Source organism: Eschscholzia californica, unplaced genomic scaffold (assembly GCF_041429995.1).
Source record: "Eschscholzia californica isolate CP2 unplaced genomic scaffold, dmEscCali1.0.p SCAF_1, whole genome shotgun sequence".
NCBI classification, from domain to species: Eukaryota; Viridiplantae; Streptophyta; class Magnoliopsida; order Ranunculales; family Papaveraceae; genus Eschscholzia; species Eschscholzia californica.
The window spans coordinates 23,130,568-23,274,746 of NW_028238198.1; the positions used below are offsets into that span (position 1 = coordinate 23,130,568).

At 37.1% G+C, this 144,179-nt stretch overlaps 8 protein-coding genes, 3 long non-coding RNA genes and 1 pseudogene across 22 annotated transcripts in view; 4 read left to right on the forward strand and 8 right to left on the reverse strand.

Moving 5' to 3' along the window:
* Positions 1-3,097, forward strand: part of LOC147565245 (S-adenosyl-L-methionine-dependent methyltransferases superfamily protein) — a 5,223-nt gene extending 2,126 nt beyond the window's left edge. For both annotated transcript variants that reach the window (XM_086651726.1, XM_086651727.1), the window contains exons 4-9: positions 500-770; positions 869-961; positions 1,185-1,359; positions 2,014-2,256; positions 2,337-2,531; positions 2,694-3,097. In XM_086651726.1, the coding sequence (XP_086507852.1) occupies positions 500-770; positions 869-961; positions 1,185-1,359; positions 2,014-2,256; positions 2,337-2,531; positions 2,694-2,892 (1,176 nt within the window). In that variant the 3' untranslated portion in view covers positions 2,893-3,097. The remainder of the gene's footprint in view (positions 1-499; positions 771-868; positions 962-1,184; positions 1,360-2,013; positions 2,257-2,336; positions 2,532-2,693) is intronic.
* Positions 3,098-3,850: 753 nt separating this feature from the next.
* On the forward strand, positions 3,851-10,427 carry LOC147565246 (flavodoxin family protein / radical SAM domain-containing protein). Its single transcript, XM_086651737.1, has 8 exons — positions 3,851-5,067; positions 5,596-5,711; positions 6,366-6,541; positions 8,313-8,503; positions 8,810-8,896; positions 9,206-9,363; positions 9,446-9,656; positions 10,057-10,427. The coding sequence occupies exons 1-8, from the start codon at positions 4,165-4,167 to the stop codon at positions 10,207-10,209; spliced, it is 1,995 nt and encodes a 664-aa protein (XP_086507863.1). The 5' UTR covers positions 3,851-4,164; the 3' UTR covers positions 10,210-10,427.
* A 10,290-nt stretch (positions 10,428-20,717) lies between these two features.
* Positions 20,718-25,219, reverse strand: LOC147565247 (cytochrome b-c1 complex subunit 6-1, mitochondrial). Of its 3 annotated transcripts, none has more exons than XM_086651728.1 (5): positions 24,998-25,219; positions 23,236-23,289; positions 21,801-21,885; positions 21,079-21,168; positions 20,718-20,982 (listed from the first exon to the last, which is right to left on the reverse strand). In XM_086651728.1, coding segments are annotated over exons 2-5 (210 nt in total). In that variant the 5' UTR covers positions 23,238-23,289; positions 24,998-25,219; the 3' UTR covers positions 20,718-20,949. The 3 variants fall into 3 exon arrangements, with proteins under 3 accessions (XP_086507854.1, XP_086507856.1, XP_086507855.1); XM_086651730.1 differs by having other exon boundaries at positions 24,770-25,000; XM_086651729.1 differs by having other exon boundaries at positions 23,489-25,000.
* Positions 25,220-26,056: 837 nt separating this feature from the next.
* On the reverse strand, positions 26,057-31,274 carry LOC147565248 (carbamoyl phosphate synthase small chain, chloroplastic-like). 2 transcript variants are annotated; one of them, XM_086651732.1, is made up of 11 exons: positions 31,005-31,274; positions 30,397-30,597; positions 30,167-30,299; positions 29,310-29,398; positions 29,170-29,230; positions 29,007-29,074; positions 28,750-28,878; positions 28,551-28,660; positions 28,109-28,456; positions 26,772-26,937; positions 26,057-26,309 (listed from the first exon to the last, which is right to left on the reverse strand). In XM_086651732.1, exons 2-11 carry the CDS (start codon positions 30,557-30,559, stop codon positions 26,260-26,262), a joined length of 1,317 nt encoding a protein of 438 aa, XP_086507858.1. In that variant the 5' UTR covers positions 30,560-30,597; positions 31,005-31,274; the 3' UTR covers positions 26,057-26,259. The 2 variants fall into 2 exon arrangements, with proteins under 2 accessions (XP_086507858.1, XP_086507857.1); XM_086651731.1 differs by lacking the exon at positions 31,005-31,274 and having other exon boundaries at positions 30,397-30,771.
* Positions 31,275-33,346: 2,072 nt separating this feature from the next.
* Positions 33,347-36,182, reverse strand: LOC147565249 (uncharacterized). The gene is made up of 3 exons (XR_015237087.1): positions 35,712-36,182; positions 34,165-34,236; positions 33,347-33,550 (listed from the first exon to the last, which is right to left on the reverse strand). It is a non-coding gene; the product is annotated as an uncharacterized LOC147565249 (long non-coding RNA).
* A 5,712-nt stretch (positions 36,183-41,894) lies between these two features.
* Positions 41,895-44,021, reverse strand: LOC147565250 (protein JINGUBANG pseudogene; annotated as a pseudogene). The gene has a single exon (XR_015230133.1). The product of XR_015230133.1 is annotated as a protein JINGUBANG pseudogene (transcript).
* Positions 44,022-54,918: 10,897 nt separating this feature from the next.
* LOC147565251 (uncharacterized) lies at positions 54,919-62,242 on the reverse strand. Of its 3 annotated transcripts, none has more exons than XM_086651738.1 (9): positions 61,156-62,242; positions 60,206-60,827; positions 59,929-60,054; positions 59,636-59,833; positions 58,835-59,062; positions 57,615-58,733; positions 57,211-57,513; positions 56,617-57,061; positions 54,919-56,099 (listed from the first exon to the last, which is right to left on the reverse strand). In XM_086651738.1, exons 2-9 carry the CDS (start codon positions 60,794-60,796, stop codon positions 55,240-55,242), a joined length of 3,870 nt encoding a protein of 1,289 aa, XP_086507864.1. In that variant the 5' UTR covers positions 60,797-60,827; positions 61,156-62,242; the 3' UTR covers positions 54,919-55,239. The 3 variants fall into 3 exon arrangements, with proteins under 3 accessions (XP_086507864.1, XP_086507865.1, XP_086507866.1); XM_086651739.1 differs by having other exon boundaries at positions 61,039-61,339; XM_086651740.1 differs by having other exon boundaries at positions 60,966-61,337.
* Positions 62,243-71,539: 9,297 nt separating this feature from the next.
* Positions 71,540-75,494, reverse strand: LOC147565252 (uncharacterized). Of its 3 annotated transcripts, XM_086651734.1 has the most exons (4): positions 74,072-74,282; positions 73,052-73,685; positions 72,328-72,971; positions 71,540-72,252 (listed from the first exon to the last, which is right to left on the reverse strand). In XM_086651734.1, exons 2-4 carry the CDS (start codon positions 73,668-73,670, stop codon positions 71,788-71,790), a joined length of 1,728 nt encoding a protein of 575 aa, XP_086507860.1. In that variant the 5' UTR covers positions 73,671-73,685; positions 74,072-74,282; the 3' UTR covers positions 71,540-71,787. The 3 variants fall into 3 exon arrangements, with proteins under 3 accessions (XP_086507860.1, XP_086507859.1, XP_086507861.1); XM_086651733.1 differs by having other exon boundaries at positions 73,052-75,494; XM_086651735.1 differs by having other exon boundaries at positions 73,048-74,082.
* Positions 75,495-81,399: 5,905 nt separating this feature from the next.
* Positions 81,400-87,711, reverse strand: LOC147565253 (uncharacterized). Its single transcript, XM_086650280.1, has 2 exons — positions 87,400-87,711; positions 81,400-82,791 (listed from the first exon to the last, which is right to left on the reverse strand). The coding sequence occupies exons 1-2, from the start codon at positions 87,709-87,711 to the stop codon at positions 81,400-81,402; spliced, it is 1,704 nt and encodes a 567-aa protein (XP_086506406.1).
* Positions 87,712-91,378: 3,667 nt separating this feature from the next.
* LOC147565254 (double-stranded RNA-binding protein 4-like) lies at positions 91,379-96,952 on the forward strand. Its single transcript, XM_086651736.1, has 7 exons — positions 91,379-91,510; positions 92,523-92,655; positions 93,119-93,378; positions 94,852-95,071; positions 95,801-96,135; positions 96,215-96,312; positions 96,715-96,952. Exons 2-7 carry the CDS (start codon positions 92,628-92,630, stop codon positions 96,761-96,763), a joined length of 990 nt encoding a protein of 329 aa, XP_086507862.1. The 5' UTR covers positions 91,379-91,510; positions 92,523-92,627; the 3' UTR covers positions 96,764-96,952.
* Positions 96,953-99,404: 2,452 nt separating this feature from the next.
* Positions 99,405-102,486, reverse strand: LOC147565255 (uncharacterized). Of its 3 annotated transcripts, none has more exons than XR_015237089.1 (4): positions 102,267-102,486; positions 101,043-101,707; positions 100,230-100,436; positions 99,405-99,673 (listed from the first exon to the last, which is right to left on the reverse strand). It is a non-coding gene; the product is annotated as an uncharacterized LOC147565255 (long non-coding RNA). The 3 variants fall into 3 exon arrangements; XR_015237092.1 differs by having other exon boundaries at positions 102,252-102,486; XR_015237093.1 differs by lacking the exon at positions 102,267-102,486 and adding an exon at positions 101,803-102,228.
* Positions 102,487-114,522: 12,036 nt separating this feature from the next.
* On the forward strand, positions 114,523-115,880 carry LOC147565256 (uncharacterized). Its single transcript, XR_015237095.1, has 2 exons — positions 114,523-114,556; positions 115,660-115,880. It is a non-coding gene; the product is annotated as an uncharacterized LOC147565256 (long non-coding RNA).
* Positions 115,881-144,179: the final 28,299 nt, after the last annotated feature.

A 144,179-nucleotide genomic window follows, 5' to 3' on the forward strand; every position in this document is an offset into this window, starting at 1 on the left:
TTACGATTTAATATGTAAGGCTTGAAATTTTCACATTTAAGCCTACTAACTCATTCTTCACTACGAAATATGGACTGAGTATCGGTGTCCGATTTCGGTACGAGGTGACGGATACAATATCCTAGAATCCAAAAATGGGGATATTGTCTTGACTTAGCTCTTAGGTTCTTCATTTTTCCACTTACATTTCTTACGTTGGGATCAATCATTGATACATTATAGCAGTATACATAATTGACACGTACCGAGGGCAAGGGAGTACTTTATGGTCATGACACGATATCAAGTGCACTAAAGATGCACCTGTAGAATCTCTCATTATACTCTTTAAATTGACTAAGAGAATTTGAGTATCTGCATTTGACACGTTAATGAACTAAAAAGAGTACTCACATCACATGTGTTTTTAATCAAGATATCCTGTGGTTGAACGTTCAATGGTGTATATGAAACGTAACTCTTCTGGAAGCTTACGTCTTGTCTTGGATTGTTTGAATAGATGGTACCAGATATTGAATGGGGCAAGAATATTCGTATAGTACTAGACATTGGGTGCACGGATTCCAGCTTTGGAGCTGCTCTCCTTGACAAAGAGGTATTAACTTTGACATTGGGATTGAAGGATGACTTGAGAGATCTTGCTCAGGTTGCCCTTGAGCGAGGTTTTCCTGCAGTTGTGAGCCCTTTTGGAACACGAAGACTCCCTTTTCCTAGTGGAGTTTTTGATGCAATTCATTGTGGCGATTGCAGCACATCTTGGCATTCTAATGGTATGTAAAATCTCTCTCTCATTTTCACTGTATGCTCGTTCTTTTGCTTTTCTTTTTTCATCTCCATTTTTTATTTCATTCACTTTGTTATTTTGAAGGCGGCAAGCTACTATTGGAGATGAATAGGATATTACGTCCCGGAGGGTACTTTATTTTGGCGAAGAGACATGAGAGCTTCGAAGAGGCAGAAGGTAGGGCTTCGTTGTTTGCCCTAAAGAATTTATTGGTAAAATGCTAAATGTAAAGTTCCCCTGTTCTTCTTCATTGTCAGAAAGAGTTGTTCTTTAGTTTTTTTCTGGTTTAACTTGAACTCTATGTCACTATTCAATCTAATGATGGACTTAATTCTCATAGTCTATTCCAAGTTTCCTACTAAAAAGTTTGTATCTTCCACTGTGTTCATCTTTTTGCCAGAGATGTCAGCTTTTACAGCTTCTATCTGTTGGAACATCCTAGCTCACAAAAGTGATGAAATTAGCGATGTGGGTGTTAAAATATATCAGAAGCCAAACACTAATGACATTTACGAGTTAAGAAGGAAAAAAAACCCTCCACTCTGCAAAGAAAATGAGAAACCCGATGCAGCCTGGTGAGTCTTCCAGTTCGTCCGTCTTAACATTTCTAAAGGTTTATTCGTTCTTTTAGCTTGCACTAAAATCTTCTATTTTGATAATTTCCCTTTCTGATAATCATACTTAAGTTTAGAGAATCTTCCGGATCTCTTATTGCATATGTTAATTGTGTTATACTGGTGCTTCTACTTGTTATAACATACGATCGGATGAATCCCCACTCTGGATGGCTTCATTCTTTCTTGTCGAGCAGTGCAAAACTGCAAACGATACAATCCCGTCTCAACACTAGCCATATTGTCCTTGATTTAGGCACCACCAGGCCCGTTATCGTAGTTCGACGTGTTTATGAGGTTTTTGGCATGGGCGGCCCTAAACCACCACAGGCTTCTACACTTGAACCAACCAGGCGCTAAACCTACCCAAAGGGCTAGCCAATATGTATTACAGAGTGTTACGTCAACCGTGGTTTAAAGGTCTTCCTCAGCAGTGTGAGATAAAAGCCTGGCTCATGAAACTTTTGTTGCACATCAACAAAGAATACCATTAGTTAAATGTGTAGGATTTAGTGGCTATGTACAAGATTAACAGAATTCACGACACTAATGACCGTTGTATATCAAATAATTAATAATTTAGTAATGGTGAAATGGAACTTGTCGTTGTTATAGGTACGTTCAAATGAAGTCTTGCTTACATATTATCCCAACTTCTATCGAACAACGAGGAACTGAATGGCCTGAGGAGTGGCCCAAGAGGCTTGAAACTTTTCCCGAATGGTTGAGCAATACGGCGAATTTGGTTGCAGACACTCACCACTGGAAAGCTATTGTTGATAAGTCGTATCTCATTGGATTAGGCATTAACTGGTCAAATATCCGGAACATTATGGACATGAAAGCTATAAATGGAGGGTATATTATGATATCCCTTTTTAGGTAATTCCTTTTGTTTCTATTACAGAAGTGCTAAATCTCAACAATTTCGTACACAGATTTGCAGCAGCCCTCTCACAACAAAAGGTGTGGGTAATGAACGTGGTCCCTGTCAATGCTCCCGACACACTTCCTGTCATATATGAACGCGGGCTTCTTGGTGTCTATCATGATTGGTGCGAATCTTTTGGCAGTTACCCGAGAAGCTACGACCTTTTACATGCTGATCATCTGTTTTCGCGTCTTAAGAACAGGTACTAATTCAAGTAGCTCAACACTTCTAGTTGGTTTTCTTTATCGAATGTAGGGGACCTGCGTCGGTCTAGCTGGCCCGTGTTTAGGATCCACATTAGCGTGGAACGACCCATTGTGCAGCCCCGTTCTAATGGTTCCAATCTTTTGACAAATCGGTCCAGGTGTAAACAACCTGTAGGGATCGTGGTTGAGATGGATCGACTACTAAGGCCCGGAGGCTGGGTAATTATCCGAGACAAGTCAGAAATACTAGATCCCCTCGAGGCTATCTTGAGAAGTCTTCACTGGGAGATCAGAATGACATATGCTCAAGATAAGGAAGGTATTCTCTGTGCACAAAAAACCACATGGAGGCCATGAAAGTTGCAGAGTTAAAAGAATCCATCTTTGTGTACCAAAAACTAACATCCATTTTAGAGATTGTAACTGTTACTGTGCTTTTATTTGTGATACAAAATTGAGTTACATATACACGCAATTCTACTTTCAATTCCTCAACCGATATACAGAACTTTTTGTACATTTATTTACTCGAGAAATGCAATTTCTTATCTTGTTTTTCTTCTCCCTTTTCTGTGATATATATCGACCATACTTTTTTCCTTTCTTTGATTATGTGGATGAAATTATTTACTTTGAGGAATGTCATGTACTTGACCAATAGGATGACAAAATTCGATGTCTTTCTTTGAATGAAGTTCAAATATTTTAGAAAAATACAATCCTAATGAAATACACTATTGAAATACTAATGAAGGTTCGCTGATAATGGTAGTCTGTCAGAGATTCTTTGGTGGTCTGCGTGAAGAGAATAAAAGAAAATTGGTCCGCCCAAGATTTTTCCACTTAAATCTTGAATGCTCCTAAGATTAGAGCATCTCCAATGCAACACTCAATCTTAGAAACTCTGAGTGCCACTTAGGATTTGTAGAGTTTTTTCTTAAAAACCATCTCCAATGCAACACTCTATTTGGATCTCTAAGATGACGTGTCGAGGGTGGAATAGAGATATCTCAAGAGGACACTCTATTTCTAGAGTGTCCTCTTGAGATATCTCTAATTGTCCACCTCATCAATATTTGATTTTCAACCAATAGAAATCGAGTCTTCTATATTTTTTAAAATAACTAATTATTTATTTACAAAAATAACTATGACACATAAGTAAATAAGATAAGTTTCGAGTTTTGCATTGGAGACACAAAAAATTTGAGGATCTCTATTGACGCCACCTAGGAGTGAGAATCTCAATTGAAACTTGACACATAGGATGAATAGAGATTTTTTTGAGTTTTGCATTGGAGATGCTCTTATTTTTGGAATGGCAAATGGTTCGAAGATTATTTTGGAAAGACTCTGAAACTCGGAACACTTTTTTTAGATTATAGTCTTAATGGTCCAAGTGTAAGAGGAGTGTAAGAAAAATGGAACCCCACACCTAGTTGAAAGTGGGGTGTAAACATCCGTGATTCCTATAACTCGATCGTCGTTCCCAAAAAGAAAACCTTTCAAGCCCTTAACGCAGTCACAGATCAATCAACTAGCAGAAGAAGCAATCGCGGGAAAATTTTGGAACAATTTCTTCCCGCCGAATAAATGCTGTGAAAAAGGGTAATCTCTCAATCTTCAAAAATGACAATCAAGTCCTCCTCTTTCTACCCATCTTCTTCTTCTCTCTCTACTCGTCTCACTCTTCTTGCTCTTCTCTCAGCTTCCACTTTTTACTGTATCTGGAAATCCAAATACCTAAAAAAACTCAAACTTTCTTTACAAAACCCTAACCCTAAAACTACCCAAACCTCTAATCTTACTTTTTCGAGTCCTAGGGGTAAGCTTTTCTTTGTTTCTCAAACAGGGACGTCAAAAACCTTAGCTAAGCGTCTCTTTGATACCCTCAAATTAAATGATCTCGATTTTGATCTTGTTAATCCCAAGGATTATGAACCAGAAGATCTTCCTAAAGAAACCCTTGTTTTGATTATTGCTTCTACTTGGGAAGATGGAAAACCCCCTGAAGGTTCTGGGTTTTTCGCAAACTGGATAGCTGAGAGTGCTGAAGATTTTAGAGTTGGGTCGCTGCTTCTTTCTGGATTGAAATTTGCTGTTTTTGGGGTTGGAAGTGGATCATTTGCTGAGAATTTTAATGCTGTTGGTAAGGGGTTTTCAAAGAGGTTTAGGGCACTAGGAGCTTCAGAGATTTTGCCTTTATGTGAAGGTGATGTTGATAATGGGGATTTGGATGAGGTATTTGATGTCTGGAATAAGAAGTTGATTGGAATTTTAAAAGGCGGGGCGAAAGAAAATGGTGGGGTTATTGATACTGCTGACTTGGTTAGTGAGAATGAATCTGAGGATGATGATGAATATGATGATGATGAAGAGGAGGAAGATCCGGAATCTGGTGTTGTTGACTTAGAAGACATTGCTGGTAAAGGCCCTTCTAGGAAATCTTCCGCATCGGCTGTGGTGAAAGAGGAGGTCAATGGGGAAAAAGAAATGGTGACTCCTGTTATTCGAGCGAGCTTGCAGAAACAGGTACTATATTGTTAGATCCATAATTTGTTGTTATGGAATGGACCAGGACAATTTAGCATTCCAATGAAAGTTTGAAAGTGACTTTTTTCTACATTTAGAAGGTCTTAGATTTTCGTAACTTATTAACGACGACTCTTGATAATCGCTGAGAACTTATAAGTAATAGCATACTAGCACTTCATATACTCAATGTTTCTTTTTCGCAATCATAGAAAGTAATGAATAAAAAACATAAGCACTAAGCATGATCTTGCAGAGTAATTGCAAAAAAAGGTTCGAGCTGGATCTTTCTTCTTTTGTACTGGTGCATATATTTTGTAAGCACTTATAAGTGCATTAAGTGATAAGACAAGCACCCCAAGATTAGGCTTCTCCCAACACCCGCTTTGTAACTTTGTTTGACTTGACGCTTCATGTGCACCATGCCATTGCAGATTGTTTCCTATGTTGCTCCCGGTTTCAGTATAAGCTTCATAACTAGTCAACTAATAGATAACTTGAATATGCATGGTGATATCATGTGTGCAGGGTTACAAAATTATTGGTTCTCATAGTGGAGTCAAAATTTGTAGATGGACCAAGTCACAACTGCGAGGTCGTGGAGGTTGCTACAAACACTCATTCTATGGCATAGAGAGTCATAGGTATCTTATTTACTTGATCTTAACCATTCGACCATTTGTAATGTTGGCTCTTGAGGAGTAAATTAGCTCTGAGATTAACATTTTTTTTTTTTTGAAAAGAGATTAACATTGTCTGCTCTTTAGTTTACTAAGGAATAAATATAACTTAATAAAGAACTCACGGTTTCTATTATCAATGATGAAGTGGAAATAAGTATGGGAATTTTGAACTGATTATGTACTTTGGACAAGGTAGTGTTGCCTTCATGATTTCTAGCACGACAGAGGTGTGATGTCAGTAGGTAAGCCATTGACTCTGATTTGTCGGGTGCATATTTAATTTGCAGAATGCAAAGCTGAGATAATATTTGGTTCTATCCTTGCACTTGAGAAGCACATGTAGTTATGTAGATCTTCAATGTTGTGGGTAGTCTTTATGGACTGAGACCTTGAGTGTGATTCCTTAAAGAAGTTTTGTTATATAAATATTTTCGAATTACCGGAAGGTTAATCATGAAAGTACTTTTGAGGTTATGGTCAATATATTCTCTATATCCATCTTCTCTTTCTATCTTTTTGTGTTTTCTAATGTCATTAGCAATTTGTTGTTTTATATTATCAATGATGAAATGCAGCTACTGATAATATTGGTTTTTCAACTTCTTGTGTGTACAGGTGCATGGAAGCAACCCCAAGTTTAGCTTGTGCTAATAAATGTGTTTTTTGTTGGAGGCATCACACAAATCCTGTAGGAAAAAGCTGGCGGTGGAAGATGGACGATCCTTTGGAGATTGTGAATGGTGCCATAGAGCAACACACAAAGATGATAAAGCAAATGAAAGGAGTCCCTGGTAGGTTGTTGCATGTCTTTAATTTTAAGTGTTTAACCTTGATGCTAAAACACTTAGGTGGAACTTTAAAAGTTATAATTGGTGAATGATACATTTCTACATGCTTGAACTATAGATTGTCTATTTAAGTGTGTTTAGTCGATAACTCAATATTAATTGGAGAAACATATCCGACTACCTGTAGAAGAAACTAGAGCAGTTATTATAGTTACCAAGGTATTGTCCACAAGGGGATCAAAGAAAAAAAATAGTGCTGGGTATGCCTCATCTTTTATTTTGAACAAGAGAAATGATAACTTTGTAAAGAAAATATAGAAGAAAAAGATCTCAGTTAATACCCTTAAGCAAATCCACAGATCAAGTATACATTTACAATGTTGTAAAATTGCATCTTCTGGAAGTCATAGACTAAATTCTTTCGCTTAGATGCGATTGAAGGTGCTATTTCTTAAGCTTCCGTTCGGAAGAGGTTAAGTACTTCAGTTTTCCAAATGAAGTCCCTGCAACTATGATTACACCGGCTGCTGCCTCTCACATGTAAGTGAAACTTCAGATCGTCAATAGGGTCTTGGCATATGCCGTTGAAGCATACACATATTTGTTTTAAGCTAGCTACTAATTTCCAATGATGTAGTACCTATGTTGAAAAAGTCCTGACTAGTCCCCTGCTAGTCCCCGACTACTCCTCAGTCCCCACTTTGCCGACTCGCCTAGGATTGAAAACACTAGTCGGGCCTAATTTTGCCTAAAGCCCCGACTCGGGCCGACTAGGGTCGAGCTGCTAGTCCGACTAGTCGGGACTTATAAGAGAGTTTTTTTTTTTCTATTTTCCAATGAGAAGGCTGCCCTAGGGTTTGAAGGTTTGGCTTCTTCACTCATATTCTCATCTCCAAACATCAATCAAACAAGATTCAAGTAGATTTTGAAGATATCCTCCTCATCAAACCAGATTTCAAGCACATCTCTCTCTATATCTTCTTCATTATTCTTTTAACTACTCTTTCTCTCTCTCTAGAGACCATGTTTTTTCTATAAAAACACAAATTAGTAAGTCTATTTTGATCGTTAATGTTTTATATAATTAGCTGATTTTGTTGTTTTTTTGGTTGATTCGAAAAAATACAGTCCTTTTCTTGACTGTTTTCTTAGTCTTTTAATGTTGAAAGCATGTTTGTAATTAGAATGTAGTTATTAGGGTTTGAATATATCTGTGATTGTTGAATGATTTCATAGTGTTTCATTTAGCATGCTTTTAGAATACTTTGGTTGGTCTGAATTTATTCATGTGTCTCAAATGTTTATATTTATACCTATACATAATTACTTATACAAACAAAATTATATATTTATATTATACGACTAGTCCCGTGTAAATACGACTATTAGCGACTAAGCCCAGTCCCGGGTCCGTCGACTAGTCCCCGTTGCCGACTTTTTCAACATAGTGTAGTACACCTGTTTATACAACCATGAGTTCTTGGTCCTTTCTACCCTCAGTGACCCCAAATCTATTACAGTAATCCACCTTGTATTACTATTTTCTTGTATCGTTCAGCATCCTTTTTTAAGGGAGGATGAAACCCGGTACATGTAGGGCGTAAACTAAGTTCCTGACTGCTCCAGCCAAGGGTTGTTGGAGCTTGTATATTATACTAGTATTATTTGTTAGTAAGAGAATATCTTGGCTATTCTGGATTTGCACATTAAGTGTAGTTTCAGCTCTTCTCTCCAAGATTCTGAGGTGATAACGACAATTTTGTGTTCCATATAGGAGTGAAGGCAGAGTGTCTAGCAGAAGGTCTCCTCCCCAGGCATTGCGCCTTATCCCTTGTCGGTGAGCCAATCATGTATCCAGAGATAAACACACTTGTAAATGAGCTGCATCGGAGACGGATTTCTACATTCCTTGTCACAAATGCCCAGTTTCCTGAAAGAATCAAAATGCTGAACCCCATAACACAGGTTTGCTATATCTCTCTGTTCTTATAGGGCATTCAAAATTAAAAAAAAGGGAAGTTTTATAATCACTTAAGGTTTTACCTGACTCAGTGCATTGATGACACATTTGTACCTTTGATTTTATATAATTGAGATTTAAAAAATAAGTCGATGAAATTATGTATTCGGGAACATACCACGTCATCTTCCCAGTTGGACTCTGAGTAAGAATCTAGGGACAAAAGCATTCACCTAAAGCAATGACGGTTGGAAGTTATCGTCTTTTCTGTTGTAAGAAAAGATCTGACCTTTTTTACATGTTAATTGCAGCTCTATGTGAGTGTAGATGCCGCAACGAAGGAAAGTTTAAAAGCAATTGATAGGCCACTCTTTACAGACTTTTGGGAGCGTTTTGTGGTGAGTGCTCTCTACTCGGGTCTAACCAGCTAAATTGTACTTCTATAGTTCTATCGCATCTCAAACCTCTAATTTTGCACATACTGATCGCATCTCAAACCTCTACATTTGGAGTTCTAATTTGTATTTTCATTTAAATTTCCTTTTTTTAGAAGAATATTGGGAATAACTAGGAGCCTCTATGCTGATAATTACTTTTTTGTATGGAAAATTTGAGACGGAATTATACATAAATACGTTGGCTCGATTAACTGCGATAAACCCGTATTTATTGCAATTTAACTGTTCTAAGCACAAAAATGTTTGCAGGATTCACTAAAAGCTCTGAAGGAGAAAGAACAGAGAACTGTTTACCGTCTCACTTTGGTGAAAGGATGGAATACAGAAGAAATGGATAATTACTTGAACTTGTTCTCTATTGGAAAGCCTGATTTCATTGAAATCAAGGGGGTTACTTACTGTGGCACGTAAGCGATATCTTTTCATAATGTGTTATTTTCTATGTGTGTTGAATATGTGGTTGCTTAACCTTGTTCGATTATTCACCAGATCTGCTACATCAAAGATTACTATGGAAAATGTTCCATGGCATGCAGATGTAAAATCTTTCTCAGAAACCTTGGCTCAGAGAAGCAATGGGCAATATGAAGTTGCATGTGAACATGTACATTCTTGCTGTGTACTGTTGGCGAGAACTGAGAAGTTTAAGATTAACGGGAAATGGTTCACGTGGATAGACTATGAAAAGTTCCACAACCTGGTTAGTTTACCCGCCCTTTAAATTCATACAACATACTTGTGCTGTTTATTGTCAAATTTAGATTTGGAGTCTCAGCGGAGACCTTAACTGACTCGAAGTCAGATTTTAGAATTTTTTTTTTGCAACTCGTGCGTCTGACTCGTCTGAATTGCTGACTTGGACCCCCGGCTGATGTTGGGTCGAGTTGAGTCAAACATAAAATAAGTCCCAACTAAGTCGCCCTTGGTCTTAACATGAAATAACTATTGCGCACCTGACCTTAAATGTCTAAATAATTAGGCTCAGATTCCTCTTATTGGGATAAGTCAGACTCAGGCGAGTCAGATTCAGAACACAAGTATAAACACATGCCATTGTCAAATATCTGACTATCTTATCTGGCCATTTCACTTAAATGCAGGTTGCAGAAGGGAAACCATTTACCAGCGAAGATTACATGGCAGAAACGCCATCCTGGGCTGTGTATGGTGCAGATGAAGGTGGATTTGACCCAGAACAGTTGAGGTTCAAGAAAGAAAGACATCACAAAGAGAAACCGGTGTCAAATCCATGAGGAGAGGTTAGAATATAATAATAGTATATTTTTGAGTAACTGCATTCTAGAGTTGAATTTCGGTGCGAACCCAGATTTTTGTAGAATGAAGATGCTGTATGAATAGCAGATCTTTCTATGGTGTTTTCCTGCAGCAGAAGAAAGATCAAATTGCACCCTAACTTGGGAATTTTGTTGGAACAAGTTGAGTTAATTTAACCTAATATTTTTGGTGGATTGATTGGATTGTTTGTTTTATTGAACAATTGTTACTGTTAGCTAAACCTATTTTCTGATTAGTGTTAGATTCATATGGATTCAATTATCGGGTTCTATGTTCTGTCCTGGTGTCACGGCCTTTTTGTCCCGTTAGGTCGACCCGGCATATTATGCTCAAAGACACGGGTCGATAGTGCGGAATATCAAATCCTAACGTGCCGTGCGGCGTCATGTACTCCCTCCTAGTACATAACCAGCCTTCCCGAACATATTCGGAGCATCTCGACTATCAAGTCACCTTGGTTCCCAACCAACAATGCGGCATGACAACAACGTGTCCCAACCTACGAGCATAGCTCGAGCCGTCTCGTATAACGCTTCCTTGAGTCATAGACTCTCGCCCACTATAAAGGATACCAACATTTGTGCGGAGCACACCAAGCCGCATATGCAGATCTTGCCATCTAATCTCAAGCATCCGGTACCTTACATCTCGGCTACCATCCGGACATTGGGCATAGGAGCATCCATCTCTAATAAGCTACCTCATGCCCAGCATAGCACATCAAGGCTTGGCCCCTTAAATAGCTCAATCCTCTTTATGGAATATGCTAGCACGACGCACGCCTCGCCATGACACGAGAACATGTAACACCTTTTCCAAAGGAACCCGCAGTAACCTATCTCCAGGCACTGTCCCGAGCCATTTCCTATGACAAGGGAACCCGTGCAATATGCTTCTCTCGCATACGCTAGGCCGGCCTCATGGGTTGCGCCACGAGGATGCTCACTTTCGTGCATACCATGCTAAGATGGGCGAGCTCCCATCCACGAGGTCTTGGCATATGCTGGATGCATATGAGGAAGGGAGACCACCCCCTCCTAAGGTGCAAACTTCTTGTTTTGCCTATTTCCACAAGGAAACATCAATCCTTTTAACCAGGCATACTCTCGTCCAAATGACCCTTCGTATCCTTGACAAAGTCTTGAATGCCACGGATGTCCCCGTGCATGGCCTAAGGAAGCTTGCTGGCACTCTTGCCCTACTTCGACCTCGTATTCGGCCCTCCGGCCTATATGCTCGTACGTGCTCTCCTAGCACTCGTCACGTCATGTGCATGCTCAAGAATATGCACGTGACATACTCCCCCACTTGTAATGTCGACGCCCTCGTCGACTAAGTTTGGAGTACTTCAATCTTCTGCCCCAACTCCGATGCTACCACTGCACCTTCATGTCTTCGGCAGACCGCACCTCCGTGCTAACTCAACTACGCAGTCTCGTCGCGCAGGTTCCCCCTCCGGGTTAACTCAATCCTCTGCAATGCATCCTCCGATGCGTTAGGATAATGGTCTTCTCTACCATTCATCCATGCTCAATGTCGCCCCCTGGCCTCAAATGTCGGCTCCCCCTCTGGTTCGCCTTTCCGTTGCAGCCTCCGCCGCTCCTCAAACTCAGGTACCTCACCTCCTCGGCTTCACCTCGAGTTGGCATCTCGATTGTCACCTTTCGCCTCTGCTTTCGTGACCAATCTTGTCATGCGTATCGCAGTAAACTGCGACACAACTCGTCACCCTGGTACCTCAGCAACCGTTGCCTTCACCCGAGTTAGCATCTCGACGCCACTGCGTCTTGCCATGTGCCTGCAATGTTGCCATCGCAAAGCAACTCGTCTTCAATGTCACTCACCTCTTGATCAGACCCAACGTACCCATGTACTCCACGTTCTGACTCCTTGGTTTGCTTGTTTATTGAGACCCTCGTTTCGACCACTGTCCCCAACTCCAAGTGCACTCTAGTACCTACGTATCCACTACTTGTACCCTTGAGTGTATACCACTTGACTCTTCGCAATGTCGTCCCTTCTTTTGATGACCCTTGCATCACTTGCGCCCTTGCGCCTGCACCTCTGTGCACATCTGAAACCCGCGCCTCCGCGCTTGCGCCACATGCACCCGGCATCATCCGTGCCATCCCTTCCTCGGGAAATTGTTGTGTTGCCTTCGATGTCCACTGAAACGAGCACGGTAGCTTCTCTCCGCGAGAACTACATGGTACCAAACCATCCACCACTGGCATACTCTTGGGAACGTCCTCTTGACTTACATCCAGACACACACTTGCCATTTAATCATTGGCGATGCTCCTTAACCCGAGCATCTTGGTAGGCTCGTGTCCCTCTTGAACACATCCGAACGTACCACCGCATAAGTTCCAACACTTCTTATGCAGCACCATACGGCTTACAACTCAATTGCACTCTCGACGTTGTCAAATATCTCTGACGATCTGAAGTTGGTTCCAACTATCCCCAGAATTGGACGATGCTTAATGTCACCACGACACACCATCCTGAAATCCCAAACGTGAGCTGATCTCTTCTCAGTCACCACGTGCTCATTGCACACTGTAGGTTTGAACTCGGTTCCAACTTACCTCCAATGCATAACTCAAACATGGGCCGATCCACTTCAGATACAACGACCCTCATATTACTTGACGGCTTGAACTCGGTTCCAACTACCATCAGTACTGCACTTGGTCTCGTGAATCTGTCATCTAGACTTCACACCAATATGTCCATAAGCTTCAATGTTGGTTTCAGCTTATAGCACTCATGTGATATACCAAACACAACCATGCTAGCATACCCACGTCTCATCTCAAGTGAGTTCATTCTCTTTGGAACTCAAATGCGCTTACGATGCTCCGTGCCGAACTCTATCGTGCACCATACCACATAAGCACAACTTGATCTAGCACCAACTTGCCCAACAATGTACTCTGTCCATCTATCTTACTCTTGACCCCTGTCTTCTGTAAGTAGCTTGAACTCACAACATCACAAGTCATTCGATGCTACCTTCGGCTTAAGCATAAGAGAGTATCCTTCAACACCTTGTTGCCATACCCTGCTCTAACGCTCAAGTATCACTTGGATCAACACAGCTCCACTCTTGGATGCCAATCTAACAAGCTTACTCAGACTAGCTTACCACAAGCTCTCAGCCTGACCCTCTACTTGCCATCTCGGTACACTTCATACCAAGCATGTTGTCCACTCCAAGGACTCTATATCATGATGTACCCAATGTGCACCAAATCGTACTGAGCATTACTGCACTAAGCTCGCACACGACTCACCGTGCCATTCTCGGTTCATCTCATCTCTGCACTTGTCCTTACCTCTAAAGGACTCAAGTATATATGGTACCTTCTTACACACCAAATCACACTGAACTCTTGCCACTGAGCTTGCACATGACTTCTTGTGTCAATACGGTTCCATCTCATATCTAGCATATGTCCTTCATCTCAAAGGAACATAGACCCAAGTATAGCTACCACCGTAGCATCCGTGCACACGGCCTATTCCTTCCATCGTAACTCTCGTCGTCTTATGCACCATGCATCCCTTAACAAGGTCCCTTCTTAGCACCCTAGCTTCAGAGACCATATCATCTTGAATGCATCTCACTCTGAAAGCCTTCTCTTGGAATCATGCTCTCAACGTAGCTCTTCATACACACTCCAGTATACCTCATACCATAGTGGGAGAATCACTAAGCTCTTCGTCAACTCTTCGAGCATAGATACCATCTTTTGAACCTGCCCTCCAGGCTCTAGAAGTATGCTCCCAAACATACCACATGTTCTTAGGCATATCTTCGTGCTTGTCTCCTCAAGCTCCCAACACACATCCATTTGCCACTATCACTAGGCTCTTGGAACATATCTTGTAAGCTATCGAGCTCTAAGTCCATCCATCACAAGGACCAGAGCAACATACTCGTTTGCCTATCCCATAGGCTATTATACCAATTGTTAAATGGTTATCAGGATGCAATACATCTTCACCTTGTGCATCTCCACCCTGTAGCTCAGGCTCTGACATCCATTTCTCATATAGGATCAGAGCGCAACACTCTTGCCTGTCACCCAGGCTCTGATCACAACTCTCATATGGGATCAGAACACAATCCATTAGCTTGCTCTTCAAGCTCTGATACCAATTGTCAAATAGGTATCAGAGGGTAATATATCTTTAGCCTTTCATCTAGGCTCTGATACCAATTGTCACGGCCTTTTTGTCCCATTAGGTCGACCCGGCATATTATGCTCAAAGACACGGGTCGATAGTGCGGAATATCAAATCCTAACGTGTCGTGCGGCGTCATGTACTCCCTCCTAGTACATAACCAGCCTTCCCGAACATATTCTGAGCATCTCGACTATCAAGTCACCTTGGTTCCCAACCAACAATGCGGCATGACAACAACGTGTCCCAACCTACGAGCATAGCTCGAGCCGTCCCGTATAACGCTTCCTTGAGTCATAGACTCTCGCCCACTATAAAGGATACCAACATTTGTGCGGAGCACACCAAGCCGCATATGCAGATCTTGCCATCTAGTCTCAAGCATCCGGCACCTTACATCTCGGCTACCATCCGGACATTGGGCATAGGAGCATCCATCTCTAATAAGCTACCTCATGCCCAACATAGCACATTAAGGCTTGGCCCCTTGAATAGCTCAATCCTCTTTATGGAATATGCTAGCACGACGCACGCCTCGCCATGGCATGAGAACATGTAACACCTTTTCCAAAGGAACCCGCAGTAACCTATCTCCAAGTACTGTCCCGAGCCATTTCCTATGACAAGGGAACCCGTGCAATATGCTTCTCTCGCATACGCTAGGCCGGCCTCATGGGTTGCGCCACGAGGATGCTCACTTTCGTGCATACCATGCTAAGATGGGCGAGCTCCCATCCACGAGGTCTTGGCATATGCTGGATGCATATGAGGAAGGGAGACCACCCCCTCCTAAGGTGCAAACTTCTTGTTTTGCCTATTTCCACAAGGAAACATCAATCCTTTTAACCAGTCATACTCTCGTCCAAATGACCCTTCGTATCCTTGACAAAGTCTTGAATGCCACGGATGTCCCCGTGCATGGCCTAAGGAAGCTTGCTGGCACTCTTGCCCTACTTCGACCTCGTATTCGGCCCTCCGGCCTATATGCTCGTACGTGCTCTCCTAGCACTCATCACGTCATGTGCATGCTCAAGAATATGCACGTGACACTGGGACCCGACAATGACACCCCCTTCCTCGTCACTGAAAATTCAAGGGAAGTACGGAACCCCTCTTTTTTTTGGCTGAAAGGGGAACCTCTTCTCTAATACATTAGAGATGTCCCCTTTAAATAAAATAAAATGTTATGTTGTGATTAATTTCCAATAAACATAGCCATAAATTGACGAAAATATCATGTTTTCCTCTATGATTTTCGGGTCTTCACCTTTGAAAAATGATAGAAAATACTACAAAAGTAAACATGCTATATCTAAGTAGGAAGTAAACGACAGTCTGAGATTGAGAAAAGACAAAGAGTTAACTCAAAAATAGAAATCATCAATTTTATGTAGATGTCGAGTAGGTTTTGACTTGTAACTTCTTATAGTATTAGCCCTTGTTTTTATCGCCTGTTCTTTTCACCCTCTCTCTTCGCTTCACGTTTAAGGTCACCATCATTACCGTCTCTCTCTTCTTTTCACTGTTATCATTTCCATTAGGGTCTTCAACCGAAGGTTCAAACGAAACCCTCCATTGTGGGTTTAGGAGGGTTTTAGCAGATCTTTGATCCAGGGTTCTCTTCCAAGAAGGAAAGGAAACTGGAGTGAGGGGAATGAAAGAGATATAAATAAGAGAGAAAAAGTGAAGAGGATGACAACAGTGATGTCAAAAAAATGAAAATGAAAGTTATAAAATGATTGTGTGACTCCTCATTATGTGGTTTGATACTTTGCCCTCCTATCACCAAGTCATTTTGGAACAAACTATATTCGTGAATGTTTTAACTTTTTATCTGAGTCATTCGATCCCGTTCCTAATCTCCTCCTATCACCACATCATTTTGGAACGAACTATATTCGTGAATGTTTTAATTTTTATCTGAGTCATTCGATCTGTTATAGTTCGTGAAAAATTGGATTTAGATATAGAATCAATCAGATATGAATGTCTTATAGGATAATGAATTGAGTACATATACAAATAGTGTCTTATCCATCATGTTAATATCATTTCTACCATTGCAATAACTGGAATGCCCCCTCCTTTCTACTCATGGTCCTCATGGATATATTTGGTCGTGGGGTCACTGAAAGATTTCTGTATTTAAAGCACGTGGGTCTTCTCTGCCCACTTAATATTCCCCATTTCAATAAATTTATATAAATAAATAAATCATATTAAATAAATACAAAATAAAAAAACAAAGAAATCTTCATCTCCTTTTCTTGACCCTTGTTTCTTCCTTCCTTTCTCTGTCTGGTTTTTTTTCCTTTTTAGAGAGAGAGAGAACCAATAACTCCTTCAAAACTTATAAGACTAATAGAGAGAGAATGAAATAAGATGATGGTTATTTATATTGAATCAAAATTATCAAATCTATTGACAATTAATTAAACATTAAACAAAATTAACAACTAAACTAATACTAATAATATAAACATATATAAAGAGATTGAATAACAAAACATGAAACTAATCATCAAATTTAATTCATTTCATTTTTGTTCTTGATTTTGTTTTTGTTATAATATAATCAATCAAAATTCAAAACTTTGCTAAGTTGAACTCTTACGTGGTAAACCTTTTCTTCTTCCTCTGGTTTTCACTATCATTTCTTGACTCTGTTTATCTTCTACCACTTCAAAACTAGAAGAAGAAGATCCAACTATCCCCTTAATCTTTTCTTCTTCTTTTACTTCACTGGGTTTTGATTCATCTTTCTCAGATTCTTCTTCTTCTTCTGGTTCTTGGGTTTTAATAATCTCTTGAACAATTTTTCGAGGTCGACCTCGTTTTCTTCTTGGTTCTTTTTGAGATTCATCCCCACCAAGAACTGAGGAACAACTAGTTCCTTGTGATTTTATAACTACTTCATTAATCTTTCTCTTGGTTATTTTCTTCTTACCCATCGATCTTCAAATCAAATCTTGCTTATTATTAAATACCCAAACTTAATATCCAAAATTATTCCAGTTTTTCGATCCCCTACATAGAATAATAAATCTCAGAATACCCTTTTTTGGAATTGATTTTGATAAAGGAAGTAAAAAAAATTTCTCCCTCAACTCTCTAGTCTAGCTTCTTCTACTCTTTTGTTGTTGTTGTTGTTGTTGTTGTTGTTGTTGTTGTTGTGGGGGAAGAAAGAAAACAAAGGAAGTCTAGAGAGAGAAGTAAAATTGGACTTGTCTATTGAAAGGAGAGAAGAGTGTAACTAGGGTTAAAGAAAGAAAGAAAGAAAGAAAGGGTAAACCAAACCAAACCCACCAAGTTTGGTTTTCTGAGGAAAGTTAAAAAACAAAGCAAGTAGTAGTAGTACGAGTGGAGAGCTCTCTGTTTCTCTCTCTAGTCTAATCTCTCCTCTGACAACTTCTCTGTCCCTTCCCCCATTCCTCACTCGTCAAACTAAAGAAATATTTGGGACGGAGAGAGAGAGAGAGAGAGGGAGTAATAATGGCCATTTCCTCATAAGCATTTTTTTTTTCTTTTTTTTGGTGGATGTGGAGAAACAAGAAAATGTTTCCAGAAATAAAATATTAAAAGGTGGAAATTTAAAACTGTTCTTCCAAACACACTTTCCTTTCTAGGTCGTAACTACATCGCCAGGCAACGAAACTTGTTGGAGTTTCTCTTCTCTCTCTCTCTTCTATCTCTCTCTCTTATCCTCAATCTCCGACGAAGGAAGGAGAGTAGTCCCCTTTCGTTGGATTTCTGGTTTTCAGACGAAATCTGTTTGGCGAAATTTGGGGAAGTTTCTCTTTTCTCTCTCTCTTTCTCCTATCTCTCTCTCTATCCTTAATCTCCCACGAAGGAGAGTAGCCCCCTTTCGTCGGATTTCTAATTTTCAGACGAAACCAATCTGGTTTCTTCTGAAAACCAAAACTCCGACGAAGGGGCTCTTCTCCTTCGCCGAAGATAGGGAGAGAGAGAGAGACAGAGACAGAAAGAGAGAGAAGAGAAATTGTTAGAGACAGTGAAAGTGTCGTCGAAAATTGTGGAGGTCGTCGAAATTGATGGTGGTAGTGGAAGAGGAAGAAAATGAAAGAAGAAGCTGAAAATATAAGGGTTTAAGTGTTTGGAGGAAACAAAAAACTTCAATTTTTTTTTTTTTTTCCACCTAAAACTTTCTACACCGAAAAATTTCTTTATTTCCCCACATCAACCATCTTTTTTATTGTTGGAATCCTTTTCTTTTGGGAAATAGTTACGTAGTCATCATAGATACAATAATATGACGCGGTCCACCATCGTTCTTTTTTTGTAAAAATATTCCTTACGTAAAAATTGTTCTTTTGATATCTTGAATAAGTGATTTGGCTGAATAAGTGTCTCCCAATCAGATTTTAATTAGTAAATTATCAAATTTAGATGTCTTTAAAATGTATCAACCTCGTATCTTTTTTTCTTTCCATGTCATTAGCCCTTCCGGATCACCTCTTCTTCTTCTTCATGGTAACGAGCAGAAGATCTCTAGCCAACAACTGAAAAAAACTTTTCGTTTTTCTTTTTTTTTACTTCTCTCTTTTCTCTTCTCTTTCCTCTCTGTCCAGCAAAGGGAAGGAGCTCCTCCGCTAAACTCGTCTTGTAAATCTAGACTAAGGAGGTCTGTAGAATTCTGAGAGATCGATATCAAAATTTACAATTTACAAGATTCGACAAGGAAGAAAGAGGACGACAGTGAGATGAGACTTAGAGCATCTCCAATGCGACACTCTGACAAAAATTTTAAAGTCTAGTTGTCAAGTGTCAAATTAATATTCTCTTTCCTAAGTGTCAATATAGAGACACTCTAAATTTTTTTGGTCTCCAATCTAAAATCTTTCTACTTAATACACATGTTACTCTTAAATTGAATATGAAAAAAGCAGTTGAAAAAAAAAAGATTTTTATTTGTTTAAATTTTAAATTGACACTTAGAGAGTCTCAAAAAGACACTCTAGTTTTAGAGTTTCTCTCTCTAGACACTCTATAATAAATGTGTCCACCTCATAATAGAGTGCCTAACAAAGTGTCCCATTAGAGATAAATGGTTTTTTAACAAAAACTCCACAAAGTCATATATGACACTCTAAGTGTTAGAGATTGAGTGTCCCATATTCCCATTGGAGATGCTCTTAGATTGTAGACTTAAGGAAGAACTGGGACTAGGCGCAAGAGAAATCTTGCTCTCAATCTAGGACATGTGTGGGAAGTTGCTAGTAATAAAAACACCTTGTGGGTTAAGTAGGTCAATAAAAATATGATAGATAACAAATGTTTAGATAGGAGAGAAGTGCTTTTGGGTGTTGGCCGAGAAATCTTGGTAGCTCTCAGATTTTGCTCAAAACATGATACTCCACTTGATTGGGGTTTGGGGATGGAAGAAACACAATTTTTGTAGCCATAAGTAGTAGCACCATTTGGGGTCCCTGCAGGCTGCAACCCTATTTTATAGTGAACAACCAGTTCCTTTATGGTCCGACTGTGGATGCCATGGTTTCCGGTTTCTTTTTTATTAATATACAATGGGTGCTTTATGACCTTATTCCCTACTCGATTCTCGAAGAAACAGTACCGTACGAGAAGTTCAGATAGGAGGACTGGAGGAGGATCAAATAATGTGGCGAATATCTAAATCAAGATCCTTCAATGTCAAAGATATGTAGACACGTCTCCGAGACGTTACAAACAGGTACGGTGGGACATATTGATATGGTGCAATGAACCTATACCGAGAAATGATCTTATTTCATGGTCCTACTAAAGCAGGAACTGTACTTTGTGGTCGACTACTCTTGAAGATGATTCCCATATGTTTCCTCAACGTCAGTATTTTATCAGTTTCTAGACAGAAATGTTAAGGTTACTAGGCTGCTAACGGAACTTCACAAGAGTATGTGAGAAAGTAGTAGTCTGGTCAGGTGTATTGATATATTTAAAAGTAGCAGCAGTATAGGGGCCAGGATTGGTTGCCTTGCTTTTAATGGTTATATCTACCATATGACCGTATGAGTAGAGGAAAAGAAACTCACGAGTCTTTAAGGGTATGAGCCGACCATCGACAAGGTACCAAAAGCTATCATTAGTTAGGTTCCAATGAAAACAATGTTTAGGCAGAAAATGATTTAGAACTCGGTCAGAGAAAGAGTACTGGATAGTTCGAACTTCGAACTTAAATTGTCATCAATCGGAACCATATATTCTTCATTTTACCAAATAAATTTGGAACATACTCAAACTAAAACACCGAAAATAGAGGTCCAATCCCTTGTATTATTTAATTAAGCTGAATATCTTCATTTGTGTCCCAAAAATATTTATAAGCAAAAAAATAATACCAAACAAACATAGGTCGACTCCGAATATAAAACCATAGAAGTAGAAAACCAATATAGGGTCTAAACCAACCATATGTTTTGTTTTTGAACAGAGACAAACCAACCAAAATGTTTGCAAGGAAAGAATATCCTTCGCCATCCGTAGAACTACTTCAGTTTCGCGAAGAGCTTCGTCGCAACCTGTTATTTTCACACAAATAATCGGTTTAAAAAATCGGCCAAAGAGAAGAGAGGTAAGATGACTGTTGCCAGAAAAAGAAGGTTCGGGTTGCTTACACATTTGTCGACACAAGACCAGTAATCGAAGTACTGTCCTGTACAGTGCTTGTGCCCACTCTCATCGCCTTGGATTCTCTTCACGCAGGCCTAACACGGAAGAAATTGACTTTCATTTTCTATAAGAAAAACTGAAACTGAACACATTAAGTCTCCGTTGTGTGAAACCAATAATTTACACTGTGATGGCCAAGTTCTCTAACAAGTTACCACGGAGAAACTTAGCCAACTTGGTACTAAACCCTACACCAGCTGAAAGTAAGCCTTTAGCCCAATCCACGTGATCTTGGACTATTACAGTTCGCACATATAAGGTTTCATGATATGGCGACTATACATTTGTTCAAAATACATCTTCTTGTCGTAATTATCAGGTTCTTTAGTTTTACATTGATACTGTATGTGATCACTTTTCTTTTGGATGAACCATTTTTACACTCTTTTACCTGTTGAAGTCACCTGAGTAACTGACAGGCGACAAGAGTATCCACTTATCTGAGTATTGGATATCCAATAGAAAAATACTAAAAATGAGTATCCATATGACAGGTCTGAAGTTGTTCTTGCAGGTCCTAATACTAGTTAATGTTATCACATAGCAATAGGTGCTTAGATATATACTTCAAAAAGGATATGGAAAACCAAGAATGGTGTTTGAATTCCTAATGTGGTTTCAAGATTATCGCAAAGCTTGAAAATTGATCAATGCTCAGTGAAATTACCTGATATGCAAGTAAAGATTTCACGCACTTTGGCTTGCATGATTCCTCTAGATACTTCTTGGGATCAACTGGCTCCTCATCCGCCCTAAAGGATGAACAAAGATAAGGTACAAATTCAAAAATAAATCCTATTAATAAAAGAAAAAATTACAGAGGAAGATGCCTTCATACAACCTAGAGAGGGGAAAGAGGTTGATATGCATGACAGTGCACACCAAAAGAGATACAGAATGAAGGTATTAAAGGTGAAATTCAGCAAGTCAAAGTATATAAAGCAAGTTTTGACTAAGTGTCATGAATTTGGTTACATACTGAAGTGCCTACGACCTAAGCAGTACGACTCGGACTCGGACTCGGCTTGGCCAAGGGCCGAGTCCGAGTCAAGGGCCGAGTCAGCCGAGTCACTCTGAATATTATGAAGTTGTTAGTAGTGTATGTATATAAAATAATAACATGATAATACTTAATAAAATCAAGTTCAAAGTTCAAAATTAAATTACTAGTAGAGTTAGGAACAAGTAGAACTAAATAATCACTCTAGTAGACTCATACTCTAATAGTAATAACTAATAACTAGAATAAAAAAACTAGTAGACTTACTATAACAATAAATAGAAATACAATCTCTACCGAGTCAGGCCCGAGTCAGCCGAGTCAGGTCCGAGTCAGCTGAGTCACTCGGGCTAACCCTAGACTCGGCTGACTCGGTGGGACTCGGCTCGGTGTACTGCCGAGTCCCGAGTCACTCGGCTGACTCGGCCGAGTCGTACTGCATAGCCTACGACTTGTAGCATGTTCCAACCCCGAATAACCACTCTGACCAACCAAAAGCTTAACTCTACTAAGAGCATCTCCAATCGAAGCCTCAAATCTCTAAAACTCGCACGTAGGATTTTTATAAGTTTTCTAACAATCCATCTCCAATAGGAGACTCTATTTGAACCTATATGATGACATGAAGGTAGATATTTTAGATATTCTCAAGGGCCACTCCCAAACTAGAGTGTTCTACTGTTCTCTCGAAGATCTCTAATTGTCCTCGTCAATTGTCAAGTTGTCAACGAATCTAGAAACATTCATTTCCATGTCCTATCATAAACACTTCTCTCGCCCACCAAGTCAAATTCAATATACATATATGTCCAACAAGCATATTAGATCAATATTTGTAGTATTTTAACTGCATTTGCACGTCAAATGAAAACAAAAAAGGGTCAGGCGCTGATGCTAGGTTGCCAAGTGTAAAAAATATGTTCAGTAATTACAACATCTTGCAATATAAAACTGTAAATAATGAAAATAGAAAAAGTCGATCAGATCTCAGAAAGGCAGGAACACAGACCGAATCCAAATTTATAAATCGCAAACAAATACAAAAATACAAAATTGCAACAATAATCGAGATGATAAACGACAAAAAAAGGATAATACCCACATGGAATATGACAGCAAAAATCACAGACTTGATACGAATGCTTAACTGATATACCTGCACAAAGAGAAAAGCATGCTTTATAAATATCTAAATAACTTAACTCTTACAACTTGTTATTTCACATGGAAAATTCAGAGTTTCTAAAACATTAAAGGTTTCAGAATCCGACACCAGTACAAAGTTACTTCACATGGAAATTTCAGAGTTTCTAAACCTAAAAACTGATCACCCACTGACTCGACGAGTAACTCACCCGCCCCAGGATCGGGGGATCAGCTAGAATAGGCTCGAGCTATCCTGGAGCTCGAGTCAATCCCCTAGTAACTCAACCGAGTTCAACTGCCTAGCTTCGTCTGAAAACCTATCACATGTTGTATATAACCACCAAGTGCATACCTTTCAACAAAAATACTGATGAAAATCCGAGTTAAGCTATAGAATTTCCACCCTCTTAATAGGGACAGGTACCCAAACCCGTTCAATCAACCAGAATGATGTACAAACTCTTATGTTGATAGAATATGGAACAAAATTAGGATTCGTTTCTAGCACCATAACCAGTTGGGATCGACCAATCCACTTAAATAACTCGGGGTAGATAAAAAAACAAGGGTACTCCAAGTATGTCCTAAGTCAAAACCACACGTTGGCTACAATACTTGTGACTTGGAATTGTTGGAATTTAATTTGAATCACTAGAGTAGAGTTTAAGGCCTACGTACAAGAAAAAAATTATTGTGTGATTGTGTTAATAAAACACAAGGGGCTTTCCAGAGAATATCAATATGGTAAATCGAGACGTCCAATTATGATATCGAAATTTAGATCCAATCATCCAACAATTGAATTTAAATTCCATTATTTAACCTCCTCACCACTCTTCCCCACTTTCCATTATCTACGATTATCTCTACCTACTCCCGTAATTAATTAATGCCTTAAACCATCTAACTAAAATACTGGTTTTCAAACTTGAAATTGTCTAAACATTCTAAATCTTCAGTAAAACCTACAACTACTCCATGATAAGAGAAATTTGATCAGAACTCTTTTATCCAAACTTTATTTGGTAAAAATGGATCAATCACTTTTTTTCATAAGCTCCTTGTGTGGTTTGCAATGGGTTGCATTAGGGTCGTAATGTGCGGATTCTACCTAGAATATAATTATATATAAGAATTACTCGAAGCTTGGATAAAATTCAGCCAAGTTATCGGCTCTACTGGGTATGGGATCAACCCTTGACAAATCCAACCGCCTAACTATTTTTCCCACTTAGGAAGCAACCCCGTAGCACCCGAATCATCGAGTGGAACCTAGTCACGCAGTCAATCTAAACTTTGTGATGTGAGAATGAAGCAAATACTTCCTTGACAAGAAGTTAAATATTGTGCACAATCAACATAATGAAACAAGATCCTAGATTCCTAGGTCTAAATCAAATAATCACCTTCTGCGAGAGAAACACAAAAACTCATAACACTAATCGAAAAAGATATAAATCTTAATGCATGAGAAGAACTTCTTTCTCTACCTCGATCAGAAAATGTTTCCGAATTCTAATCGGGTTTCAAGATAGATAAATGATTCATTAGTTAATTACTATTCTATGATGTAGAGATTAAGGGATAGTAAACGAAACCCTAAAATCAGATAAACAAAGTGATGTTGGCGGGTTTAGGGAGTTTGATCAGATCAAAGTAGAAATTTAAGTATAAGATTGAGAATCTGAAGAAACAGGTGTTTGAGAGAAAAAGCTTACCTCGGGGAAGAGAACGCAAATTGGTGGAGCTAAATCCTTTCGGCGAGGGTTAATTGAGATAAATAATACATACTCCAAGGGGGACTTTTATAACAAAGTTACGGGCTCGCCAGAAGACCTTTCATTTTTTTTTTTTTTTTTTGTGACGAGCTCGTAAGTAAAGTAGGGAACGAGCCTTGTCTACAAGAGCGAAGATCTTTCTCAGTCTTGCTTGCTTCTGGCAAGGCATCTAGTCCGTAGGGATTCAGGTATCAGACCGAACGTCACGGAATTATACGTAGGGATTCAGGTGTCAGACCGAACGTCACGGAATTATACGTGGAGCGGGAGATTCAATTAACCGAGATTCGAAATCTGAAGTTTCATAGTGGTAGTCTACCCTATCCCAATCCAGTTGAATCTCGGTTGAGGTATCTCACCTGACAAAATTTAATGTAAACACCTTTTTTATGCACACACATCTCTCTTGAAGTGGACAAAAAATCCTAGGGAGCTTTCAAAGTGCCCCGTCTTTGTTAAAAGCGCAAAAAATCCTAGGGAGCTTTCCAAGTGCCCCCGTCTTTGTTAAAAGCGCATTTTCATTTTCATTTGCACTCTCCGTAAAATTTGTTTTGAAGTAGACGTCTTTAACACTTCTCAAAAGAGAGGACCTTTCTGGTCAACTAATGATGGATATGTTGATGGTTTTGCAGACCCAAATACGCAAATACTGGAGGATTTGGAGGCAATCCCAAAAATTTCAGGTCCTAGACGTAATACAATTTTTTACTTCACTTAAGTGTCGTTTGGCGAATGGAACAAACGTGTTTTTACTTATATTGTTATTAAGGACTTTCGAAGTTAGTAAAACACTACTTATATATCAAAAGGTCAAGAAATTAGTTTAGTAATATATTATACTTGCAATTGTGATTTTCCATTTAAGTATATACCTAGTATTTAGTGGTCGTCGAGGTATTGTGGTAGAGCTCAACCAGTTGATCTAGTTGCCATCCCTAGTTCTTGCTCCATAACAAGCATCTTGGGCTTTTTGGATCTGTAACTTGCTTGATAGTCATCTGCTACAAAATTAAAAATTTCAAGAATATATTATTTTAGCTACATCCGTAAACGCAGTTCATAGTACCCATCGATAAGATCTCCAAATAGATTTTCTTTCTTTCGTACAAAACTGATAAGCACCACAAGAAGCTAACAAGAAGCAAGTGTCGAGATGGTCTGAAGGGCGTAAACAAGTCTGCACCATTCCGAAACGTGTTCTATCAGGCGGTTTGTTTTGCTTGATCCATCAGCTTTATGAACTCTTCGAAAACTGTAGGAAGAATATCATTAACATTAGGGTAATTATCACGATAATCTATTATGTGAAGATGAAAAACAGGTTTCCAGAGACAATGTTGACTATTGAAAGGGCGATCACAATAATCAATACAAAAAGGGTACCACTATCCAATAATTACATAGTGGGCCTTGTTGACCCCTATTAGACATGTGCCGCCTAAACCCCTTAGTACAGTAACTCGTTTGAGCATTTTATATATGTAGTAAAGTTTTACGATGGATAGGGTTGTCTCGGCAACCTGTTTACAAGGTAGAAAATGTTTATGTGTCTGACCGGCATGCCCGCGATAAGGCAAACATGTCACAGGCTTTGCAGAACACTAAGTTGTAAGGACAGCGAGTTTCTAATCTTATAAAAGTTCGAAAATGCCGATAAGAAATAGAGTTAACCACTTAATATGCTGTTTGAGGGAAGGAAAGACAAATGTGTTACCATAATCTGAATCATGAGGTCCGGGAGATGCTTCAGGATGGTACTGAAGAGACATAATGTTTAATGCGGGGAAGGCAAGACCAGCACAGCTTCCATCATTCAGGTTTACATGAGTTACTTGTACTCCCTCTGGAAGTGATGTTGGGTCTACTGCATAATTGTGATTCTGCCACATGAATTCAAATAACAAAATAGCATTAGGTATGCACAAGATAATAAATTATCTGTTCTTTACTAGACAAAAGAATGAAAGATGAAGATAAAAAACGATCACGAAAAACCATATAAGTTCATCTATCAGTTTCACAACTATGTTTTCTTCGAAGTTCCACTTTACAAGTCTTGCAAAACGAATTCATAAAGTAAAAAACTAAAATAAAGAGTCGAAACAACTTTTATAATTGATAATATAGAAGTTATAAAGAAACAGCACTGACAGTAAGCTAAGGATTTCGACATATTGCCTACGTGCGTAGTTCTATCTTATTCAACAAAAAGCCAGATGTTATTAAACGGTATAAACATGACCTTGGAAGCATCTAGCAAAAGTTAATTGGTGGGATGGAGAAGATAGATTGCCAAAAAGGTCAGATAGAGGTTCCTTCTGTGAGAAGAAATTATCTTTGCACCGAAAGTATTTACCTAATATGATTTGAGAATTGTAATCTTAGTTAGACGTCAAATTACAAGCTTGTCCTTTCCGCAGAAAGAAAACAATTCAGTGAATAAATGCGCCTCGCGCTTTTGATAATTAAAGTAAACAATTCGTACATAACTATTGTACCAACTATCACCAATTAAAAGGTCTCTAAGGGTCAATAATGAATGAAACAAAATGTCACATGTGTACATCTCAGGGTTACTTCCACCATTAAAATAAGCCTAGAATCAAGTGAACTCGTGATGAGCTCTCAAATCCACATACAGATAGGGTTTAGGAATTAGGATCGATCCTGGTTAAAAATTATCCATAAGTTCTTTTCTCTTTGAAACTATTGTTGGTAACTTCTAATATTAAAACTATTTCTTTCTCTGCAGCTAAGTGGTTGGACTCTTTGAGAAAGCCCGTGTAACTCGCCAGCATGTCGATCATGAGATGAGTTCATCAAACTTGGCTCAAGCTAAGCCTCTCTTTTTATATTGATTACCCCCTTCCTCCTTGTATTGGTAAGGTTTATAGAGAGAGAGAGAGAGAGTGAGAACAAGAAGAATAAGAAGCTTACATGTATAAAACTTATAAGGATAGGGTAGTTAAAATAGAAGATTTAAAAGAATATAAACTTATTAAACCCTTTATGGATAGAAATTTGTTGATTTGAATAGTAGAGTTAACAAACCTGAGCGCTGATCTCAACTCGGTCTTTACGGAGGTCACGAACAGGATGGTTCCCTCCATGATGGCCGAACTTCATTTTATACGTTTTCCCACCTAATGCCTGCCCAAGAAGCTGATGACCCATGCAAATACCAAAAACAGGAACCTTCCCAACTATTTCTTTTACTGTTTTGACAGCATATGGAACTGCAGATGGGTCTCCAGGTCCATTACTAAAAAGAACTCCATCAGGATTCATTTTCAGAGTCTCTGAAGCTGGCCATGTTGAGGGTACAACAGTAATCTTACACCCACTCGATGCTAAGCGCCTGAGTATGTTATGCTTGATTCCAAAATCATAAGCGACAACCTTTCAATCCACACACAAACGAAGGGTAAGAAATCTTAAAAGTTAAAACTAGAATTCTAAGTAAAAACATTATCCCTCAAGTTAAAACACTGACATGAAACCTCTTTCCAGCATTTCCATTGATGTTGAACTCCCACTCCGAACCAGTTTTTTCAACCCAGTCATAAGGGGCTTTGCAGGAGAGACCACTTATCAAATCAACGCCTGCATAATGTGTCGAAGAAATCCAACTTAACTTTCATTTTTTCTGGGAAAAAGAAAAGTTCAAGCATGAATACCAACAAATAACCTACCAACAATATCCCAAGCATGAGACATTTCAAGAAGTTCATTGTCACTTTTTGATTGATCCGTGCTAAGTACACCTTTAAGGCTTCCATCTTGTCTTAATCTGCGAGTAATGCCTCGTGTGTCCACATCATCTATACATAAGGAAGAAATTACAAACGAGCATATTCCAAGTGAGAGCTCAAAGACCACGCACGGACAATTTACTAGCATAAATGGAACATAAGAGAGGAATATATTGTTGACCCTCAACATCACTTACATATGCCCATGATGTTCCTTTTTGCCAAGTAATCACTTAGAGGTTCAGAGCATCTCCAGTTTGAAGTACTGAATAAAATTTATCAAATAGATATTGTAATAAGTAGCAAAAGGCAGAAAATACTATCCTTAATGCAGAGTTATACAACAAAGAAATAGCATACCTGATACTTAAGCTTCTTATAACTAAACCGGCAAGGAAGCATTTGATTGATTCTTCATCATCTGCTCAAACATATAATGTTCACATTTCAAAACTACAAAAAGGGAAGTTCCATACTTCAATAAAGAAAATTCTGCCTACCAATGTTAACTCCTGTATTGCCAATATGAGGATTAGTCATCAAAACAAACTGGCCAGCATAACTTGGGTCTGTTAAGATTTCCTGGTACCTATAAAACCACATTTCCCACATTAGATTGTTCGTGATACTGTGAATCACTTGATAATTTATGTTTGCTTAAATAGATTCTACCATCCCAACCCCTGAATAACCATTATCCATAATAGATAAAATACAAGTTTCAAAAGTTTTTGTGATTTTGCTTTTATAGGTTCAAAGATTTCTCAAGTTATTTTAGCAAAAAAATATGTTCTAACATGAAAACAAATACATAAGACATATTGCAACGAACGGGTGGACTCGCCATACTCCAACACGCTTAGGCAGGAGTTAGCGAGTTGCTTGGCATTTATGTTTGCATGAACAGACTTGGAGGTACTACTTATGTTATACAAATTTCGAGCTCAGGGTCTTCAATTTAATTTATACAACATGAAACTTTTCAATTCTTTGTTTTGTTATTTGATTCCATATTTTCATAAAATAATTTCTCTTCAAAGTATCTAGTCAATGCCCAGGTAGTAAATTTAAACGGCAGTCGAAGACATCAAACTCATGATTATCTTGCAAATAGTTTTACTAGAAACAAACATATTATTCAAGAAAAACATATAACAAACCCATGATCCAATGACATTCTTGAACTGCAATAAGTCATAATCGTCGCAGCAACGACAACATTCGAGAAAAACAATAATGAATGCAATAAAGATGCAAATAACCATGATTCTATAAGTATCAAGACTAAATGCAAGTAACAAGTAGAGCCACAATAATCCATAATTAAATCGAAAAGTTTTTTATACATAATTTTTACCCAGTCAGAGATGTATTAAAAACAACTTCACCAACTTGGGTTCCTGAAGCACCAAAAGATTTGGCCTTCCAAACAGACCCATCTTCAAGAACAAGTCTAGCATCTGATACCTTCCATGGTTTTTCTATAAACCCTACAAAATCACAAACAGAGAACAAAATAAAAACAAACCCAAGCATGAAAACCATAAAAAGATGTTAAATTGAGTAATTAGAGGTAAAGTAGTTTACCTAGGGTTGTGTCAGTATGACCATTTGATGAGGATATAGAAGCAGAGCATCTAATTATTTTCAAAACCCTAACTTTCCCACTTTCATTTCTAGATTTTCTAGGTGAAGAACAAACAAAAGCTGGAGTTTTGAATGCGAAATCCATAGCTGCTTTAGTAGCCATTTCTCTCTGTATCTTCTTTCTCTCTCTAGCTTTTATTCCTGAAAATACAGAAGTGGTGATTAAGTACAGAACTAGGGTTTTTCTCTCTCTATCTCTCACTCTGTTATTGTAATGGAGCTTGCTCACTCTCTGGAACTCCAAAACAAGATAGTGGCTAGAGCCTAGAAAGTAGAAACTGAGACTATCTCTCACTCTGATATTGTAATGGCGCCCCAAACTACTATTATAGGCGCCCTACAAAAGGCGAAAATTGTGACGGATTGTGAATAGAGCGCCTTTAGATCTTCCTTTCATTTCAGGCATAACTTAAAAATGGTAAGAAGGTATTGAAAATAGATCTTCAAGAAAATGATCTTGCTGAAGAATAATATAATTAGATCAACATTTTAATCAGAAAAGGTGAACGAGAAAATTGTAACGAAGAAGAAAGATAAGAGGAACTTACCTCAAATTACAGAGATTTCAGTAAAATTTTTGTTTTTTTGCAAACTGGCGTTGGGGTCGGGAGGAAATGAAAAAGAAATATGCCTGCCTCAATTTATGTGATATTTTCGGATAAACACAAACCAATATGAAGTAATTGGTGATAAATTTTCATCCCAATTTACTAATCTCTCAAATCAAAACAAAACCTAATAAAAATTATTAAGATTTTGATGATCCCCCAACTCAAAATGTTGGGGACATCTTAACAGGGCTAGGATTTTGTAATGATGTGTTGGGCTCATCAGGGTTGCTTATAGCTGGTTAAATTCTTGGGTTATTTTACTTTACTATTTCAACTATGGAGAATTACTTCCAACAAAAAAAAATATGAGTAATTAAGTTTATCTCCTCCATTTAAATAGTAAGCCCCCTTACCCCTTCGAATTTACTGTTTTGTCAAAAAATATTAAGACCCTGTTTGGGTTATGGAGTAGAAATCACATATTAAATAATGTTGGCACAAAATCAATCTATACCAACTATAGTTTTTTACCATACAATAAAATAAAGTATAACCATTATTATGAATCACATTAGAGATAGTTGTTCTTGGTAACCACAATTTTTTCTCACTCCAAAATAATCTTTAGTATTTTGATAAAAAAAAAAAAAAAATACTTAAAGAGATTAGCTCAATAACCAATTATGAATCACATTAGTGCCAAAGGACAAAATCAGAAAACCCTAAATTAAAAAGAAAACTAAATTCTTAAAAGGCTAAAATCTTGCAAAGAAACCTAAAGACTGACGGGAGGGTAATTTAAAAACCCAAAACTTGGTGTATAATAGGAAACCAGACCCAAATCTAACTAAATTTTGAGAAAAAACTCATTGTGTGACAACAATTTTACCCCCGAAAATCTTCTAAACAAATTCGTTTTTACTCAAAAATTATTTTGCAGAAATGTTTCGCAATTGACAAACACAGACTGACACTAACATTTTGGCTAAAACATTTTTCGATTTGTCTTACAAAGAGAAAAATGATTTTCGCATTTTTTTGGTTTACTTTTGACATAAACATTAGACTAATCCATTTTTTTATTTGCCTTTGCGAAAATTAAAATGTAATGCATATTATCTTATGTATTTGACAAACCCATTAACAGACAAATAATATTTTGGCTTACGCATTGTATATGTTGTTAGCAGCATAATTATGTATGTCGTCAAGATTTTATAACAAGTTAAGACATTATTGCATATGTTGTCAACAGTTATAACAACACAATTATATATGTTGTCAACAATTTATAACGACATATTTACATATGTTGTGAACATAGGAAGCGTAAGAAAGGGGATTATGGAAAACATCAGTTGTCTTGTTAACAGCAACTTAAAAAGTGTCAAAAAATGAGTTTTTTTTACATTATTATTTTTTGATGGATTTTTTTCCTATTAAGGTCCAGATTTTGAGGTTTTCAGTTTTCACTCATTATTTCAAAGACTAAAAGGGATCCACCTTTAGGGCGTGCAAACACGTACGCAACATGGCCCAAGGTGAACGGTCCCTGCTCTCGGTTTGTAAGACTATGTGTAGTCACATTTCTTCTTTTTTATCCGTTATAAAGGAGAATGTGACTTCCACTGTTCACAATCATCCTTTACAACAACAAAAAAAGAATTATTGACGGTCATCTTCTACCCAGGAAATCTCTCTTTATATATATACTAGGCATAATCCCCGCCCTACGGGCGGGGAAATGCCCTTTAGTAACATGAGAAAATAAACACGATATCTGATTGTTTTACTATTCTCCTTTCCTACATATTCGATTATTTATAAGTGTAATCTTTAAGTTATTTAAGGTTTTTAAGACGACAAAATTATTTTTGACTTCTACGTTTATAAATTTCTACGTTTATAAATCTCTTTAGAACACTTGTTCTAAAAAACTTCTAATTTTTTTTATGGATAACTCGGTATCATCGTACTTTTTGACACTTGTGTTATTAAAAATCTTTAGGGATTGTGGTATAGTCATTAGATATAATTTTAGGAGTTTCAAGTCTAATTCAGCCTCCATCATATCTAAGAAAAAAAACATTTGGACTCTAATTTGGGAGTAATGGGCGTAAATGTAGGTTGTTTTGGATTTAAAGAGGCCACACACTTTATTACTTACATAGACATATTCAAGATTTTGGGAAGGAATGTCGAAAATATACAAGCAAACAAGTTTATTCCCAACTAAAGGCATGTCTGTCCTACACCAAACCCAAGAGTCGTAAGGCATTTATATATCGAGACGGTTATATTTATTATTGTTATAAGACGTTAAAATTAGGAAGTATATAAATCAAACAGATTGAATCAGATTGGATTTTCACATGAGTTATTGTACAAGCATGCAACCTGAATATTCATACACATTGTTTTCTTTAAATAAGTAAATATTAAAACGAAAAAACTTTTCTCTTCCCCAAGCCTGCACAAAAAACGTGGTTGAAGCTATGAAAAAAGAAAGTTATTTGAGAAAGAATTATTTTCCTTCTTCGAACCTGAAAAAAAAGACCCAATTGAAACAAAATGGAAGCTATGAATATAAAAGAAGTTAACCAAAATCTTGAAATAACTAATAAAACTTCAGTTAATAATATATAAAGGACAACAAAAAATAAATATCCATTTTCGTGTGTTGTAAAGAATCATCAAACTAAACATTCACATCTGAAAAGTACAAATCTCTATTTTCACGTCAAATTCCGAAATGTAAAAGAATTCGAGAATATTCATACATGATTGACATATTCGTATTGGTGCTTCATAAATTAATTAATTTTCTTCAAGAGAAAAATGAAGGTATTTAGTAGTTGGAATTTCGCTTTTGCAATTGGCAGAAAATCAACACCAATATAGAAGATTATTACAAATTAAACCACAAAATCATAACTCTCCTTATTTCTTATTGAAATTACGCTGTAGATGCTATCTGTACTAAGGTTATCAATTTTCTTAATGAATGAGCTTAAGAGATGAGAAAAGTTAGGGCAATCGATCAACAATCTATTAAAAGAAATTATAGAAGTTCGAGATATCATTCATGAACTGAAACAATAAATCAAAGAAAGTATAAATTAAATATTACACAATATTGGCAATTTAAAATTCTCACCAGAATCTTTTACGAGTCATCTTTAATGAGTCATTATCTTGCAGCTTGAGCTTTCTTCTTCTCTAAGCCCCTCTACAAAAAAAAACAAAGGTGGTTGTAGCTGCCTGTGTTTGTGTAGAAAATAAATACATATGTGAAGTTCTAGGGCGATAGAGATTGACAATTGAAAGTTTTAGTAATTGTTGACGTGATATTGAGTTCATTCGATTGAAGTATTAAACTTATATACCAGATAGTCAACTGTTGAAATTTAAAATGATGTAAGAAATAATAAACTGTGCTAACAATTGACAATGAACATGGGGCATATGCATCATCAGAGCAATCACAACTGTTAAGTCCCTCTGTTAACTCGAACTTGAGAAATACTAACAAATGGTAATGCGTAAATGAAATTTAGTAATGAAGAGAATAAGTAGGGTGTAAATCGATATCATCCAATCGAAATCCATCCAAGCAATCACAACAGGTATGTCACTCACTTAACACGAATCTGCAAAATTTCATAGATAGATTAAGGGGTAATGAGTGTTGAGCATATAGTCCTAGCTGCAACACAACATGGTATGCCACTTATGTCTAACTTCTCATAAAGTCGATTGTAACGTAGGTAGCAGCACAAACTGATATACCACTTATGTTTTACTTCCCATAATGCGACTGTAAATGTAGGATTGTACGTACGTGCATATATGTTGTACGTATTTTTTTTCTTCTCATTTATATGGTTATTACCAATATTAATTCTTGATGTAAATTACACAAAATATATTTTTAGAATCCTTAAAGTGGGTCTGCAGACCATGCCATTAGTGCTTGAACACACACACACACAAAAACACTCTCCACACACACACACACACACACAAACACACTCTCAACACACACACACACACACACAAACATTTTTATGTTTCTGTCTATCTCCAAAGGACTGTAGTGCAGATAAAATATGAGTAGGTAAACATTTAGTTACAGTCTAATGTTAGCGTTGGAGGGAGGGGAGACCAATGACAGACATCCCTGATTGGACAAAACTGTACATACATTTCAGTTAGCCAGTGACCCACTAAGATTGAAGACTAAAACTCTATAAATCGTTAGGAAATTCAAATCAAACACCGACAACTTATATTATCAAGCCTACATATAAACCACTTCAGGGACTTTATCTTTTCAGAAGAAAATAATTTCTTGGGGCAAAAAAGTCTTAAATCACCATTTCCAATTAGAAAACCAACACCTCATCCATTGGATCTTGTAGTGGATAAAAAAGTACAAGTTTATATATCTAAATTGGATATATTCCAATAAAAGATCAGATGAGAATTATAAAAATTGGATGATTATGTTTCAAAAATAAAATTGAGTTCATAAAATACATAAGATGCATAAGTTTTCATTAAGAGAATTAGATGTTCATTACCTCAATTAGATGAGAATTATAAACATTAGATGTTCGTTGAGAACATTATTCAAACACGTAATATGCATATACACAACACCAAACGATTTAACAACCAAGAGTACAAAGGGGAAATTAGTACCTTGGGTTGAAGGATGGATCCGCTCCAAACATCCAAATAGTATTAATAATTAAGCTAGGGAAGGAGGGAAAGATGTAGTGAGAATTGAGAAAAATTCATCCAGAGTATTATTTGCGTTAATGATTAAATAACCTAATTAAATAATTAGTGAAGAAGAGTAAGAAACTGAGAGGGGAAGATAGAAAAGAACTTCTCCAATGAAGAGTTCATCCATTGGAGCAAGAAATTAATAAGATGGAAGAAGATGAAAATCTTCGGAAACATTAATGAGAGAGGGGGAGGTAAAGTAATTACCGAGACCACGAAAGGATTTGAGATAAATGTGAGAGTTAGAATAATTAAAATTCATTCCTTGGATTTCATGGGAAGTTGAAGGAATCCATCCTAGTCAGCTGGAGGTACACATGTCATCCTACTCATAAGCCTAAAGATGTATTAATTATGTCCTAGTCACAAGGATCTGTTTTGTATAATAGATATATATATATATATACATACGCGATGTTATATTTAGGCTCATGTCGGTACGGCTCGTGGTGGTCAGGGATGGTCCCTGCTCGCGGTTTGTAAGACTACGTGTGGTCACTTTTCTTCTTTTCTATCCATAAAAAAGGAGAATGTGACTTTCACTATTCACAATCATCCTTTACAACAAAAAAACAGTCAACTTCTACTCAAAAAATCGATCTTTATATATAATTATTGTTAGCCCACCAACTACATCTCATTACATAGAAGTCTAAAGCGGTTTATCCCATTTTTTATATACACACACATTATCTTTTAATTGATGAATTGACAAAGAAAAACCAATCGTTAGTTGCACACACCAGTTTTTTCTCTGTTTTCGCCGACGACATAAACACCGACGACCGTCATTATAAGCTATCTCTAACATTTTATCTTTCTCTATACAACACTACCCATTCTCTTTGTCATTCTATTTCTTCTCTCTTGAACTTCCTCTTCCTCACTCTATCAATTGATAGTGGTGGCGGCCAATGATTAGGTCTCATCCAGTTTAATCTCTCGTTCTCTCTCAATGATAGGGTTTCAGTCAATGGTTGGTTGCGGTCGTGACTTTTGGACTAGGTCGCTACCATTGATAAGAGTTTGTGGGTAACCATCATCAGCGTCTTACTCGCTATGCAACTGGTCTGTTGGTGAAGAACACACTGAAACCTCAATTAAAGCTAGTGGATTTGTTTACACGTCAGTAATACACTACTAATGTAAATAGCGTCTTACCGGATAGGCAAAGAGCAAACCGGTTAAAAACTCATTCAAGTTTTAGTTGGGACATCAGTGACCACCTATAGGAAGATGTGTTTATCTGTCAATAAAACGCTACCGTTATAACCATCGGTAGCGTCTTACCAACAGGACGTTACCTAATGACCTAGTCGTGCGTGACAAAATTTGCGACTACTACCATCGTAACCATTATTATCTTTAACCGTCACAAGAGAGAGAAAATCGATGATATTACTAAAATCAATCTATAACATTATATCTTGTTATTTAATTTTTTACACACACACCAAATTATAGCCAATCCTGATGGTTTTGTTGTTAGTTCAACACCCAACAAATCCCGCCTCTCTCAATTCCCCACTTTTTGTTTTTATTTTCTTATTAATTCTGCATAAACCCCTTATATAATACATTTTGACTTTTATTCCCAAGTTATGCCCCCATTTTAAAACCGAATTCTTTTTTGACCGTATTATTGCGATGTAATTTTTTATCTCTTTGGTTAGGTTCCATCCAAGAAACACTCTAGTTATTTATTTGTCCCCAAATTACCGATGATCACATACATTATAAATTGTTATAGTTAATTTTTCTTTAAGTTTTTTTATGGTATCGCCTCAAAAGTTTACTTCATGCTGAGTGAGTTGACACTATGGGTGTGTGACACCACCATTTGTCTACTGCAATAAATTAGTTGAGAAATTAACCAGTTTAATTTAGAGTTAATTCCTGTATGACCCCCTACTTTGTGACCAGCTTCCTTTATGACCCCTTTTTTTTCGTAAATTCAAATATGACCCCCTTTTTTGAGGTAAATGTCCTGATTACCCTTCTTATTAATATTGTTTCAACATAAAAAAAAACAACTTGAATTCCACCTCACTTCCTACTCCCCCACACATATCTCTCCACATCATCTTTCTCTCTCCATCTCACCTCTCTCTCAAACTCACCTCTTTCTCTCTCTCCAACTCATCTCTCTCTCCAACTCATCTCTCTCTCTCTCTAACTCACCTCTCTCTCTCTCCAAGTCACTCCTTCTTCTCCGATGAAGGTCGCCGGCCGGAAAATTTCTGGCCGGCGACCTTAAAAAAAAAAAAAAAAAATTCTTACCTCTTCTCTCTCTCTCTCTAGAAACTCCGGCGAAGGGGTTTCCCCTTCGCCGGAGTTTCTAGAGAGAGAGAGAGAGATGAAGGTGTCGGAGAAGATGGAGTGACTTGGAGAGAGAGAGAGAGGTGAGTTAGAGAGAGAGGTGAGTTAGAGAGAGATGAGTTGGAGAGAGAGATGAGTTGGAGAGAGAGAGGTGAGTTGGAGAGAGAGATGAGTTGGAGAGAGAGAGGTGAGTTGGAGAGAGAGGTGACGTGGAGAGAGATGAGTGGTGGAGAAGGAAGAGAGGTGGAATTTAGGTTTTGTTTTTTATTTTATTTTGAAAATACATTAATCAGAGGGGTAGTGATGACATTTGTCTGAAAATAAGGGGCCATGTTTGAATTTACGAAAAAAAAAGGGGGCCATAAAGGAAGCTGGTCACAAAGTAGGGGGCCATATAGGAATCAACTCTTTAATTTATCCCATTTTGAGTTACAACTTCCAAAAATGGAAATGAAATTAATACAACCAGTAAATATAAATACTTTTTTTAGTTATTGTGTTTGAGTTAAACTCCCTAGGTCGAAATCTTGAATCCGTCCATAGTGGTGGTGTAACTGTATGCACTAGTCTTTGTTATTGTTCATGTCAAACTATATTCATGTTATTTCTTATATGCACGGTGCACCTGTTATAAATAGTTGTAAAACTTCAAGGAAAAAAAACTGAGGATTCAACTACAAAAATTAATATTTTTTTTATAGGAAACTTTGTTTTTTTTTTTTGTTGAAATATAGGAAACCTTGTTGATCACCATTATATTTTGCATTCCACCATTTAGTGTCTCTCTAAAATTGATCAATTAGATTGATTCCAAGGAAAAAGTCTAACATAAACTTTATCTGAAATAGATACGATTAGGTCCATTAGGATGTTATAATAATATTTATTTTTAAACAATCACTAGGAAACTCAATAAAGCTTATTGTTAGTCAACCTCTTGAGAATCTGCTAAGATCAATAGAGAGAATGACATTTTGAATATAAGAAAATAGATAAAGAAAGGGCGGTTGATAGAATGATACCTCCTTTGATTAAACCAAGTTAACTTCCATTTCAAGCAATGATACAACTTTTCATTATCTCTCTTGCCTCCCAACCACCTGAAAATGACATGCATTCTTCTGTCCATCTCCTAATCTCAGTATATATATATCTATTATATATAGCACAATGGTGTTTTTTGAGGTGAGCCGTAGATTTATGTTTTGGATATTCGTGTCTGTCGGATTTTCATCTAACTTCCTTTATTTTCTCTTAAGGAATACGTTTAAACTCAAATCTTTAACTTCCAAAACTACCTATGGATTTTCATACCCTTATTTGTTTGAGAAATTACGGGCTAAGTCAACTTCAATGTAATTAACTGAAAGACTATTATGGAAATTTACACAAATCATGGGAGTGAGCAAAATTAGTGGAGAGGAAATTTGTGTAACCACCCATAATATATTTTCTTTCCTTATTTATTCCACCAAATAAATTTCTCTCACTCTATATATGTCGGTCATAATTTTATATCTTCTTCTTTCAACAAAAAAGTCTATATCTTCTTGGTCGATTTATATCTTTTTTTTTTTACTTCTCCATTGAATTATTTTGAATTGTTTAGATGGATTAATGGGCAAACATGACTTCTTCTCCTTTTCTTTGATTGAGGTATCTCTTCTTCTTCGAATTTTTCAGTTTGATATTTTTTATTGTACAGATTTTTTTGTATTCTTTAATTTAAGGAGTGGGCATCATGGATAAAATTAGATTGTGAGTTGAACAATGAGTTAGAAGATGGAGATGATGGTTTCATGAATGTTGTAGTCATTGCAGGATGTTGCTAACCATTTGGTGAAGTGGAAGATGGAGCAAACAATAATTTAGTATTCCAACATTCTTAAATTGTATTTGTGTAGGTTCTTTAGTCATGTTATCTCTGATTTCATAATAGATGTATTTTTATTTTTTAAATCTCTAATGTTGAATCTCATTGTATTGTGTTTTTTCCTTGGTTATTGTTTAGACATTCTGATTTCTTGCTCATAGTCTTCAATGTATAATCACTCAGTAGTAAAAAAGTTTTTGATTGCTCTTATAAGTTACATATACTTTTCATTTGTCTTTCTGTCATTTTCATTTCATTCAAAATTCAATCCATCTCTCTCAGACTGTTTGTGTATTTCTTATGTTCAATCTATTAATTTCTTTTTTTTTTTGTAGAGAAAGAAAGATGATAAAGAAATCAACCAGATTATTATACATTTAGATATCTCTATCACGGCCTTTAGACTTCAATTGTTCTCCCAAGATCTTAGGTTTGATTGAAATTTGTGTATGTTTTCTTCACACATACATCTTAAGATTTCCGGTTATTTGATTTGAGTTGCACATTTTTCAGAGATAATGATATTTTTTCATGAATCGTTTCCTTAATTGCATTGTAATTATCCACTCTTTAATTTATATATTAGTAATTTAACCAATTGTTATTATCTTTTGTTAAGATGTTGCAAAAAGAAAAAAAATTATCTTATCACATTAACAATTTTATATTTATCTATAAACTCTTCATATCTTTTGATGGTTGATAAGGGGATATATTGGTTGAGAAGGGGATATATGTAAATTATGGGTGATCAAATTTGTCCTAATCTTTCTTTATCTCGAACTCTCTTTAACTGTGTTTCTAATTTTGTAGTCCCATATTCGAGTTGTTTCGATGGATTATCATTATTATTAATTATTTTCACAACCCTTCTCTGTGTGCTACCTCCTATTTGGGTTGTTCCCATATGCCATAATAATTCATCAAAATAAAGTTACTTTTTGTTAGAATGACGAGTCTTTTGTGAGGCTTTTACGAATAATTTTTTGTGTCAATAATCTTATATACATTAATTGTCTTACAAATTGTTGAAGGGGGTTTGAGAAAGTAAACAAATAGACAAGAGTCTATGTTCTTTCTTCAACTAGGTGTCCACCGCGTCCTACGGACGCGGTAGATCTCTTTTGGCTAACGCCTTCGAGGTAGAATTTTGCTGTCAACTACGTCTTTGGGGTGCACGTATATCGGGACGGCATATCCCGAGACGTTTATGCGTCGCGAAGACCATTTAGGATTAGACAGGGACTGTGATTCGCATAACAAATGCGAATTACAGGTCCCTGTATAATGTTGGATTGGTCTATAAATGAATTTCGCGACGCATAAACGTCTCCGGATATGCCGTCCCGATATACGTGCACCCCAAAGACGTAGTTGACAGCAAAATTCTACCTCGAAGGCGTTAGCCAAAAGGGATCTACCGCGTCCGTAGGACGCGGTGGACACCTAGTATATATATATATAAACATTGGTCATGACTATTCATCAATCTCTCCCTCCCTAGTCAATAATTTTTGACTAAAATGGTTATGAAGTTAGTTATCAGCTCTTGAAAGTTTTGCTAAAATCAATCTTATACATGAGTCATTAACTATGATATATCATAAAATATTGGAGTGGTAGACTGGTAGCTGATTAAAAGTGAGCTAGCTCTACTCCCACATCTACTAAAGAAGAAAAAAAATTGATGTGTGAGCTTATAACCTCCACGAGTCCATTCAATAGGTCTCGGCATTTACTAAGTTAGTGCACACCTATAACTTAGGTTCAGGACGCTCTCGCGTGCAATGTGGGACAATAACTATCTTCCACCTTCGGCGAAAAAGTATCCTGACTCTGATATCACACGCCTCAATATTATCCCATTAACAAAAAAGAAGATATTATTAGAAGTCAACTCCACCTTAACCAAACAAAATGCTCATTGGATCCCTTCAAATGTTACATTTGCTATATTATATAGGAGTAAGTAGTAAACTACCAAATCACATAATTACATCAACATTATCCAATAATTAAACAAGTTTAAGTTAAACACAACCACTTGTCTCCATCCTCATGACGTGTGGCAACTATAATAGTTGTTTTCTTTTCGGAAACACAACTATAATATAATTCTGACATAATCTACAATCTTATTAGATACATTAAGAGCACATCAATTCAAAAAATAATAAAAATAATCTATATACACACTAAAAATATTGATACAACTCCTTAGCACGATCGAGCTTGACAAATATTTAATCTGATATTTCAGTTTTTGTCTTGCAGTAATTCATAAATTTTCAGTTCTACCATCCAATTGTAACAAGACCATACGGTTAAATTTGTGAAAATTTTGTCACATAACTATCGTAGTCACGAAAACTAGTACCTAGCAATATTAGTCGAGGAAGAAAAACTATTGGTCGTCGACGACATTGAATCCGACGGTGAAGAAAAGCTCCCTCCATTCATCAAGTTCTCTTGATGATATTGTTGATGCTGTACTTGATAAAAATCAGGTGCTTGTTCTTTTACCCTCCAAACTTTAACAGATTTATCCAAACTACCACTATACAAAATCCATCGTTGATCATCAACCGTTGATTTTGAATCATTCTCAACCGTTAAACATTTAACGGGCCCACTATGTCCATTCAAAATTGATAGACACGTGTGAATTCCATTCTCTCTTAACCACACACATATCGTTTTATCTGCTGATCCACTAAACACCAAATTACCAGCCGTCGTTAAACATAAAACAGCTAGCTTATGTCCTTTTAAAAACCCTAACTCGCTGAGATGACTCGCCCGTTCCCAAAAGTTAACGACTCCGTCAGATGACCCACAATAAATAACAGTTGACGTTGAGTTAACGGCTAACGCCGTTACTGCACATTCTTGTTTTAATAAAGTTCGAATAAAGAAATGTTTAGTACCTTTTCCTTGTAATTCTCTTCTCCAAACTTTAACGGTTCCATCAGCTGAACCAGTAAAAACCATTCTGTCAAATCCGGTAACGACAGAGTTAACGGCGTCATCATGAACGTTAATTGATTCTAAACATTTAAAATCTGAAACTCTCCAAACTTTTAGGGTTTTATCCCAAGACCCAGAATATAACAGAGTTTGATCTTCACTTAAAGATAAACAAGAAATAGCATCAAAATGTTTAATCCAAATTGCATTTCGATTACGTCGGACTTCGACGTAATTACTTGGATTAATTGAACTTTTGAGGAAATCTTTTAATTTTGGTAAGGTCCCTATTCTTTTATGAATTTTAGGATTTTTGTCTGAAACTTTCCAAACCCTAATTTTCCCATCTTGGTGACCAGTAAATATTTGTTTCCCAGAAATGATAATAGCTTTAACAAGACCACTATTAGATTTAAACCCAGTAAATTCTTTCTGGTTTTTCCAAACCCTAATATTTTTACTATCAGAACCAGTATATAGTAAATCATCAATGGCAGCAAGAGAATAAATATGACCTTCTTCTCGAACAAGAGAACCAATAAGACTATGGGTAGGAGAAGATCCATCTTGATAATCATTTATAGGAACAACAGGCATAGATTGAAACCATGGAGATTTATTAAATGGAGAAGAAGAATAAGGTTGATTCCATGGAGACATATTATTATTATAAGGAGAGTTTTCAACCATGAAACGATTTCGATCTTCGTAATAAGGTCCTGGACTTGGAGCTGTGCTACTAGTATTGGAGTATTGATCATCATCGTCGTCGTTGTTATTTGAAGAAGAATTGATTAATGGGTCTGTATGTAACAAAGTGCCGAATTTCGATCGAGAAATACTATTAGTTTGAGCAAACATTGTTCTTTCTCTTGATTCTTGCATCATTTTATGTTCAATGGAAAGAAATGATTGGAAATGGGTAGGTTATAAAAAGAAAGGTCAAAGGTAAAGAGGGTTTGAACTTTGAAGGAATGTAAAGTAGGAGAGGAGAGGAGAGGAGATTTTCTTTTTTTTTTTTTGTAAGAGAAATGAAGGGTTTGGAGAAGACATAGAGAGGAATGTCTATTCTTATATATAAAGAAACTAGAGAGAAATTTGAGAGAGAGAGAAGAGAGAGAAAGAGGTATAGGTGTAAGAGTGTGAGTGGTTGAGAGAGGATACGCGTGTAAGGATGAAAGGAAGAGGACTCCTTAATAATTGAGTCCTACAAAAACAATAGGTAAGATGTGAAAACCAAGTTTAACGGGAAATAGAAATAAGTGGAGGGAAAACGTGCATGGTTTGATTAGTTTTGGAAAGGACATAAAATTAACAATGGTGCCCCACCAATGTAGGTTAATCCATTCAATGTCTTTTGGATTCTTGTTACATTAGACTATGATTATATGACCTTTGGTGTAGTGGTTGAACATTCCCCTCACCCCCCACGGCCCTTACGGCTCTATACCCCAACCCAACTTGGCCCCAGGTCCTCCCTTTCTATTCTTCGGTAAGCAGACCGTGGGAGGGGGGGGGGGGGGGGGGGGGGGAGGGGGGTGTATCTGCTTTGGACTGATAGAAAGCATCTCTCTTTTGCCCCTCCGGTCTCCTGCCTTAACTGAGAATCCCCACCCAAAAAAGAAAAAGAGAATAAGTTGTTCTTGCCGGGAGAGTCGCGTCGGAGACATCTTTCTCTGAGGAGGAGGCTTCGTCGTCTGACTCCTCATAAATGATGTTGGGATCGGCCGGCTCATCCTCGAAATCCGAAAAGAAAACAGAGACAGAACGGAATCACTTTGTTTGCTCATGAAATTGTAGGATCGAATCTGGATGGAAACATATTCTAATCAAGATTTATTCTACATAATTTAAACAATAAATAAAGTAAAAGATCTTAAGATGGTCTTTAGGACTCAAGATGTCTTAAGTGGCGATTATAGTTCTTATCAAAACTCATGATATATTTCATATTGTATTCATTATGTATCAATGTCATTGAACTTGTAGTACAATCTCGAAATAATAATAATAATGGAGTAACATCATTTTATCTAGCTACGTGGATTTGTTTGCTGTGGATGTATAAAAAAATGGTATACATATGATTCCCTGCATGTCCTCTAATTTCTAATTGATTTGATTTGATACATATGAAATATGGCTGATTTAATCAATCACTTTGTAACTCAATTATTTGTCCTAGCCTTTTGTATTTCAATTGTTAGGTGTAGAGTAGGTATAACATTGAAAAATAATTTGCAACTATCTTTTTTTTAAAAGATGCAACTATCCATTTCATTATATATTGTTTGAACTGCATATGTGGCTATGTCACAATTGTTTTCTATTTGTATGGTACAATATGAAAAGAGTTTACCACTTTTTTTAAATACTGCTTTAAATCCTATAGATACCAACATCAGTGTAGAAATTTGTGTTGGTTAAAAAAAATGTATGACTTTGGTGTTTTTTTTTTTTTTTGTTAAGGATGACTTTGGTGTTGTTAGTTTCTTTAGTTAAATTTACATCTGAAATTGGAAATAAATGACACGAACTTTACTTGTATAGTTTAAGTAATTACATGTGTTTACTGTAATTGGTTCAGACTTTAAAATGAGTATCAACTTCAGACTTGTTTTGAAAACCACAAAACGAATACATTTCATATGAAAGATTGATTTCTAGATCTTATGATAAAAATACAAAACAAAATGAATTACATATTTTGAGATTTATATCCAAAGAAAAGAATGGTGCCTTAGCTTGTATGGGAAGAAAAGTATGAAACATATGCACAATTTTCATACCTTGTTATTACTTTCATATCACAAACTACTAACAATTTTTTCCATTTCTACCAAATTTCCAAGTGGTTAGGGTTTTGCATTGACTTTAGGCGTGTTGTGGGCTGACATGATGGACTTACTATTCATGGCAAGTGGCAAAAAGTAATAGAATAGAGTGTTGTTATTGTTCATGTGAATTGGGCACAACAGTAAACAAGATGTCTGACTCGTCTTCGTTGAATTTTAGGTTAAATGGTTGACTTTTGACACGGTCTAATTACGTATAACCCCCCAGCATCTTTGTTTACGTGTGAACATTTAATATCTAGAACGTATCTCAGTGTCATGACATGTGTCATGTGAATCCCCATTCTTCACATTCCATTATTCGAATACGATTGTACTATATAAAGAAGGGGTTTTGGGCCGTCCTATAAAATTTACAGGACATAAGAATTAACACATAGAGGATTTTCGTATGCCTCTAGTGACTTTCTTCTTTCACGCTAAAAAATTTACGAATAGATAAGGCTGTCAATAGATATCCGAATATTCAACATTCGATCTGTCTTCGTATTTTTAAACTTTCGGACATCAGATACGGATTCGAATATTCCTTATCGGATACAGATATACCAATATCCGACCTGATAAGCAATACATAAAAATAATAAAAGTATAAATTTTATTAGTAATAATATATAAATGGATGGTTGAGATTTATTATTTCGATCTAATGATTAACGACTTAAAATATAAATTGTTCTTCTTGTTTCAGATATCGGATAATATCTGATATCCGTTAATATTATGCCTATATTCGATCCGATAAGCTACCGTGTACATCCCTACTGATAAACTGTTATTACATACAATCTTTCAAAAATTCTTCTCTCTCCTCCCACCACTGTCCACCACCAGCTCTGCCAACAACCACCGCTATTTTCTCTCTCTTTCTTTTGTTCTCTAGGGAGATAAAGAGAGAGAGAGAGAGAGAGACAGAGATGTCGGGTTTGAGGCAGTGGTGGCGTGAGATGGTAGCGGTGGGGGAAAAAGTGAAGAATAAGAAGATCTAATTTTTCTTTTGAAGGACTGGTTGTTGTGATAAGTCGGTCGCTGATCTCTCTCGACATTAAAGAAATAAGAGGTTGTAGGGCTGGGGGCAACCAAATCATTTTTTTACCTAAAAGTCTAGGATGCATTAGAGACCATTTAGGATGGTCTTAAGCCTATTGGTTAGACAACTCACTAGTAAAGGAAATTAGACCGAGATCCGAATTACTTTCGTTAAACAGTCACTTAAAAGTTAAAATGAAGGACCTAGATTTAGATTTGTCTTAATAGTGGACTGAATATATTATACCAAAAACATTACATAATTGTAAGAATATGTATCATTTTTTTCAATGGGCAAAATTATCGAGGAGAACATAGATTACAGATTTATTTACGTAGTATTTGTCAGTAAAGGTTGTTATATGCAAATCTTAAACATGAGTACTTCAATTCCTTACATGTAAATTTGTGATGGGAAGTACAATATACAAGAGGATCGTGCTATTTCCTCATTATTGATATATGAGACAAATCTAAAACATGAATGGATGCCCCTATACGTATAAGTTACTAAGTCTACCATACATGTATGACGAAAACAAGTAATCCAAGAAAAGTAATAGGAAATAAAGAACAAACACACAAAACACAAGAGATTTACGTGGTTCGCTAGTGAGACCTACTCCACGACGACGACGGCGCGATTATTTCCATTATGATAAGCAAATAAGTTACACAAAAGATTTGTGAGAATTCGACACAGTTATCTCCTAAGATTTTAGTTTATATAGCCACTAAAACTCTAATCTCATTGACCCGCCTCACCGACTTTCTCTTTCTAAATCCGAAATACACATAGATACGCTAACACTAAAACCAACATAAGTTCTGCTCCGCATTCCTGTTCTGTATCGGAGTTCAATTCTGCCTCGGAACTCTGCTTCACATATCAATTTTACCTCGATAATCATTCCTATTAGCGGGTCTAAATTCCGCACCGAACCCCCATATTCAAGACCAAAACATACACATATTCATCTTGCAAACTAAAAATTTGAAGTCCCCAAATCAAATTTCATTTAGTCATGTTTTAATTTGTGGACTTATAATCGGTAGGTAATAATAAATGAAATGAATGGGTAGTTAATGCCTTTATAGCATTTCTTTTGTTGAAGAACCTTTATCGCATTTAAGATTGACTTTTTTGTCTATATTTTATTTTGTTGACGCTTTAAGATTGACCTTGGGGACATTATTATGGGCTCATAGTATGTGAATAATTCAACATATGTACTTTTTATTACTTTGAATGTCTCTACGCAATTATGATGCACCAATGACATAACATGGCCATTTTTCCCCTTTGTTTGATTGAGGCCCATATTTCCTTAAAGTTAGAAAAATTGAATATGAGGACTCAATTATTAGTTTATGGTGAAACTTAGTTGTGATGAAAATTTCACATGACGATTATACAATAAATTGGTTAGAGTGCATACTGTATTTTTGTTGCAATTCTATCATAAAACATACCGGAGGAGAGTAGACGAAGAGTGTGCATATATGTATGTCATCAGTTAGGTGAGTAAGAAATAAACTTTTTTATATTATGTTTTTATTGTAATGTCAACAGTAATTAAATTTTGAGGCACGTATCTTAACCAAATGTGGTAGTCGAACATGTCGAAGAAGAAGATGTTATATTCTCTTTAAAAAAAATTATTCGAAATTTTTATAATATCTATTTAAAATTCTGTACTTTATAAATTCTTTTGTTTTTTCCATAACACCGGTCAAAATGAACCTACGCCCAACTATTATTTCGACCGAATTTGATTTCTCGATCGTAATATATGTTGGGACAATTTTCAGAGGCAAAAAGTATTTAGGTGGAACTTTTTCTCTCTAAATATATCAGGCCACATACTCCGGGAGGGATATTGATGCAGGGGCACCCGGCGTGGAGACTAATTCCATGACCGGACCCGGTCATGGACCAACCGGCCAGAGAGAGTAGATTTAGGAAGTCCTTAATTTAGTATGATTATTAATTAATTTTGGTTTAGGAATTATGCTATTTTAATATTTCCAATAATTGGAAAGGTCCAGAGTTAGTCCAGTTATTTAGGTAAGTTGCAGTATTTAATTATTTAGGAAGTCTAATTCAAGTCTATCTAGGAAAGTCCAAAAACCCTATAAAAAGGATATCTAGTTTGTCTATTGTTCTCAGATTTGAGAGAAAAACCTCATTGAAGTTTTAATAAAGTTAAGTATTTAGAGTTATTTTCATTGTTCTTATTTAATTATTCGTATCTTTTAATTCCGCTGCGTTTCTACATCAAGTGGTATCTAGAGCCATAATTTTTTTCTTTCTTCATCACTTTTATCATCATGGTTAATACTACTATCTCTACTACCACCACTATCACACATCAACAACCCTCTCAACCACCGGGCACCACCAACACCACTCGACTTCCTCCTCTCGGTTTCTCTGCCGAGCCGACGACACCACTCTTCGGCTACACCATTAGCCACCCTCCACCGGTTATAACACCACCCTTCCTCACCTCCTATTCACCAAACACACCTTTTCAAACACCTAACTACCCCCCCTATACCCACACTTCAACACCACCATCATTCTCCTTCCCCGAGCCGACTACTACACCACACCGACCACCACCCGAGAGCCACTTCTCGGCCGACCACAACCCCCTCACCACCCCACAAACCAACAACCGAAACATCACCAACCTAACCCAACCAATTGGCCCTTTAGGAACCATTACAACCTATCAAGACCCACGTCCCCTTTACCCGTATACCCGATATCCTTCATTCACTACAAACCCAATCGAAACCCACTCACCATACCATCAACATCACAACCACCCCAACCCCCATACCGAAATACGATCCACCACCACGGCTATTGATCCGGTCACACCACCTTCACAACACCGTCGTCCACATGAAACCGAACCAAACTTCAACCTCCCTCTCCAACCCGACAACACAACAAACCCACGTCTTCAAGCCCACCCATTCAACCGAACCCGAGACCACATCTCCACCAATTCACAAAACCGTGACCTTACTACTATCACCCGTCCAACCAACATACCACAACGACAACCTTTGGGAGTACAATGCATCCAAACCGAACGTGATCATTACATTCCACCCACCGACATCGAATCTCCGAATCCTAATTCATCATACCGTATTCGAATGGAAGTACCTTCGTATGATGGTTCGATAAATATTGAAGATTTCTTGGATTACGTCTCTAGACTTGAGATTTTTTTTGATGTTATGCAAGTTGAAGGCCCTGAACAGGTACGTTGTGTAACTGGTTATTTATCTAAAACTGCTCTTACTTGGTGGAAACAGGAATCTGAGAATCGTCGTTTATTACACCTTCCTCCTATTTCTTCATGGTTAGAATTGAAACCATTAATGTTCTCCCGTTTCCTCCCTCCGGATTATGAGAACCAACTATGTGTTGATTATTTACGTTGCCGCCAAGGAAGACGTTCCGTTGAGGAATATGCTTCGGAATTCCAAAGACTAATTACAAGACTTAATCTCCCAGATTCAGAGTCAATGAAAGTAGAAAAATTCAAGGACGGACTTCGTAATGATATTAAAGATTTGGTTAATTTGAGAGCTTTTAATTCGGTTTCTTAATGTATTAGTGTAGCTCGGTCTTTTGAATCAGATTCACGTTCAATTTTTCGAGGACATAGTACGAGAAGTCAAACAGTCAGAACTCTACCAGATGATTTAGATCAATCAAAGCAGGCGGAGGACGGTATTAAATCACTAACAGAAAATCCTTATAAAAAACCTCCACCAGTTAAGTGTTATCGTTGTTTTGAAACAGGCCACTATTCTAATGCTTGCCCCTCTCGCGGTAAAGCTAATTTGGTAGAAAAGAAAGCTGATTCGGATACAGATGAAGATCAATTGGAACGAATTAATACTATTCCCGACAACGGTGATCAGGTTATGTTACTCACTCGACGAGTTCTTTTCACACCTTTCAAGAGGAATTTATCTCAACGAAAGAATTTGTTCGTTACACGGGGAACAGTACTGAATAAAGTTTGTACTATTGTGATTGACAATGGTTGTGTAGAGAATTTAATTTCTACAAAATTGGTCAATTTCTTGGGTATTCGTACAATGATTAAATCAACCCCATATAAAACTGCTTGGATTCAGTCAGGAACTACTACACGGGTTGATCACATGTGTACTATTAATCTTTCTATTGGTTCTTCTTATGTGTCTACAGTTAATTGTGATGTTACAGATATGGATTTATGCCACATCATATTAGGACGACCATGGCAATCTGATGTTGATGCCACTTACCGTGGTCGTTTGAATGTTTATGAATTTCCATGGAAGAAGAAGATTGTGACGTTATTGCCAATTGAAGATGGATCGGAAGAACTCCATTCTCTTCACAAACGGTTCGGGACGAACCTCTTGAGGGAAGGGGATGCTGATGCAGGGGCACCCGGCGTGGAGACTAATTCCATGACCGGACCCGGTCATGGACCAACCGGCCAGAGAGAGTAGATTTAGGAAGTCCTTAATTTAGTATGATTATTAATTAATTTTGGTTTAGGAATTATGCTATTTTAATATTTCCAATAATTGGAAAGGTCCAGAGTTAGTCCAGTTATTTAGGTAAGTTGCAGTATTTAATTATTTAGGAAGTCTAATTCAAGTCTATCTAGGAAAGTCCAAAAACCCTATAAAAAGGATATCTAGTTTGTCTATTGTTCTCAGATTTGAGAGAAAAACCTCATTGAAGTTTTAATAAAGTTAAGTATTTAGAGTTATTTTCATTGTTCTTATTTAATTATTCGTATCTTTTAATTCCGCTGCGTTTCTACATCAGATATAGTATCAAGTTTGTAAGCCATTGAAGGGACAGCGGAAAGGATATATGACTGACTCCTCAGGCCTCATGACAGAAACGTAAAGACATTAAAGTTTGAAAGGTCGTGTTTCGGGGAGAGGTGGAGAGAGTTGGGGAAGAACAAGTGGCTACTTGATGCAACAATTACTCTTTGTCTTTTTCTTTACAAATTCCTACATCTTTAGGAACGGAAATCTTTCTTCCAACAAATAAGGTGGTGAAGTTTCAACAAAAAAAAAAAATAAGGTGGTGACAAACATGTGCCCCAATTATATTTTTGTTGATTTTTTGATGCACTATTACACTTTTGATTGGAATTAATATCTGAATATTTTCCTGAGATAGTGAGACAGCGGGTAACAACTTCTTATCCACCTCCTTCATAAAAAAAAACAAAAACTTCTTATCCACCTGCCTCGTATCTAATTAAGGTGAAACCTAAATGTTTTAATTATCGGGAGTGCTACATGTACAATATCTTTGACAAAATTCTCGACTTAATGACTCATTTTCATTAAAAGTCAAAAGTTGATTAAAGTTTTGACTTTTATTCGGACCGTTCTTTTAGAATTTTGTCAAGAATCTTGTCAAAGATTCTTTGTACACTTAGCATTTCCCTTTAATTACACGAAAAAAGTGGAGAGTAAACTACTACTAGAGCATCTCCAATGCAACACCCAATCTTAGAAACTCCGAGTGCCACCTAGGATTTTTTGAGTTTTTGATTAAAAATCCTCTCCAATGCAACACTCTATTTGGATCTCTAAGATGACGTGTCGAGGGTGGAATAGAGATATCTCAAGAGGACACTCTATTTCTAGAGTGTCCTCTTGAGATATCTCTAATTGTCCAACTCATCAATATTTGATTTTCAAGCAATAGACTTCAAGTCTTCTATAGTTTCTAAAATAACTAATTATTTATTTACAAAAATAACTATGCCACATAAGTAAATTAGATAAGTTTAGAGTTTTGCATTGGAGACATAAAAAAATTAAGAATCTCTATTAACGCCACCTAGGAGTGAGAATCTCAATTGAAACTTGACACATAGGATGAATTGAGATTTTTTTGAGTTTTGCATTGGAGATGCTCTCACAAACTTAATCACAAGGTCGGCTTAATTTTAGAAAGAGTATGCAAAACCCATATACTTTTTTTTGTTGAAAGTACAAAACCCATATACTTAACCATTTTTGGAAATTGAATCAAATATCCACACTTACCTTAGATGACATTATTATATGTTTATTTTGTTGGTTTGTAAGGGTAAGCACAATTGACCACATAGGTAAGTCGGTTGTTGTTTGCATTGTTGGGATTCCATATGTGAATCATAATTGACACTATCATGTAAAGTGTGTGTGGAGTAGAGAATTGCCCTTGTTCTTAGGGTTAGTCACATAGCCCATGTTTGGGGTATTATTTTGCTCCTCTCAAGTCTCAATTCCCCCTTTGACACTTGTATTAATAAAATCTCTTGTAACTTTTTTTTGTCCAAATGATTTAATGAGTGACATGTTCTTAACCTATGAGATACATTATATTGTTCAAACAAAGAATATTATTGCATTTTATTCGACTACCAATACATTCCAGGCCAATCAAGACAAGATAGAAAGGTTGTTCGAGTGGTTCAAATTTCTCGATGATACCTACGGTCATCGAAAAACTAAGAGATTGAGACTTTCCAAAATTGTCATTCCTCTTAGGTTGAATTGAAGGGACTTTATAATTTTCAGCCATCCCCCCATGGCTATGTACAGAACCATATTAGCTGGTAAGTCAGTTTGTCTATGTCTATATAGGTAAGTTAATCGGTGTCTATCTGTTAGAGTTTTATATACTTTTCCAAAGCTTTGCGCTTAAAAGTCATTTGTTTGTATGTATTCGTCAAATTTTTCGCATTAAGTTGTACAAATCAGTTGTAACTTCAAAAGAAACTTTCCACTAAAAATGTAATTTACTAATATTTTTTCACAAATCAACTTCGGGTGTGCAAATATAAGCCTAACGTGGTGAGCAGGGAATCAATTGCTATCATCGCCAAATGGGAATGTTGGAGTGATGTTAAAGTGGTAACGCACATAAATATAAACCATGGAACCCACATAAATTTTAAACAGTAGTGGGGAATAATGGTGTTTTCGTACTTTTGGACTAAATGCTCATTTTGGTGGGACTGCGGACTAACCCCTTATTCGCCGCTCCTCTTTGGACTAAAAACTAATGACCTCTCAAAATATGTGCCCCGTCCTCAAATTTTTTTTTGGGATTGTCTCAAATTATTTATGTAATATGAGAAAAACAAAATATTTTTTTAGAAAGTTAAATTGTGAAATAAATATCAAGTAGTACTAACCTGTTGCAACAAAAAGAAAACTAGTACTAACATGTACAAAGTCAGATTGTAAAGGCCACTGTTTCAGAGACTCAAATATTTCAAAAAATTTTGGATGGAAATTTTTGGTCGTATTTCCTTTCCCCTAGCCTCCAACACTATTTTTTCTCCACGCCGGTAAGAGTTGCTGCATAACGACCTTTAATTTTTATTTGGGTTTTTCCGAGTCCTCGTCACAATTTTTTCGTTCTCTCCTTTCCACCACCAATCACCACCACCATCATTTATCTCTCACCGGTTCATCTCTTTCTCCTCTTTCACTCTCTCTATCTGTTCCGACGAAGAGGGTGGAAAATGAGGAGAAAAAATTTTGTTGCCCCGAAAGATTTAATAAAATCCTTTTTTAGAATTTTGAACGACGGAATTTTTGTACTGTTTCTTCAAAGCAAACAACCAATTCTAATCCATTCAAAACTAAACAAGATTAAAGACAGTAACAAAAGATGGTAAAATAGTCGAGTTTTCTCATTGCATCATTTTCCTTGGGTTTGGTCAAATTGAATCATTGAGGGGAGACACTGTGACAATAGTCCCACAGGCGAGAAGGGCTACTTAACAACCAAGATTGTATTGTCTAGGTCCTCTACTCATTGCCAATTGGTTTTGAATTGGATGACCCCTTCCTTTCCCTACCAATAATGGGTCCCTAGTTTCTTTCCATTAGCTGTGTTGGTCGAATCTGTGGCTAGGTCTTTCTGTTTATATCATGAACTTGAGGCCATGACTGCCCCATGATTTGCCTGTACTTGGGTAAACTGCAGAACTTCAGGATGAAGTAAAAAGATTCTACAGTAATGGAAAACCAAACCAAAACAGATTTAACAACATTATAATTCTTAAATGTTTAAGAGATAAACAACTATAATTCCTGGTAAAATTAAGACCATTACAATGAATAAGAAGAAACTAAAAGTTTGATTAAAAAAAAAAATCTAGGATTCAAGCATTTGATCCCCACATCAAATTTGCTCACATGGGAAGCTCAGATTCTTCACTTGTAGAATTCACTTGTTGTAAAAGAGGACAAAATTTCCTTTAAGGGTTTGTCTGAATTAACCAATCGTTCTCTAAGATGAGTGGACAGCTTTCAGATACCCACTGTGATAACTAAATCAAAACTACTGATGGGGTTTCTTCAAAGAGAGAAACAAGTCTTTAAATAGAGATTCACAAGCTTCCGTGGCTTCTTTGTCTAAAGCTTTAACAAACACTTCATTAAGATTTAGCATCAAAAGTACCTTGAATGTGTTGGTACAGAAACGGCGAACTTGAGCTTTCAATGGCTGTTTTTTCGGCATATCCATAACCAGCTTAGATATTAGATCATTAAGTAATGGCATTTGCTTTTTCAAGGTCTTCGTCAGCGTAGCCTTGTCATCTGTGCCTTCCTTTTTCGAAACCAATGATTTCAATATTCCATCGACCAGATCAAGGGCTTTGGTTCGCCGAAACTCTGATTTTGCACACCCACATTTTTCTAACAAGAAGTGGAGGAGTTTGTGTCCCAGCCAAGGTTGACGTTGGAATACCTCTCTTACAAAACCAGGTTTCAGTCGGGATTTTTTACTATCAAAGTAATCGACTAAAACTTTTTGGAATATCTCTATAACTTTCTCAAGATCATGCCCAGGGAGATCTTTTGACCGTACAATCTTCAGAAGCCAAAATGTAGAATGCTGAGCAAGAGATATAACCATTTTGTGCCTAGCTATAGAAGCCTGTTGCTTTTTCTTCGACAAAGTGGCAGCTGATTTCTTCTTTTTGAATGGTTTTGAGGCTAATTTCAAATTTCTCTTTAATAAAGATTCAAGAGTAGAGACTTCGATATCTTCACCTTTTGGGGTTTCCTTTGATTTAAATATTTTCTTCTGCAAGATACCCCATATTCGTTGTGCAAGCTGATCGTTAGTGTCTGCTGTATGTGGGTTTACAAATGCCTGAGCTAAGTACGAGTAAACCGTTACAACCTCCGGCTTACCTATGAAATAAACAAAGAAGGAATTAGCTTGATGAATGTCTCTGTATCAGATCAAAACAGTAAAGAGAGAACATCAGGTCTAACTTATAAGTTCTAGCAAAGATAGTTTATCGTGAGGGAAGTAAGAAGCATCCAGAGTATGCCAGGTACAGCTCTGAAAATACCAAGAGATGGGTTCCACATTGTCAGTCATCGTCGACATTTAAAGCTTATCCAAAAGTACTGGCTCAGTAGAAAACTTCAAACTTGGTTTCAGGATCGGGCTAACTCTGAGCCGCCTTGCAATTATTTTACTAAGTGCAACGGAAGATATCTTTTTACCCAATTAGGTGGTCACAGACAGTTATAAAAAAGATGATTAAATATGTTTTATAGTTTGGAGTCAAATGTTGAAAAAGACTAAACTGTTGGATATCAGATGTCGGCTTGAATCCACATTATTCAAGACAAATCTTGGGGTGTTTTAAGTGTAACAAACATTATAGTATTAAAGTTTTGCGAAGCTAAGGTTGCTTACCAGGATTTTCGTGTAGGTAAATTTCCAACAGTGAGAGGACACGGAGTTTGAACAGGACAAGCTGGGATTGAGCAGTTTCACCCCCCGCCTGGGTCTTCTCCTTGAAAATTTGTGCAAGATAAGAATCCATCCGAAACATGGCATCATCGTCCATCCCACCATCAGACTCATCTTCCGAAGCTTCAGTTACTTCTTTACCAGAAGCCTTAATTCGAGCCACTGCCTCAGAGTCATCGTCTGATTCGTCACTATCACCAGCTTTAACATCGTCATCTTCATCAGCTTCCTCAGCTTCTTCAATACCAAGAAAGTCTTCATCCTCGTCGTCATCATCATTTTCGCTATCTGAAGTCTGATGTCGAGCTGGTTTAAGATCTTTCTTTATCACACGTAACATCCGAACAAGTCCTGCTTCTGTAACTTCTTCACAGTAAAGCTTGAAAACCTACAATAACAAATTAGAGAACATAAACAAAAATACAAACTTTCAAAGCGATAATATCATTTCTTCTCCATAAATATCTTTTATGGATGTCTGTAGAAAAAAGTATACACATCCAGCAAAAACATGAGAAAAAAATGTGACACTTTTACCTGCTCAACAGAAGAGCGTAAAGGAGGAGAGGATTGAGGTAACAAAGAAAGCAGGGTATCCACTAGAACGTCCATTAATTCGGGTATCTCCTTCTCCTCATTCTCTTCATTTTCATCTTCATCTTCCTCTGAAGAATCATGAAAATCAGGGGAAGGAAACGACTTCTTGCAACACATTGTGAGCTCTAAAGCTGCTTCATAGAACTCTCCAGGACGTAAGAGAACTTGGAGCAAGAGTTGTATGAGCAAGTAACGAAATGCATGGAGTTTATCTGCATCAGTTCCAGGACCAATATTCCTTTCCTGCATCATGCACAAAATTTTGTTTTCATTTTCAGAATGATGTTGCTTTTTTTAGCCAACTATCATAGACAAGTCAAGAAAGCAAAAGAAAATACAGATACCTGTCGAGAAAGATGAGTTTCCATTGCTTGTAATTTCTTGAATGCCTTGTCATCTTCCTCACTCAAGGATCTAAAGATAGAAATTGAAGGAATGTTGCATAATGTGCCGAGGAACCGCATGAAGTAAGACCCGAGATCATTTGCTTCGTGGCTATTCGGCAACGAGGGGGTGCCTTCTTTTTGTGTATTTGCCAGTAATAATTGCAATTGCTCAATACACATACGGCACAAAGCAGTTGATGTAGCTGCTTTTGGCCATTTAAATTTCTCGTGCAATTCAAACGACGTCACTTCCGAGCCAAGGGATGCAGAAAATAGACCCTGAACAGCTAGAAATTTCAGTATCTCTTTCTGCACCCGGACCTTTGCCTCTGGATCTACTTTCAAATCCTTCAAAACACGAGGGAGGGAATCTATAACCCAGCTCTTCAGAGAATCTTGGTTTCCCATTCCAGCAGAATCCTTTTCTTCTATAGAGCCGATGTCAGAATTGTCATCTGTGGTCTGGCTTTGGTCCGATGGTTCATCAGATGCACGCCCTACATCTACAAACATGCTTACCAAATTCTGAACAAACAACATGCAACCTGATTCCGTGTTGAATTCTCCAACCAAATCTTTGATTGTTTTTGTTTTAGTTATGCCATCGAATTTTCCTCTACTGTGTTTCTGTAAGGCCACGACAACCGCCACTCGTCGATCATCATCGTTCTTTACCCAGTCAGATATTTCCTTCAGAAAGTATTGTGCAGTCTTGTACAACCAAGAATCCTTGGTTGAGAGGATATCCATCAGACAGTGGACAACTTTGTGGGAGAGGATAATCTCGACACATGATGCAGGTAGCCTTGGCAAGAGGAGAAGCAAAATATCAAAAGCCAAGTGTTTTCGATCATGAGAAGATGTAAGAAGACATCCTTCAACAACAATCTCACCAAAACAACGTAGGTTCTTTGCGATCTCTTCTTCAGAAGAACTAGACTTGCGATTCTTTTTATGTTTCTTACTGGAACTCGAACCTGAAATTGCATCTTCTTCTTGTGTCGATGCATCTGGCAAGAGCATATTTGCTAAAACAGGCCACACACTATGAACTCGAGGCTGACAGAAAGTTGATTCCTGCAATACAATAAACAAGGTCAAGAAGACTTGAGGTGTTAAAGTGTCCTTCTCAATACCATATCCAGAAGACAAATATCAAAGATGTGCGTAGAGAATACATTGAAGCAAAGGATAAGGGAGGGCAGATGTTCAGCAGTGAACATTTTATTCGGGCTAAACGGATATGGCAATAATTTACTGAATATCTCATTGTCTGAAGATAATTTCTCTCTCAGCTTCAGGGCCAAAAGTAATGCCTCCGGATTTCCAACTTCAGTTGCATCTTTGAACCACTCAACCATGCCTGGTGCTTGAAGAACTTCACTTGATAAGGCTTCAAGTGGCAACTGAAAAACAAGAAAAGTTATCACAACTGATTAATGAAATCAGACTGAAAAAGGAACTAGGAACACACTCTATGGATAATAACAGCATACTGACTACTGGGAGAATACAGAATTGAGTAAATTCTAAATTGATTACTACAAATTCAAAATAAGAACAATTCCAAAATGAAAACTAACATATATCGGTAGTAGGAATTCTAAGCACTTCGTGTTGTTCAGAGGCACCTCGAGATTTAATTTTTCATAAGTTCAGAGAATCATGGATTCTGTTTTTCGGTTATGAGCAAAATTAGGCGATTGTAGTTCAATAACACCTAAAGGTGATTATTATAATTTGGTTTAGACTAATTCAGGCACAAATCTTTTGCTACTCATATGACATATGTATATACGCAAATAAAAATGAGAGGTAATCTGCATGCAACTCTGTGGCCCTTGCCCTTATCAATTGACAAAGGAATTCACAAAAAGAATATCTTCCCGTATACATAGCAACCAGTAAATCAATACCGACAAAGCAAAGATGTTCAGAAATAAAAATCATTTTGTAACAGGGAAAACCGAAATGTATACCTTTTCCGTGAAGTCCAAAATAATTGCGACAGCTGGCTCTCTCAAGTATCGTTTCTTTGAAGCAAGTGCAATAACCAAGCTCGAGATTTCTTTGACATAAGCAGAGCTCTTGTCAGAAATCCATTCTTCAGCTATCCGTCCAGATCTTGCAAGAGCACCATAAGCAAAGAGGCGGCCCAGAAGACAGTCCCTTGCTTCCTGAAATGGCAAAAGAAATCAACTGCATGTAAGACATCCAGATACACATAACACAAATTAATGTACTTTAGAGCGAAGTAGTGTTTTGCTATTACCTGACCCTTCATTGATGAATTGACATCTAATATATCAGTTATTAGTTTCATCAGGGCACCCAAGTTGATGCAAGGAATTGTACCGACAACAAGAGACAACCCCAATGCAAACCCTTGTCTTGCACACTACAACAACCAATACAAAAACAACACGAGTTAGCAATCTGCAATGAAGTACACAAACAACAGTATCCAAATGCATTTATCCCATATATAAACAATAAAAATGCAAATGGAACCAGACGAACAAGAATTATAACCACGAAAGAGAAGTAACCTCTCTTGAGGAAGAAACTCCACGAATTAGCCTTCGAATAGCATATCTCAAAGAGGTGGCACAATTCTGAAGACCATCATCCTTTTCAGCCTCCAATTGCAACCCAGTATTATCTGCTCCCTGCTTACCAAGCTTCTCATAGGCCTTCTGAACTTCTTGTAGCTCCCTTACCAAGGTTTCAGCTGCTGCTAGTCTAGATGGCAAATCAATTGAAGCCAAATCTTTAAAAACACTGATGTGAAACTCAGGTAAACAAGAAGCACTACTTGAAGAAGAAACTTTCGAAGGTGCTTCGGCTACATCCATCTTATTATGTCCTTCATCACTAGTTTCCTTAACCTTCTTCACCTCCACATTTCCAGTACTATTTCTGTGCCTCTCTTTATCCAATGCTTTCCTTTTCTTTCTCCTTTCCATGGGTTTAACAGAAACAGGATTCGTCGTCGAAGTGGGTTCACTTTCTTCATCCTCCTCCTTTTTACCTTTCTTAGACATCTTTTTTTCAGGTTTCAATTCAATTTCTTCATCTGATGTTTGAATTTCATCCTCTACTTCTTCAATTGATTCTGAACCTCTCTTTTTACCACCCATTTAAGCTTTAGATTCAAGTTCTTCTATTAATCTATCAAATCCAACAAAAAAAAAGAAACTTTAACAAGTATAATGATGAAAGTAAGAACTGTGTTGTTTTTTCAAATAGTGAACCCTAATGTTTGTAAGAATCACAAAGTAACCCAATCAAAATAGTAAAATATTGAACCTTTACTGCTTCATATGTTTAAAATAGAACCCAAAACGAATGCCCTAACGATGGAGAGGTATGGGTGTTTTACCGAAAGAGAAAGGTGAACTAAAACGGCTGACTGCAACCCTTTATACTGCCGAGAGATTGATGAGAGAAAGGGAGAAATAGATAGATAGATAGATATGTAGAGAGAGAGAGATGTTACCTGAAGAAAATGGTTGTGATTGAGGGATGAGATGATAAAGATGGGAAGAGAGAACTTTTATTAGAGAGAGAGACGGGAGTATGGTATAGAAAGAGAGAGAGAGAATGAGTTTCAGTTGGGATTTAGGGTTTATGGGTAGGGATGACCACTTGGGTCAACCTACCGGGTTCCAGTCCCGACTTATGACGGGTTTAGGGCCTTAGGTTACCGTTTAATCAACACTTAGATTGTCGAAGGTGTTGACATAAACTCCGAAAATCTGGAAGTTCTGGGTTCGATTACCACTGGAGGTGGAGTCCATGGTTATTGAACTTGGGTAATTATAGGTATAAATAATGTAATAAGTTTTGTCAGGTTGTAAGTCTCTTTCTGTCTTTCATGTTATTCGACTTTAGGACTCTTTCATGATAAATTTAACTTATGCGGTTTTCGTGCTTATCACATCTTTATAAAGTATCAATGCCTTGTAATGACTAACGTAGATAGTAGTTGATTACTCAAAAAGAACAAAAAAATTTAGCGGAATAAATTTCGAATTAATTTTTTTGGACTTCTCTTTTTTGTTTCTCCCAATGTCTACCACCATTTTCTCTCCTCGTCAATAAGGGTCGTCAGGAAATTGTCATTGTCAGTAATCTTTTTTCTTCTTCTAATCTTTGTCTCTCCCGACCACACCATCATTGCACTCTCTCGTGCTATCATGGAAAGGCAAATTGGGACTTGCTTATATTCTAGCTAGCAACTTGGTGCCTATATTGGTTCATGCTCGTGTCCCTTGAGTAGGAGTCACACTTGGGATTCTAAATCAATCTTCATCAACGACATAAAAGTTAGCGAATAAAGTAACCTCTGCTTTCCTTTGTTGGTTTATATTGGGTTTGTGCACGCAATCCTACCCTTTGCCTAGTGATGTAAATCGTTTCTAAAATAAATTCTATTAGGTGCATTCGACGTCACCATTACCCAACAAAAATGGCATCACATTTTTCTACGTACGATAATTTCCTTTTGTCAGTTCTAAAGGCATATATATTTTCTTCGTTCTACTTTAAGATTTTATCGATATCATATTTCAGAGGCCAATTTTATCTGATCTAAGATTTGATTTACTATAATAGAACTCCAAGTGGGCAACATATTGGACTGAGAATTGTTCTTGTGGCTTCTACTAATTCATATTTTTCTTATGTTTTGAAGGAAGGTAGGACACAAGTTTAAGCTGAAGGAGAGGCGCAAAGAAGTTACATATGATAGTATCCTTGTCTAATTTTTTTTTTTTGTGGAATCTGATAACTTCATTAATTAGGCAAAACCGAGATGAATTACAATAAGAAGTTAAAAGAAAGAACCAAGCACAAAAAAGTAACCCTATGCCCACTACCTATGAAGAAGAAGGTAATAGTTCCTGTGTGCCTTTAGTGGTTCCCCCCACTATCATGAATACACGAACCATTTTCACCATTTTCGCCATTGGTTCACGTAGTTGAGTAACTAACTTTGAGCGGGTCAAAGCGTGTAACCATTTCCCCACCACGAATTGGATTGATCGGAGAACCGCCATCAGTCGGGATCCTACGCCCATTGTCAGGTCAGCATCTTCCTCCATGTAACCTGAAGCTTGAGTTTCACCCTGATCTCTCATTTCTGTTTCCCACAACTGCAGTATCTTGATCTCCAAGAGATCCATGAGTTTCAGCCTGATGGGATGATACTATATGGAATGACCCAAGAATCCACAGTAGAAGTAAAATCTCCCTATCTTCTCAAACCTAAGTTGAACATAAAGATTTTGAACTTGAACAAGTAACCATGTTGAAATTAATCATGTTCAATCGGAGATTTGCGTGTGACTAAGTCCACATCTCCTGAGATTTCTCTGTAAATGAAGAGACTTGTGAGTTGTTGAAAAAACACCAAATAGTTGTCCATGATCAAACACTCGAACCGGAAGAAACTCGAAAACAACAAAAAAGATCCTATAGATCAAATAAACAGGCCCTAAAGACCAACAAAGCAAATAAATATTTATTAAAAACGAAAAGTAAAGGGATCCGGCGAAGGGTCCTCCCTTCGCCGGAGAAGCAACGAAAATCTTGGAGGGTTTTCAGAAAACGGTTATGGGGAGTCTCTCTCTATTCCTTTTTGGTTAACCTACTTTTTCCTGTTCTTTGTCTAATTAAACATGTAGAGAGAGAGAGAGAAAGAGAGAAGACTATTGTTAGATCACTATACGGAATCCAGCTCGGTTGGTAAGTTTGATTGGTCTGTGCATAATAGGTCATGGGTTGGACTCCCATCAGAAGCATCCTTTTATTTATTTTTTTCTGTAAGTTTGATTGGTATGCAAAAAATAGTTTTAAGTATTACATAGGTAGTACTGTATGGGCAAATTTCCGCCCCACGAGGTGCCCGCAGAATTTATGAACAACCGCTTCGTAAGGATAAAATCCGCGAGGCTAAATAAGAAGGCCCGATAATGGCCCGAGTCGCTACTCGGGCCACCGAATCCATACCCGTTGGGCACTAAGCGTATCTAACACGTGTCACGCGATAGCCACCTGCCAGTACTAGGCAATCTTACGGCCAGAGGATTATTACGCAATCCATAACCGCACTAGTGGTAAATATTCCGTATCTGCCACTTAAAGACGGGTGATACCAGCCAGTAGCTTACCGCACACGCGGTAACATCTTAGCCGTCCCTCGAGAAATTCGAATATTCATCTGACGGTCAGATCCTCTGGCCCTTAACGTATCTCTCAGGAGTAATGACACGGAATAAATACGTCGGTTACTAGCTGGTTGTCATCAAGGCAATCCCTCTCCACCACTATAAATACGAGAAGCAAAACTCAGACAATGGCATCCAACATTCGACAATAGTACTCGAGTAGTCTAATCCATTCTGTCCACTCACTTACTCTCTGATAAGCATCTCAAAGGTCTTTCGATTCTCTCAAAGTCTCTGACTCTTCATCTTAGAAGTTTGGAGATAAGAGTCTGGTAGTCACGAATCGAGCGATAACTAGCTAGCCGTATCGACACCATACGACCATCACCTTATTGCACAAGAGCTTTCTGGTCTGATATATCTTCCATCCAACGGTAACGAGCTGACCGTAACACCCATCCAGCAGTAACTAGCTGGCCGTATCACCATCTTAATACGGCCACCCCCTTACCGCATCACTCACCTAGCGATAAGACGCTTGGCGTATCGTCATCATCCATCCATCGATCCTCACCGTCCGATCCATTTACGACCAGCACCTTATTGCTGACCCCTTTACGACCAGCACCTTATTGCTAGTCTCTTTTACGACCAGCGAGTTAACGCCAATATTTCATCACCATCACCCTCGTAATTACCGTAAGTAAATCACTACCGTGGGGATCTGTTCCGACAACTTCACGAGCCGCGACACCTAAGCACTCCGACGACGGTTACCCTTCTATTGCCCACTTTGACTTTCTTATTTATATTTGACCGAGTATCTGACTTGACCGTCGGAGCCCCCTTAGGCCGGCACCATCCCGGTGTCCCAGAGGCTTCACGATCTCTTCTCTCTTTTTGTGTGCAGGTTCTTTTCGACACGTAGCCGGTCCCCGAAGCATCCGACCCGACCCGACAAGACATTTGACCGTCGACCCGTTGACTGTCAGACTTTCCGACCCGTAGACGTTTTACCGTCTACAATTTGGCGCTAGAAGGAGGGGGTCGGCCACTAACTACCGAAAAGACAAGTACCATGGAAGGAGACATGTCCAACGCTTCTGTGGATTTCTCATCACAACTTGCTGCACTCACTGCCCAGATGCAAGAAAACGCCGAAAGATTGAGAGCTTTGGAGGAGGAGAACTCTACTGTCCGGGCAGAGAACATGCTACTGCAAGAAAGAATTACCGAGTTGGTGGTTCCGAGAAGACAAAGTTTGGGGGACAATCGACCACCTCCCAACGGTTCTGAAGTAGGAGGACCATCTAATCGCCCAACACCCCCTCACAACACTACTGCAGGCTTCACCACCAGCCAAGTAGGGACAGGATCCGCAAGTGCTCCATTCATGGCTCCAACACATACCTTTCAACAACCTCTCACTCCACAGCAGACCATGGCTGCTCCTCTTTACTCATCTTCTACTATTGCTATGCCTACAATCTTCCCTATGCCTACTCAACCCACCATGGCTTCTAATCCCTTATTATTTTCACATACAGGTACCCCTTTAGAGCAAGCTTTAGCAAAGAGGCTGGCTGAAATGGAGGCTCTGATCACTAGAATTCCAGGAGTCCCGACCCCCTTCAAGAAGAGTCTTCCTCAAAGCTATGCCGATTCTCCGTTCGTCGATGCAATTGCTCTGGTAGAGATGCCCAGAAAGTTCACTTTTCCCAACATGAAGATGTATGACGGCACCTCTGACCCGGACGATCACATAGCCTCTTACAAACAGAGGATGTTTACTGCTACGATTCCAAGGGACTTGCGGGAAGCGTGTATGTGCAAGAGTTTTGGGTCTAGTCTGATTGGCCCAGCTCTGCAATGGTACACTAACCTCCCCCATAACTCAATCGCTTCATTTGCCCAGCTCACAGACACCTTTGTCGAGCAATTTGCAAGCAGTAAGAAGCTGGAGAAACTCTCTGGTGATCTCTACCGAATCCAACAACGAAGAGGTGAACCACTCAGAGAATATGTGGGAAGATTTAATCGGGAGAAGGTGTCAATTCCTTACTGCAACCAGGAGACAGCAGTTGATGCATTCAGGAAAGGTTTACTGCCAGATGGGGAATTGTACAAAGAACTCACCAAGTTCAATTGCACAACAATGGAGGATGTCCTTTCCAGAGCTTGGGTTGAAATTAGGTGGGAAGAAGACGAATCTCACAGGAACAGATACTATTCACAAGAAGATAGGTCAAGAGACCGTCACTCCAGAAGATACGAACGACGGTCAGAAGCCAGAAGCAATGATCCGTACCCAACCAGACGACCAATTCCAAGGGAGAACAGGAGGCCATTCAACCCTCCACCTAATCGTCAAAACGAGAAACCGCAAGGACCCATCCGTACCAAGATTCCAGAATACAACCTCAACATTGAACCAAGTGAGGTGATTGCTGTAATGAAGGGGATGGGTAACACGGTAAGGTGGCCAGGGAAGACAAAGACGCCAAGCGACAAGAGGGATACTTCCAAGTGGTGTGAATTCCACTCGGACCATGGGCACACTACTGCAGATTGCATTGCCCTCAGGCTTGAAGTTGCTGAGCTCCTAAAGAGGGGTCACCTCACCGACTTACTGACAGATAAAGGCAAGAAAACCATGTCCCAAGGAGATGCCCGACCCAAAGAGCCAGAGGAGCCGATTCCAACATTGACTTGCAACATGATCACAGGTGGCTCTGAAGTGAGTGGAGTAAGCCACTCGGCAGCCAAAAGAAGTGCACGAATCACAACCAATCCAACTGCCCACTCAACAGAGGCGTCGACCCTAACTTTCACCAACCAAACCATCAGCTTCGTTGACAACGAAGTCTCAGGGCTCGTCAACCCTCATCATGACGCTCTTGTCCTCTCTCTCACTATTGCAAATGTATTAGTTAAACGCATACTAATTGATAACGGATCCTCCACTAATGTCTTATTTCTTCATGCCTTGCTAGGAATGGGACTAGAAGAATCAAACATCTGCCGACGTTCTACTGTCCTTATAGGATTTAGTGGAGAACAGAAGTATACCTTGGGGGAAATCGTATTGCCGGTATATGCAGGAGGAGTTAACCTTAGCACCACTTTCGTGGTATTGGACTGCCCATCAGCTTATAACATGATCCTTGGAAGACCTTGGATCCATGAGATGAGGGCAGTACCATCAACATACCACCAAGTATTGAGGTTCCCAACACCTTGGGGAGTACGGGAAATCAAAGGAGACCAAGGAGCTTCCAGGAACTGCTACAAGAACACAATGAAGGCTCCCAAGAAGCCCTTGTAGCAATTACAGAACAAAGTGTCCCTCAACTCAAACCTCAACCAACCGAACATGGAGGAGTTAGACGAAGTCCAAATTAACCCCGACATCCCAGAGCACAAAGTCCAAATAGGAGCACAACTACCTCCTACTCTCAGAGAAAAGCTCATTGAATTCCTAACCATTAATTCTGATTGTTTTGCTTGGTCTCATGCAGATATGACAGGGATAGACCCCTCTATAATAGTTCATGAATTGCAGGTAGACCCTTCCCACACCCCGGTCAGACAGAAAAGAAGGAAATTCGCACCAGAACGCAACAAGGTGATCAATGAGGAGATCCAGAAGCTACTTGACATCGGATCTGTAAGGGAAGTGCACTATCCAGATTGGCTCGCTAATGTGGTGGTCGTTAAAAAGAAGAATGGTAAGTGGCGGGTATGTATTGACTTTACAGACTTGAACAAAGCATGCCCTAAGGATTCCTTCCCACTACCTCACATCGACATGCTAGTAGGCGCCACAGCCGGCCACGAACTCTTGAGCTTCATGGATGCATTCTCGGGCTACAATCAGATCCTTATGCATCCAAACGACCAGGAGAAAACCGCCTTCGTCACGGAAAGAGGTATATTCTGTTACAAAGTCATGCCTTTTGGACTAAAAAATGCAGGTGCCACCTACCAGAGGCTCGTAAACAAAATGTTCGCCAACATGCTAGGCGACACTATGGAGGTCTACATCGATGATATGCTGGTCAAGTCCTTAGTAGCAGAACAACACTTGGAACACCTCAAACAAGCATTTGAGGTACTCAGGAGGTATAATATGAAACTAAACCCGGCTAAGTGTTCTTTCGGTGTGTCCTCTGGAAAATTTCTAGGTTATATGGTGACTCAAAGGGGGATCGAAGCCAACCCAGATCAGATCAATTCGGTGATGGGTATTCCTTCCCCGAAATGCATAAAGGACGTCCAGAAGCTTGCAGGTAGAGTGGCGGCACTTAGCCGATTCATTTCTAAGTCTTCCGAGAGATGCTACTTGTTCTTCACCACTCTACGAAAGGGGAAAAATTTCGAGTGGACACCTGCCTGTGAAGAAGCTCTACAACAGCTGAAGAGATACCTCACTTCTCCACCTTTGCTCTCCAAACCAAAAGATGGAGAGAAATTGTTCATATACCTTGCTGTTTCAGAGACAGCGGTAAGTGCAGTACTTGTTCGTGAGGAAGACGGTAAGCAGCTGCCTGTCTACTACACAAGCAAGTCATTGCTCGATGCTGAAACTCGATACAGCCAACTAGAGAAGCTAGCCCTTGCCCTTGTTACTGCAGCCAGGAAGCTGCGACCTTACTTTCAATGCCACCCAATTGTGGTGGTTACAACTTTCCCAATGAAGAATATTCTTCACAAACCAGAGCTGTCTGGGAGATTGACCAAATGGGCAGTGGAGTTAAGCGAACATGACATCAGCTACCAGCCAAGGACAGCGATCAAATCTCAGGTACTGGCTGATTTTATTGCTGACTTTACACCTAACACCTTAGTGCAGGCACAAGGAGAATTGCTCCATCTACAGGAACATAGCCAACTCAAATGGACCTTATCAGTAGATGGTTCCAGCAACATGAATGGAGTAGGACTTGGTGTTGTTCTCACTTCCCCAGAAGGTGACCTAATCCAACAAGCAATAAGGTGTGGGTTCAAAGTCACCAACAATGAAACAGAGTACGAGGCCCTAATCGCAGGAATGAACCTGGCAAAGGAGATGGGAGTCCAGAAGCTTGCGATAAAATCAGACTCCCAACTCGTAGTTAACCAGCTACAGGGAACCTACCAGGCCAAAGACGTGAAGATGGCAGCCTATGTGTCACATGTAAAAGAACTACAAAGTCAGTTCACCGAGGTTAGTTTTGAACAGGTACCCAGACTCGAGAATGGGCACGCTGATGCCTTGGCCAATTTAGGGTCATCAATTCCAACCAAGGATGCACAGACAATACCCCTAACGTTACTTCAGTGGCCGGCAGTATGGAAAACAAAGCCTTCAGAGATAGCGGTTACAGATGCAGAAGAGACCTGGATGACACCAATAATCAGGTACTTAACTAACGATGAGTTGCCACAGGATCGAAATGAAGCTAGAAGGCTCAAAGTCAAAGCTGCAAGGTTTTGCATCATGGACGGCCATCTCCTTAGGAGATCATACTCTGGGCCTTACTTGAAATGCATCACCCAAGAGGAATCCAAGTATGTCCTCAAGGAGTTACATGAGGGGGAATGCGGTAACCACTCTGGCGGTCGCAGCCTGGCCAACAGAGCACTGACTGCAGGTTACTACTGGCCGACTATGAGAGCAGACTCTACTGACTATGCTAGACGTTGCGACAGCTGCCAGAGGTTCGCCCAAACTTCCCACCTCCCTCCAGAGAAGTTAAGTTCAATTCTATCCCCATGGCCTTTCATGAAATGGGGGATGGATATAGTAGGCAAACTACCAACGGCCCCAGGCCAGAGAGTCTACATGCTTGCTGTCACAGACTACTTCACCAAGTGGGTGGAAGCCGAAGCCTACCACCAAATCAGAGACCGCGAGGTAAAAAGTTTTGTTTGGAAACATGTCATTTGCAGGTTTGGAGTTCCCAAGGAGATTGTCACAGACAATGGTTCACAGTTTATCAGTTTTGATTTCCAAGACTTCTGCAAGGAGTGGGGAATCAAACTAAGTTTTTCGACTCCTAGATACCCTCAATCCAATGGGCAAGCAGAATCGTCAAACAAAACAATAATGAATTCACTGAAAAAACGACTCAAGAAAGCTAAAGGGGCATGGGCAGATGAACTACCAGGAGTGTTGTGGTCATACAGAACCACTTCGAAGACCCCAACTGGGGAAACCCCATTCTCCCTTGCATACGGGTGTGAGGCGGTAATACCAGCTGAAACAGGAGTTCCCTCTGCCCGATACCAATGGACCACAGAAGAGAGCAATTGGGAACTACTTAATCATAACCTGGATACAGTAGACGAGGTAAGAGACATGGCGGCAATCAGGAATGCCGCATATCAACAGAAAGCAGCCAAACATTACAACAAGAACGTCAGGGTTCGTACATTCAAAGTTGGCGACTGGGTTCTGAGGAAAGTATTTCAAAATACTAAGGAAACAGGAGCTGGCAAGTTAGCCCCTACTTGGGAGGGCCCATACCTCATTACCAAGGTAGTGGGACAAGGAGCCTACAAACTTCAATCAAAAGATGGCCTAAACATAGGCAATAACTGGAATGCCATTCACTTACGAAGGTACTACTTCTAACCTTGAAACTTCTCCCATTTTGCCTTTTTTCCAAAAGATCACCTACTGACTTGGGCGTCGGAGGGTTGTTGGCTACGCCAACAACCACCCCTCACTATCTACGTGTGATGACAGGAACTGTCTCTAAGACACAACAAAGTAGCAAAAACAATAAGAGGCTGGACGTCAGAGTCGAAGTCCAAACCACCAGAAGAGTTCCGCACTTCGACTGGGGGGCATGAGGTTACTATAAGAAGACTATGAAGAAACTGAAGAACAATACGGGTTAAACAACCCTCACCTGTCCAACAGGCAACTAAAATCACCAGGCACCTAAGTTGAATGACGAACACTTCTTCATTTGACAACAACAAGTTCAACGTACTGTTCATCAAAATTAATTTAGAAGGAACAAAGTCCCGCACTTATTCCTCAAGTTCAATGTAATGTTCTTAAATCCAAGATATCACTTCCGATGTAAACAAAAATTTAGAAATAAAATCTCAAGTATTTATCCAGTAATTACTTGTGTTTTAATTTTATCAATACCAATGTCATTTCACTACAAGGGCATCTAATTACTCGTCTGGAGAGAAACAGTAGGTCGCTGGACGATCCCAAAACACAATAAAGTGTCGGTCGTATCACTTTTATAAGTGAAGATTGGAAACCCATCCAAGACGGGACAACAAGTAGCTAGCCGTCACCTGAACACAGTAAGGTGCTGGCCGTATCCCGTATATAAATTAGCATTCAAGTTGGGACAACAAGCAGCTAGCCGTCACCTGAACACAGTAAGGTCCTAGCTGTATCCCGTGTATAACTTAGGATTCATAATCCATTCAAGTTAAGACGACAAGCTGCTAGCCGTCGCCTGAACACAGTAAGGTGCTGGTCGTATCCCGTATATAACTTAGGATTCATAATCCATTCAAGTTGGGACGACAAGCTGCTAGCCGTCACCTGAACACAGTAAGGTGCTGACCGCATCACTTGTATAAATTAGGATTGGTAATCCATCCAAGATGAGACAATAAGTTGTTGGCCGACGCCTAAACGCAATGAGGCGCTAGTCGTCTTCCCTACATAAGCATAACCACTCAACTAAGGAGAAAAACAACAATAGCAAATGTATCCTTGAAGGAAGAGTCTCAAAGAAATCCAGTGGGTTCACTTGAACCATTAAAATACAAATCCAGAAGTCTAGAAGTCAAATCTACAAATAACATATATCCGACGCGTGTCGTCCGAACAAAAGGGCTGAGCGCCTAACGACACACGACGACGACTACATATAGTTCGTCACTAAGGAAAAGAAATCAACAACACACATAATATTCTAAACAAGTCAAGACAAAGCAAAACACTAATGAGATGAACCGCCTCCAGTTGCATCATCGCCCCTCATCACCTCGTCCATATCTATCGTCATCTCTCCCGCCCGCTTCTCCGCCAAGAGCTCCTCGTAACGAACCCGCCAGGCCTCTATGTTATCATCCATATCCCATCTGTCGGGCCCATGCTCGCGGTACTCGACGAACAAGTCTGCACGAGTTCGTAACGCCGCGTCAGTCGCAATCTGATCCCTCTCACGGGGAAATTCATCAACTAGTTGTTGGTTGTACGCCGCTTCTCGCTCCAGCACAGTGTACCGCCCCCGAAGATCCTCCAGCTCTCTCTCCCGGGCACGCATCCTGTCACCCTGCTCCTGAAAGGAAACCACCTGGCTGTCGTAACGAGTCTGCAACCTGGAGAATGATCCCGTCAACTCCGAAACTCGATCCACACTCTCGCTCAATTGACGACGGGAGGAAATCGATGCCATGAGAGCCTACCAAGACCCAAAACAAAGATGAGCATGTAATTATAAAAAGAAATAGCTGCAACTCGAATAAGAGGTAAATACCTGGTATTGGTGCGAAACACCGTAGTCTGCACCCCCGCAGGGACCATAAGCAAGGAACTTCTGATGATCCTCAGAAGAGAGCAGCTGGTCCCCTCCAGTAGACAAAAAAGTGGAACCATCGAAGGGAGAAGCAGAAGGATGATGCCTCCACATAGAAACCCCACCAGAAGACTCAGATAGGGGTATCGCCGAGTAAACCGGCTCCGCAGCTGGGACCTCCTCGGTAACAGGAACAGACGAAGAAGAATGCGGAAGAGAACTCGAACCGGTGCCTGCCTTGGACCTCTTCCTCTGGCCACCCTTCCGGATGTCCGCGTAAGGAGCAGGGATGTAACCAGATCCCACTATTTGCGACGATGCGAATGACTCTGTACTTGCCGAAGGAGGTGGAAAGAGAACCGGAGCACCAAATAACTCTTCGTAGGCTCGAAGCGCACCTCGAATCTCTATAGCCGTTGCAGGTGCAGGGGGACGACTTGTTAGGGTCGCACCAGGAACAAAGTCCCACAAAGGGGTACCTGTAATAAGAGAGTGACTCAGAAGGTAGGAAGAACTCCTCTCTGGATCACGACGCTCGAACAACTTTGAAATCCTCTCCTTCCAATGCGGCAGGCGCTCAACGTGCTTGTTGTTGAACGAACAATCTATCAAAGGAACAATACAAACTTAAGCTACAACAACGCAAACACATAAGGTACTCTAAGTTAAACAATTACATACTTACGAGCATCTTGCCAACTGGAAGGAATCTGCCCTACCCCCCGGTCACCATATACAAGGTCACCGCGCGCAAGAAAGTAACAAGTTTGCCACTTTCGGTCGCTAGCCGGCATTCCAGTGATTAAGTGAGCACCGGGGTTCCGCAATTTGAAACCATAACGACCATTGTCCCTAGAATGGCTCGTCAAGTGGTAGAAGCGAATTACATCGCTAGCTGAAAGCTCAACCTGCTGTAGGTAGGCCAGCACTTCCAAGCACAAGAGAAGTCTCCACGCGCTAGGCATGAGTTGTGAAGGAGCTATCTCGTAGTAACTCAAAACCCCATGAACCAAACGAGGGATGGGGAACCTAAATCCCATCAAGAAATAAATCATGTAGAACGCGGTCCAGCCGCCATGGTCTTCGTCAACAAGTTCGTTAGGCTGCGGAAGCCTAAGCTCTATGGACTCGGGGATATTGAACATAAACCGTATATCCCGTAATCCGCCCTCCGTAATGGTTGAAGCCGGATTTAGAGATGGGCGTTTCAAGGCCACCCGTTCAAGCAGCTTTTGTCGCCGGAACTCAGAAGGTTCTGGCACGCGAAGCGATCTAGAAGAACTACCTTGCCCATGATGACTCATCTCGGGATGCAAAGTCTGTAGGACAAAGGGATAAGGCTTCAAACCCAACAACTAGCTTGAAGGGTGCATTCAAACGAAACAATAGCTCACTCAAGGTATCGATCCTTACAGTAGCTCACTCAAAGTATTGATCCTAGCAGTAGTTCACTCAAGGTATCAATCCTAGCAGTAGTTCACGCAACGTATCGATCCTAGCAATAATTCACTCAAGGTATCATTCCTAGCAGTAGTTCACTCAACATATCGATCCTAGCAGTAACTAACTCAAGGTATGCAACCTCAAAAACACATTACGACAAATAAGGAAACTAACTTTAAAGATCAAAACATCATGGATATTCAATATCAATTGAAGAACAATTCAAGAACTCAACAAAACCAAATAGGAGAGAGAAAAATACCTGATTACAAGTGAAGAATCCCCCAAAAATCTCTCTCTTCAAGTTTCAAATGGTAAGTAAAATAATGATCCTTCGCCCCTTTTATAGGGTCCGAATCAAGGGGCATCACCTACCTCCTTCCCGCCAAGGAGCCCTCGAACAAATGCACACGATCAGCGTATTACAAATTACCACCATAGCAGAGTGTCCCACTCGCAAACCTTAAACAAACGCAAAAATTGCCAGGCGTCTCAGGGACGTTGAGGAAGGATGTCCGTCCGAGATAAATATTCGGGACAGAGATGGACGCTCCTAAGGACACAGTGAGAGTCGGACATCCGAAAGAGGCAGAACTGGGCTAAACGTCCGAAAGAGGCAAAGCGAGATAGACGTCCCCAGGGGCACGGAAGAGAGCTGGGAGTATACCCACGCCCAGCTCGCGCCACGTGGCGCGTTCCTGCGCATTCACGCAGGAACACGCTGGGCGTCACGGGACGCCCAGCGCGCGCCACGTGGCGCGTTCCTGCGCAATCCCGCAGGAACGCGCTGGGCGTCAAGGGACGCCCAGCGCGCGCCACGTGGCGCGTTCCTGCGCATTCACGCAGGAACGCGCTGGGCGTCACGGGACGCCCAGCGCGCGCCACGTGGCGCGTTTCTGCGCAATCCCGCAGGAACGCGCTGGGCGTCAAGGGACGCCCAGCGCGCGCCACGTGGCGCGTTCCTGCGCAATCCCGCAGGAACGCGCTGGGCGTCACGGGACGCCCAGCGCGCGCCACGTGGCGCGTTCCTGCGCAATCTCGCAGGAACGCGCTGGGCGTCACGGGACGCCCAGCGAGCGCCACGTGGCGCGTTCCTGTGCCTTCGTGCAGGAACGCGCTGGGCGTCCCGGCGCCCCTGCTATGGGCGCCCCGCGCCAGATGCCCCTGCTATGGGCGTCCAGGCGCCAGGCGCCCCTGCTATGAGCGCCCGACTTTCTTGTTAAAGGCACCAAAAGTGTCTTTTTCGTCATTGCGCCCCTCTTTGTGTGTTTTTTCTGACAATCTCCGGATTATTGTTTTGAACACGTCCCGAAAACTCGCACTTAGCGCCTAAAAAATCCGGGCGAGGCACCCAACCTCGAAACAACCATCGCTACGATGCAAAGTGGCACTCCCACTAGTAAAATATGATCGAGACGCGCACTCCTCCGCTGACACGGTCATACCTCACTACTCTCTAACTCCGCATCCGGACTTAGAGAGTGGGGGGCAAATTGTATGGGCAAATTTCCGCCCCACGAGGTGCCCGCAGAATTTATGAACAACCGCTTCGTAAGGATAAAATCCGCGAGGCTAAATAAGAAGGCCCGATAATGGCCCGAGTCGCTACTCGGGCCACCGAATCCATACCCGTTGGGCACTAAGCGTATCTAACACGTGTCACGCGATAGCCACCTGCCAGTACTAGGCAATCTTACGGCCAGAGGATTATTACGCAATCCATAACCGCACTAGTGGTAAATATTCCGTATCTGCCACTTAAAGACGGGTGTTACCAGCCAGTAGCTTACCGCACACGCGGTAACATCTTAGCCGTCCCTCGAGAAATTCGAATATTCATCTGACGGTCAGATCCTCTGGCCCTTAACGTATCTCTCAGGAGTAATGACACGGAATAAATACGTCGGTTACTAGCTGGTTGTCATCAAGGCAATCCCTCTCCACCACTATAAATACGAGAAGCAAAACTCAGACAATGGCATCCAACATTCGACAATAGTACTCGAGTAGTCTAATCCATTCTCTCCACTCACTTACTCTCTGATAAGCATCTCAAAGGTCTTTCGATTCTCTCAAAGTCTCTGACTCTTCATCTTAGAAGTTTGGAGATAAGAGTCTGGTAGTCACGAATCGAGCGATAACTAGCTAGCCGTATCGACACCATACGACCATCACCTTATTGCACAAGAGCTTTCTGGTCTGATATATCTTCCATCCAACGGTAACGAGCTGACCGTAACACCCATCCAGCAGTAACTAGCTGGCCGTATCACCATCTTAATACGGCCACCCCCTTACCGCATCACTCACCTAGCGATAAGACGCTTGGCGTATCGTCATCATCCATCCATCGATCCTCACCGTCCGATCCATTTACGACCAGCACCTTATTGCTGACCCCTTTACGACCAGCACCTTATTGCTAGTCTCTTTTACGACCAGCGAGTTAACGCCAATATTTCATCACCATCACCCTCGTAATTACCGTAAGTAAATCACTACCGTGGGGATCTGTTCCGACAACTTCACGAGCCGCGACACCTAAGCACTCCGACGACGGTTACCCTTCTATTGCCCACTTTGACTTTCTTATTTATATTTGACCGAGTATCTGACTTGACCGTCGGAGCCCCCTTAGGCCGGCACCATCCCGGTGTCCCAGAGGCTTCACGATCTCTTCTCTCTTTTTGTGTGCAGGTTCTTTTCGACACGTAGCCGGTCCCCGAAGCATCCGACCCGACCCGACAAGACATTTGACCGTCGACCCGTTGACTGTCAGACTTTCCGACCCGTAGACGTTTTACCGTCTACAAGTACTTAGAGCATCTCCAATGGGACACTCTAACAAACACTCTATAAATCCTAATTGTCAAGTGTCAATAGAGATTCTCCTTCATAAATGCCCATATAGAGACACTCGAATTTTTGTTGGTCTCCAATGGAGATCTCTAAAGTCTCTACACTTAATACACATGTCCCTCTTCAATCCAATAGATAAAAAGTAGTTGAAAAGTAAGGTTTTCTATTGGTTGAAATTTTAAAGTAACACTTAGAGAGTCTCAAGTAGGCACTCTCATTTTAGAGTTTCTCTCACTAGACACTCTATAATAAATGTGTCCACCTCATAATAGTGTCTAACAAAGTGTCCCATTGAAGATAGTTTTTAACAAAAACTCCAAAATGTCATATGTGGCACTCTAAGTGTTAAAGATTGAGTGTCCCATTGGAGATGCTCCTACATGAACTTAGATAATCCGAAGAATTACATGAACTTAGATAATCCCATGTTGATATTCGAAATAGACATCCAAGGAATTACATACACTTAGACAACCGTGAAATAAACTTATCATAACTACCTATGTAATACTTTAATTTATAACTTATCATAACTACCTATGTGATTTTTTTTTTTTTACAATTTTTCTAATCAATCTATCTTTCTAAAACTTAATTTCAGATTGTGCGAAAAAGAAAAATCGAAACTCTAATTTTTGTAAAATCCTATACAAATTAGAAGACTTTTATTTAGTTAGGACAATCACAGAGCACACCATTAATTTGGGTTCATTAATGATTTATTATAACGTTTTACAGGTAAATTATTTTAAATTTGTGCTAATTACTTCGCGTGTAATTTTTTTTACTTCGAATTTGTGTAAAAGGGCCTCGACTTAAATTTGGCACTGGGCCCAAAATTGTCAGCCACGACCCTGTGTTTGGGTTTTCCTTTGGTAATATTCGTGATCGGGCTAATTGAGGTAGTTTGGGAATCTTTAGATTTTGTGATTGGTAAATGTGATATTTAATTGTTGTTGTCGAATTGAGGCTTTGTATATGGAGTAATAATTAGCAAGCATTTGTTATGATCTTCCAATGAACTTATAAAGGGTATTACGTTTGGTTAAAATAAAGAAGTACTAATTTTTTCGAGACTTCTCCATTTCGGAAGTTTTTTTTGTCGTTTTAGAATCTTTTGTGGAAAATTTAGTCAAAATCCTAAAAAATTTGGACTTTGGTAAAAAAAGACCAATCAATTTTTTTGTCTTCAGCTTCCTAAGTACTTTTTAATTTCCAACACCTTGCGACAACTTTGCAGCCTTGCGACAACTTTGCAACATCTGGTGACAATTGCTTTACAATAGCTTTGGAGCGTCTTGCAACACCTTACAACACCTTTGCAACATGTCTTGTAACACCTTACAACACCTTTGCAACACCGTTGTAAAAATATTAGGGTTTAAACCAAACAAAATACAAATATTTAGATTTTTGACAAGCAAAAAAAATTAGTACAAAATTTGGTTTAAAAAAAAATATTAACATGTCTTTTTAACTAAAAAAGTTTAAAATTGGGTCGGCCCAATTTCCTGTTCTTTTGTTATGGTCGGTGATACAACAAGCGAATGAGGTCGTAGATGTGAAAGAATTTGGGCCTAACTTTTAGTTTGGGCTTAAATAGCTTGGGTTGATGGTGCAAATTTTTTTTTTTTGAGAATTCGACTACGATCTACGTTAGTCATTACAAGGTATTGATGCATCACGAAGATGTAATAAGCACGATAACCGCCTAATTCAAATCAAGAATGAAAGAGGCCTAAAGTCCGACAACAAAGAGACCTAAAACCCGACAAATTATTACATTGTTTATAGCCTAAATTACATAAGATAAATCTTGATGGCAACTGCTTCCACCAAGACTCGATCCCACGATCTCATGGACTTAAGAGGGGTGCGAATCGTTAGACCAAAGGGTGGTGGACAATGGTGCAAAATAGCAACACACACTGTTTTGACTAATTATTTGTTGGGAATTGTTAAATGCACTCACCACTTTTTTGTTATATGCACTCACGTTTCCTCTCATTTAAACAAAATTTACCTTTGATGTGAGGGCATATGACAAAAATAGTGAGTGCATTTAAAATTTCCCTTATTTGTTTAACATGGATGGAGTCTTCACAACATATTCTAATCACAAGGATGTTCATGTGAGTACAAGGTATTACATTGAAATATTGAATGAGTCCAGACCTACTGGGAATAGATGCCTAACTCCATCTAGTTATTAGATCAAATAAACCTACTATGGGCTTACTTTCGATATTTCATTTTTTTTTTTCGTTTCAAATAAAATATAAAAAGTAAGGCCATAGTATGGGATATGATCAAGACCTAAGTTATTATGTTATTGTAGTTTTTTTTGTTGAAATAAATACTATCATTAATGAATAATACAGTTATTACAATATTTGTCGATTAAAATACACGGAATATTAGTCCACTTCTTATTTCTATTCTTCTTTCTCGCCCATTTAGCTATCTTGTCTGCGAGCACGTTGCAATCTCTATTAATATATTTGAAATGCACTTTCTCGAAAAGTCGTCTGATTCCCCGTATTTTCTGGATATGTGACATCGATTGCCAGTGAATTGAGTGCTTCTGGTTATTTAAGTGATTGATGATGTTGATATTGTCGCTTTCAATGATGATTGACTTGAGGTTTTGATCCTTTGCCCATTCAAGACCCTGTAAAATAGCCTTCGCTTCACTTTCTTCACTGTTTCTAGCCCTGGTAGTTTTCACTTGTGCTTCGATGAATTTAGATTCAGTGTTATGAGCAATCAAGCTGATTCCCACATTGGATATTACGTTCACAAACGATGCGTCAACATTAATTTTTATGAAATGTGGGGGCGGTGGTTGCCATTTATCTACAGTTTTTTGTTTCTTTTTCTCTGTATGTTTTTTGTTTCTCGGATATGCTTCGATCATTTTAATCATTTTATTCAAGTCATTTATCTCATGTTGAAAACAGTGGTCACATCTAATTTTCCATATAATCCATAGAATGTTCGCAAAGTGTAAATCTTCATTCGTGAAACCAAGGTTTGAATCATTCTCCCAGGAGAAGATCCAATCCCTGATCGAAGTAATATTCTCCGAAATAATATTAAGGTGAAACCAGATGTTCTTAGCTAGAGCACAGTGGAGAAGTGCATGCTCTATAGTTTCAACGTTATTGCAGTGAGGACAAGTTATGTTGTTATCGATGTATTTGCCAATACGATCTCTAACCGGGAAAGATTTTGTGCATATTTTCCATATGAACATTTTAATGCGAGGAACAGTGGGGAGAGCCCAGATGAACTTCCAATTATGAGATATAGTTTCTTGAGTACTATTATTGATGCTAAGGTGTTGGTACATGGATTTCACAGTGAATTTGCCCGATTCCGTAAGCTTCCATTTGATCTGATCATTTCCTTCACTGTTCATAGGGATGCCTTGATGAGATTCTGAGTAATATTATCAAAGTTAGCATTAAGAGCTTCTTCATTCCAACTATTATTCGTGATGAGCTGGGAAACCTTCGTCAGACTAGATTGATTGTTGTTCTGAATAACTTCTGTAATTCCTGGGATCCAGTGATCTTCCCAAATGTTAATGTCTCTGCCCGATTGCACTTCCCAAGTAGCCATGTCATCAATAATGGAGTAATGCTTCCTAATGGTCTTCCAATTCCAAGAATGATGTTGCTTCGCTGGGCCCGGTTTATCCGTCAGCGGAAAATATTTAGCCTTGAGAAGTTTTGCCCACGACTTTCCTGGTTCAGTTTTGAGCCTCCAGGCCATCTTAGATAGGAGAGCAGTGTTATCCAGATCTGGTAGGTGAATACCCAGCCCCCCTTGGTTCTTGGGTTTGCAAATATAAGACCAGGCTTTAGTGCAGATACCCTTCGACTTACCCCACCAGAAATTCCTTTGAGCGGACTTGATGCGTTTGCAAATCCCTTTCGGGATTGCAAAGCACTGCATCTGATATCGGGGTACGGCCGCCGTAATGACCGAGATGACCACCGTGCGACCAGCTTGAGACAAGAAAGAGTGATTCCAATTGTTGAGCTTACTCGTGATGTGATCGAGAATATCACTGAACACCTTAGTCTTTTGAGCACCTATAAAAAGCTGAGCTCCTAGGTATTTCTCCGAGGTAGAAGCATACTTAACTTTCAGCGTACGCATGATCAGCCTCTTGAACTTAGGGTGAGAATTCTTGGAGTAGAAAATATTAGACTTCGCATAATTAATTAACTGACCCGAAGTAGCACAAAATTCCCGAAGAATGGTCTTGAGGGTATGGATGTTATCGATAGAATTACAACCAAAGATTATGCAATCATCCGCAAAAAGCAGATGAGAAATCTCCATATGTTCTCTGTTAGTGGGGAAGCCCTGAAATTTGTTGCCGTTGTTATTGATCAATTTACGACTAAGGCCTTCCATAGCGAGCGTGAACAGGAATGGAGACAGAGGATCACCTTGTCTAATACCCCTAGAGGGATAAAAAGTGGTTCCTGACCTACCATTCACCAGCACAGCCATGGATGCTGTCGAGATGCACGTATGAATCATTTTGATCTAGTGATCCTCGTAGCCCAAGTTTCTCATAATATCTATGAGGAAGTTCCATTCAATTCTATCGAAGGCTTTAAACATATCCAGTTTGAGCCGAAAATAACCTACTGCTCCTTTCATTCTCTTATATGAGTGAATGATCTCCTGACCTATAATGATATTGTCCGTAATCTATCGGCCTAGAACATAAGCTGCCTGGAAAGGGTTTATGATAGTGTTCAGCGTATGTTTAAATCTATCAGCCAGAATTTTTGTGATGATCTTGTAGGTAGTGTTGAGAAGACTGATAGGTCTGTAGTATGCTGGAGTCTGAGGAGTGGGGGTCTTGGGAATGAGGCAGATGTGGGTATGGTTGATCTCCGGCGGAAGGTAGGCAGTCTCGAAGAAGTTATGGACCAGAGAGTAGATATCTGGACTGATCGTGTCCCAATTGGATTGGAAGAAGAAGGGAGGATATCCGTCCGGTCCTGGAGCTGCTTCTCTTTTTATACTTTGAATTGCCTGATCTATCTCTTCTTTACTTGGAATGGCTTTAAGCTGCATATTTTGCTCTTGGCTGATGACTTTATTGAAGAGGTTGTTATTAGTAGGGTCCTCGATCGGATTAGTAGTGGTACTAATATGGAGCAGATGGGAAGAGAAAATGTCTTGGATATCTTTAATTTCTTCCTTCCAGTCTCCATTGCTATCTTTAATAGCCGTAATCTTGTTGGTTCTATTCCGTTGAATGGCTTGAGAATGAAAAAACTTAGTATTCTTATCTCCTAAAGTGAGAAAGTTGTTCCTCGACTTTTCTTTCCAAAGACTCTCATGTTGACTGTAAAATTCTTCGAGCTTGTTGTTAAGGCTTGTGTAATCCTCTTGGGAATTACTGTTCTGCATCTGAGAGATAGTCTGTTTAATATTATTCTCTATGTTCTGGAAGGTCTTCTTATTCCAATGAGTAAGTTTCCTACTCAACTTCTTAAGATTACCCTGAATGTTACTATTATTGTGACTAGCTTTGATGCAATTCCAATTAGTCTCAATAAAACTGTGGCAATCCGGGTGCGTCATCCAGGTTCGGATGAACTTGAAAGGCTTAGGACTAAGCTCACTGGGGTCTCTGCTATTAAGGAGAATGGGCGCATGATCTGACCCCACCACTTCAAGGTGACTAACCATTGAGTTTTGAAAATGTTGAAGCCAATGAAGGTTTGCCAACCCCCTATCTAATCTTTCTTGTATCAGGTTTTCCCCAAATTGCTTATTGCTCCACGTGTATGGGGTTCCTTGATACCCTAGATCCAAAAGACCCAAGCGGTTAATGATGTTCATAATCTTAGGCATATGCGAGTTAGTAGTCTGTGAACCACCACATTTCTCTTGGGGGTCCAAAATACAATTTAAGTCACCTATGACAATCCAGGGGTCATTATTAGAAGAACTAAGCTCATTAAGAGTGTTCCACGGCTTCATCTTGTTGCTATTGTACATCATGAGTTGATTATCACGATCTAACAGTCGATTCACTTGGTCATTGTAATAAGTAACATTATGCGCATAAACTTGAAATCTCACACTCTATTGAGTAAAGTTTCACCATATCAACCCATGATAGTCTCTGTCATAATAAAAGTGATACATTGTTTAGATTGTGAAAAGAAAATTACACGATGCACCGTATATCTCGATAATTTATATCACATATATAAAAATTACGTTAAATTGAAGTGGTCATATATTTTACTAGTGCAACCTTATCATATATTAAATTAATGAGTATATGATATCAAATACATATCCAAGTGTTCCATAGGTTATGACTGATGGGCCTAGAAAGTTTCCTAAATAGGTCACCACCCGCAAGTATACGGGCGTCAAGTAATAATTCCGGTAAGACCGGTTCGTTCCTCAGAGACTAAGTGAAACCTATTCTAAGACTTGGAAGTAAGACGGTTTTGAAAATGGTTTTTGTGGTTTTGGTGATAAAATAATAAAGAACAAAATAATAAAACAAATAATGATACAAGGAACTCAAATGGGGGGAGATGACCTAGGGTTTTTGGAATCCACCGAATAACTTACTTTTAAACACACGAGATCAACTGACTAACTCTCTCGTTTTATAACTCAGAATTTCGGATAATGAACTATCCTAATTCCGGGAGATGTTTTCGTTAAAACCGAATAAAACATAACAATGTAATCATTTTATTTTAAATAAATAAATCTCTAAACTACTATTTATCAATTAATAAGTATGAACCGTCAAATGATTTAACATAAGCACGATGCATCAAATCGAAAAGTATAAATAGTGAAAAGAAAATCTATTTATCAAACTAAAACGAATTAAACTATGAAGTATTAATCAAGAGTTAATCAATAAAAATTATATCTCTAAAAGATCAAAAATGGGTTTCATCGTAAAACCCTAGATGAGAGATTTAGCTATTCATGATCAACGAGATTAAAATTAATAGAAGGATAAGAGAGAAAATGAAAGAAGAGAACTAAACTTTTTCTTGCTCGGAACTGTTTTCCCTTTGTAAACCAAACAGTCTCCTAGGGAAAATTATTTTCCTACAAAGTGGGAAACTTATTTTCCAGCAATTGTTGCAACCAAACGCGGTCTTCTTCTTCCTCAGAAAATTCCTCTTTCTGTCTCTCTTCTCTGTTTTATTTCAATCAAAATAACTAACACAAGCAAATTGAAAGATGAAGACTTTATTAGATGAAGAATTAGAAATAATCTTCTCTCTCTCTACAAAAAATGCTCACTGTTCTCTCTCTCTCTCTCTCTCTCTGTTTTCATAATTCCTCTCTGTCACTAAAAGAAATACAATAGGAGAAGAAGATAGATAATGGTCTCTCTCTCTGATTTATTTCTTGTTTATGTTGAGCTGAAGAGAGGACCCCCCAAAGATGAGATGTTCCCTCTGTCCCTGTTCTTCCTGTTAAATAATCAGAGAACCAAATTCGAAATCCTCACAATCAATCAACAACTCAATCGGATCCCTTCCAAAGCAACTTTCCAAACAATATCTCTCTCTAGAAATATTTTGATCAGAGAAAAAGATTCGGCCAGCTCTCTCTCTCTCTACTGTTATAGAATAATAGATTGAGGTTATGAGAGAGAAGAGAATTTCCCTGATTTGTTTCGTCTCCTCTGTCCAAACCGACTTCCTTCTTAATCAAATCTTTGATTTCTTTCCATCTCTAAAATTATTTCCAGTCAACCTCTCCTTGCTTTGCTGTCTTTAGAGATTTCATTCTCTATTTTTATGGGTGTATTATCCAGCCAAGAACTTCCTCTCTCAATCTCTTCATAGTAACAAAATGTTGGGCTCTTTCCTCTTTACTCTGTACTGGTATCTTCTCCTTCAAAATCTGACTTTCCATTTTATTTCTTTCCTTTAATCAATCTTTCTTTTAGGTAAAGAATTGCTTACCTTTATGTGCTTTCCTTTCCTGCATAAATCTCCCAAAGAGATAGGTTCTCTTTTTCCCTCATATGTTGTTTGAAAGAAAACTTCCAAACTCTTTCTCTCTCTAATGGAATATTGAATATTTCCTTCCCAAAAGATTTCAATCAATCTGTCTCATTCTCTCTATTAATGGTGACGAGATATTAAAAGATGGGACCCGTTAAAAGATCACGGGTGATAAAAGATAAATGGAACTTCCTGTTTTGATTTGTTAGCTATTAAGAGGGTCATAAGGTGTAGCATGGGATAGTATAAGAGGTTACCATGGGATTCTAGATGAAGCCACGTGTCACTCAAAAGATTTCAGCCTTTAGATATTTCGGCCTACTTAATTAAATTGCACCATGTAACGTGGAGACAACATCTAACAAAATGCCGAACAGACACCGAGCATACCCAACTGTATACCGAACATCTCACTCAGCGTACACATCCTCCAACTCAATCGGTGCCACGTGTCGTATAGCAGATGATGGTCAATTGATTTTTTTTCTTACCTAAACTTTGACCCGTCCTAATTTTCGCCTCCGGACTCCGATTTGACTTCCGCTTTCGCCGTCGGGTTGGTCTTGGACTCTACTTTTCAATCGAGTACTAAAATTTCCAGAATACCCTCATCTCTTAATGACAGAAATGCCCTCAAGTGTGTCTTTCTCCCGATTTTAGTTATTTTCACACCGAACTCCGTATAAGACACCTGAGAAAGAAAATCAAACAAATCATCAGAGTAACTGCTCGAACTGGACTAACTAACCCGAGTTAAGAGATTCAGATGGGACATTTTCATGTCTCATCAAACATCCCCAAACTTAGATTTTGCTAGTCCTCGAGCAAAACAGAAAAATACAACTAAACCCAATTCACCACTTTCGTAGGGAATCACGATTGCACTTAGCACGTGCAACAAGCCGTTAAACCTCTAGGTTACCCTAGAGGACGAGTTTTGTCTCGTGAGGGTTTGCAGTGAATGTACCCACAAAATTCAGAAATTTCAAAATTCAATAGGGTCTAAATATGATATGGACTAAAAATGTTTATCCGGTAGACTTTCGAAAGTTAATAGAAATGAAATCTAAGTCGACCAAACCATACAAATGCTAAAAATTCCTTCATTAGTAATCAAGACCCGAAGTGCACGTGACCAGCCAATATGAGGATCATTTCAGTTCCGAACAGACAAGACCTCGATTACCTTCTCAATACATTTCGCCTCGACTACTGCCTCACGGTCATACGCTCAAAAATTAAAGTCACTCAGAATGGTTCACTCTATGTGTTGGTATGAATATGAAGGAAGACTCAACACATGAAAAAGACGGACTAAAAATTTTGTGGACGACTGATCTCAAAGAAAGGAAACAACCACTATTACGGAATGGGGAAGCTAACAAATTCTTCTCACCTGATCTACTTTCTAACAATGCTTCCTAGAGGTCGATGGAAACTAAAGATGATGTGAAAAGAACTCCTGAGAACTCGACGTCTTCAAATCTCCGAGAACGACTTCAAGGGATAAACACTCAAATACAACTAAACAAAATATTTTTTTTCTTTTCCTTTTTCTATTTTTTTTTCTTGTTTGTGATTCTTTTTCCTTTTTTTTTTTTTTTTTTTTTTTTTTTTTTTTTTATACGACTCATAATACAAATACTACTTTCTTGACATTATTCTTTCCTTGGTAATATTCTCTTCATTTTGCTTCATGCCTAATTCTCAGGATTCTAACAAATGGATTTCTATCTTCCTCTAGTTGACACTGTTTTCAAGTTTCTCAGACTACAAGAGAAAGGTTCGCTTCCTGATGACATCCCTAGTGGTTGTAAAATTTGAACTCAAGAGATCAAATGAGTTCTTCTTTCGAAATTACGAGGTTGAGTAGCTCTTCACTCTACTAGGAATTAGCTCAGAAGAGATCACTCAAAACAACAAGAAAGGCTCAGAATCTCACATAGGTTAAGTCTCCATTAGTGATCGATTAAGTTCTCTCGGAAAAGTCAACTCTTCACCTATCTAACACTCACATGGCTAGTGCACAACAACTCCAAGACTCGAAATTCGTGGAAAAACCTTTAGCAAAAGTGTAGTACAACCAACTAGACTCTATGACCATTAGCAAGCAAAAACAACTAGACTCACATTTTCAATCCAAAAATAAAAATTTTGAAAAATTTTTAAACCTTTTGAATTTTTGAAATAAGGACTTAGCAAAAATTTCAATCTCCTATCCCCAAACTTAAACCGAACATTGTCCTCAATGTTCTGAAGACTATGCAAAAAAGTAACAGGGTGAAGGGAGAGATATTACCCGATTCAGCGTCCTCTGCATGGGTTGCCTCCCAGAAAGCGCTAAGTTTAACGTCTTCAGCCAGACGAAACAGATGATTCGAAAAATGGAAAAAATTATACCTACTGGATTACAGAAGTGTAACTAACTGTAAACCAATATTCGATACCTCTGTGGGTCCACCCAAAGCACAAAATATTCAGTGAACGATAGTCTCACATTTTTGTGAATTAGTGATAGTGTAAGTGAGACTATCAAGTAAGAAGGACAATCCCCAAACTTAGACGACAATAAGGTCGTTAAGTTTGACACCGCACTAGAGAGAGTACAGATTGGATTGAATGGGTCTTTATATGGATGATCGACAGAGGGAGTGAGTGTTTCAAAATCTACACATGGTTTCGAGGGACAAAATACAAAGCAATCTAGAGGACTATCAACGACACCTGGACTTAAATTGGAGGTCTCTAAAACAAGTACTTCGGGTTTCTTCAATGGAGAAACCTTAATATCAGACTCACACTCCCTAGAAGTCGGTTTAGATAAACCTTCTATACTCTCTTTGATCGCGATGTACTCAGGGTCCTTAAAGAATTCTATATCCTCACCAAAGTCAAGCGAGACAATGGTCTCATTTAACACATTTATCAACCATGATTCATCGTCCTTAAGCGAGTCAGACGACTGCAAATCAACAACCTCTTCATGATGGGACCACGATCTATCCATCTCTCTTTCAATTATTATTATTATTATTATTTTTTTTTTTTTTGAAATCGAAAACCGAGGAAGCACTACGAAGATCCTATAGAAAAGTACCCACTAACAGGGGATTCGTGGGTGATTAGAAAAATTACCTCCCGTTCAAGACGGGCGACGACCTTTGTAGACGACCCGGGCCACTCTTCCCTCAAGTGTTCGAACCCGAGGCTTCATTTGATTTTCGGTTACAATTTAAAAGCCCTCTAATTTAGGGTCAAAACTTTAATCCAAAAATAAAAACTAGAAAGTCTAAAGTCTCTCTTTCTCACCAAAATAAATACAAAAAAATAAAAACTGTAAATTTCTCCTTTTGAGGTCCTTCTCCTTGTTGCGCCTCCTCTTCAGCTCCTTAGTGTTCTGCACACCAAAAACAGAGAAGCAAGTCAAAGTATCCAAAATTTAAAACTTACCAAAAATAGAACTTTCCAAGATTAGAAAAAATTTAAAACTTAGTCCCCGGCAGCGGCGCCAAAAACTTGATGGGCCTAGAAAGTTTCCTAAATAGGTCACCACCCGCAAGTATACGGGTGTCAAGTAGTAAACCCGGTAAGACCGGGGTCGATCTGCAGAGACTAGTCAAACTTATTCTAATACTTAGAATTAGTACGGTTCTTCAAATGGTTTTGGTGATTGAAATAATAGAGTAATAAAATAACGAGACAAACAAAAGAGATAACGAAAATGAACTCAAATGGGGAAGAGGACCTAGGGTTTCGAATCCGCCTAATCATGGTCAAATAAAGTCGTAATCATCAATGACACTACAAAGTTGAATTTCTCGAATGATAATAAGTTAACTAATGACTGACAACTAATAAGCATCGACCATAAAAGAATCTAATCTAATGATGGTGGATCAAATCGGATGCACAACCATGAAAACAATATTACCAACGAGGTCAAGCTCATTCATCACATAACGGAATTCTAACTATTGCCTATCAACTTATCAAGCATCAATCATAAAAGAACTTAATCTAATCATGATGGATCAAGTTAGAAGCATAAACAATGAAAGACAAATTGCTACGATGATAATAAGAGCACATTACGATCGTCAAGATGAGTAAGCTATCATCATACATAATAAAGACTTCATCAAAAACCCTAGGCAGGAGATTTAGCTACACATTGTTATTGAATAGATTATAAAATGTTTCACTCCACTAATTAAGATAAAAAGAATAAGAAAAAAAATATCACCAGACTTCTAGTTGATGAAGAAGGTGATGAACATCAATGGAGAAGATGATAGATTTATTAAAACTTGTTCACCATTTGTTCCTCTTTCTCTCTCTCTCTCTACATTTTATGAAAACCAGTAAAACTGAATGAAAGAGTAAACATTATCTCTCTGAAATTCCCTCTTTCTCTATACAAAATATGCTCACTATTCTCTTTCTCTCTCTCTGAAATTCTCTCTTTACATTGTCACAAAAGAAGATGAAGAAGGAAATGCAGCTCTTTCTCTCACTAAAAGTTCTGTTCTTTCCCTCTCTTTTCTCTGTTCTGTTGAGAATCTCTCTTATAATCTGTTTTCTATTCTTCTTCCTCTTCTAAAATAATTTCTTGAAGCTCAAAGAGGAAGAAGAACAGATTGGAAATCAAGTTTGTGTCTCCCTGAAAGATGAGATTAAAGATAAGATGAAAAAATCCTTCTCTCTGTTCTTCAATATATATGTAAGAAATAGATTTCTCCTATCAAATCTGAGTCATGTCTATTTCTAGAAGAATATCCAACACCTTCTTCCTCTCTCTAAAAATCTTCCTCTGATTCTAACCTTTAATATATCCAGCTCACACTACTTCGGAAATCCCTCCATAGAATCCTCATTCAGCCAAGAAGATGAAGAAAATATAAACCTGACTTCTTTCTCTAGGGAATATCTCATTCAAATCCTCTCCGAAAATTTCTTTGTCTCAAGAAAATATATTCAGCCAGCCTATCTCTCTGTAAAATTTTGAGTCAATGTGATCTCTCTCAATATCTTCTTAACAAGATCAAAGAATCTCCATCAACCTCTGTCTTAAGCTCTCTTTCTAATTGGAATGAATCTCAAATCTCAATCCCGATTTCTTTCTTAACACTGGAAATCTTTCTCTCTTTGTTTCCTCTTAAATCTCTGTGGAAGATTATCTTTCTTTCTCTCTATTTCCTATATAAATTTCTAGAGAGAGAGGGAACAATAACTCAAGGAAAGAAAAGATTTTCCTTCCTCATTTACCTTTATAATTAGCTCAGCTTCTTTCCATTCATATTGAGTGCTAGAGAATAAGAAAAGAAATCCAAGAATGTTAGGTAAATTAATTTGAATATCTCTTCCCATTTCTCTCTCTACTGCTTGCATTCTGTTATTGTAGAGAGAGAATAAAAGGAATAGAGAAAAGAAAACTTCCAAAATATGGGCATCAATCAGCTGTGCTTGCTGGAAATTAGATGTCACGTGAATGAGTACTTGTGGTGCATCGCGGAATAGGGAGAATAAGATGAGACCGGCATCCGTCCTTCGGATTCGCAAACTAACGGTTCTAGCCACTCGGGTGTACGGAGTAAGTGTTGCACGTTACGTAATATCAAAGCCATAATCTGTAGGCTACTGTGCAATGCGGCTATTCGAATATAGTATGGCTCTCGGCTAAAAACGTGCCAAGCAGTCCCGAAGTTATCCCTTTGGTCAACAATTTGACCCATAATTTGACTTGCTCTATCTTTCTCATCCGGATCCCGATTTGACATCTGTTTTCTCTAACGAGTTCGTCTAGAATCTAATTTTCAACGGACCACCAATGTTGACCAAAATTTCCATAATCACAAATGACCAAAATACCCTTTTGTGTGTCTTTCTCTCGTTTTTATATGTTTTTCGCACTGAACTCCATAAAAGACACCTGGAAAAGAGAAATACACAATTCATCAGAGTAACTGTTCGAAATAGACTAACTAACCCAAATTAAGAGATTCAAATGAGGCATTTTCATGGCTCATCAATGACTCTAGATCCTTAAACTATTGTACCTCGACATGGATGGGAATTAGAATCCTAACTTTTATCCAAAGCCCGAAAGAAAAAAGTGAAAAATCTATCTAGAACAAAAACCCATTATTATCACTTTTATTGGAGCAAGTTTGGTTTCTCTTTTTTGAAACAAATTTTTTATTCATCCCTTCATTTTGGGACAACTATAACCAGCAGTGCTAATGTGTCGCGCGCACTTTAGCGCGTTGTCCCATATAAAGGGATAACAAAGTTGAATATATTGAAAGTTTTTGTGCTTTTGACACATGAGAGCGGGTTAACGTGTGAAAAGAGATAGTAGAAGAAGAGAGAGAAAAATGACAGAGAGGAGAAAAGAAAGAAACGAGATAAGGAAATGAAGAAAAGAAGAAAAAAATAACATACACAAGAGTAAACGAAGAATAAATGATATGAAGACAAACTCGCTAGCATATGGGCACCCAACCTGCTTGAAGTCGGCTAGCCATCTGGTACGAGTGGTTATAGAAAGGATAAGAAAGTAAATTGAGTGAAAAGAAAGCGATACCGAAGGAAAATAAAAATCAGAAGTTAACCGTAGGAGTCAGTTTGGAAGCTAGTCATTTTTAGGAGGCTAGTTTGGTGAACAGGCTATCATCAGGGACCAAAATCTAATTAACTCCTAAAATTACCATCTCTCCCTCCGTTGTCTTCAGTTCGCTAGCTGTGTGCCTGTGTCCATCCTTCTCTGCCTCACTCTCGATAGAAACACTCCAGCAAAACTGTCTCAGGTACTCTTTATCCCGACCTAGGGTTTCAATTTTAGGGTTTCAGGTGACCATCGTTCCCAACTTAGGGTTTCAGTCAACCATTTTGTGTTTCGATTTTAGGGCTCACTTTCACATTTGCTTACAATTGAACTTTTACTTAGTTAGTACATGTTACCTGAAGTATGTTCTAGGGTTTATATAAAACATAATTACTTTCTCTCTATGCGAAATTTCCACCATTGATCATCTCTAGGAAGAAAAATGCTGAAGTTGAAGCTAAAGACTTAGTATGAATTAGGGGTTCTGAAACTTAAGCAACTTCATCGATCATGAAACTTGATGAATCAGCTTTAGTGCTTTACCCTCCTTCCGTTCCTCCCTTTTAAATAACCCTAAACCTATTTCTCAAGAATAAAAACGAGTCACCTGCTGACTCGGCGAGTCAGCAAAGCTTGGGAACTTGATAACTTGGCTGAGTCGACCTAAGTAACTCGCTGAAACCCGAGCCCGAGCCGATCCTCGAGTTACTCGGCCGAGTGTGACTGCCTAGATCTTCACTTATCATCGTTAGGGTAATTCATTTGGGTAAAACATGAATCACTTATTTGATATCAATTAATCTGTCAGGGCGAACCTGAATCACTTATTTAACATCAGTTGATCCACTGCTATTGTAGTTATTAAGTCTGAACTCCAAAGTGACGGTGATAGGACATTTATAGTGATCAAAATATGATGAAACCTAGTAAACTCTTGTTAGTATTTAGGAAGCCAAATAGTCTACTGGTCAAAATATGGGGCTCATATGAATTAACTCTTTCTATTTTGCGATACACATATTAGAACTATAAATTCTTAGTAAAACCAAGTGAATTTAATCCAACGGCTGTGAATGCCTTCGGAAGAGGGTCATCGAGATGTAATCTCTCCGTAACTTCAACTGTTTGATTGTATCCATCGGATTCATTAGGTCTTTCGTCTTTGAACAAGGAGTAAGATGTCTTTCCAATCCATTTGAATTTACACTTTACAGAGATAGAACAAACGTTCCCTTTTCTTCGAGAAGGGAAAGAAGAGGAACGAGAAGCAAAAAAGTGGAAAAGAAGGAGAAAGGACGTAACTTACGAGTTTTTAGTTGATGGAGTTGAATACGGGGGAAGCTACAGGTTTGTTTTCCCTTCCTTCTCCATTTTTCATAGTTTTCTTGTTTTTTCTTCTCAATTATTTGAAAAGTACAAGATCAAAACAAGCAAAAAACGAAATAAAGGAAGATATGTTTCATTTGTTAAATGGATAATCAATTTACAGTAAAATAGTAAACTATTAAGACCTAATAATCACGATGGAAAAATGTTAACATTCTTCGGAAATTCCTAATCATCTGCAGAAGCAAGTGATGACTTGAACCTGAAAGAAACAATGTACTTCGAGTTTGAGTTCAAGTTCCAAATAGTTTTTTCTTTTCAGTTTCTCTTTCCAAAAGACTCTCTTAATACCCTGAACGGTTTCAGCACCTTAAGAAATCACGTGCCAATATCACCAAGCACTTATAAATTATTTACTTGTGTTCCGGTGTCAAATATTTGTTTACCTTGTCATGGTGTTTCTTATGTTGTTGCAAATGTGCAGGTAAGCCACAAATGATGCATAAAAATCGGTTGCAGGAATTTGCTCAAAGAGCTGGCTTACATCTTCCCATATATCAAACTATTAATGAAGGGGCTCCACATGCACCCAAGTTTAGATCTTCTGTTCTGGTGGATGACGTAACCTACACGTCACGTCACACATTCACACAACGCAAAGAAGCTGAGAAGGATGTTGCCAAACTTGCTTTCGAGTCTATCTTTCTAAACCTGAAGGGAAAAAAGTGCCCCTTCTTTGATGAGGTTTGTTGGTTACAAAATTTTCAATTAACTTCGTTGGGGTTGTTTTATTGCTCCCCAACAAGTTTTATTTTATGTTAAATTAGTTTGGGTTGAGTGTGCCAAATTTTTTACTTAAAACATGTTTCAAGAAGTAGATTTTTATGCAGAGTGGTAGTTTGCGAATCTTGATAACGAATTAGTATATAATTCAAAATAAATTAAAAGTTAAAGTTAATGTTCGTTGTTCTGAACCCGAGCTGATCTCTTCGCATTTGAATATAAAGTAGTTTAGTGAAGAGTAGTGATTTTAGGGGCTATGAGTTGGAAAATTGCAAATCATGGTTTAGTTAAGAAGATCAAATTTCTTCACATTTTCTTCAAACATCAAACCTTGATTGAAGTTCCAACTAACTCCTATTTGGGCTCAGTTAGCGTAAGTAGATTGTTTCTAAAAATGAATCTAAATTATAGGCACTGTAAGTTTAATGGTAACTTACATTGTGAGGATAAAACTTGAGTTCAGGTTGAATCAACTCGCTTATTTACCAGTCAGTATGATACCAAGGTCTCACTAATCAGACCGTAAATTAGGAACTTGAAATAAACTCGAGGTGGAGGCTACTATGAAGGTTTACACTTACGAATAACCTTATAGATTTTCAGCTATGGCCAAATAAATAGCTGAGTTAAGTAAGTAAACCTTAGGTTAACTTGCATAACACCGTAAACAAAAAATAATAATGTATCAACTTAAGATGTTTTCTCATTTTCTGAACAAAATAGTTTCTACTAAAGGAATATACTTAATTCATAAAATTGAAACAAAACTTAAACTAAGTCATTGCCGGCTGTATAACATATTAAGCCAATCTATCATTTTATAGATAAGGGAAACAGTCCTTTCACTAGGTTTTTTAATCTTAATCTAAGGTAGAGACCCAATTCGAGTAGGAAGCTACTTCAAACTTATTTGTGCCACCAGTGATTTTCAAAGAAGCAAGTAAAAAAGTATAAGTAAATAAAGGATAACAAATTAAAAATCACAATTTTTCCAGCAAACTCTATTAGAGTATCCAATAAGTTCATATCTAAACATCTAACTGTTCTCTGAGATAATTTGTTACTGATATTGTTTCTTGTTTACCTTTTGAATAGTAATTGTTTCTTGTTTTCTATTCCAATTGGACAATGCTCTTTAAAGTTTGCGGGTCAAAAGGTTACTTCAAGTTGTAGCTCGTGTGAGGGTACTAACTCCTTTTTATTTAAGTAAACCTACCTAAATGGAATTCATAAAGCTCCATTGCGGCTTGCACATTATTGTGATCTGTTTTGTTACGGAGTGGCAAACTTTTGTGTCATTGAGTGTCTTTTGGATGGAATGGTCTGTGCGTCGCTCATAGTTATGCGTGTTTGTCTACAAAAAAAACATTGTCCATGTTTCAGTTATGTCATGTTTGAAGCATGTGATAGATCTTCACACATTGTTTCTTCCAGGAGATGAAATTTTGCAAATCAATACTCAATGAGTTCGCAATTAAGATGAACCTGCCACTGCCCACTTATATAACGAAGAATATACAAGGGCTGCTTCCAGCCTTCACCTCGTCTTTAGAATTCGACGGAAAGACTTATACTACTCCTGTGGCTCCTGCTTGTAGATCCAAGAAGGAGGCGGAACAGTTACTGGCACGCACAGTACTCCAATCTATTCTAGGTATTTCATAGTTTAGCTTACTCTTTGATAAATGCGATATTTGTTACCAACTTATACTGATATTCTCAGTTCATCTGTTTTAAATATTTTTTTAAATAGAATAGTGTCAGCTCCATGTGGAGACCGTGTTGGTGCTCAACTGCACATTATTAGTCTTCATCCTGATGATCATAATGAGAGTGGGACTTCCCCTAATATGTCAATGACATAATGATGTTGCATTCTGTTAAGCGACATTTTCAATGCTCACTTTTTCATTCTGAATCTCACTAATTTAAATGTATCATTCACGAAGTGCCATCTCGTTATGGACTCTTCTTACGTAGTGAGGTGAAAAAAGCATTTTCCTGATCATTTTGCTGTAATCAGCCTGTGGCCTGTGGGGACAGCAAGCTTTATGGAAGCTTATTCTTTTATGGTTTAAACAAGCTGCTTAACTGTCAACACTTAACTAAGTTAGGAATGAGAGGATGCTATGTGTTTTATTTTGTGTTTGTTATGAGCTATTGGGCTCAATTCATCTGTGATTAATTTAGTTTACTTGATTACCGTAGAGCCCTGTGTAGCAAGAATAAGGTCAATTAGACGGAACTCGTCTTAGAATCTTAGTTAATTCATTAAAATTGCTTTAGGACGAGTTTATGGTGAAATTATTCTCTTCCTCTCAAACAAACTACTTCAACGTATATGCTGAGAGACCTGTTGCTAACTTTTTGAAGTACTATGAAGATTCTAATTCAGGGATATATCTTTTTGAAATCATCAAATCGAAAACCAAACTTTGTGAGGCGTCAACCAAAACCAAGGAGTCAGACAATGCTCAGGACACTCGCATGCAACCTCTGCTGAATGCAACGGATGATTATGAGAGTTTTACAGGGAAACGAAAAGAATTTATGAATGGGTCGACCTCAGAATTTGTTGAGAATGCTCCAGTTGTACCTCCACCTACTTATGAACTTAAGCGGCCTAAAACCGAAATGTTATGTGAAACAAATACTGATCTTACAGGAAATGTGGCTCCCACATTGAATCAACCTATGAATGGGTGCCTAACCATATTGGTAAGTTAGTTACATATAATTGGTTCTTGTCCGTATCATGCATCAAAGTCAATCAGTGAATGGGGTTTCTCTTTTTCAGCCTTCTATCAAGACTACTGATTTTTATGTTGGGAGAATTTATCCGAGAATGAAGAACAGGAAGAAGAAGCAGAAAAAACCACAAGCTGATGATGGGCAGTAAGTTTTTATATTGTATTTATTTTCATTCTTAAATTTTCGCCTTGTTCTAATTGTTGTCCCTTTATTGTTCTTACTCAGAGTCTGCTCGTTTTAAATGTAATTTCTAGAAACCATTTGCCCATGTGGTTATGAGGATTTGCATCACAATTACTATTAGGGTTAATTGTTGTCCCTTTATCGCGTCTTACTCAGAGAGTTTGTGTAGAACATATTATTGTTTTCCTTCATTTGGGTAATCCAAGGTTATATTAGAAACGAGAAACAAATACGATCGTAGTTTCATGCCATGATGACCAACATTTGGAAGTATTTTTTTGTCTGCTCATTTTGAGTTATTAATGTTCGATACCATCGAATGATAGCTTACTAATTCTTCTTGTTTTAATTTTTAAATTGTAGCGGACAGATGATTCCACTCGCACCAGCCCAGGTACCTCTTGTTCCTTAAAGTTTGAGAAAAAATGGGAGATTAAAATAGAAAATGTGTAGTGCCCTAAGCTGTGGAACTTTTGTCTACTCTTAGTGTTTATCTATGTTTTTTAGACTTATTAGATTATGTAATCTTAATAATACTTGGCCGAGTTCTGAACTTCACTGGTTGTTGTTGTGAAACGAGTTATTTGACTGTTTTCGTTAACTGTTTATCTATGTTTTTCAGACTTATTAGATTATGTATTTGTGTTTCTTTCGACAAAAATAAAACTTAGGTCATATCCTCAGCAGTTATGATCTTAAGGAAAAATAGATTCAGACAAAAACAATCAGTTAGAAATCTGACTCGAGTAAATATATACCCGGAACTGATAGGGGGACTCCCCTGTACATTCCCTCTAATAGGACATGCAGTATTTTAGTTTTTTCACAGTCTAAAAGATTGGAAAAACAGACTAAAGTACTCCTCGTCTTATTAGTCACCTCATCAATGAAGTATGTCGGAGTGTCACGGGGAAGTCTCCCAATCATTTTTATATATACCTCAACTTAGACCCCGAATCTGATTAAGAAAAGACAACTACCTTGGCTTTTATAAAATCTACATGGGTTTAAAAGTTCGCGAGGGAAGCGAAAGAGAAAAATATGGATATCAAAATTTTCAATGAAATTACAAGACATGTTTTTGTGCTCATCAAAAGAAATCATATTGGATAACATATGAGGCATACGACCATTTTCACAAAAATAGTAATTTTTTTTTTGACAAGTTAGGTTGCATAGTATTGAAAGGTATTGATTCAAATATTAGTCAACCAGTCAAGAAGTCAAACAATTGACTTGAGCAACACATGCCGGAACCACAAATACATACGAGCGTGAATTCGCTAGAACCAACAGATGGGTGGATTCGAAAGAGCTCTGTCATGTGACCTGGGAACGGGAGGTAGACACGAATCTCCTAGGCACCTTAAGTTCTGTTACGACTTACAAACCAGTAAAAGGGCGTATCTTTGCAACTTTAGCCTTGGAACAGGAGGTTTGCAGAAGTGTGCTGTAAGCTTTCATCTCTATCCTACCCTGGAGGAAAACTGATTAAGAGAATATCTGCTTGTCATCTCAAGAAAATACAATCATATGACCATAATAAAAAAAATCCACTAATGCGGGCTTGCCACGTGGCTTTTAATCATTAAGCAGGAGATCTACCACCACTATCCACACCTATGTAACTACACAAATTTACGAAGAAAAGAGATCTGCCCCCTGAACCTTTGGTTTCTCATTAACACTTAATTTGCAAGATTGGGCTGACTTAAGCATCTTAGACTGTCATTGCAGTTACCCTCCCATCAAGTCATTGACAACAAGGAGAAATCGTTGAACAAAAGGTAACGAGGACAATATTTTGGAAGATATCCTAAATACTATTTTCCGACATCATCTCGTATGATAGTCAATTTAATAAAAGCTATGTGTGTCCCACTGATTCAACAATTATTTACAATAGTTTACATAGGACTGGAGGACCGTTCTAAAAGATTAAGTGAATTTTAACCAAATACACTATAACTTATTCTTTTCATCTAAAAACTTACAAATACACCTATGTTCTAATTGTCTCACCTAAAAAAAGGGGTGATGAGTAAAAAGGACAAAGATTAAGGTTAAACGAGAGAAGAATCACGACACAACCCGGCACCGTCTGCAAACGTACCTGCATCTCATTGCACGAGAAAAAGTACGCGATTCGGTTAGAAGATCTTGTTTCAAATTTTACAGTTGTTACACCTCTAGGAAATAGAAAAATATACATTAGTTTTTTTTCTTTGTTAAGATCACAATTAATACATTAGTTGATAATGAGATGGAGTGATTTCACGTTTTTACCAAAATGAGCATCTTAACCGTTTGTCACTTTTACAATAAGTTGTATTAATCAACCGTGTATTGACAATCATCACTACAATTGCTTAGGAGGGAGGACATTAATATAGAGATAATTTCTAAAAAGGTCAAAATAATATTAAAAATGAGTAGAAAAGCACACAACATTTGAAAATTATTATTCAGGTCAAAAAGTGTGCAAATACTAAAATACCCTTTTTTGTCATTTTGTGTAACTAAATTCTTTTATTTTTCTTTAAACTTTAAATCGATATAACTTTTGTTTGAGATGTCGGATTTCTATAAAAATTATATATTTAGAAATGATTTTTCATTAGCTTTCTAACAAGATCCACTTTCAATATTTTTTTTTTTTTAAAAAAATCCAGAAAAAAAACGGTGTTTTTTTCCTTTACGTTTTTCTGCAAACGTGTTTGCAACAATTTGTTATGCAAACGTGTTTGCAAAAATCTGTTATGCAAACGTGTTTGCAAAAGTCTGTTATGCAAACGTGTTTGCAACAATCTGTTCTGCAGAAAAATGACATTTTTCTCTTACGTTTTTTTGGCAAACATGTGTTTGCAATAATCTGTTCTGCAAACAAGTGTTTGCAAGCGAGTTCTGCAAACATGTGTTTGCAAAAATCTGTTCAGCAAACAAGTGTTTGCAAACGAGTTCTGCAAACATATGTTTGCAAAGTCATATAAAAATATACATGTAGAAGACCCAACTGCTTGAAACTCGGGGCCTAATAGAGGCAGGATAACATGTAAAGGAAACAAGAGAAATCAAATTCATAATCAAATAGTGGCCATTTTTGCAATTTAAAGCTACAAAGGAAATACAACTCTACATAGTCAAAAGAGCTCGAAGAAACGAGAGAATTCTAGCAGGTTTGCACTTTTCTTCTCATTTTGTGATCCTTTTTGCAACATTAGTGAGCATTATAAACTGTTTGGTAGAATGCTTTTCTTGAGGAAGACTCCTCTTGCATCCTAACTATTTCAGCATTGTGTAGCCTTTGGGCCTCATGCTCGGTCTGCAAACAACAAAATAACACCAATTTAGAGATTAAAAATGTGAAACCGTTGGCGTACTTGACTATAATGCTCAAACCTCCAACGATTTTACTAGCAACTCAATTGTCTGGGTTCAGTTCAAGCAAAGCAAGAAGTCTCAATGAAATCACTATGACAGTTCAAAACCACAAAAACTATCAATCTTTTGACCAACTTATCAACCTAAAAGAACTTGACCGACTTACTAACAGAGTCACAGTTATTAGCATTTATGGTCAACTCAAACAAATATTTCGATGATTCACCATTATTGCTTCGCCTAGGTGTGTTTTAAAGTCAAATATTTTAAGAAGGGGAAATGTTTAAAACTGTTGCTAGCTCTTAGGCCTTGAGGTACACCTAAATCCATTTTGTAGCTTTATGAATTGATGTTCACAAATCACAATTGCATTAAATGGTTTGACTTTGTATTGCCTACTCTATTTAGTTTTGTAATTTTGCTTGTTTCTTAACATGGTTGTTGTGTTTTAATATAATTAAGTTATTGAAATTTGAATGCATAAGCCCGAGGCTTACCTTATAGACTTCAACTTCGTGATTTCCGCCTCTTCTGCCCCTCTTGCTTCGCATTCGAGGTCTTCCAGCAACCGCAACGCGTGCAAAGACTAGTCAAACTCAACTACTTGCAACAAAGACCACAATGATTCTGAGCACAAACCTGACGCTGAGCCAAGACCTCCACTTGTTGTCTATATGCTTTGGTTGCAAAGTCAGCATCCCATCCTGATAACATTGATATTTATTAGAACTTTATTAAAACAACTACAATTGTACCTAATCGAACCGCTTAAATTTCTAATTTCTTATACAATCGTCTAGCTCCAGTAGTAGTCATATAATTAAGGAAAATTTGTCAAACCCCCCCCCCCCCCCCCCCCCCCCCCCCCCAAGTCAAATACTTGTCAAAGAGGATCAAACAATTTTTTAGTCAACTCCTAAAGGTTTGCAAGGGTTTGAAGATATTTGCACAGGTTTGCACGAGTGAATTCTGCATATTTTGAAGTTCACAGGGAGCCCAACCCAGAAAAATACATATTTAACATGGAGTACAAGCTTAAAAAAATATACACGTGTTTTCACCAAGACCAACACGATATTGGTCTTCGGCCCAATTTCCAACAAAACTGAAGGGGCCTATGGTAAGCTATGTTATTTGTGATGTAATGCCAACCACTTAACAGACAAAGTAGAATGCATAACAGAACATTATAGACCTCAAGCTACAGAAATCCCATGACTCATTAACTCTTGCTTATCAGTTATGTAACCTTAGATACCATAACTCATTAACTCCCACAAAAAATGTGGCAGCAGGTAAATAAGATATACCTTCATAAAGGAAAGGTTCCTCATCATCATCAATCTCCACTTCCATATCCTCCTTGAACTTTTCAATTCGGTCTAGTTCCCATTCTATCTCCTCAATAATAACTTAGAAATGTTGATTTGTCAATTAGTGGATCCCAGAAATCTAGAAACCTCATAGCATAACGGTCGATTGGACGGAGCTGCTTTTCAAATGACGAGCTAGCTTGTCCTGCTGCTGTCAACTGCTTTACATCAGCTAGCATGTTAACATCTTCATCACGACTAGCTACAGTGAGAGTTCTCTACTCATATGGTTCAGTTCAAACAAAGCAAGAAGTCTCAATGAAATCACAATGACAGTTCAAAACCACAAAAACAATCAACCTTTTGACTAACTTATCAATCTAAAAGAACTTGACCGACTTACTTACAGAGTACAGTTATTAGCATTTATGGCCCATCAACTCAAACAAATATTTCGATGATTCACCATTGCTGCTTCGCCTAGGCGTGTTTTAAAGTCAAATCCTTTATGAAGGGGAAATGCATCATCGACAAGCTCCATTTTGACCCCGTTCAAGGCTTATGCAATTGGTGGGATATCAAGCATGTGCAAGATTACAGGCTGGTCTGGCCCAACATCACTCCTCTAGCGACTATTTGTACGAGAGCATACCCACTTTGTCCTGTAAAACACCAATTTATCTAATTAGCTAAGTTCAGATTCAGTAACTTTAGTTGATCTTGGATCAAGAACTAACTGTATCACATTCAATTATACCTAAGGATCATGAAGAAAGTACACAATAAAAACACTTCAGGTATCAACGATTAAAGCATACTTCTTGGATGAGGCTTACACCATGTACGGAAATTCAAAGAATACACTGATCTTTTTCTGAATGAATCATTAAACATATGTTCTCTTTATCCTGTTTTCAGCAGGGAAAGAAGTAGGAAATCTATAGAACTCTTCAAATAACAGCTTGATATTAAAAAGAACACAGTAGACAACATCACTCCACAACAAACAAGCAGTGAATGAAAAACAGTTTAGAGTATTGAACTGTTGATTATAGTTCAAATCAAGTTAGGGTTAGAAAAACAACATTTTTACAACAATATCAAATCAAATCATAGTTAGTAAGACAAAGTAGATTCAGATTTATCAAATTGAACCCAATAACCAGTCGTTATGCAATGTACAATAAATTTTCAAAAACAACAAACCTCCCAAAACCAAACCTTAGATTCATTCATAGTTGATTGAAACCCCAAGAAGGACACTTAATCTTTTGGCGATCAAAGACGAACATAAATCTTTTCTCAGGTGATGAATAAGAAACTAGGGTTTGTAAAAACCTATTAATGGAGATTGGAGAAAAGAAAAGAAAGGAAAGAATCGATTTCAGTCGACTAAGGGAGAGAAAGCTAGAAAGAAGGGAATTATCGGAATAATTCTGAATTATTTTTAAAATTTTGACCTGATTGATAATTAACTAAATTATTTTAAACTCAAACTCTAATTAGCCTTAATATTTTGATACAAAATAACTAATAGTAAAAGTTTGGAGCTTTTTTAGTTATTATGAAATGTTTTTCTACCTAAATAGTCATTTTCTCTTAATATACCTATTAAAGAAATTTTGGGCTTATAGTTCAACAACTCACCCTTTTTTTTTTGGAAGTCGACTACGATCTACCTATGTCGTTACATTTGGCATTGATACATCAAAGATGTGATACGCTCAATAACTACCCACTCAAACTGAAACAAGACTGGGCCTATAGCCCAACAAGACAATGACCTAAAGCCCAACTACATTATTTACACCCTAATAATCTCAAATCAAATAACTAAAGATTCCACCTTCTCTGGTGATTTGAACCTGAGACCTCCAGGGATTTCTAGAGTTTATGTCAACACCTTGGAACCACTTGGACTACCAACTGTTGACCAACAACTCACCCTTAAACACACATTTAGTCCTCTCTAATCCTAAAATGGGTTTGTAAACCAAAATATTAATGTAAATGGATATCTAGTCCATTTGTATCCATCTCGAGAGAAAACACAAATCCCTAGAATACATATTAAATCTTAATACCTTAACTAACCTTCCTTATATATAAAAACTGAATTTCCTTCAAAATTCCCAAATATCCGTTTTCATTTTATCTCCCACTTTCTCTCTCCAATGTTCCAAAAATTATATGTAATTTATTGCACATTATACATATTTTTTCACATAACAGTGACCTTGTGATTCAAACTAAAGTTCTGTTTGTCACCCCACACATTATGAAGTTTAACAAACAGTATGCATAATTTACTCCATTATACATGCCGTTTTTAGTAAATTATATGTTTTGTTGACACATGTATATGTTTTTCTTTTTGTAGTTTTGCTGTTACTTATGGAATTTCCTACAGAATCATCCAATCTAAGTAAGACCACAAAACTAAAATCTGATCACTGGGATAAAATATTTACTGAAGTTGGTAAGTTGTTTCCTGGTGGTGCAAAAACATTTCGATATGCTCTTCGATAATATAGTATAAACAGAGGGCATGATTTCAAATTCATCAAAAATGATTTAAAACGTGTAACTGCTGTTTGTCCAGTTTAAGACTACAAATGGAGAGTACATGGATGGGCACGATTTCTGAACCAGAGAAGATTTTGTACGTTTTTTTTTGCAACAAAATGTAAACGATGTGCAATTAAAAGAAATTATGTGTAATTTATTGAACATGACACATATACATTTGATAAATTACGTTGTGTACATTACAAATGATGGTTTCCTCGTCATAAATAACACATAATTTACGAACTTGTTTCATAATTTGTATTCGATGTGTGGTTATGTATGAGTAAAAACGAAAACAAATGTTGCTGTAATGCTCTCAGAAAAATATACTCTTTCCAAACCTGAATGTTAAGTGAGATAAAGTTATATATACGTTTTGTATATTAACCCCCAAATCACGCTAAGTTGATCCCAGAAAATATACTCTTTCCAAATCTGAAAGTTAAGGGAGAGAAAGTACTATATACGTTTTGTATATTAACCCCCAAATCACGCTAAATTGATCCCAAAAAAATTCGGTCCTTGATCTGATTCGGAAAGAGAGAGAGATTTGATTTGGTTTCCTAATCTGAAAGAGAAAATCTGATTTGGAAAATATATTGAAGACGAAGAACGAACGATTTTACTCACTGGTAATGGCGTTTCAGTTTTGTTAGCTAGGGTTTTGGTTAGGAATCATTTCGGGAAATCTGTTCTGATTTGGTTTCCAAATTAAAATCGATGAGAGAGAAAATCTGATTTACAAAATATCCGTTTTTCCTTTTTTAATACCCAAAATCACGGTACAAAATGCCATTTCAAATTCTGTCCGGGCCCACATTAAAAAATCGCGGGAAATCTGATTGGGACAGGGACGGAATTTTGTTTAATATACTAAAGGTTATTATGTCCCAAGTGCAAAAGGACTAAAAACCCATTTTTTGGGAAGATTGGACCCTAAACCCATTTTGAACATTATTTTGGGCCTTATACCCATGGACCCTTTTCAATTTCAGTTAACATAAATGATTACATGAAAATATGAGAGTAAAGGTCAAACTGAGTTCTGACTATTTTAACTATAGAACTTTTTCTGAAGAGAAAAGGTACGTAGGTTGTTTCAAAACGTTATAAAATGAAAAGGACAACTAATAAATAAAACAACAAAAATTAGTATCTGGGACCAAAATACGGCTCACGGCATGTAACGCTCCAAATCAAGATTTTCGGTCGCCATGAAAACTTAAACGTAACCATTTCTCCGCGGAAAATGAGAGAATGCCCGACCACTACCCCGACTTATTCCCAAGGGTATGTGGCCGGCCGAGATTTAGAGAGAGAAAGCTAAGTATCTCTCTAAATCCTAGCTGACCACATACCCCACCCGGAATTGGGCCGAGTTAGTGGCAGGGCATTGCATCACAGTTGTTTCTCCACAGAACAGTGAACATAGACGATGTATTCATCAAAGAGACAAATATTATCGAACATGAAGCTTAAAAGTAACAATGAATCGATTAACAAAACTTTACCAAGTTTTCAAAACTCAAATGATTTCTCCAAATCACCGACGCATATGTCGGACAATATCAAATAAAAACAAAAACAAGAACTTAGGAGATGCAACTCCAAGTAACTACCTAAAGAAAGAAAGGAGACTACTAAGGAAACTCCTCCAAGGCTAACTATGACTCAAGCAGGTGGTACTTCCCAATATCCTTGACCTGAAAAATAATAAGTTGGGTCAGACCCCAACAAGTAGATTTCGAAACATCTGAAGTCTTAATAGACAGTTTTAAGAGCTACCAAAACAAATAGACAACCCCATCAAGTATAAAGGTATTCAAAATTAGTATACATGTTGTGACCGTTATAATAAAGTAAACCACATCTGTAACAAATAACCAAAAATGATATGACAAGTTGGTGTCCATGTTGTATAAGAGTGTGGTCCACAAGGCTACCCTTGTGTTAGCGCCGGCCCCATACGCTCCATACGTAGGTCCCACCTCCGTACGCCTTTAGAACGCGAACCCGTCGGTCATCGCAATAAACATCTGGTAGAGAGGGTCGAACCACAAAACTCCCACAACCCTCCACCAACTCCATCACATCACACACATATAATAACATCAAACCACAACATACATAAATCAAAATCATATTCGCCAATATATTACGACATACAAGTTTCATATATATAACGTTTTTGCAAGTAATGATCGTTGTATAATAATAGCCTATAATTCTCATATCATGTTGAATTCAAACACATGTTCATGTATCTACATCGAGGATATTGTCCATTAATGAGAGGCATCTAATTATAGGAATTATATGTTAAAATCATGGAAAGTAAAGGGATTTAGCCCTAATTATTATCGTAGTACGTGGATGCAACATGAGAATGTTAATAGAGATTGTATGATGTCACTAGGGAAAATTTCCTTCTAAATCTAACACATAAATGAGATTCAAAGTGACCTAACAATGAGTTTGTAGAAATGAAAAATCTACTACTTCTAATTTATATATTTGTTTCAAGAACCCTAATCTATATTCAAGTAATACCAAGATCTAGGGTTTGTAGTATCATCTAGTTGTCTAGGCTTTTCCATAAAAATGGCTATTCAAGCCCTAGATAGAATTCTACCTGGAACGCCAAGAAAAACAAAGCAAAGAACCTCCCACACGAAGAACCAATGAAGAAAACCCGATGCTTTTGATCCCTTCTTCTCCTTCCTAGCTCTTTCTCTCTCTAGAACTTCTAATACCCCCCTCTCTCTCTAACTCAAGGCTGAACAAAAGAAATGAAAAAGTGTGAGCAGTAGGGTTTTAAAGATGCATTAAGGTAGTGTTGCTATAGGGCACCTCGGAAACTTTTGTTGGGGGGTATTACACGACAATATAAAGTACTGCGACGGCGGGGAGCAGTGGCAGATTCATGTAGGGTCTAGGAGGGGTCTATAGACCCTCCTCAACTTTTCCGATTTAGTGTACGATATTTGATAAAAAAAATAAAAAAGCAAAAAAAAATATCTTAACAGTGTAAGTAGTTGTAGGTTGGTACCACTAACAACAATCGCGATTAGCCCAACAGTTGAAGGCCAGTTTTACGACTCTTGTGGTCGCGGATTCAAGACCACTCATACACGTCTTTATTATTCCGTTGGAACTCTGAAGTAAGAACATAGAGCATTGTGTGCGTCACACTACTTGATACTTGGCAGATTGGTTGGAACTAATGGAAATTTTAGAAGTGGCTAAGAAGGTCGTGGATTCAAACCCCACAACGACTTTTTGTGGTGTTAGTTTAGGTTTTCAGAATTTCTAAAATTGGTCGAATTTTCCTAACCAATTTTAGTTTAGGTTGCATATTCTGCATTGGTTTCAGTAATGTTTATTTTATTGTGAACATTTTAAGAAATATTATAGTCTAACTTTTCACAATATTAAGGCATATTCGGTTGCATATTTTGCATTGATTTCATTAAATTATATTTTATTGCGAACATTTTAAGAAATGTTATAGTCTAATTTTGCATGCTGAGTTGAGTAAACATTTAATGTTTTGTACAACTTCAATGTTTTCTCGTATCATCTCATTTAATGTTTTATACAACTTCGATAGTGTTGAAAACATGGATGAGTTGCGTAAACAACAGAAACTCAAGTATTAACTTCAAAAACTTTGTACCAGTTATCCAAACAAAAAAAAAAGTCAAGAACAAAAAATAATTCAAGTATTAACTTCGATAGTGTTTTCTTTGTAGCTATTGTATATCATCCCAAGAGCCTCTCGGAAACATTTCACCTCTTCCTGAAAATATTTGACCTATGTGAGTAAATACGGGGCCTCAAGACTCCGATACTAGTTGGCGGTCCCTTTTTTGTGAGTCAGGAGTTGTTCAATCAACCTCCATATGCATTTCTTCAAAAATTAGAAAAAAACTATATTAACTTCGATCACAGTTTATTCTATATGCACAGAGAACTAAAAATACAGTGAAGATATTTAAGTGTGTATTCAAAACAAATACGTGCAGGAAAGGAGTCTATAGTACTACTACAAACATTTACGAATATGCCATATCTGTAATGATTTATGCAAACAGAAAAACTGTTTGCTGTGGAAGTAAACATTTATTTAGTGAACAAAGAAGGTATGCTCGAAGCATTAGACGTTATATAAACATTAATAAAAAAGAATAATATGGTTGTAAAGTTACATCATGTAAACAATGGTTTCTGTTCTCTTTTCTTACCAAGAAATTGATGTTATGTTTGAACATAACAAGAAATGTCAGTAAAAATGACGAAATAAATAAAACATTTCGGGTTTACTCGTTGCATCAACATCGTTTTTACAACAAATTTAAAATGCTTAAACACCAATCAATTTTAGTAAGTCACAATCTGGGATTTGGCGGTAGCATTTATAAAAATAAATAAAATATTTTTAAGTTTGCTCATTGTATTACAATCGTACTAACAACATATTTTAAAATGCTTAATACACCCGTCAATTTGTTTGTTAAAAATCAAAATATGCAAAAAGGTAATTTCTAGAGAGAGAGAAACTAAAAACAGATCTAAAATTGTATTTTTGTTTTCAAAGTACCAAAAAAAAAAATTTATACCAAAGTTGGAAGAACGTATTTAAAAACATATCAAAGTTTGAAGAACAAATCATATGCCAAAAACAAAACTAAAATGATTATATCAAAGTTTGAAGAAGGAAGCTTGAAAAGAGCTAAATAAATAAGACAGATGATGAATAATACAATTGCGACAACAAAATATTAAAGATGAAGATGATCCTACCTTGGTTGTTGTTGCAGATGAGTTGAAGATTAAGGAAGTAGAAGACGATCAAAATGTGATGGAGATGATAACAAGGTTGTTGAACACGATGATGGCTATGTTGAAGAAGATGAAGCTTGAAAATGCCGAAAATCTTACCAAAACCGAAGAGCAGCTCCGGCTAATATTTCGCCAAACCGAACAACAACTTCAGTGAGGAGAGAGACTATATTTGTGTTTCTGGAAAAGTGAGAAATGAGTGGAGGTTGTTGATTTAATAGAAGGGTTTATATGGAAGAGTATTAACGGTATTAAAAAAAAATACAAACGGTAAGCATCAAGATGAGATTTCGAGTATAGAGATCTGCAATTGAGCTTGTTTCCCATTAATTTTCAAATTGGGCTTCTGATACTATTATTAATTTGAGTGGGTTTATTTTAGTATTTAGGCCCATTTTTTCGTTTTCTCACAAAATTCTAGAATATTTATTTTATGGCAATGAACATAAATGTTTACATCAAAATATAAGACTAATGTTAAACAATTCCATTTTTGTTTTGGGGTTGATGATGGAAAGAAAATGTGGCCGATCCAATCACCTAGATATATGTCATACTTGTCCCTCCAATCACCTTGTGAATGGATTACTTAATTTCCACTAGGCCAGTGCCCTGCACCTAGATATATGTCTTCATATGATTGATTCTTTGCTAAAAATGAGAAATCATAATTGATAATTACACAATGTATGACATTAAAAACACAATATATTTCCATAAGATGAACAACAAATTAAGAGAGGTTCAATTGTTTTCCATACGATAAATAACAAATCCAGAAGGACGGGAAGTAAATAATAATACTAATGATGACACAACTCAATTTCACCCTGGTCAAAATAGTATCTTAGTATTTCTTTACTTTTACTACAGATTTTGTTAATTTATATCACGGAACAACATTAACGATATCGATGTGTAGGATTCATAGTTCATACAGATGTATTCTCTTAAAACTATTATAAATGATTACCTTGATTTCGTTTGGAGTCATGGATACTTTGAAGGAAAAATAACATTTATGATTTGAACGCACAAAATCCAAAAGAAATCCGAAAAAAACACTATAAAACACCCAGAGAACTTCTCACAAATTCATATACAAATTTAGGTCATTGAAAACAAATAGTCAGTAGTCTTTGTTTTATCATATTTCAACAAGGTTCATACAAGTTTACTTGCTCTTCTTCCATTATGCATATGCAATTGTTTAGTTTCCTGGTCCTAACCATGAAAAAACCAGTCGACATTGTTCGGAGAGTGGTAGCACTCTGGATCGCACTTCAACGATCTGGGGCGAGCAGTCTCCTCCAAAATATTTTTTCGGAGAAAGAGATAATTGAAGAAATATATAATGAGTCAATTTCGTGTCTGGAAAATATTGAAAAATCTAATCATGTCCGGCCCACAGAATTCAACGACACACCATATTTAAGTTTAGTCATGGGTGATCCACCGATCAATCAAATGTTTTTATACAACAATCAAGAATACATACGTAATGCCATGGAAGAAGTACTCGTAACTATTAGTGATTTAGTTTTCAATCATCAGGGGGAAGGGAGTAGTGGTGAAGGAGCACTTACTCAGTCGAAATCAAATTTGAACCCGAATGCTACTCCATTTATTTTGGAGCCAGTATCTAAAGATCAGAGGTCTTTGTTCCTAACTTTTTCCAGAGGTGCACCTTTACGCAGAGATGAAATAATGGTGTTTTTCGCTTCGTAAGTGTTCAAATCTTAATTTGCATTATACAAAAAAAATAATACGTTAACCTCTAACAATATTATATTGTGGTGTAACATGCTGAAAAAATAGATTACCACCCCATAAACTATTATGGAAATGGTATAGTTATTATATGCTTAATGTATTGTTATATGATTGCAGGAATTGGGGTCGAGTGGTGGAGGAAGTGACAATACAGAGAGGTAAAGAATCGACGTTTGGGCGTATTGTGTTCAACAATTCATCCATAATACCTGTGATATTAAATGGCGAAGAAAAAGTCAAATTCAAAGTGAACGGCAGGGACCTTTGGGCTCGAAAATTCGACAAAAAAATAAAGAAGAATATAAAAAATTGAATTTTGTATTTGGAGACATACCACAGTGTTAAACCTAATTGTTTTCTGATTCTAGTACACCTATATGTAGGTTTTATTTTCGGATATCCTTATATTGATTGTTCGTTTATGTTTTTTTCGTAATTAAGGTAGGTACTATAAATTAAGAAAGACATAGTTGATGAATGATAATTTAGTATTGATGTCTCTCTTAGCTTAAACATTTTAGTATTGATCTCAACAATTCATCTATAATTCTATCTTAACGAATGATAGAATTCCATGTACATTTTACGTGTCTTCTTAGATGGTTTGCACTTTTTTTTACGAAGTTGTCACATACAACGGTGGAACATTAATAGTTGGACTAGATATGGGAAATGTATTATCTAATCTTACATGGAATGAAATACAATTAACAGAATGATACTTTTAAATAAAGTATATAAATAATTATGTCCCTAATAAAGATGATAAGTTCTTCTTTGTCTTCATCGTTGAGTTTCTGTAGAGAGAGAGAGAGAAGCTGGGGATGAGTCAAAATAATAAAGATGATGAATCTTTTTTAGAGGGAGATAAGCCGATGGTGGAGATGTTCTTCAACGAACCCTACTTGACTTGTTCGTCTAGCCAATATAGGCCACATAGGTAGTGAGAAAAATGAGAACTTGTTTATTAATGATCAGAAGTTACATTTATATAGAGGAGTTTGTTAGAGATCAGTTAGAGATCTTGTTAGAGGTTGTTTGGAGTTAGTTGGGTTGTTAGGGACTTATAATCAAGTGCGACAGGCCACACCAAATATATTACAACACATCTATACTTAACCCGTTACGCTGACACTCAACTTACACCCCTCATACACTATCTTTACACTTATAGCTACTACCCCCCCCCCCCCCCCCCCCCCCCCCTCAAGATGAAAAAGGATGATAAGAACTTTCAACTTGTCCTTCAATTCTTGAAACTTAGGAGATGCAAGAGCCTTGGTGAAAATGTCAGCTGGTTGAGCAGAAGATTTAATGTAAGACACTTTGATTCTCCCAGAGGAAACCAACTCTCTGATAAAGTGGAAATCAATAGCAAGGTGTTTCATTTTCGAATGAAAAACTGGACTAGAAGCTAGAGAGAGAGCTGAAACATTATCACACCATAAGAGTGGAGGAGAAGCTAGAAACACATGAAGATCTTTAAACAAATTGCAAACCCAAACTGATTCAGCAGCACATTGAGCTAAGCTTCTATACTCTGCCTCAGTTGAGGATCGAGAGACACTTGATTGTTCTTAGGAGACCAAGTAATAGGATTAGAGCCGAGAAACATGATGTATCCACCAGTAGACTCCATTTTTGGAGGCAGGTGAACCAGCAGCAGCAAGATTATCAGTTATCTTCTTGATTAAACCTAGATAATCAGTAATTGATAGATTACCTTTTGAAACTTCACGAATTTTGTTTTGTAATTGAAGAACATGAGCTGTTGAAGAAGCTGAGAAGTTTTCTTCAAGACTTAACCACAAATCACGAGCAGAAGTTACTCCAATTACAAGGAATCACAGTTTCTAAAAGTGTGGAATTTAGCCATATGAGAAGTGATTGATCCTCTTCTTGCCAATCAATATATGAATGACTTATGATTCCAACTTCTTGATCATCACTATCTAAGAATTTTGGAGGACAAAGTCGTGTGCCTTCGATGATGTCAAGAACTTTATATTTTCTGAAATCAGGTAAAAAAAGAGATTTCCAGGTGATGTAATTATCTCCTTGAAGTTTGATAGGAATGGCATTTGTCATTGAATTTATCGAAATTGATGTTACTTTTGGATGATCCATTTGCTTTTGATTTTGAATTTCTGTGAAAAAGGTAGTGAGAGAAAGTAATAGATGAAGACTTTGAAGATTTGAAACTTGAAGATTAAAGAAGAAGAGAGAGGAAGACGATGAAGATAGAGAGCGAAAAATGCTCTGATACCATAGTGAGAAAAATGAGAACTTGTTTGTTAATGATTAAGTTACATTTATATAGAGGTGTTTGTTAGAGATCAAGTTAGAGATCTTGTTAGAGTTGGTTAGGAGTTAGTTGGGTTGTTAGGGACTTATAATCAAGTGTGACAGGCCACACCAAATATATTACAATACATCTATACTTAACCCATTAAACTGACACTCAACTTACACCCCCTCATACACTATGTTTACACTTATAGCTACTAATAGGCACATAAATGTAACAGAAATGTGAGAATAAGATAGTCAAAATGATTTTAGGGTTAAGGAGGTGCTCCTTAGGGCCGTTCATAGACTTTATGAAAACAAATCTTACTCTTTTCATCTAAAAACTTACAAATATACCTATGTTCTAATTTTCTCAATTAAAAAACGCATGATGAGTAAAAAGGACAAAGATTAAGGGTAATGAGAGAAGGTCCAAACTTGTTAGAAAATTGTTATAAGAATACGACAATATCGGTCACCCTCCGCGTAAGTACCTGCATGTCATTGCAGGAGAAAAAGTGCGCGATTTGGTAACAAGATCTTGTTTCAAATTCTTCCCTTGTCACATTGTTAATAATGAGATGAAATGATGTTAATTCTACAATGAGTTGTATTAATGGACCATGTATCCACAATTATCATTACAATTTCTTAGGACATTAATATATTCTTTTAATGACAACTAACATAAATGATTACATGAGAATATGAGACTAACAGTCAAATTGAGTTCTGACTATTTTAATTATAAAACTTTTTCGGTAGAGAAAAGGTATGTAGGCTGTTTTGAAACGTTATAAGATGAAAATGACAACTAATAAATAAAACAACAAGATAAAGTACTGCAGCGGCCGGGAGGAAGATGTTTTGATTCCAAACATGTTATCATTAGGAAACTTAATATTGATATCATAAATATTTTGACACTCCGTGTAACTAGACCGTATTATAAGAGCTCAACGACAATTATCCAAGTCATCAGATATTTAATGATCCCCATGAAATATTTAATGGTCAATGGAATGCCGCCAAAATGAGGCAAACCTATTGGATTTTTCACTCAAGGGAGATTGTTATATTTAAGGTCTAATGAAGGTAAATGAATGGACTCAAATACTTCACATAAAAAGTTTATCAAAATGTAAGTATCTAATATATTGACATTAATAGTTGCAATTTTGTTTTTGTTGACAACAAAACGTATCTTATTAACAATCTGTATTAATACATTCTATCAGTCCTGATTAGATATTTTTCATTGGCCATTGGCCTTCCTTATTCACAGATAAAAAGCTAGGGTAGCCATAGTGTGTGCCGTTTTATTACAATGAACCATGAATTTCTTAGAGAGAAATTGAGGATGGATCAAATATTAAAAACGATTGTCGTTAGAGAGGTAATCTGGTGATTTAGATGTTTTCAAAGAACCCTAATTGACTTGTTCCTCTAGATAGAAAGGCGACGTAAATGTGAGATCAATATGAGATGTACAAATGATTTTAGGGTTAAGACTCAAGACTCAAGACTCAAGAGGGTGCTTTTTTTATAGGAAGGTAGTCTTGATGTTATTATTTCGGGTACTAGAAATGCATTTTGTATATTGTGAGTAAAGTTATTAAATGAACTTTGCTCGATGTCAATGTCATAAATATTTTTAAGAGCGCAATATCATATTTTTAATCTTAATTTATTTAATCGTTGTTGGTTTCCTACTAAATCTATTTAATTGGTGTGTTTCATTGATTGAGAGAAGTAGATTAGGGTTCAGAGGGTTCTCTTTTTGTAGTGTCCTTATCATTTTCTTGGGGTGCCTTTAGCACCAAGCCTTTTTATCCCTTTTTCCTAAACCCTATTTCCCCACTTACTTTCCCCTCCTCACTAGGCAGCACGGGGTGAGTTAAAGTTGGTGGGAAAGTGATGGTGGGATAGTGAAGGTGCTAGAGAGAGAAAGAGCCAAGAAGGAAGGAAGGATTGGAGCTTGGTGATTGTTTTCTTTGTTTTTCTTGGTGTGGGGCTTGGTTTGCTTTGGATCTAAGGTAGATTTCTACTCCTCTAGGGCTTGAATAGCCATTTTTATAGAAAACCTAGACAAATTATATAACACCACAAACCCTTGATTTTAGTATTACTTCAACATAGATTAGGGTTCTTGACATAAATATATATGCTAGAAGTAGTAGATCTATATTTGTACAAACTCATTTTTGGTCACTTGAATCTCATCTATGTGTTAGATTTTGAGGATATTTGCTATAATGACATACTTGATGAACCATACAACCTTCATTTACATTTTCATGCTAGATTCATGTATTACAATGATATTTAGGGCTAAACCTCTTTATTTGCCATGATTTTAGTATATAGCTCTTATAATTATATGTCTCTCACTATTGGACAATACTCTTTATATAGATACATGAACATGCCCTAGAACTCAACATGATATGAGAATTTTAGGCTATTATCATCATTGATTCATTACTTGCAAAATTACAAATATGAAACTTGTATGTCGTAACATACTAATGAATATGATTTTGATTTGTGTATGTTGTGGTGTGATGTTATTATATGTGTGTGATGTGATGGAGTTGGTGGAGAGTTGTAAGAGTTTTGTGGTTGGTTCGACCCTCTCTACCGGATGTGATATAGGTATGGAGCGTATGGGGTCGGCGCTAACACAATGGATGACCTTGTGGACCACACTCTCATACAACGTGGATACCAACTTGTCATATTGCTTTTGGTTGTTTATTACAAATGGTGTGATATTATGTATGTGTGACGTGATGGAGTTGGTGAAGGGTTGTAAGAGTTTTGTGGTTGGTTCGACCCTCTCTACCGGATGTGATATAGGTATGGAGCGTATGGGGTCGGCGCTAACACAATGGATGACCTTGTGGACCACACTCTTACATAAGGTGGACACCAACTCGTCATGTCGCTTTTTTTTTGTTGTTTGTTACTTATGTGGTACACTTTATTTCTAATGGTCACAACTCGGATACTATACTTGGACATCTTTACATGTTATGTGGTTGTCTATTTGTTTTGGTAGCTCTTGAAACTGTCTATTGAGGCTTTAGAGGTTTCGAAATCTACTTGTTGGGGTCTGACCCAACCTTTTATTTTTCAGGACAAGGAAATCGGGAAGTGCCACCTGCTTGAGTCATAGTTAGCCTTGGAGGAGTTTCTTTAGTGGTTTTCTTTCTTTCTTTAGGTAGTTATTTGGAGTTGTATCTCCTAAACACTTGGTGTTATTTATGTTTTATCTTGTCCGACATTTGTGTCGATGATTTAGAGACATCCTGTGAGTTTTGAAAAACTTGGTAAAGTTTCATTAGTTTAATTTATTGTTACTTTTTGAGCTTCATGTTCGATACTATTTGTCTCCTTGATGAGTATATCGTATATGTTTACTGTTCTGCGGAGAAATGCTTTAAGTTTAGGTTTTCATGGCGGCCGACGTGGAAATCTGGATTTGGGGTGTTACACTTTTATATACATAATACATAAGTACCAGTCTAGGCTCAAGACCAAAAACACATTTAAGTTTGTTATCTTGTGCCTAAAGCTATATTTCTTACAATAGAGTGCTTTGGTGTTGTCCACTTTTCACATTGTCTTGAATGTCTGGACTAAACACACACACACACACACACACACACATATATATATATATATATTTCAGAGAAGGAAAAATAGTTTCATTAATCAAAGAAAAGCAAGGTGGTAGCTAAGGAGGCTAGCCATCCCTGAAACAACAAAGAAAACAAAAATCACAATCGAAATGGCTTAGAGCCTAATCATGACATCCCAATTACTAACAAATTGACTGAAGTGAGTATTACTAGTCCAATTCTGATTCGAGGCCCAATAGTAAATTAAGCTCTATACCTTTACGACTTATTCTCTACCGATTGATTAGTATCTTCTTGTTCCTCCATAACTCGGTGATTTCTCGCTAACCAAATTGTCAATATGATGGCTGGAGGGATACACAACTGAATAAAAGACTTTCTATATGTAATCTCTTTAACTTTTCAATTACTAAGAACTTGAGAAATAGTAAGGATATATATGCAGAATGGGTGATTAGGATATATTGATTCCCAAACATTAGATGTGAATGGGCAGAGGAGAAAAAGATGAGAAGAAGTTTCACAGTTTAACTTACAAAGAGAACATCTGTTTGGCATAGTGAATCCTCTATTTATCATCCTATCCATGGTTGGGACAAAATCTAACACAATAACCCAGAGAAGAAATGATACTTTTGATGGGATGAATTTATTCCAAATCTATTTTGGAATTAACCTTTAGTGAGCCATGGAATGTTGTTGGAGCTCTCTATAGAAGGACTTGACAGAGAAACCATGTTGAGAGTGCATCCATACTCGATTATCTATATTGGAGTATAAAGAACTTGAAGCTTGAGTTGTCTCACTAAGAAGAGTTGAGAGATTTTCAATTTCGGTACTTCGAATGGGTCTTGAGAGATGGAGGTTCCAAGAGTCATCACTGAAGTCACCATCCAAGTGTTCTTCAATAGTTTCATATTTCTTCTTGGTAGCCTTCTAAAGAGTAGGAAATCGAATTTTGAAAGATCCCTTCTTGTTCCAATCGTCTAGTTGGAAGCTTAGTTGTTTTCTTTTTGTTGAGTTTGAAGCTTAGGTGCTTACCTCTGTTAATCTCTAACTTGGTATGTTTTTGGATACTTGGCATCATGTTGGTGATTGATTTCCAAGGGGCATGAGTGCTTTGGTGTTTTTTGATATGTGGGAAACAATAACGAAGAGTAGCCTCTGCATTTTTCATCTGTTACTCTTCTCCAAAAGTTGTTAGGTTATTGACCGTACCTCCAAATCCATTTTCCTATCAATGCTTTGTTCATAAGTTCCATATTCTTAACGCCTAAACCTCCAAGTTTCTTGGTCACACTTAGTTTGGACCAAGCCACCCGGTGGTGTTTTATCTTGGATGAGGAGGGTCCCCAATCAATTTCTTAATTTCATGTATCTTCGTCCAAGTCCTCTACATCAAAAAATATTTTGACACTCAGTCGTTACTAAACTTTTACCCATAATTGGTTTATGTTTAATAGTTTCAGATTAAGTCGATGTTATGCTTTTATTCTATCAACCTAAGATAGAGAATAAAAATCATTAATAATTAATTAACATTAATACTATTTATTTTATACGGAAGATCTCCTAGAAAGATATTTATCGCTACAACTTAAAATAGATTTAGAAATGATTTGTAGGTTAAGAAGATGGTCTTTATATATGATAGTAGTCTTGATGTTACTACCATATACCCCATCACGACCAGATCTTGTCAAGATCAAAGCGCACCACCACGAACGGATTAACTGGGTAAAAGAGAGAGAGAGAGAGAGGAGAGAGAGGCTATACAAGAAACCAATAAAGGGTTCCAGCGAAGGGAGGACCCTTCGCTGGAGGGAGGCGAATAGATCTGAAACGGTTTTTCCTAGGATACTAAGAGAGAGAGAGAGGTTTAGGATTGCCTGGTATTACTTTTAGGCTTTAGCACTTTTAGATGTTCTCTTCTAGTGAAGTTTCAAGGTTTAAGTCAATAATTATCGTGCTTATCACATCTTTCATGTATCAAATGTCATTCTAATGAGTTCAGTAGTCCCTTTCCCGAAAAAATAATAGTGATATGGAATATCTCAGATTCTACCAAATAGAGTATCTTTAGTGTTTGATATTCCAAACCTGTGGGACTATAACACTAACGGTCAAATTACTTTTTTCGGAGAAAAACTATGTGTCCTGTGGGACCAGAATCCAGCTTAGGGTAATCACAAAATTTGGCCCTTCAGAGAAAGATGCATTGATTCCAAACCTTTTATAATTAAGAAAATTTTATACTAACTAAAAATATTTTGACACTAATGTGACTAGGACTTTTACGCACGATTTGTTTACATGTATAACTTCACATTAAATCGACGTTATGAGCTTAAGGTTACTAACACTTTTACTCTACCATCCTAAATGAGCTTAAGGTTACTAACACTTTTACTCTACCATCCTAAGATAGAATAAAAAACCATTAATTATTATTTAAGGTTCAATATTACTTATTTTATACGTAAGCTGTCTTCGAGAAATATAGGTAAAATTTAAAAGACACGTAGTAATTTATATCTGCAGACAATACATTACTACAATGAGCAGTGTTAAAACTTAAACGACTAGATTTTTGGGGCCGATCATGTGCCGAAAGATGATGTCGCAGATCCTACATGGCCAACCATTTCTCTCTTCTCACGACATAACCAATTGGCGTCGGTCATGCCACCTTTTGGTTCGTGATCGGCCAAAGCTCACCAAGTATGTTACTCGACAGTACCTTCCAGCTTATTCTCACACCATCACAACGCTAACTATTCCGCATGCATTATAATGTGTTGTAGTATGATGCGTAACATGCGTTTGAACTTGGTTTTATAACCATTCCTATGTTACTGGCTTCCTTGGAAAGATTTGTACTTTGACTAACTAGTACATGTATATATTTTTGTGTTATGATTTCCCAATTTTACATTAGCTGAATGTGGGACGTTTTCGACACTTGATTATAGGGTTGGAAATCTTGTTCAAAGATTATAAACATGAACACCCAAAATGGAAAAAGGCAAGCAACATTCTCAGATTGATGTAATTAATTATTGTATCTACTGATTATCTTACCAGCATATTTCACCTTGGATCTTATCTGACCTGATGTTTCAGTTAGCAAAACTACATGGCTGACTTGTCCAATACTCGTAACAGGTATGGAACGATGTCTATGGTGTTTTAACTTGTGATCCCAACAACTATTCATGTGCGAAAAGCGTACTGTATCAGAATAGAAACTGTTACATCTGAATTTGAAAATATTGGGCTTTCAACTTTGAAAAAGTACTCAATATCAACCAATTGATTAATCCTCCCTAATAATATTTTATAGGAAAAAAAAGTAAGCCATGTAGGGGTACAAAATTGAAAACCTATCAACTACTGAATTAGATTGTGGTGGAAATTTTCCTAGAATTCTTACTATAGATTTCAATAATTTATATCATGGAACAACATTAATGATATCATTGTGTAGGATTCATACAGATATATTCTCTGAATAAATCATAATTGATTACGTTTGGAGTCATTGATACTTTGAAGGAAATATAACATTTATGATTTGATTACACAAAATCCAAAAGAAATCCGAAAAAACACTATAAAACACCAAGAGAATTCTCACAATTTCATATACAAAGTTAGGTCATTGAAACCAATAGTCAGTAGTCTTTCTTTTATCATATTTCAACAAGGTTGATACAAGTTTACTTGCCTTCTTCCATTCACAAGATGCATACACAGTTGAACCCGAATGCTACTCCCTTTGTCATGGAGCCAATATCTGAAAATGAAAGGTCTTTGTTCCTTACTTTTTCAAGAGGAGCACCTTTACGTCGAGAGGAAATAATGGTTTTCTTTGTAGCGTAAGTGTTACAATCGTCATTTGCATTTTTTCCAAAATAAAATATGTTTATCTTCAACAATAATAATATTAGGCATTCAAGGTGGTGAAAATTTAATTACCACTCCATAAACTATTATGGAAAATTGGAAATGGTGTAGTTTTAGACTTGAATTTTGTTTTGTGATGGCAGGAACTGGGGGCCAGTTGTGAAGGAAGTGACACTACAGAGAGGCAGTGAACCAATGTATGGACGTATCATGTTCAATAATTCCTCTACTGTACCGTTAATATTAAACGGCGAAGAAAAAGTTCAGTTCCAAGTTAACGGCAGGGACCTTTGGGCTAAACGATTCAAGAAAATTACTAAGAAATAATGGAAAAATGTAGAATTTTATACTTGGTGAAATACCTTAGTATGAAAATAAAAACACCTATTTGTAGGCTTTGATTTCCAATATCCTTTTATTGATTGTTTGTTTGTGTTCTTTTGGTGTCGTAATTAGATGATGATACATTTAATAGGAAAAAGTTGTTGAGAATGAAAGTCTTTCTTTTGGTTCAAAATTAAATTTGATGACTAAGACACTTAAGACTTTCAAAAGAGATCTCAAAAATAGAGTTTGCAAATGAGACATCTCAAAACTAAATGCTTCAACATCATCTTAAGATCTCAATTGAGTTTTTCATTTGAGAAGTTTTTTTCTATAAAAAACTCTCAAGTGACACTTAAGATTTTAAGATTGAGTCTTGCATTGGAGATGCTCTAACTTCAAAGAGATATATTATAGCATCTCCAATGCAACACTCAAATGGAAAAACTTTGAGTGCAACCTAAGATATTTTGAGTTTTTTTGTAAAAAACTCTCTCCAATGCAACATTCAATTTGGATATCAAAATGATGTGGCATCATTTAATATTGAGATATCTCAAAAAGAAACTCAATATTTGAGATTTCTTTTGAGGATCTCAATACCCACTCAACATTAAAAGCAAATCTAACCATCTAGGAAATGACACCTAAGTTATTTGTAGGTTTTTATAGTGTTGCATTGGAGATGTCTTTTGAATTAAGAATCTCAACATTGACATCTAGGAAAGAGAAACTCAATTGAGCCTTGACATATAAGACTACTTGAGTTTTTTTGAGTTTTGCATTTGAGATGCTCTTAGATGCCTAATAAGTATGATCTTCCTGAAAAGTTAAACTAACATTAAGTGATTAGCCAAAATGTTACTTGATATTAATAGTGCCAAACTTATGTATGAAATGATCTCCATGAAATATAGAATGGTAAATGGAATTAATGCGAGGAAAATGAAGCAAACTTATTGGATTTTTCACCGAAAGATGTAGATATCGAAGAAGATGAACGCAAGTTGGTTATATTTAGCCTCGAATGAGGTCTAATGAAGGTCAATTAATGGATACTAATCCTTCATATAAAATCTTTATCAATTTTTTTTTTTTGAGATAAACCATAATTTCATTCATAGAAGGAATACGATCCAACAAATTACATGGTTTTGATTGTTTTGACTCCTTTGAGTACAACATGAATTTACTAAATAAATAACAACATGAAACTCACAAGAGTAAAGACAACATGAAGGAAAAAAAGTACAAGATTGCCAAAATAAAATAATAAGATCCTAAAGGTCACAAATTAAAGATCCTAATTATCACGAAAGAGACCCTAAAAGTCATAAACATTATTATACTAATGAAGAAGATTGAACCAAGTAGAGACGGATGACAGTTGCATCAAGAAGTTGGTGATCAAGAAATTGTTATGACGAATCCATCATCTTTAATCCAAGAAGAACCCTTTTAGTGTTAGGGAGATTGATGATGAAGAAACTGTTACCCAAACCACCATCATTGTCCCTGTCTCTCTGTTCTACTCCATCATGGATAATATTAAATCTAAAAGATATATACAAATAAAGAGGAAATGCCGGCATAGGGATCCCTCCCTACGCTGGTAAAGTTTGAAGATCACGCCGGGAACTGCTGAAAGGAGGTAATTTTATCCTAAATAATAGGTAGCACCACCCAAAACGAAATATCTAGCTCCACTCTTTCTCTCTCCTCTAACTGCCTCAGTCTTTATCAAATATTAGTATCCAATGTATTGACATTGACAATTACAATATTAATATTTATTCTTGTTGCAGATTAGTTGAAAATTAAGGAAGTAGATGAGGATCAGAATGTGATGAAGATGATAACAAGGTTGTTGAACATGATGATGACTATGTTGAAGAAGATGAAGCTTGAAGATGACCAGAATCTTACCCAAACTGAAGAGCATCTCCGACTAATATTTCGCCAAACCGCACAACAACTTCGGTGAGGAGAGGGAACATATTTGTGTTTCTCGAAAAAGTGAGAAATGAGTGGAGGTTGTTGATTTAATAGAAGGGTTTATATGGAAGGGCATAGAGATCTGCAATTGGGCTTGTTTCCTATTAATTTTTGAAATTGGGCTTCTGATACTATTTTTAATTTGAGCGGGTTTATTTTAGTATTTAGGCCCATTTTCCCGTTTTCTCACAAAATTCTAGAATATTTATTCTATGGCAATGAACGTAAATGTTTACGTGAAAATATAAGACTAGTGTTAAAGAATTTGATTTTTAGTTTGGGGTTGATGATGGAAAGAAAAATGTGGCCGATCCTAAACTGTCAAAATGTGGCCAGGACCCTGTAACAGCACCTAGATATATGTATGATTGATTCTTTGCCAAAAATGAGAAATCATAATTGATAATTACACAATGTATGACACTAAAAAACACAATATATTTCCATAAGATGAACAACAAATTAAAAGAGGTTCAATTGTTTTCCATACGATAAATAACAAATCCAGAAAGGACTGGAAGTAAATAATAATACTAATGATGACACAACTCAATTTCACCCTAGTCAAAATAGTATCTTAGTATTTTTTACTTTTACTACAGATTTTGTTAATTTATATCACGCAATAACATTAACGATATCGTTGTGTAGGATTCATAGTTCATACAGATGTATTCTCTTAAAAATATTATAAATGATTACCTTGATTTTGTTTGGAGTCATGGATATTTTGAAGGAAATATAACATTTATGATTTGAACGCACAAAATCCAAAAGAAATCCGAAAAACACAATAAAACACCCAGAGAACTTCTCACAAATTCATATGCAAATTTAGGTCATTGAAAACCAATAGACAGAAGTCTTTGTTTTATCATATTTCAACTACAAGTTTACTTGCCCTTCTTCCATTATGCAAATAAAATTATTTAGGTTCCTGGTCCTAACCATGAAAAAACCCGCTGACATTGTTCGGAGAGTGGTAGCACTCTGGATCGTACTTCAACGATCTGGGGCGAGCAGTCTCCTCCAAAATATTTTTTCGGAGAAAGAGATAATTGAAGAAATATATAATGAGTCAATTTTGTGTCTGGAAAATATTGAAAAATCTAATCGTGTCCGGCCCACAGAATTCAACGACACACCATATTTGAGTTTAGTCATGGGCGATCCACCGATCAATCAAATGTTTTTATACAATAACCAAGAATACATACGTAATGCCATGGAAGAAGTACTCGTAACTATTAGTGATTTAGTTTTCAATCATCAGAGGGAAGGGAGTAGTGGTGAAGGAGCACTTACTAAGTCGAAATCAAGTTTGAACCCGAATGCACTCCATTTATTTTGGAGCGAGTATCTAAAGATCAGAGGTCTTTGTTCCTAACTTTTTCCAGAGGTGCACCTTTACGCAGAGATGAAATAATGGTGTTTTTCGCTTCGTAAGTGTTCAAATCTTAATTTGCATTATACAAAAAAAATATTGTGGAAATACGTAATATTGCGGTGTAACATGCTGAAAAAATAGATTACCACCCCATAAACTATTATGGAAATGGTATAGTTCTTGTATACTTAATGTATTGTTATATGATTGCAGGAATTGGGGTCGAGTGGTGGAGAAAGTGACAATACAGAGAGGTAAAGAATCGTCGTTTGGGCGTATTGTGTTCAACAATTCATCCATAATACCGGTGATATTAAATGGCGAAGAAAAAGTCAAATTCAAAGTGAACGGCAGGGACCTTTGGGCTCGAAAATTCGACAAAAAAATAAAGAAGAATATAAAAAATTGAATTTTGTAGTTGGATTAAACCTAATTGTTTTCTGATACTAGTAATTAAGTAGGTACTATTGATAAGAAAGACATAGTTGATGAATGATAATTTAGTATTGATGTCTCTCTTGGCTTAAACATTTTAGTATTGATCTCAACAATTCATCTATAATTCTATCTTAACGAATGATAGAATTCCATGTACATTTTACGTGTGTTCTTAGATGCTTTGCACTTTTTTTTTACGAAGTTGTCAGATACAATGGTGGAACATTAATAGTTGGACTAGATATGGGAAATGTATTATCTAATCTTACATGGAATGAAATACAATTAACAGAATGATACTTTTAAATAAAGTATATAAATGATTATGTCCCTAATAAAGATGATAAGTTCTTCTTTGTCTTCATCGTTGAGTTTTTGTAGAGAGAGAGAGAAGCTGGGGATGAGTCAAAATAATAAAGATGATGAATCTTTTTTAAAGGGAGATAAGCCGATGGTGGAGATGTTCTTCAACAAACCCTACTTGACTTGTTCGTCTCGCCAATATAGGCCACATAGGTAGTGAGAAAAATGAGAACTTGTTTATTAATGATCAGAAGTTACATTTATATAGAGGAGTTTGTTAGAGATCAGTTAGAGATCTTGTTAGAGGTTGTTAGGAGTTAGTTGGGTTGTTAGGGACTTATAATCAAGTGTGACAGGCCACACCAAATATATTACAACACATCTATACTTAACCCATTACGCTGACACTCAACTTACACCCCTCATACACTATCTTTACACTTATAGCTACTACCCCCCCCCCCCCCCCCCCCCCTCAAGATGAAAAAGGCTGATAAGAACTTTCAACTTGTCCTTCAATTCTTGAAACTTAGGAGATGCAAGAGCCTTGGTGAAAATGTCAGCTGGTTGAGCAGAAGATTTAATGTAAGACACTTTGATTCTCCCAGAGGAAATTCTGATAAAGTGGAAATCAATAGCAAGGTGTTTCAGTTTTGAATGAAAATCTGGATTAGAAGCTAGAGAGAGAGCTGAAACATTATCACACCATAAGAGTGGAGGAGAAGCTAGAAACACATGAAGATCTATAAACAAATTGCAAATCCAAACTGATTCAACAACACATTGAGCTAAGCTTCTATACTCTGCCTAAGTTGAGGATCGAGAGCCACTTGATTGTTTCTTAGGAGACCAAGTAATAGGATTAGAGCCGAGAAACATGATGTAACCACTAGTAGACTCCATTTTGGAGGCAGGTGAACCAGCAGCAGCAAGATTATCAGTTATCTTCTTGATTAAACCTAGATAATCAGTAATTGATAGATTACCTTTAGAAACTTCACGAATTTTGTTTTGTAATTGAACAACATGAGTTGTTGAAGAAGCTGAGAAGTTTTCTTCAAGACTTAACCACAAATCACGAGTAGCAGTTACTCCAATTACAAGGAATCACAGTTTCTAAAAGTGTGGAATTTAGCCATATGAGAAGTGATTGATCCTCTTCTTCCCAACCAATATATGATTGATTTATGATTCCAACTTCTTTATCATCACTATCTAAGAATTTTGGAGGACAAGGTCGTGTGCCTCGATGATCTCAAGAACTTTATATTTTCTGAAAACAGGTAGAAAAAGAGATTTCCAGGTGATGTAATTATCTCCTTGAAGTTTGATAGGAATGGCATTTGTCATTGAATTTATCGAAATTGATGTTACTTTTGGATGATCCATTTGCTTTTGATTTGAATTTCTGTGAAAAAGGTAGTGAGAAAAAGTAATAGATGAAGACTTTGAAGATTTGAAACTTGAGGAAGATGACGAAGATAGAGAGCGATAAATGCTCTGGTACCATAGTGAGAAAATTGAGAACTTGTTTATTAATGATCAGAAGTTACATTTATATAGAGGAGTTTTTTTTTGTTTTGCATTTATATAGAGGAGTTTGTTAGATCAGTTAGAGATCTTGTTAGAGTTGGTTAGGAGTTAGTTGGGTTGTCAGGGACTTATAATCAAGTGTGACAGACCGCACCAAATATATTACAACACAACTATACTTAACCCATTAAACTGACACTCAACTTACACCCCTCTTACACTATGTTTACACTTATAGCTACTAATAGGCACATAAATGTAACATAAATGTAACATAAATGTAACATAAATGTAAAATAAATGTGAGAATAAGATAGTCGAAATGATTTTATGGTTAAGGAGGTGCTCCTTAGGTTCGTTCATAGACTTTATGAAAACAAATCTTACAAATATACCTATGTTCTAATTTTCTCAATTAAAAAACGCATGATGAGTAAAAAGGACAAAGATTAAGGGTAATGAGAGAAGGTCCAAACTTGTTAGAAAATTGTTATAAGAATATGACAATATTGGTCACCCTCGGCGTAAGTACTGCATGTCATTGCAGGAGAAAAAGTGCGCGATTTGGTAAGAAGATTTTGTTTCAAATTCTTCCCTTGTTACATTGTTAATAATGAGATGAAATGATTTCACATTGCTAATTCTACATTGAGTTGTATTAATGGACCATGTATCTACAATTATCACTACAACTTCTTAAGACATTAATATATTTTTTTAATGACAACTAACATAAATGATTACATGAGAATATGAGACTAACAGTCAAATTGAGTTCTGACTATTTTAATTATAGAACTTTTTCGGCAGGGAAAAGGAATGTAGGCTGTTTTGAAACGTTATAAGATGAAAATGACAACTAATGTATATGACAAAACAGAATGGGTTAGTGCTGACTGGGACAAAATGAATGCCAGGTGACTAGGACAAGATTAATGCGTTTTGGGAATGGTGGGTAATTTTTATTGTGGGATCAAGTTATAACAAACTTTGGTTCGGAGAAAATCAAATACGGTGACTGCTAACATCCATCTGTTGTGAGTGCTCATTGAATTCATTAAGGTTCCATGCCATTGTGTGTCCTTTTTCTTTCTAGATAGGCGATGTACATAAAATCTCTCTGCAAATGCTTTGATTGTAAGAATAGGATGAATTCACTAATTAAATCCATTTTTATATTACTAAAACTACTTTTACTTTTTTATTTTATCTTAAATCTCTCTGCAAATGCTTTGGTTGTTAGGAACACTTCGTGACTTTCTCTTATACAAATCAAGTGTTATATGTCATTGATTTATCGTGATCTTAACTAAAATTTGGGCTATTTGTGCAATTCATAAAAGTGGAAGATCTTCGACCCAGTATCATTAACCACTTAGGTCTTTTGTAATGTTTTAACGAATAAGAGATCCTCGAACGATTACTCTCGAAACCTAGCTATTTCTTGTTCATGGTATTAACTACATGGTATTTGGTGTTTTTTCATTTCCAGAGGAGCAAACAACTTGGACAACTAAAGGAAGCTGACAAGGTCGTTCTAGAAGCATATGGCAAGGGGAAGCCAACAACTCAAGAGCACGACGATGACAATATCTTATAACTCGTGGTTGCTAAGACATGTGAAGGTGCGTACGAGGAAGGAGAATCTCTTAGGCATTGTGAGGGAGATCTCTCTAAATTGTCTTCTTTCTCGAGTACAATATTATCTAATGTTTGATTGTCTGTTTTTCGTTAGATGGGGAATGATTACAGACCAAGAGTTCTACGAAATAAGTTTGAATTTCTAATTTTATAATACCCTACATACTTCAAATCATATTAAAAGGTATATATTTGTGTATATACACTCTACTTATGGTTTCGATTGTTTCAGTATTTTACTTTGGGAGATTTGCTGTTTGGACCCCCTTTCGTATAATAGACTTGCTGTTTGGACTCCCTTTTTCCAGTGTTGCACTTTGGACTCCCTTTTGACGGAATCACCCAAGAATAATCCGTCTATAAAGTTATACTTTAATTATTTCCCAGTTAGCCCTTGTATAATCAATATTGTACTTTTGACCCCCTAATTTAGTTAATGTCTTCAAGAAAATGTTTTTCTAATAGGATCAGTTACAGTTGTTTATCAATTTTTGTTTCCACTTCCACCCTCTTCTTTCAATTTCATGGGTTTCCAACCAGTTCAGAATTCTCCTTTACCAATTAATGGGGCAAGTGAAGGAGGTAATGATTAATGACCATTTGGAACCCACCAATAATGACCAGAACCCACCATTTGGTAATGGCAATTAGGGTCCTGGTGTGGTAATTGCAGATTATGTTAAATACTAAATAACTTTCTCGCGAATTTGTGCTTGTACCTAAATTTTAGATCTCAGGTGATATGGATCCAAGTTGGTTGATATATTGTTGAATTTTCAATATCAAAGAGATTTAAGAGTTATTAAGAACCTATTCGATTCACTTCCAATTAGTGTTCTGCATATTAACCGATGTCTTCAATTGTCTATTGGTTCGATTACTTGATGCGAAAGAAGTTGAAATTAGTAGAGAAGCAACAATTATTCTTACTAAATTTGCTTATTTTGATCAATCAAATGCAATTGTAAGATGGGTTAGGTTAAGTAGAGGGTAGAATAGTATTTTCCCCTCTTGAAATGTTATATTTAACTTTTTTTTTTTGAAAAAGGGAGTCCAAAGCGCAACTTTGGAAAAAGGGAGTCCAAATAGCAAGTCAATTATACGAAAGGGGGTCCAAACAGCAAATCTTCCTTTTACTTTTAAGTATTGCATTGCAGGGGGCCACTCGAAGACTTTGATGTTTGTGCAAATCAGTTCGTTAAAGAATCACTTAGAAAAGTCACTAAGTTTATTAAACTTTGGAGCGATATTACGCGGAGTATTGTTCAGTCCTGCAAAAGAAGCCAATCGATGTGGGTGAGCTTCAAAAGTTGAATACCACGGGAAGACTATCACTAAACATAACAAACACAATTAGGAAACAAAAGTAAGATGGAAGTATCAATTGTACAAAAACCAACGAAAAAGGTAAAAGAATTTGAAGTGCAACTTGATTCGAAAATGGAGGTGAAAAATCAGTGGGAGAAGCAATTTGGGTAAGTATATGACATATTGAAGGGAAATAAAGAAACTTGAACTTCTCCTAAACACAAAGGAAGTCTTATTTTGGTTAAAAAGTTTAATTCTTCTTTTCTTGTATACAATAGTTTGTCATTTGCACTTTGCATCGGGTTCAAATAGAACAAGAACTGAAAGAACAAAGACATTTAAAGTCTTTGGCATTGTCACTCAACGTCGCTGCAATTTTTTTCTTTAAAACTCATGCTCTGAGTTACTTTGCTTAAACCCATAGTTTTTTATGGCTAAGGTGAATCTGCCAAATCATGCTCTGAGAGACTGCTTCAAACCGTACAGAGATTTTTTTAGAAGGCATACTTCCATTTCTCCAAAGTTATTTGTGAACCCATGTGAAGCTTCCATATAAACTTCTTCTTTAAGCTCTCCATGTAGGAAAACATTTTTTACATCCAACTGGTGACGTGGCCAATCTTTATTTGCTGCTATGGAAAAGAGAACTCTGATTGTATTAATCTTTGCGACTGGAGAGAAAGTTTCTGAGTAATCAATCCCGTACGTTTGAGTGTAGCCTTTAGCTACCAACCTAGCTTTATATCTTTCGATTGTACCGTCGGGTTTGTACTTAATTGTACAGACCCAACGACATCCAACTGTTTTCTTCCCTGATGGCAAGACACATTTTTCCCACGTGTTGTTTTTTCTCAAGACTCTCATCTCTTCTTCCATTGCATCTTTCCAGAGCTTTGATTTTAAGGCTTGTTCTGTGTTGTGAGGAATTTCTTCAGCATACAGAGATGAGGAGAACGCCTTAGCTTCCGTGGAAAGATTTCCTTTGGCTATGTTAGCAATAGGGTATCTACATCTCCGAGCCTCCTTTTCTGGAGAATATCTTTTAGGTGGGACTCCCCGATTTGCCCTAGGAGGCAACTCATATCTTCCCCTTGTATATTGTGTTGGAGAATTTTCATGTTCCTGTATATTATCATCTTTTTCTGTTGCTTCATTAGTAATATTCTCAGCAGTTTTAACAGGATCAGGTAGAATATTAGGTTCAGGTGGAGTAGTATTACTTACCTCAAGTATCAAGTTGGGAGCAGTTTCTTGGGTGACACTGACATTCAGAAATTCTGTATGTGTGGAAGGAGGAGACTCATTTTGGATACTGTGGCTTCTCCCTTCTTCACATGTCACATATCTCAACCAACTCAGTGTGCCAAGAGATTCACTCTCCCCTTGGCTACTGTGTTGGGAGGCAAAATAATACTCGATTTCAAGAAAATCACAGTTCATAGTGGTAAACATATGTCTGGTTTTTGGGTTGTAGCATCGATATCCCTTTTGATCTACTCCATGTCCAACAAAGACACATTTTTCAGCACATGGATTGAGTTTAGTTCTGTTTGACTTAGGTATATGGACGAAAACAGTGCATCCAAAAATTCGGGGTTCAAGAGTAAGAATTGGGGCAGTTTTGTGATATTTGAAAGAACTTGTAATGGGGTTTTTTGTTTTTAGGATTTGAGTGGGCAGCCGATTGATAAGATAAGTGGTCGTAGCAAGGGCTTCTTGCCAGTAAAGTTTGGGAACCTTTGATTCTATTAGAAGGGCCCTGGTTATTTCTAACAGTATGCGATTTTTTCGCTCCGCGACACAATTTTGTTTGGGAGTATGGGTGCAGGTGGTTTGATGAATTACGCCTTTGGTTTGGAAAAATTGTTTCATATTGGTGTTAAAAAATTCCCCTCCATTATCTGATCGGAAGATTTGAATGTTTTTCAGAAATTGGGTTTGGATCATGGTGTAAAAAATCTTGAATTTCTGAAGAACTTCAGACTTATTTTTTAATAGATACACCCAGGTCATTCGTGTACAATCACCCACAAATATCACAAAAAAACGAAGGTTTTGTCCCCCAATAACTGGAGCTGGACCCCATACGTCCGAGTGGATTAATGAAAAAGGTATATCAACCCTTGTGTTACTTGGTTTAAAGGTTTTTCGATGACTTTTAGCCAAAACGCAAGTCTCACAATGTGTCTTATTATAACTGGAAGGAAGTAAATTAGGAAATAAAATATGCAAATAACCCGTGGATGGATGTCCCAATCTTCTATGCCATAACCAGGCTTCACGTTCTGATGTCCCATGAGAAAGCATTGCAGTACCACTTTGAGTCACCTCATCCACGTAATACAACCCTTGTCTTTCAGTGCCACGCCCAATAATCGCTCCCGTCCTGATATCATGTAATATATAAAAAGTAGGTTGCATGAGGATTGAGCAATTTAACTCTTTTGTTACATGACTTATTGATAAGAGTTTATGTGACGAGGAGGGCTCATAGAGACAATTAGAAAGTTTAAGCGTTGGAGAAATTTCAATTGTTCCCCCATTTTTCACATTCATTGTTTCTCCATTCGCTGCTTGTGTATATGATTTTGTAGGCTTGGTTGATGTGACAAAATCTGATAACTCGTAACTCATGGTGTCAGTGACTCCGCAATCAAATATCCATGATTGTTCTTGTCTTCTTCTAATATAATTTTTAGGAGGTAAATTGTAATTAAATAGAGAGTATGAATGGGTTTTTGAGATGTCTCTCTCAAACCCAATACCTGTAGACATTGAGAACCCCCCATGCTCTTCTTCATCATGCACCATAGCCATTCCCCCAAATCCACTACTATTCCGATCACCGTTATAGGTGTTGGCGGCTTCATTGTTGCTCACTGCAGAAGAAGCTTTCCCTGTTTCTTGACCATTATTTTTTATTCCTTTTTTGTGACAGTCAGACCACCACTCGGGATATCCGACGAGCTTAAAACATTGCTCTTTGGTATGTTTTGTCATGCCACAGTGAGTACACTTAAGGTGAGACTTGTCCTCTTTGGTTGATGGTCCGGGTTTTTTTTCCTTCGGATCGACGGTGACCCTTTGTTATGAGCCCTATTCCTGTTTCGGAGGCACTCAAACCGCCTGCTATGCTACCTGCATCAATAGACGTTGCTCCTAGAATGGTCTGGTGAGCAACCTCTTTACGGTCAGCCGCATAGGCTGCCTCTGCAGTTGGGAGAGGTTCTAACCGAAGAATTTCCCTTTTAATGGGGTCATATTTTCGATTTAGGGCATTTAAAAATTGAAAAAGTTTCTGTTGTGACCTGATTTTTGAGTAGGTTTGGATGTCTTCTGGACACTTCATGGCATTCGGATCGGTTCGGTCAATCTCACCCCCAAATACCTTGTAGTGTAATCCAGAAATCTTCAAGGGAACTATCATTCTGTTTGATGTCATTTGCTTTAACGTGAAGGTTGAACGTCTGCAGCTTGTCTCTACCACTACTATATGTGACCAACAGAGCATCCCACAACGATTTTTCTGTGGGAAACTCGGTTAGATTGCCCGCAAGTATTAGTTCAATATTATGTATCAACCATGAAAAATTGACTAAGTCGTCTTGTTCCCATTGTTCGGAAGCTTCATGATTTCGATCTGGTGGGTTTGAAGTTAAATGTTTCAGCAAGTTGTTTGACTTTCTGCCTATGGCGACTCGAATTATCCGGGTCCATAGCGCATAGTTTTGACTGGTAAGTTTCAGATTGATTTGTAAACTATCGGATAATTTTGGGCTTTTTGGTTGGGAATTTTTTAGCAGATTGGCAAGTTGTAAGGTGAGGTCATTACCCGAGTTATCTTCATTTGACATGGTGACTCGGTAATGACTGGTTGTGATTTGGGTAGATGATGAGAAGATTAAAAACCATGCTCGGATACCATGTTATCAAGAGAGAATTAAGAAAAGGAAATTGTATTGAAAGGAAATTGTATTGCTTGATGATTTTACAAGGGAATAATAACCTCTATTTGTGCTATTGTACAATGGATCTATATAAAGAAGGCAAGTTGTCACTGGTTGTAATTCTTGGATGAAAGGAAACCATATATTTGGTAAAGGAAACCATATATTTGGTTCCTTAAATATGATGAGGATAAGAGACAATCTTGGTGATTTTAACTTGTGATCCCAACAACTATATATGTCCGAAAAGGGTAGTGTATCAGAATAGAAACTGTTACATCTGAATTTGAAAATGGGTCCGTGGGTATAGAGACCAAAATAATATTCAAAAAAAGTTTATGATCCAATCTTCCCAAAACATGGATATTTAGTCCTTTTACATTATGGACATAATAACCCATTCTTTATGAGATAACTACCGTCCATGTCCCTCCTACAAAAATCATGGGATTTTTAATTTTCCAGGGTGAATTTGGAATGTTTCTAATGTGGGCGTGATTTAGGGGATTTAAAGCAGCTAACGTATAAATCCGAAATTGATTTTTCGCTATCTTCTAACCGTTTTGGAAAGCAAATCTATTTCCAAATCAATTTTCTCTCTCTTTACAGATTTGGAAACCAAATCAATTTTCTCTCTCTTAATATGTAAATCTTTTTCGATTCAAATCAATTTTCTCTCACTTAACTTTCAGATTTGGAAATAGTATATTTTCTAGGATCAATTTAGCGTGATTTGGGGGTTAATATACAAAACATATATATCACTTTCCCTCACTTAACTTTCAGATTTGGAAATAGTATATTTTTCTGGGAACATTAAAGCAACATATGTTTTCGTTTTTACTCATACATAAATACACATAGAATACAAATTATGAAACAAATACGTAAATTATGTATTATTGATGACGAGGAAACCATCATTTGTCAAGTATACAACATAATTTATCAAACGTATGTGGGTCTTGTTGAATAAATTACACATAATTTCTTTTACATTACACATCCTTTACATTCTGTTACAAAAAAAGGTACAAAATCTTCTTTGGTTCAAAAATGGTGCCCATCCATGTACTCTCCATTAGTTTAGTTGACTAACTTTGATTTGATGATTCTCTTTGAAATTTCACCTGGTATATCAAATCTACACACATAAATACACATACATTAAAGGAAAAAAAATCATATAATGTATTATAAACTACATGTACAGTTTCGTAATTATGTATAATGTTTGTCAAATTTTGACAACATATGAAGGTTTTGAGTAGTTTGGTAAACTTATCAAGGCTACTGTTTTGGGTGAAAAGTACACGTAATGGTAAATAAATAATACATAATTTATGTGCACTTATACGTAAATTATATACATAATGGTAAGAACATGATGATATACGTAAATTATATATACTTTATTGCAAAGTACACGAGATTTGATAGTAAATCGAAGTATTTCTACTAATGAAATGAGTATTGTTTTGGTGTTAAAGTACGGGTAATGTTTTATAAATTACCCATAATTTACTATAAATTGTGGTAATTTACGTTAAAGTACATGTATTGTAAATTCTGTTATAAGTAAACGTACGAAAGAACAAATGTTTCATAAATCCGTACGGATTGAAAACCAGATCTGAAGAAAAAAAATGAGAATATCATTAAGCTTAAACTACAAATCTAAAGATATCTGCTATGATGATTGATTGCAATAATGTCAAACTCGAGTTGAAGGATTAAACATCAAGATCAAAAACATAAATAAAATTTTAAGAGAGAGAAAGAAAATAAACATCAAACATTCGATTGATGATTGATAATCTGATCTCACGAAATATCCGAAACAACAGAAGATTAAACATAGATCTAAAGAAATATGATATTATCACTGGATGCAAACATAACATACTAACTTTGAAGGAATCATTGAATAAGGAATAAACATAAAGATCTTAAACAGTTATGAAAATTTTAGGGTTTTAGTTATGAATCATTGAATAAGGAATAAACATAAAGATCTTAAACATTTATGAAAATTTTAGAGAGAGAAAATAAACATCATACATTTCGAAGTTAATGAATTAGTAAACAGATCTTATAGATATGTATCATAAATCTGATACGTTTTATAATAGAGCGAAATAATTAGGATTTTAGTTATAAGAAGAAATATTAGATATTAACAATGGTGTTTATAAAGATTTCGAAAGTATTAAACCTGATAAATGATGAATTTGGACAGCAATATAATGTAGAAGAAGAAGATTTTCTGAGTTTAATGGAGGTTTGTCAACTGAATCGGTTTTAGAAAGATCAAATAAAGAGTTTCCGTTACAGAAAATAATGAAGATATCCTTACTTTGAATAGAAACATGATTGGAGAGAAATATGGGAGATAAATATGGAAAAAGATATGCATAGATTTCGAAGGTAAATCAGTTATAAATATATGGAAATGTTAGATTAGAGATTATGAAATAATATTTATTCTAGAGATTTGTGTTTTCTCTCTAGATGAGACCAAATGGACTAGATATCCATTTATACTATTTTTTTTATTTTAAAACCCTTTATAGGATTAGAGAGGATGATATCTACTATTAGGACCCGTTTTTTGGGCTATAAGCCCAAAAATTATTGGGCTTCCAACTTTGAAAAAGTACTCAATATCAACCAATTGATTAATCCTCCCTAATAATATCTTACAGTAAAAAAAAGGTAAGCCATGGAGGGGTACTAAATTAAAAACCTATCAACTACTGAATTAGATTGTGGTGGAAATTTTCCTAGAATTCTTTACTATAGATTTCAATAATTTAAATCATGGAACAACATTAATGATATCATTGTGTAGGATTCATACAGATATATTCTCTGAAATAATCATAATTGATTACGTTTGGAGTCATTGATACTTTGAAGGAAATATAACATTTATGATTTGATTACACAAAATCCAAAAGATATCCGAAAAAACACTATAAAACACCAAGAGAATTCTCACAATTTCATATACAAAGTTAGGTCATTGAAACCAATAGTCAGTAGTCCTTCTTTTATCATATTTCAACAAGGTTGATACAAGTTTACTTGCCCGAATGCTACTCCTTTTGTCTTGGAGCCAATATCTGAAAGTGAAAGGTCGTTGTTCCTTACTTTTTCTAGAGGAACACCTTTACGTCAAGAGGAAATAATGGTTTTCTTTGTAGCGTAAGTGTTACAATCGTTATTTGCATTTTTTCAAAAAAATAAAATATGTTAATCTTCAACAATAATAATATTACGCATTCAAGGTGGTGAAAATTTAGTTACCACTCCATAAACTATTATGGAAAATTGGAAATGGTGTAGTTTTAATAGACTTGATTTTTGTTTTGTGATGACAGGAACTGGGGGCAAGTTGTGAAGGAAGTAACACTAAAGAGAGGCAGTGAACCAATGTATGGACGAATCGTGTTCAATAATTCCTCTACTGTACCGTTAGTATTAAACGGTGAAGAAAAAGTTCAGTTCCAAGTTAACGGCAGGGACCTTTGGGCTAAACGATTCAAGAAAATTACGAAGAAATAATGGAAAAATGTAGAATTTTATACTTGGTGAAATACCTTAGTATGAGAATAAAAACACCTATTTGTAGGCTTTGATTTCCAATATCCTTTTATTGATTGTTTGTTTGTGTTCTTTTGGTGTCGTAATTAGGTGATGATACATTTAATAGGAAAAAGTGGTTGAGAAAGAAAGTCTTTCTTTTGGTTCAAAAATTAAATTTGACGACTAAGACACTTAAGACTTTCAAAAGAGATCTCAAAAATAGAGTTTGCAATTGAGACATCTCAAAATTAAATGCTTCAACATCATCTTAAGATCTCAATTGAGTTTTTCATTGGAGAAGTTTTTTTATATAAAAAAACTCTAAAGTGACACTTAAGATTTTAAGATTGAGTCTTGCATTGGAGATGCTCTAACTTCAAAGAGATATATTAGAGCATCTCCAATGCAATACTCAAATGGAAAAACTTAGAGTGCCACCTAAGATATTTTGAGTTTTTTTGTAAAAAACTTTCTCAAATGCAACATTCAATTTGGATCTCAAAATGATGTGGCATCATTTAATATTGAGATATCTCAAATACAAACTCAATATTTGAGATTTCTTTTGAGGATCTCAATTGCTCACTCAACATTAAAAGCAAATCTGACAATCTAGGAAATGACACCTAAACTATTTTTAGGTTTTTATAGTGTTGCATTAGAGATGTCTTTTGAATTGAGAATCTCAACATTGACATCTAGGAAAGAGAAACTCAATTGAGCCTTGACACATAAGACTATTTGAGTTTTTTTTGAGTTTTGCATTGGGGTTGCTCTTAGATGCCAAATAAGTATGATCTTCCTGAAAAGTTAAACTAACATTAAGTGATTAGCCAAAATGTTACTTGATATTAATTAGTGTCAAACTTATGTATGAAATGATCTCCATGAAATATTTAATGGTAAATGGAATTAATGCCAGGAAAATGAAGTAGACTTATTGGATTTTTCACCGAAAGATGTAGATATCGAAGAAGATGGACGCAAGTTGGTTATATTTAGCCTTGAATGAGGTCTAATGAAGGTCAATTAATGGATACTAATACTTCATATAAAATCTTTATCAAAATATTTATTTTTTTGAGATAAACCAGTGATGAGTCCAAAAAGGTACACCCGCAAGTATACGGGCGTCAAGTAGTAAAACCCGATAAGACCGGGATCGAATCCTCAGGGACTAAGTATAATCTATTCTAAATTTTGTATCTATGGTGATTTCTCTTTTAAAGATTGTTTTAAAGTGAAATAACTAAAACAAAAACAATGAAAAGTTGATAATCGGGAAACTTATGAGAAGTGAGAATCTAGAGTTTCAGGATCCACTTTAGCAAATATGACATCTAACTTATGCAATTCAGATCTTCTCCTTATATAACTCAAGGAAGAATAACCAACCTCGGATGATTTTGACTTTTCAGAACACTTACTTTAAAACTTTCAATTTCGGAACATAAACTCACGGGTACTCTAACTATTAGATATCAAACGTAAGCATGAAACATTAAAGACATAAAGCCTATATATGAAACATCAAACATAAGTATATCTAATGAAAGGGGTTATCGAGAAATATACGCAAAGAAATTAAAGTGTTTAAGTACTTAAAAGTGATTAAGTCAGGAAATCACACAAAGCTAAAACTTAACCTTAACCCTAGATCGGGAAAGTTAGTTACTCATGATGGATGAGAGCATAATAATGATTAAAGAGAAGAAAATTAATAACATTAAAGAAAGAAAAAGAATCGGAGAAGAAAACACCTTTTTTCAGTAAATTTCCCTCTGCGCAGCCAAACAGACCCTTAGGGAAAATAGTTTTTCAGGAAGGAAAATAATTTTCCTACGCAAACCAAACGTGGTCTTCTTCAACCTCTCGACTTTCTCTCTCTAACCGATTAGTATCTCTCACTTTTTCTCACTCTTATGATCTCTCTTTCTCTTTCTACAAACCAGTAACACTCTCTTTCTGTCTACAGAACAGGAGTTTCTCTCTCTCTCTAATTCTTTCAATCTAAACCTCTCTCTCACAAAGAGAAGAATAAAGAAGAAGAAGAAACAGAGAAAATTTTCAAACTTTCTCTCTCTCTAGCCTCGATTTTTGCTTTTCAATGGAGGATGCCTTCTCCATCCGGCTTCTTCTCCTTTACATAGGGTTGATTGAGTCGGATTCTATCTTTCTCTCTTTCCTTAAATCATTTGAGTCGGTTTTCCATCGATTTCCTATTCTCTCTGTCTTTCTATTTTTGTTTCAGTCGGTGTATGTTTTTAGAAACAGGGAAAGAGGAAGAAAGAAGAAGACGATGGACGTTGGAGTTTAAAAGCTCCAACTCCAGTGCTTTGCGGCCAGTCGAGGAGTGCAGCTCAAGTTCTTGGATGTTGCCACATGCTGCTCGAATCTCCCCACCGTTAGATCATCCCGGGTCGTGCGGATAGCTTGGCGTACCTCTAGCGTAACCGAAAGTGGCCCATGACTTCTCCGGTCCATCCGATTATTTGCTGGATGTGCGCCACGTGTTTCTCTTGACTTTTGGTCCATTGAATTTGACCCGAACTTTCACTCGCTCTATTTTACTCATCCGGACTCCGATTTGACTTCCGTTTTAGCCTACGAGTTCGTCTTGGACTCTACTTTCCATCCAAACACTAATCTCGACCATGAAATCAGAGTCAACAAATGACCAAAATACCCCTAGCCCGCATTTTCTCCGACTTTTATCCGTTTTGCACACTTAACTCTGAAAAAGGTACCTGAGTAGAAAAAGGAGTAATTCATGAGAGTAACTGCCCTCCATAGACTAACCTGTCCAAATTAAGAGACTCAGATGGGACATTTTCATGTCTCATCAACCAGAATTTCATTCATAGAAGGAATACGATGCAACAAATTACATGGTTTTGATTGTTTTGACTCCTTTGAGTACAACATGAATATACTAAAGTTAATAACAACATGAAACTCACAAGAGTAAAGACAACATGAAGGGAAAAAAGTACAAGATTGCAAAAATAAAATAATAAGACCCTAAAGGTCACAAATTAAATATCCTAATTATCACGAAAGAGACCCTAAAAGTCATGAACATTATTATACTAATGAAGAAGATTGAACCAAGTATAGACGCATTACGGTTGCATCAAGAAGTTGGTGATCAAGAAATTGTTATGACGGATCCATCATCTTTAATCCGAGAAGAACCCTTTTAGTGTTAGGGAGATTGATGATGAAGAAACTGGTACCCAAACCAACATCCTTGTCCCTGTCTCTCTGTTCTACTCCATCATGGATAATATTAAATCTAAAAGATATATACAAATAAAGAGGAAATGCCGGCATAAGGATCCCTCCCTACGCTAGTAAAGTTTGAAGATCACGCCGACAACTGTTGAAAAGAGGTTATTGTATCCTAAATAATAGGTAGCACCTTCCAAAACGAAATATCTAGCTCCACTCTTTCTCTCTCCCCTAACTGCCTCAGTCTTTAGCAAAATATTAGTATCCAATGTATTGACATTCACAATTACAATATTAATTCTTTTGCAGATGAAGATGATCCTACCTTGGTTGTTGTTGCAGTTGAGTTGAAGATTAAGGAAGTAGATGAGGATCAGAATGTGATGAAGATGATAACAAGGTTGTTGAACACGATGATGACTATGTTGAAGAAGATGAAGCTTGAAGATGACCAGAATCTTACCCAAACTGAAGAGCATCTCTGGCTAATATTTCGCCAAACCGCACAACAACTTCGGTGAGGAGAGGGAACATATTTGTGTTTCTCGAAAAATTGGGAAATGAGTGGAGGTTGTTGATTTAATAGAAGGGTTTATAGGGAAGGGCATAAACGGTATTAAAATATAAAGGGTAAGCCTCGAGATGGGATTTCGAGCATAGATATCTGCAATTGAGCTTGTTTCCTATTAATTTTCAAATTGGGCTTCTGATACTATTATTAATTTCAGTGGGTTTATTTTAGTATTTAGGCCCATTTTCTCGTTTTCTCACAAAATTCTAGAATATTTATTTTATGGCAATGAACATAAATGTTTACATCAAAATAAAAGACTAATGTTTAAACAATTCCATTTTTGTTTTGGGGTTGATGATGGAAAGAAAATGTGGCCGATCCAATCACCTAGATATATGTCATACTTGTCCCTCCAATCACCTTGTGAATGGATTACTAATTTCCACTAGGCCAGGACCCTGTAAGGGCACCTAGATATATGTCTTCATATGATTGATTCTTTGCCAAAAATGAGAAATCATAATTGATAATTACACAATGTATGACATTAAAAACACAATATATTTCTTATTCAAAAAAAAAAAAACACAATATATTTCCATAAGATGAACAACAAATTAAGAGAGGTTCAATTGTTTTCCATACGATAAATAGCAAATCCAGAAAGGACGGGAAGTAAATAATAATACTAATGATGACACAACTCAATTTTACCCTAGTCAAAATAGTATCTTAGTATTTCTTTACTTTTACTACAGATTTTGTTAATTTGTGTCACGGAACAACATTAACGATATCGATGTGTAGGATTCATAGTTCATACAGATGTATTCTCTTAAAACTATTATAAATGATTACCTTGATTTCGTTTGGAGTCATGGATACTTTGAAGGAAAAATAACATTTATGATTTGAACGCACAAAATCCAAAAGAAATCCGAAAAAACACTATAAAACACCCAGAGAACTTCTCACAAATTCATATACAAATTTAGGTCATTGAAAACAATTTGTCAGTAGTATTTGTTTTATCATATTTCAACAAGGTTCATACAATTTTACTTGCTCTTCTTCCATTATGCATATGCAACTGTTTAGTTTCCTGGTCCTTACCATGAAAAAACCAGTCGACATTGTTCGGAGAGTGGTAGCACTCTGGATCGTACTTCAACGATCTGGGGCGAGCAGTCTCCTCCAAAATATTTTTTCGGAGAAGGAGATAATTGAAGAAATATATAATGAGTCAATTTCGTGTCTGGAAAATATTGAAAAATCTAATCGTGTCCGGCCCACAGAATTCAACGACACACCATATTTAAGTTTAGTCATGGGTGATCCACCGATCAATCAAATGTTTTTATACAACAATCAAGAATACATACGTAATGCCATGGAAGAAGTACTCGTAACTATTAGTGATTTAGTTTTCAATCATCAGGGGGAAGGGAGTAGTGGTGAAGGAGCACTTACTCAGTCGAAATCAAATTTGAACCCGAATGCTACTCCATTTATTTTGGAGCCAGTATCTAAAGATCAGAGGTCTTTGTTCCTAACTTTTTCCAGAGGTGCACCTTTACGCAGAGATGAAATAATGGTGTTTTTCGCTTCGTAAGTGTTCAAATCTTAATTTGCATTATACAAAAAAAATAATACGTTAACCTCTAACAATTTTGTGGTGTAATATGCTGAAAAAATAGATTACCACCCCATAAACTATTATGGAAATGGTATAGTTATTATTATACTTAATGTGTTGTTATATGATTGCAGGAATTGGGGTCGAGTGGTGGAGGAAGTGACAATACAGAGAGGCAAACAATCTTCGTTTGGGCGTATTGTGTTCAACAATTCATCTATAATACCGGTGATATTAAATGGCGAAGAAAAAGTCAAATTCAAAGTGAATGGCAGGGACCTTTGGGCTCGAAAATTCGACAAAAAAATAAAGAAGAATAAAAAAAATTGAATTTTGTAGTTGGAGACATACCACAGTGTTAAACCTAAGTGTTTTCTGATACTAGTACCTATATGTAGGTTTTATTTTCGGATATCCTTATATTGATTGTTCGTTTATGTTTTTTTTTCCGTAAGTAGGTACTATTGATAAGAAAGACACAGTTGATGAACGATAATTTAGTATTGATGTCTCTTCTCTTGGCTTAAACTTTTTAGTATTGATCTCAACAATTTATCTATAATTCTATCTTAACGAATGATAGAATTCCATGCACATTTTACGTGTCTTCTTAGATGCTTTGCACTTTTTTTTACGAAGTTGTCACATACAATGGTGGAACATTAATAGTTGGACTAGATATGGGAAATGTATTATCTAATCTTACATGGAATGAAATATAATTAACAGAATGATACTTTTAAATAAAGTATATAAATAATTATGTCCCTAATAAAGATGATAAGTTCTTCTTTGTCTTCATCGTTGAGTTTCTCTAGAGAGAGAGAGAGAAGCTGGGGATGAGTCAAAATAATAAAGATGATGAATCTTCTTTGTTCTTCAACGAACCCTACTTGACTTCTTCGTCTCGCCAATATAGGCCACATCGGTAGTGAGGAAAATGAGAACTTGTTTATTAATGATCAGAAGTTACATTTATATAGAGTAGTTTGTTAGAGATCTTGTTAGAGTTAGCTAGGAGTTAGTTGGGTTGTTAGGGACTTATAATCAAGTGTGACAGGCCACACCAAATATATTACAACACATCTATACTTAACCCATTACACTGACACTCAACTTACACCTCTCATACACTATCTTTACACTTATAGCTACTACTCCCCTGACGATGAAAAGGGCTGATAAGAACTTTCAACTTGTCCTTCAATTCTCGAAACTTAGGAGATGCAAGAGCCTTGGCGAAATGTCAGCTGGCCTGTTGAGTAGAAGATTTAATGTAACTGATTCTCCCAGAGGAAACCAACTCTCTGATAAAGTGGAAATCAATTGCAAGGTGTTTCATTTTCGAATGAAAAACTGGATTAGAAGCTAGAGAGAGAGCTGAAACTATATCACACCATAAGAGTGGAGGAGAAGCTAGAAACACATGAAGATCTTTAAGCAAATTGCAAAGCCAAACTGATTCAGCAACACATTGATCTAAGCTTCTATACTCTGCCTCAATGTAGGATCGAGAGCCACTTGATTGTTTCTTAGCAGACCAAGTAATTAATAGGATTAGAGCCGAGAAACATGATGTAAGCACCGGTAGACTTCATTTTTGGAGGCAGGTGAACCAGCAGCAGCAAGATTATCAGCTATCTTCTTGATTAAACCTAGATAATCAGTAATTGATAGATTACCTTTTGAAACTTCACGAAGTTTTTTTTGTAATTGAAGAACATGAGCTGTTGAAGAAGCTGAGAAGTTTTTTCAAGACTTAACCACAAATCACGAGCAAAAGTTACTCCAATTACAAGGAATCACAGTTTCTGAAAGTGTGGAATTTAGCCATATGAGAAGTGATTGATCCTCTTCTTTCCAATCAATATATGATTGATTTATGATTCCAGCTTCTTGATCATCACTATCTAAGAATTTTGGAGGACAAGGTCGCGTGCCTTCGATGATGTCAAGAACTTTATATTTTTTGAAAACAGGTAGAAAAAGAGATTTCCAGGTGATGTAATTATCTCCTTGAACTTTGATAGCAATGCATTTGCCATTGAATTTATCGAAATTGATGTTACTTTTGGATGATCCATTTGCTTTTGATTTTAAATTTCTGGGAAAAAGGTAGTGAGAGAAAGTAATAGATGAAGACTTTGAAGATTTGAAACTTGAAGATTAAAGAAGAAGAGAGAGGAAGACGATGAAGATAGAGACAGAAAGCAAAAAATGTTCTAATACCATAGTGAGAAAAATGAGAACTTGTTTATTAATGA

Excerpts from the sequence above, each read along its gene's own strand:
- LOC147565246 (XM_086651737.1), top strand. The coding sequence starts at position 4,165 with ATGACAATCAAGTCCTCCTCTTTCTACCCATCTTCTTCTTCTCTCTCT. Across the intron at positions 5,068-5,595 it reads GAGCGAGCTTGCAGAAACAG|GGTTACAAAATTATTGGTTC; the intron begins GTACTATATTGT and ends TCATGTGTGCAG. Across the intron at positions 5,712-6,365 it reads TATGGCATAGAGAGTCATAG|GTGCATGGAAGCAACCCCAA; the intron begins GTATCTTATTTA and ends TTGTGTGTACAG.
- LOC147565247 (XM_086651728.1), bottom strand. Across the intron at positions 21,169-21,800 it reads AATCTTTACTTGCATATCAG|GCCTGCGTGAAGAGAATCCA; the intron begins GTAATTTCACTG and ends CTTCCGTGTTAG. Across the intron at positions 20,983-21,078 it reads GGTCTTGTGTCGACAAATGT|GTTGCGACGAAGCTCTTCGC; the intron begins GTAAGCAACCCG and ends TGAAAATAACAG.
- LOC147565248 (XM_086651732.1), bottom strand. The coding sequence starts at position 30,559 with ATGGCTACTAAAGCAGCTATGGATTTCGCATTCAAAACTCCAGCTTTT. Across the intron at positions 28,457-28,550 it reads ATGCTGGAAAGAGGTTTCAT|GTTGTCGCTTATGATTTTGG; the intron begins GTCAGTGTTTTA and ends GTGGATTGAAAG. Across the intron at positions 26,938-28,108 it reads GAGTTGAGATCAGCGCTCAG|AATCACAATTATGCAGTAGA; the intron begins GTTTGTTAACTC and ends TTCATGTGGCAG.
- LOC147565251 (XM_086651738.1), bottom strand. The coding sequence starts at position 60,796 with ATGGGTGGTAAAAAGAGAGGTTCAGAATCAATTGAAGAAGTAGAGGAT. Across the intron at positions 60,055-60,205 it reads GAGTTTCTTCCTCAAGAGAG|TGTGCAAGACAAGGGTTTGC; the intron begins GTTACTTCTCTT and ends TGGTTGTTGTAG. Across the intron at positions 59,834-59,928 it reads ATTCATCAATGAAGGGTCAG|GAAGCAAGGGACTGTCTTCT; the intron begins GTAATAGCAAAA and ends TTGCCATTTCAG.
- LOC147565252 (XM_086651733.1), bottom strand. The coding sequence starts at position 73,670 with ATGAGTCATCATGGGCAAGGTAGTTCTTCTAGATCGCTTCGCGTGCCA. Across the intron at positions 72,972-73,051 it reads TTCCAGTTGGCAAGATGCTC|ATTGTTCGTTCAACAACAAG; the intron begins GTAAGTATGTAA and ends TTCCTTTGATAG. Across the intron at positions 72,253-72,327 it reads GTGTTTCGCACCAATACCAG|GCTCTCATGGCATCGATTTC; the intron begins GTATTTACCTCT and ends GGGTCTTGGTAG.
- LOC147565253 (XM_086650280.1), bottom strand. The coding sequence starts at position 87,711 with ATGGATAGATCGTGGTCCCATCATGAAGAGGTTGTTGATTTGCAGTCG. Across the intron at positions 82,792-87,399 it reads ATAGTCCTCTAGATTGCTTT|AGTGTGAGATTTCAAGTTTA; the intron begins GTATTTTGTCCC and ends TTTACTCAATAG.
- LOC147565254 (XM_086651736.1), top strand. The coding sequence starts at position 92,628 with ATGGAGTTGAATACGGGGGAAGCTACAG. Across the intron at positions 95,072-95,800 it reads AGTACTCCAATCTATTCTAG|ATTCTAATTCAGGGATATAT; the intron begins GTATTTCATAGT and ends AGTACTATGAAG. Across the intron at positions 96,136-96,214 it reads ATGGGTGCCTAACCATATTG|CCTTCTATCAAGACTACTGA; the intron begins GTAAGTTAGTTA and ends TCTCTTTTTCAG.